Below are 133,021 nucleotides of genomic sequence, written 5' to 3'. Positions count from 1 at the left end.
GTGAGTTATTTTTAGTCTCCTGACACCCGACCTAAATATGGTTCTGATCGGACTATATTTAGATATAGCTGCCATACAGACCGATCTCCCGATAAAGGGTTTGAAGCCCATAAAAGCTTTATTTTTTAACCGATTTCGCTAAAATTTGAAACAGTAAGTAGCTTTACGCTTCTCAACATCCGACTCAAATATGATTCAGATTGGACTGTATTTAGATATAGCTGTCATATAGACCGATATGCCGGTTAAGGGTCTGAAGCTCATAAAAGCTTTATTTATTACCCGATTTAGTTGAAATTTGAAATACAAAATTCAACGGTGACTTATATTTATTAGACCACTCAATGTGCGTGCAGAATTTGGGTGCATAAGTTATCCAATTTTCACCGTATTGTGGCGAAAGGGGGTTTACATATATACCCGAGGTGGTGGGTATCCAAAGTTCAGGCCGGTCGAACTTAATGCCTATTTACTTGTTTCAGGAAATTTTTTTGTTGTTTTAAAACAACGCATTTTCAAAAAATTCGAAATTTCAATTCGGCGACATTTGTGAGGTCCTATAGCATTTGAAACAAGTAAAAATGTGCTAAGTTCGGCCGGGCTGATCTTTGAATGACTTTTTCTCAATATATATAGGAGCTACATCAAGATATTGTCCGATATGAACCTTACTTGCCATCTCTTAAAATTCAGGCAAATGGAGTAAAAATTGCCCCCTATAGTGGCTCAGAGTGTCAAATTGGGAGATCGGTTTATATGGCAACTATACCATGTTATCAAATGATTTAGACCATAGTTGGCGCAGTTGTTGGAAGTTGAAATATGTTAAATTTCAACCCATTCGTATAATAATTGCGTCCTCTAAACGCTTACGAAGTCTAATCGAAAATCGGATTTTACGGCGGCTATTTCAAGTTATGGACCGATTTAGACCATACTTTGCGAAGTTATTGGATTTTGACTTCAAAACACCAGGTGCAAAATTTCAGCCAAATCGGGTAAGAATTGTGCCCTCTAGAGGCTCAGGAATTCATGATAGAAGATCGGTTTATATGGCAGCTGCATCAAAACATGAACCGATTTGGCCCATTTACAATCCCAAACGACCTACACTAATGCAAAGTATTTGTGCAAAATTTCAAGCGCCTAGCTTTACTCCTTCGAAAGTAGGATGCTTTCAACAGACGGAAGGAGGGTCATGGCTAGATCGACTTAAAATGTCACGACGTTCAAGGGTAAATATACTTTAAGGGGTCTTAGACGCATATTTCGAGTTGTTACAACTTAAGAACGAGGTGTTACAAAGTAGGAGCCACCATGGTGCATAGGTTAACATACCCGCCAGTCGTGCCCCAACGCCGGGGTTCAAATCCTGCCGCCAAGAACACCATACAAAATTTTTCATCGGTGGTAATCTCCTCACCAAATGCTGGAAACTATTGTTAGTATTTTTCCAAATACAACTTCTCAACAAAGAGGTGTCACTTTTCAGTTACACACCCTTCGAACTCGGCATAAAACAAGATATCGCCTTATCACTGAGCTTAAATTTGAATCGGGCAGGAATCAATTGGAATTTTAGAGAAGTTAGTTCCCCTCTAATTTGTTCTATAATGGGTTGTTTGGGAAACACTAAATCAAGCGGAATAACTAAATTAGTATACCTCCATGCTGTGATGGAGAGCATAAAAATGGTATGGCAGCCATGTAAAAACTTCTCTACAAAGAGATGTAGCACTGCGGCACGCCGTTCGGATTCGACTATAAAAAGGAGGTCCCTTATCATTGAGCTTAAACATGAATCGGCGAGCACTCATTGATATTTGAGAAGCTTACTCCTGTTCTTCAATGGAATGTTCAAGGCCTTGATAACTAAAATTTTCAACCAATCTTCCCAAATTTAGCAAAGATTGTTTTATTACTTATCTGTCAATATCTGCCTCATTCCATCAAAAACAGGTCAGATTTAGTTACAGCTTCCGTATAGATCTATAACTTTCTTTTCACTTATAAGGTTGTAGTCAATACAATTGTGCACGAACGGAAAGATGGTATGGATGGTTTTACTATCCAACCAAACTTCTCTGACGAAGTCTTCAAAAATTGGTTCAAATTTTCCTATAGGGGCCTTGTAGTGTATCGCTCATTTTGTAGGATAGAACAAAGTCGTCGTTTCTTACCCTTGCTAGCTTTTGAAAAATGTTTTTTTTGCATTAGTAAAGGAAACAGCTTATTCCAAAATCACTATTAATCATGCTTGATTTTTAAAAAATAACAACTACTAAAATCCTTGTACAAGAACCAACAACTTGTAATGGAGACAGGAAATTTAAATTTATGTTGGCCATTAAAACAATTAACAACCAAAGAAAACAAATGAGAGGACCCCCAAAATCACATGATTCGAAATTGAACCTCATACTCGATGAATTGAACTAATTAACACAAACACAAACTGAAATAGACCATATACACACAAAGACACTCAGACTTATAGCTCACTCTACATAGCATTCGAGGTAATAAGACAAATTACCATGGAGTCATTACAACAAGATTTAATGGTGCGCGAGAATAGGCAAAGATATTTTCTTTTCCCTTACTCCCTCCTGTTTCCTCTCACTGAGGTCCTTTGGGTGCATCTTTCGGTTGACTTCAGAAACATGCAAAACAAATAATTTTCATTTGCCTATAAAAGCGGCTGGCTGGACTTTCAACATTCTCGGGTGTCCACGTTTCTAAATGACAATTTATTTGGAATGAAGGCACAACATTTTTGGCAAAGTTTGCAAATCGCCAAAAAGGATAAAGAAGAGCTACAGAAAAAAACTCATATTTAAATGCTAGTGACTTGAACCATGCTCTCAACGTTCTGTTTAAATGATACTTTTGAAAAAAAGAAAAACAAAAATCCAAAAAATGGCATTCAATTTTTTTTCTTTTCGGAAATTGGCAAAAATCTTATTGTTAAAGTCGAATGTTTTTCTTGGTGTTTTTTTTTGCAGGATATGTATTATTGTTTGGCAATTATTTTTACTTGACTGCTTGCATGTGTCCTTTTGTTTGCTCTGGGTTTTTTTCTCCATTTTTTCCATCTCATCGAGAAACAGGAAATGCTGGTCAGCTTTCTTAAATGGCTTAAAAATGCTTGTTCTCACTTATTTTTTTTTCGCATTTTATCACTTCTACCAAATTCTTTTTTTATGGGGTCCTTATTTTTTCTGTTCAAATGTCGTTTTGTGTCTTGCAGCAAAGATTTATTGTTTTTACAGTCTCTTTTACCCTGGATTCCTGTGAATTTTATTGATGGCAGAGATTTCTAAATAAATTTCGATTTTCATTTAAATTATTTATTGTCACTAAATAATTAAAAGGAGAGATTTTGTATGCAAGTAAAGTAAAAAGACATATACATAGAATAGTTATTGCATCGATTAAATGAAAATGTGATAGACTTAACATATAAGAACCCATATGTGTACCATGTGCTAAAAATATAGTCAGACACAAATACAAAACATTTTAGGGAATAAAAATCAACAATTGGAGTTTAATAGGTCAATTTTGTGACTTAAAACGATTATCCTGTTTGTCGATGTCGAAAAATAGTCTCAGGCGAACGAAAAGCCATCTTTTTGATCTATATTCGTCTATGCCTAGCTGCTTAAATATAACAAGTTATCAACAGGAATACCATCTGTGTTACCGGTAGTACAAATGTCATTACACACAACATTCGATGAAGCTCAAGAATAATCACTTATTTCTAATAATAGATAAAATCATTGTAATAACCTTGGTATTGATAAAAATGTAATTAAGAAACTGCGGGCATCTCATATCTATGAGTGCTGTCCGTTACAAGGTTAAGCTCAATGATAAGGGACCTCCATTTTATTGGCGAGTTCGAATGGCTTGTCGCAAAGCCACACCACTTAGTAGGAAGAAAATACTGCGTCGTTATTAATATAATTTTTTTTTAATTTTTTCTACCTCCCTACAAATCCTTTGATTGTTCCGCACATTGTGGGCGTAGTTTTGAAAAAATAAAAAAAATTAAAAATCCATTTGTTGGTCAAAGATTCGAACTCGGGACCTTTGTATTGTACATCTTCTGATGTACACTCTATATCACAAAACTACTAAAATTACTCCCACATGTAAGAATATTGTGTCTCTAAACTGAATATGTCAAACAAACACAAAAGCATGGCCATCTTTGATGAAATAGAATTAAAGTTTGCTATTGTGTTGTTAGCTAATATTGAAAGGAGAAAATAGTGTATTATTCAAACAATAGTAATGTGGATGAATGCGTATAGTGTCTGCTTGGAAAATGGAAGGTTCTTGGTCCAACTCTATAATTTAAATTATTCATATAAAATTTGTCTTCTTCTCTGAGCATTGAGAACGTGGTGGTGGGGAAAGGCGCGAACATGTTTGAGTCTAAGTAGTTATTCAACTAAGATAAAATGTCATTATTTTTTGACAACTTGTATGCTTAGGCATAAGTATCTATTTTTTAACTATTGGAATGCATGTGCGGAAGGACTTTCCTCCTAGGACATCGCCATGTAAAAGTAATTAAAAACTATGCCTTAAAATAAGTAGTTATTAGTTTTTGATTGAGCTTACCTTGTTGGTTATTTGGTAATGAGAGTTTTTGCTCGGTATAGACATATTTCCGTATTTACTTTCAATTTCTTATTAGTGTTTTTAACACTGACGAATCTATCTACACATCAAAATGCTTCCTTTTTTGGCTCGAGTTTGCCTAAACTCTTTAATTACACGAAAAATTCGTTTCGATATAGACAAGCATAAACAAGTAAAAGCGTGCTAAGTTCAGCCGGGCAGAATCTTATATATATCGCATTTGTCGAGCTCTTTCCTCGGTATTATGCAAACAAAGGATAAAAGAAAATAATTAATATGTTATTGGAACAATATCAAGTTATGGTTCATTTCGGACCATAATTGAATTTAATATTGGGGACCATAGTAGAAGTCATTACGTAAAATTTCAGCCAAATCTAGTAAGAATTGCGCACTTCGACACATATATTGAAGGTCATGGGAGAAGCTTTGTACAAAATTCCAGCCAAATCTGATAATAATTGCGCCCTTTAGAGGCTCAAGAATTCAAGATCCCAGATCGGATTATATGGCAGCTATATCAGGTTATTGACCTATTTGAACCATGCTTAGCACGGTTGTTGGAAGTGATAGCAAAGCACGCCGTGCAAAATTTAGGGTACATCGGATAATAATTGCGCCCTCTAGAGGCTCAAGAAGTCAGTACCCAGATCGGTTTACATGGCAGCTATATCAGGTTATGAACCGATTTGAACCATACTTGGTACATTTATTGGAAGTCATGACAAAACACGTCGTGCGAAACTTCAGCCAAATCGGATGAAAATTGCGCCCTCTAGAAGCTCAAGAAGTCCAGTCCCCAGATCGGTTATTTTATGACAGCTATATCAGGTTATGGACCGATTTGAACCATACTAAGCACATCTGTTGAAAGTCATAACAAAATACCTCATGCAAAATTTCATTCAAATCGGATAAGAATTGTGCCCTCTAAAGGCTCAAGAAATCAAGACCCAAGATCGGTTTATATGGCAGCTATATCAGGTTATGAACGCATTTGAACCATACTTGACACAGTTGTTGGATATCATAACAAAACACGTCGTGAAAAATTTCATTCCAATCGGATAAGAATTGCGCCCTCTAGAGGCTCAAGAAGTCAAGACCCAAGATCGCTTTATATGGCAGCTATATCAAAACTTGGACCGATATGGCCCATTTACAATCCCAACCTATTTACACTAATAAGAAGTATTTGTGCAAAAGTTCAAGCGGCTAGCTTTACTCCTTCGAAAGTTAGCGTGCTTTCGACAGGCAGACGGATGGACGGACGGATATGGCTAGATCGACATAAAATGTCACGACGATCAGGAATATATATATACTCTGGGGGTCTCAGATGAATATTTCGAGAAGTTGCAAATAGATTGACGAAATTAGTATACCCCCATCCTATGGTGGAGGATATAAAAATTGCATAAAATGTTGAGAATTAGAATCCAAACAAACGGATTTTGCTATTTATATTGTCTGTTATACGAAATATTTTTTCCCACCACCGCAAGGGTATATTCATTTTGTCATTCCGTTTGTAACACATCGAAATATCCCTTTCCGACCCTACAAAGTATATACATGTCCGTCCGTCTGTCTGTTGAAATCACGCTACAGTCTTTAAAAATAGAGATATTGAGCTGAAACTTTGCACAGATTCTTATTTCGTCCATAAGCAGGTTAAGTCCGTAGATGGGCTATATCGGACTATATCTCTCTATAGCCTCCATATAGACCGATCAGCCGATTTAGGGTCTTAGGCCCATAAAAGCCACATTTATTATCCGATTTTGTTGAAATTTGGGAAGGGAGTTGTGTTAAGCTCTTCGAAATTTTTTTTCAATTTGGCTTAGATCGGTCCAGATTTGGATATAGCTGCCATATAGGCTTTGAAGCCATAAAAGGTTCATTTATTGTCCGATGTCGCCGAAATTTTGGACAGTGAGTTGTGTTGGGCCCTTCGACATTCGTTTTCAATTTTGGTGCAGATTTGGATATTGCCGCCATATAGACCAATTTCTCGATGTAAGGTTTTGGGGCCATAAAATGCGCATTCATTGTCCGATTTCGATGAAATTTGGGACAGTGAGTTGTGTTAGGCATTTCGACATATTTCTGCAACTTGGCCCAAATCGATCTAGATTTGGAGTAGCTGCCATACAAACCGATATCTCGATTTAAAGTCTTGGCCCCATAAAAAGCGCATTTATAAACCGATTTCACTGAAATTTGACACAGTGACTTATGTTAGGCTTTTCGACATCCGTCTTGTACATGGATGCGTGGATGGATGGTTTATATTTAGATATAGATACTAAAAAGACCAATATTTTGTTATAAACAATTGAACAATGACTTGAATTTATTAGTATTTGGTCCAAATCAGAACATATTTCGGGCATAAGGTATGCATTTTTCACGGGATTTTGACGAAAGATGGTTTACATATATACTCGAGGTGGTGGGCGACCAGACGGACGGGCATGGCTAGATCGACTTAAAATGACATGACGATCAAGAATATATATCCTTTATGGGGTCTCAGACGCATATTTCGAGGTGTTACAAACAGAATGACGAAATTAGTATACCCCCATCTTATGGTGGAGGGTATACAAATGAAAGTGTTGCGCTTTGTTTGTTTATTCCGAGTAGACCCTAAAACGGCTCAACCGATTTTTATGAAATTTTCATATATGGTAGAGTTTGTCGCACCGTTAATAATATAGTACGTAAATTTGTGATAACCGCGAGGGTGGCGGACCCTCCCCCTAACCCAAATTTTCAAAAACGCAAGATCTCGAAGATGGGTGCATCGATTCAAGCGAAATTTCATATGCCCCTTTATGGTAACCTAAAAACATAAAATTGGTATAAAACTTTGGGGTTAAATATACGTGGGGGACGCCCTACCCCAAAATCAACCCAATCGGACATGATTACAGACAGGGACAACATGGGTATCAAATGAAAGTTTTCAAGAATGGAATAAGAACTTGATATAAAAAATCGACTCCAAGTGTGGGGAAGCCCGCCCCATCCTCAACAACCGCCCAAAAATGACATGTTTACAGATTGGGGCAATATGGGTATCAAATTAAAAGTAATTCGAAGCAGAATATGAAACTTGTGTAAAAAGTTGGGGTCAAGTCCCTGAGGGCAGCGCCACGCCAAAAACCACCTCAATAACCACCCCAAATGCATATGTAGGCCGATCGGGACAATATGGGATTCGAGCGAAAGTAATTCGAAGCAGAATATGAAACTTATGTAAAAATGTGGGGTCAAGTCCCAAGGGGCCGCGCCACCCCAAAAACCACCTCAAGAACCACTTCATATGCATACGTAGGCCGATCGGGACAATATGGGATTCGAGCGAAAGGTACTTGAGAGAAAATAGCAAACTTATATAAAAATTTTTGGGTCAATTCCCGGGGGGTCGCCCACCCCAAAATTATGCCCCATGTGGGCATGTATACCAAACGGGACCATAAGGGATTTTAATGAAAGGTATTTGAGAGTTAAATACGAATTTAAATTGTTAAAAAATTTCGATCACTTCAAAAGGGGGCTTCAAACATTTAAGGGAATAGCGAAGCACACCGTTGTACACGTTGGTATAATATATAAACTAGACTCATGTTATAAGTAACGACCTAATAATTTTCACTTATACTTAGCAAAAAAGCTCACTCATAAGAGCACTTAATAAGAAAGAACTTTCTAAACTTACCTGGCAAAAAATTTTTTAATGAACTCCGTTTGACTTTTGGTCTTGATATAGATGTAGGAAGCAACATTTACATGAAGATAAGAAGATGAATGTCCTTTTAAGCTTCTTTTTGGAAAATTTCTTGTTGCAATTAATTTTCCATATGTTACTAAGATATGAGCCTTATGGGCATATATTTTAGTTCAGATATTATTGCACTTTATTGACTTTCTTAAGTTTTATTTATGTATTTTTTAATATTTTCATATATTTAATATGGCTTTAAATGTCAGCTTGGCTTTTTTATGTTTTTTAATTGCTAAAAAATTAAGCACTTTATTATGTTTGCATTTGTTTCTAATAAACGTTGTAAGTCACTTTTCAACTAATGCATTTTTTTTAAAAACTTTCCAATTATATTATAGTTGTTGTTTTTTTTGTTTTTTTGCAATACGTATTTTTTTTCTAGCATACATATTTTCACTATTTTTGTATTAGTTTACTTTTTTATTTTTTGTTTTTTAACTTAAAGTTCACTTTCCAATCATATCAGGTGCTTGCATTATTAGTTGCCACCTATTACCGCTCAGCAGTGATGTTTCAAATTCAATTTAACGGCCCTTAACGGAGGTGTTAGGCTGTAGCTGTGGCCGGCTGTATGATCGAGACGGACGTTACTCGGCTGACTGGGCGGTTATTAGCAGAACTTCTATCCAAGCACTGGCATTTGCTGGAAAATTATTTGAAAAGTGGACGTTTTTTCTGCAGCTTTTGTTTGGTTGGCCGTCTTTTGGTTTCTTTTGTTGGGTTTTGTAATATTTTGGCACTCCAAAATATTGGCTTCTGTTTGATTTGGCTAATCTCGTACTTCATCGTTGGACAATGACAGGGAGAAAAATATGATTGCGATAGCCAAGACAAAAAAAAAAACAATCAGGCAGCAAAAGGATATCTGATGAATCCGGTGCTGCGTTGTTTTTCATTGCGTCCTCCTGTTATGGTGATGTTGTTGTTGCTGTGGTTGTTTGTTTCAGCGTGGACCATCACCATCACTTGATGACATGTTGAGCTGGCCTGGCCGAGCAGCCAGAACGTATGGCTTTGTTGTTGCTTGGTGCCGCTTCCCCTTAGTCAAAGGTTGGTTTTGTCTTAGTCCCATGCTCCATGTCATGGAGGAAGAGTATGATGAGTTGCTCGATGTGAGTGTGTGTGTGTGTGTGTGCGAAAGGGGACATTTGCTGGCTGGCTTTGGCGATTTTCTTGGATACGTCTCAATCAGCTATAACCGAGGAGGTTGAGATGACGAACGAAGTTGGTGCTGTGCCGCCGTAGGGCACTGCAATTTCGTTGCCAGCCGCCAGTCAGTCAGCCAACAAATATTATGTTGCCCGTCGTACACACCACACGCTCGCGCTTAGCTGGCCTTTATTGTTAGCCAACTGACTGACGACTAAAGTTGGCTATCAACTACAAGACGGTGTGCCAGCAATCCAAGCAGCAGTTAGTGAGTGTCGCTAATGTTTTCATTTAAGCAATCGTTGTCGTTGTTTCATCGTTGTTGTCGTCGTCATCGTCATAATTATCATGGTGGCATCGCCAACAACATCATTATCACATTGTGTGATACAGTGTTTAATGAGATAGGAAGACAATGAGGAAAAAGTAATGAAAACAGAATCATTTGCAAGTTCTTATTATATCCACCACCGAAGGATGGGTTGTATTAATTTTGCCATTCCCATTGCAGCATATCGAAATGGTCACATCCGGCCCTATAAAGTTTATAGTCCATATTCACAAAACTTAAATTAGCGTTAAAGTAGGTTTATTTGACAGATTTCTTTTACTAACAATTTTACTGACATCACTGTTAAAGGTTAAAATCGTAAATTTGTCACCTGATTTTAACGAAATGTTGTATATATACACCCGAGGTGGTGGGTATCTAAAGTTCGTCCCTGCCGAGATTAATGACTTTTTACTTGTTTTTATTTAAAAATATTGTCAAATTTCTGATATCGAGAATACATTAGGGTTCGTCAATTTTTGACTTAGCTCGATATTGATCTTCTAATCTTCTTAGAATTGGTCCAAGAATACAATTATGATAACCGCATAGTGAGTATGTGGTGCAAATTTGCTCACGAACATTCCTTCTAGGAACAGGAGATACTAAATTGCCCATGAACATTCGATTAAGGAACAGGGAATTCTTCTCTAACAAATTTTTTTTTAGTTTCTCTTTCGAGACGACCTCAATGATCGGAGATATTCTTTGCAAATGAAAAAGGATATACAGAGATAGGAACACACCAACCACTATGGGACGCGTTTCATTTATTTATTATTATTTTATTTCATTTCATTTCATTTTATTTTATTTTATTTTATTTTATTTTATTTTATTTTATTTTATTTTATTTTATTTTATTTTATTTTATTTTAATATATTTTATTTTATTTTATTTTATTTTATTTTATTTTATTTTATTTTATTTTATTTTATTTTATTTTATTTTATTTTATTTTATTTTATTTTATTTTATTTTATTTTATTTTATTTTATTTTATTTTATTTTATTTTATTTTATTTTATTTTATTTTATTTTATTTTATTTTATTTTATTTTATTTTATTTTATTTTATTTTATTTTATTTTATTTTATTTTATTTTATTTTATTTTATTTTATTTTATTTTATTTTATTTTATTTTATTTTATTTTATTTTATTTTATTTTATTTTATTTTATTTTATTTTATTTTATTTTATTTTATTTTATTTTATTTTATTTTATTTTATTTTATTTTATTTTATTTTATTTTATTTTATTTTATTTTATTTTATTTTATTTTATTTTATTTTATTTTATTTTATTTTATTTTATTTTATTTTATTTTATTTTATTTTATTTTATTTTATTTTATTTTATTTTATTTTATTTTATTTTATTTTATTTTATTTTATTTTATTTTATTTTATTTTATTTTATTTTATTTTATTTTATTTTATTTTATTTTATTTTATTTTATTTTATTTTATTTTATTTTATTTTATTTTATTTTATTTTATTTTATTGTATTTTATTTTACTTTATTTTATTTTATTTTATTTTTTTTTATTATACGTAATCACTGTACTTTTGACAACAACAACCCACAATTGCACCAACAAACCACATCATCTTCATTTGGTTGGAGAAGAGTTGAGATGCGTTTAAAGAGCATCGCCAAATATTGGGGAGCATAACAAACTACCAAAAACCCCACACACACACACTCAGACACACAAACACCTTATTGAACCAGGGGGCATGCGAATGAGTCTCCATCTATCTATTGCAGCAACGATTACGGCAACAACAATAACATCCGCTACACATGCATATCTGCTGGCACAACCAACAACTGGCTGCTCTCCAACCATCAAACAAACAAACACTCATTGGTAAATGATGTCGGTGTTTTGCTCAGAGTTTCTTAGTTAAGTGCACTTCGGGTCTGTTTTTGTTAGACGTTCGTGTGCAATCGTTTTGGCCAATTCGTTTGTTTGGTTTTGGTTGACTTTGGCACATTTGCATAGAAACTAAAAACGACGACGTTGTTGAGATTGTTGATGCGCTCGCTCGCTGTGTTTTTATCTCTCTCCCTCTCTCTCTTATTTTCCTATTGTCTCTCTGTTTTTCTCATACACATGAACTTGGAGCATTCCTGGTTGGGGTTAGTGGGACTGTTTTACGGATGAGGGGGCTCTATTTTTAGTGTAGTCTATTTGGCAGAGTGCAATATGTGGTTTATTTTGGGTGGGAGAGAATATAAATGTGATTTAAAAGGGATCGCTGTAGCCGGCACTCTCTTTCTCGTTTTATATGTGCCATATAATAACACTAATGCACTGAACAAAATTGTTCTGATAGAAATGTATATAGTATAGTATGTATAGTATAAATATGGTTTAAAATGCCATCCATCATATTCTTTTGGTGGAAATGCTGACATCCGGGATAACTTTTAGTGGTAAGTTTTAATATTTTTAAGAAGAGGAAAAATGTTTTAGATGTTATAATGGCTGGTCAATATAACGACAATATTACGTTAATAAAATGATCAAATAGTAATGGTAAAGCCTAAGAAAAGTCATTGTCCAATTTCATGTCATTTGAGAAATTTCTATATCCGTCTCATTAGCAGATTAATCCAGTAATTTTAAAAGATGTTTGTTCTCGAACACTCCCAGTATTATCTCGAATGTTTGACATTCATTTTAAAATGCATACCTAAGCAAAGTAGCAGTAGTAGCATCAGTATTTCAGAATGGCTTTAAGTCTCTGTCTCCCAACACATTCTGTTGACCAATCTTCGTTGGTAAATATTGCTATCATATAAGTCAAGAGCTTTCTTGGTGAAAGCAATTTATGATAGTCCCTTTGTTATTCCGGTCGCTAAGCCTTAGTTTCCCCTTGTTTATAAACGGTCTATATTTTAGAAATATGTTAAACATAAAATTCTAAGTGTATTCTCCTAGGTTTTGCACTACTTTAAGTGGAAATTCAGTCCGCTTTACCAAACCTAACCAATAGTGTGGCATGACCACCACCGCTTAAGAACTTGAACGTGATGTGTTTCCTTAAAGAAGTCGTTTCTTATCTAAACAATCTCTCGTATTTGTATGTTCGTCCATCTGGCTGGCCATGCTGTCAGTAAGTCTCCCCATTTTTTTTGAGCTTTATCAAGCGGCGCATTGGGGAAAGTCGCGCTTTTTCTGCTGGTTGAAGAAAATGTATTCAGCATGCTCTTTGTGTGGCTTTGAATCGTCTTTGGTTCACTTAAAAATACCAGAAGCAAGAAAGATGTTTTTTTTTCATAGAAGCAATGTTGCTAGCCAGCAGATACTCATCATTTGGTGTGGGCCAATTTTGTACGTCGTCTATCGTAACCTTATGTCCGTCTGAACATTTAAGGTCTTGCCAATTGAGTCGTTGGCAAAACATGGAAAACGCACTTACCATTCGACGTATAGCCCCGTTCCGTTTCTCAGCTGGTTATTTGGTTAGCATTTTGTTGTCATAAATTACAATAGAACACACCAGACCGCCAACCATTTAGCCAGACTAACAGGGATAGCCAGGCATAACCTTTGCCAGCATGATTAGAAATAAAATCATCTCCACAATACAGACTGTCCCCCTCATGCTCATGGGGTTGTTCGAATACACACGCCTTACGTCCTCATCAATGACCAGCCATTGTTTTGTTGTTGTTCCATGTACCACGTGTTGTTTACAACACGTTGTAGTTGTGAAAAAAATGTTTTGGTTTGGTTTGACTTCTGTTCAACAGAAATTGTGTAAACATCAATTGAAGGAGAACTTTGACACCCGCCAAAGCACGTGGATATTGTAGCAAAAAAATAAAGAACAGAAATAGGAAATTCTTAAACATTTTGAAATATAAATATGATGTAAAACAAAAAATTAAAATAAAATAAAATAAAATAAAATAAAATAAAATAAAATAAAATAAAATAAATTAAAATAAAATAAAAAAAAAAAATAAAATCAAATAAAAGGAAATAAAATAAAATAAATGGGCCCAAAACTTTAAGTCGAGAAATCTATCTATATGTCAGTTATATCCAAAAATGAACTGATCCGGGCCGTAGTGAAAAAGGATGTTGAGAGTCTTAACATAACTCAGTGACCCAAATATCAGCAAAATCGGGTAATAAATTTGACTTTAATAGGCCTAAGACCTTAAATCGGCAGATCGGTCTGTATGGGGCTATATCCAGATATAGTCCGATATAGCTCTTCTTCGAACTTAACCTGCCTATGGACAAAAAATGCAATCTGTGCAAAGTTTCTGCTCAGTATATATATTTTCAAAGACTGTGGCGTGATATCAACAGACAGACGGACGGACATAGCTAGATCGTCTTTGATTTTTACGACAATCAAGAATATACATACTTTATAGTGACATTCTTCGGTGGTGCTTATAAAAAGAATTAAAACAATACAGAAGTGCTGTTGTTTCATTGACCTTTCAAATAAGTAAGTTTCTCTGCCGCACTCTGACCTATCTCGCCAGCTTTAGGGGGATCATCACCACTTAACGTACTTTTGCAGTCATCACGGCTATACTATTGGGTTGCCCAAAAAGTAATTGCGGATTTTTCATATAGTCAGCGTTGACAAATTTTTTCACAGCTTGTGACTCTGTAATTGCATTCTTTCTTCTGTCAGTTATCAGCTGTTACTTTTAGCTTGCTTTAGAAAAAAAGTGTAAAAAAAGTATATTAGATTAAAGTTCATTCTAAGTTTTATTAAAAATGCAATTACTTTCTTTTAAAAATTCCGCAATTACTTTTTGGGCAACCAAATATTTGTGCCATGCTGGTCTCCATTGATGTCACATTTGAATTGGACAATACTCATAGATATGTCATACATTCATATGCTGTTCCTTAATAGAAATTTCATGGGAAATTTTTCATTTGCAGTTTGTATGCTTCCTTTTATCGAGTATGTTTTCTTCTAGCCCGATGATGTTTAATAGTTCAGATAGCAATCCAACCGTTCAGCCTACCATGTTGTCCTTCAGTGGAGTAACTGCTAAGATAGTCTTTTTCTGAAAATTTAATTTCCATATCCAAGGTGCATTCGCTGTATCTTTAATCAGATTTTTTTCTTTCTGCCTGCAGAAAGGTGTGCCTGTACCAACGGTTTCGGCTTGATGTTTAATTCTAGAGTTTTTGGAGTTCATTCTGACTTCTGAATATTTTCATTCACTCACACTAAAATCTTACTATTGCTCTCTTCTTTCGGCGGAAAATATAGTTATTTTTTCTCCTTTTTTCCCAATACTTCTCCTATGCCTAGTTTGTTGTAACTGACTGCAAGGCTGTTCTGTATGTTGTATTCTTGGCTTCAGTAGCATTTTTCCACCTTTTCCATGGAACAATCAATGGTTTGTCATTGCGCTACTATATCATTGGACATGCATTTTTTATTTCCATTCTTTGATAACCATGGGGTCTTGTGATCTTATCTCTTTCACCGCAGAGAAACTGAAGACTGGATGATTTTCTCTCCGAATTGTATAGTCAAAGTTATGTTTTAATTTAAGGCAACTACAGAAGGGCTGACGAATAAAGTGTGATTTAAAATTGTTTTAAGTTGTTCACGTTCCAAAGTTCATCACCTTCAGAGGGCGCCATTGTCAAATCGAATTTTTCAACATATTTATTTTGCCAATACCTCTAGGTTAGGCGCCTTTTTGCTTTTACCATTTAACAAATGGTGGCTTGCATCCTAATAAACTTATGGAATATTAGAATTTTGCAAATTCATAATCCATAAATTCGTTTATGTATGCATGCATTATTTATCATTGGCGTTAATGCAGCTTTACTTCCTTCGTAAATTCATATCGACCATAACTTTAAATTTGCCAATAACTTCGAAGGTCCTTTGTTAACAGTGCAATTTTGTCTTGCTAACCGTGCAGAAGACTGGCGCCCTTTTCAACATAAGTCTTACAAAGTTGTTGCAGCAACTTCATAGTCCTTTTCTGGCATTTTAGTGACAATCTGCGACATTAACATAAAATGTTTATGCAATTTCTGGTAATTTTCCATTCGTTTCATTTCGGTGTCATAAAGATTTTTGGTTTTCCTTGGATGACCTGTTGACCATTTGCATTTATTAGCAATGTCTAGCTAAAGTCATATATGAATGTTATTATATTCCTTGTTCATAGGTTTTTATGCTAGTATTAGTGCAAAGTTGTTGACAATCAAGATGACAATTCTAAGCAAAAGAAAATTGTCCTAGATGTAAATCTCTGTTGGTGTATGGTCAGGTATTTATGGATTGGTGACATTGTCGCCCATAGAATTCTAAAGGAGCTACCGTTTAGTGGAATTTAGTTGGTAATTTGGACAGACAATGCATTTGGTAACATGTCTCTTGTACATACAATCGCATATAAGGCTTGAGGCATGTTACGGCTACGACTTAAGCGTGCTCAGAAATGAAAGTAGCTCGCATAAGAACCTTTCGATTTGAATTTGTAATCCCATGGAGGTCACAATTCTTATCCGATTTGGGTAATATTTTACATGTTGGGTATGAATAATTTGATAATCAGATATTAATCCGAAACAAGTAAAAGCGTGCTAAGTTCGGCCGGGCCGAATCTTATATACCCTCCACCTTGGATCGCATTTGTCGAGCTCTTGCCACGGTAAATGAAATTATTACACAATGACTTCTACATTATTATTACACAATGACTTCTTATTATTATTACACAATGACTTCTACAATGTTCAGCATTCATTAATGGTCCAAATCGGAATATAACTTGATATAGCTCCAATAGCATAACAGTTCTTATTCAATATTCTTTGTTTGCCTAGAAAGAGATACCGCACAGAGAATTCGACAAATGCGATTTATGGTGGAGGGTATATAAGATTCGCCCCGTCCGTTTTTCTATATAACAGAATACACTTTCGATGACATCTTGGAGAAGTATTTCCTTGATTCGAATATGACCTTTTACATTTTTTGCTTTATTTACATTTATTGAAATTCATGCATATAAAAATCAAATTCCTTGTTAGAGCCCTCTTCTCAATAGAAGGTAGAAGGGAGGACTTAACGTATTCAGAGTTCAAGTGTGCAACCATTTAAAAAAATTGAACTTGTAGACAGACGCCAAAGGTCCTCAAGATGGCAACAAAGAGGAAGCAGAAGTAGCAGCACCATCACAAGAAATGCCCACACGTCGTCAAAAACAAATGTAGCCAAAATAATACGAACGTCATTTATGGGGAAGGATATAAACTAACTTACTCATGCCACTGCCTCCTAATAGGCCCTTGTAGGGATAATAAGGATGAGTTGAGATGTATGAATCCAATTCATAGAATGTTTCCGTTTGGTGGAATGTTGCACAGCCGGAGTTAAATGATGTTGTTTTATTCTGTGCTTTGTGTTTTGTTGGCAATTGCACTGAAGCATACGAGAAATTTAAACAGTAGATGTTAAAATGAAAAATACATACTTGTACAAGTACAGGACAATGGGGAAGAATTGGAAATATTATGATTATCAAATATTTGAACAAAGTGATTTCTAGCATTTAAAAGTTCTTTATATATCCTTTAGATCTGCGTAAAATTCTAATGCCATTGAACGCTGTTCGTATGGAAAGATCTGAGAGGAGATATGACCATATTTGCATGTATTTAGCTTCCAAATAAAACAATCTCCAGGTTTAGGGTCTTAAGCCCACAAAAGCCGAAGTTTTTATATGATTGCGACAAAATTTGGAACAGATTTTTTTAGCACTTTCTTGATTTCTTTAGGGTAAGTCAATAATTCTCAGTGTGGTAACGGTAGGATTATTTTTCTAAGTGTTAAACATAATTCCGTCTGTCCATGTTGATTTTTGTGCAAAGAACAGGTCGCAATTTTCAACCGATCGTCTTCAAATTTGGCACATAAATTTTTTTTTTGTGTAGAGACAAAGCCTATTGAAATAGGAAAAAAATGGTTCTGAGTTGGATACAGCTGTTCGTCCGATTTGCAGTAATAATGCACTAAATGGTAATTTCTTAAACGATTCTCCCGAGATTCGGCAAGATGGATTTTCTCTTGATCTCGACATTACTGGTGAATTTTATAGAAATCTGTTCAGATGTAGATATAGCTCTCATATATATAAGAGCCACCGCAAGCGCATTTTCCATCCTTGACAACTTTCACAATATTATAAAGTTTGGTCGAAATCGATTCAGATTTGGTTATAGCTCTCATATATATGTTCGTCCGACTTTGAGAAATATTGCAATAAAGTGCTCATTTGTTAACTGATTCTTTAGAAGTTTGGCAGGAAGAATTTGCTTATGACTCTCAATATAATTGGTGAATTTCATAGAAATCGGTTCAGATTTAGATATAGCTTCCTTATATGTGCATCACCCGATTTTCACTTCTAGAGCAACTGCAATCGCATTTATTAACCAATCTTGCAAAACGCTTTCCTCGATGCCTACCACAATATCTAAGAAGTTTGGTCGAAATCGGTTAGATTCAGATACAGCTCCCATATATATGATCGTCAGATTTTGGGTAATTTGCAATAATGTTGTCATTTGTCAACCATAGTTATTAAAGTTTGAAAAGATATGCTCGAAATTTGATACGAATTGTTTAATAACCTAACTCAAAACATCCCCCGAGGTTCATCAAAATTAGTCCAGAAGTAGATATATTGGGTTGCCCAAAAAGTAATTGCGGATTTTTCATATAGTCGACGTTGACAAATTTTTTCACAGCTTGTGACTCTGTAATTGCATTCTTTCTTCTGTCAGTTATCAGCTGTTACTTTTAGCTTGCTTTAGAAAAAAAGTGTAAATAAAGTATATTTGATTAAAGTTCATTCTAAGTTTTATTAAAAATGCATTTACTTTCTTTTAAAAAATCCGCAATTACTTTTTGGGCAACCCAATAGCTCCCACTTTGTACTCATAGGGTAGGTGTAGGGTATTATACAGTCGGCACCGCCCGACTTTTGCCTTTGCTTACTGATTTTTACCAAAATTACTTCTTTAGGCTTTAATGCTTATTTCATAAAGGTTTCAATAATCTTTAACTCAACCGACGATGTAGGTAGACAAGAGGCAATGTGGTTTTACTCTGGTGAACCACTGAAAACAGCAAATATTCAAAATGTTCTTCATTAAAAACGAAAATGTACCGTAATGTTGTACAAAAATGTTTTTATACGAAGTACAATCAAAAAATTTAGGAATGGGACTCAACTTCGTTTTTTATGGCTACATTGGGCACGTTTGCATCTGTCAATACGTTGAAACCAATTTTCTATGACTCGACCACACATTTCAACCGAAACGGTCGCTATTTCCCGTTCAATGTGCGGCGTGTGGCTCAGAGCTCTTCTAAGGTCGTCGGCTTGTTGACATAGGCCAATGACTTGACGTAGCACCAAAGAAAATAATATAGAGGCATAAAATCGCACGAGGCAGCCTATCGACTGGAGCATTTCTTGAGATAACTCGTTCATTAAACTTACTATTCAATAAATCGATTGTGCGGCTTGTGGCATCGGCCTGTTGAAACCACATGTCGTTCGGGATCATATCTTCCAATTCAGGATAAAAATAATCAGTAACAAAAATAATCGGTAACATGACAATTGGCATCGTTGACGAAGGAGTATGGCCCAATGACGCCACCGGCATGCAAACCGCACCAAACACTTATTTTTGATGGATGAAGCGTTGTTTCGGGAAGCACATATGAATTTTCAAACTGAACAATAACGCAATTTTTGTTTATTGACGAACCCGTTAAGCCAAAAATGAGCTTCGACATTGAAAATGAAATGGCTTTTAAAGTAGCGATCACCGACTCCGAATTTCATTAGTAAATTTTTATAATTTGCTGAATAAATTGACAGTGACAGTTCTATGACTAGTGGACGAGTGTGTTAACAAATTAAATTCAAAGTTGTCATGTCCCTATTGGAAACCTCTATATGTATCATGTAAAACCCAAGCAGGTCCTGTTCCAAGTGTACCAAATAGTACTAGATGTACCAAATAGTGTCAAGTGCACCAAATAATACCAAGTGTATGAAATAGCACTAAATGTACCAAGTGTACGCAATTATACTAATTGATACCCTTTGTACCCAGTTGTACCAATTGTACGAAATAGTACCAAGTGTACCAAATAGAATCAAGTGTACTCAGTAGTACCTAGTGTACCAAATAGTACTAAATGTACCAAATAGTACATGCAGACTATTGGTCTATACTGAAATCGTAATCTTCTCCGAAATGCAGCTCATATTTGTCTCGATTCGTCCGTTTAGGGGTTTTTTAAAGGGGGCTGTCCGCGAATTCAAATTTGCCTATGAACGTTCCATTAAGGAACAGGTGCAAACTTCTGACATATCAATGATAACTGATAAGTGACCTTCTTTTTATAGCCGAGTCCGAACGGCGTGCCATAGTGCGACAGCACTTTATTGAGTAGTTTTTACATGGCTGTCATACAAAATGGTACAGTACCTCACAAATGTTGCCAGCATTAGGAGGGGATAATCACCGCTGAAAAATTCTATGAAATTTGGCACAGTATGTTCTGGTAGATCCCTACCCATTCCTGTCAAATGTGGTACAGATCGGACCATATTTGGATATAGCTGCCATATTAAACGATCTCCCGATATTGTGTAATGAGCCTATAAAAGGAGCATTTTTCAAATCCATCCAAATATAGTCCGATCTGAACCACACAGAAATGGGTGAGGATCTACCAGAACTCACTGTGCCAAATTTCATCGAAATCGGATGAAAAATTACCAATTTAATGCCCCAAGATTTTTAAGTCTAGAGATCGGTCTATATATATATATATATATATATATATATATATATTACTAAAATCCGATTACTATTAAAATTCGATTTTATGAGATCAGAAGGTCAGGTTTACATACAAAGAATACGAAATCATCAAAAACTTTTTTTAAATTTTTTTTTATACCCAAGATTTCTGCAAAATCATAATTACCCAGCTTTTGCGTATAAATAGGTAAATACACGGGTATTTACCCAATTTACCGGGTAAATACTTTTTGGGTATTTACCCATCGCCCATCAATTTAAGGCCTTAAGCCTTACATTTTTGGCTAATTTTTAGAAATTTGTAAAGTTAAGTACACCTATGCACTTCAACTAAGTTCATTTGAGGACATTTTATCCCACTGTGCAAAACATAGACACTCTTAAAAGCATATCTCCTACAATGCAGATGAATTTTCTATAATTTTGTTTCAGAATTAAAAACAAATGCCAACGCAAAATGTACACGACCATATTTTTATAAACGTCGCTTGGCAAACAAAGAGCCACAGTATTCATAGTTGAGATTTTCAATATCAAACCTTAGAGTTTGGAGCAAATTTGTAGTCATAAATCTTGGGGATACTTTAAATGACGTCATGTGAAATGGAACCCCACATCACATAGAAAATGAGCAAATTATTTAATGTTAAATACTTAAAGAGTGCTCTACAAGAACCGCAGTCAAAATTGAATGGGAGTGCGCCCATATACATATCACAGCATTGACATCCTTATATTCTCTCTAGCAGAAGTGCACACATCCTTTGCAACAAAAATTCCACAAAACTTAATGACCTGTTAACTTTTCGATAATAGCTGTGAAAATTCTAACACTTTACTCGAACCTGGTGTTGAAGTGAAGCAACCCACAAAATTTTCTAAACGTTTGATATTCCAAGAGCTTGACTTCAGACATAGACGGCTGATTACTCATACCACTTGGTGTTTTTTTTTTTTACAAAAAACCCAAAAAATGAGAGGGCTTTAAAACATTTGCCAAATCTAAGGCACACCCTTTTAATGTTTTTCACTCTTAGTTGGCTCATTACAAACCAAAGGATTAGTTTGAGTTTAATTATTACTTCAAATGTGTTGCTCAATACCAAAACGTTATCTTGGGCATTTAAAAAAAGAAGGGAAAACAAAGAGACTTTTAAGAGGTCCGACAATTGCAGACACTTGGATGGGGTGGTTTAATAAAATTTAAGGCAGAAATCAAAATTAAGTAATTGCAAAAAAGTTCGAACGGAAATTTTCAGCATTCTGTACAAATTCAACCAATTTGGGTTATATTTACCCACTTCAGATGATATAGAATCAAATTGGCAGATCGGCTTAAAACGTATCTTTACCGAAACATAGGTCGATCTAGCCATTTTTTAATTCCAATAGACCTTCACTAATAGAAAGTATTTGTGCCAAACTTCGAGCTTTACTCGTTCCAAAATTGGCGTACCTTGGACAGACGGACAAGTCCAAAATCTACTTAAAATAACTGTAAAGGCATTATGGTAGACGGGAACGAACTATGATCACCTATCAACGAAAGATCCTTGTCCAAATTTCATCGAGCCTCGGATAATAAAGCGTCTTTATTATATCCTCCACCATAGGATGGGAGTATACTAATTTCGTCATTCTGTTTGTAACACCTCGAAATATGCTTCTCATATTCTTGATCGTCATATCATTTTAAGTCGATCTAGTCATGTCCGTCCGTCGAAAGCACGCATACTTTCGAAGGAGTAAAGCTTACTGCTTGAAATTTTGCACATATACCTTTTTAAGTGTAGCTCGGTTGGGATTCTAAATGGGCCAAATCGATCTATGTTTTGATATAGCTGCCATATAAACCGTTCTTGGATCTTGACTTCTTGAGCCTCTAGAGGGCGCAATTCTCATCCGATTTGGCTGAAATTTTGTGTGAGGTGTTTTGTTATGACTTCCAATAACTGTACTAAGTATGGCGCAAATCGGTATATAACCTGATATAACTGCAATATAAATCGATCTGGGATTTTGACTTCTTGAGCCTCTAGATGGCGTAATACTCTTCCGATTTGGCTAAAATTTTGCATGAGCTGTTTTGTTATGACTTCCAATAACTGTGCTAAGTACGACGAAATGGTATATAACCTGAAATAGCTGCCATATAAACCGATCTTGGGTCTTGGCTTCTTGGCTTCTTGAGCCTCTAGAGGGCGCAATTCTCATCCGATTTGGCTGAAATTTTGCACGCAGTGTTGTGGTATCACTTCCAATAACTGTACTAGGTATGATTCATATCGGTTCATAATCTGGTATAGCTGTCATATAAACCAATCTTGGATCTTGACTTCTTGAGCCTCTAGAGGGCGCAATTGTCATCCGATTTGGCTGAAATTTTGAATGAGGAGTTTTGTTATGACTTCTAATAACTGTGCTAAGTATGGCACAAATCGGTATATAACCTGATATAGCTGCCATATAAATCGATCTGGGATCTTGACTTCTTGAGCCTCTAGAGGGCGCAATACTCATCTGATTTGGCAGAAATTTTGTACAACGGCTTCTCTCATGACTTTTAACATACGTGTCTAATATGGTCTGAATCGATCAATACCTTGATACAGCTTCCATATAAACCTATCTCCCGATTTTGCTTCTTGAGCCCCTACAAGGCGCATTTCTTATCCGAATGGACTGAAATATAACACAATGAATTCAACAATGTTCTGCATTCATTTATGGTTCGAATGGAAATATAACTTGATATAGCTCCAATGGAGGCCACCGTAGAGCAGAGGTTAGCATGTCCGCCTATGACGCTGAACGCCTGGGTTCGAATCCTGGCGAGACCATCAGAAAAAATTGCCAGCGGTGGTTTCCCCTTCTAAAGCTGGCAACATTTGTGAGGTACTATGCCATGTAAAACTTCTCTCCAAAGATGTGCGGCACGCCGTTCGGACTCGGCTATAAAATGGAGGCTCCTTATCATTGAGCTTAAACCTGAATCGGACTGCACTCATTGATATGTGGGAAGTTTGCCCCTGTTTCTTAGTGGAATGTTCATGAGCAAAAAATTTTATTTTTTATAGCTCCAATAGCATTACAGTTCTTATTCAATATTCTTTGTTTGCCTAAAAAGAGATACCACGCATAGAACTAGTTTTTAACATAAGATCGGTCTTTATACGGCAAGATCCTTTTATAAGCGGAAGTAGATCAATTCGTAAGAATGCCGATTGGCCCTAAGCAACTCACATTGTTTTTACCTGCGTTCAACATTTCCTTGCCAACTTTTCTTCCTTATTCATGGTAGTCCTTTTGCAATATGTAAATGACACTTTGTTTATTTGTCAATTCATTTGCTTGAAGTTTCAATGTCCTTATCTTAACTAATATTTTGTCAAGTGGATTAAGTGCCTTTTTCGAGTGTCTGGCTTGTTTTTCCTATAGGATGAATGTGGCTGCATATGTAAATATTGTTCAGTCAATAGTTCTCAAATCAAATCCTTTGGATAGGGAAAAGGACTTTATCTTGAAGGATTCTACCTCAAGTTTTCCTCATTCCGTTAATTTTGGTTTTTCTGTTTTTTGTGATTTCCCCGATAACATCATCAGCATTTGGCTTTGAGCAGGATCTAAACATGACAAATTTCATTGCTTACTTGTGCTGTATGCTAAACATGTCTTAGATATTTACCAAATGCTTTGCAAAGACTTGCCCACATGCAAACGTGGTCAAATGAAACAACTTTCACAAGACAATAGTTTTCATAACCTGATTTAATTTGCAAGCAAACATTCAAACGCCAAACCAAACAGCCGTCAACCGCATACCATACCATCCTCCTCATTTTATACAGCAGTCCGCCGTCATCAACTTCTTGTGCGTTTCTTGAGGAGCTGCTTGCATATGTCTTTCCTACTGTCGTTCTTGTTTGTTTTGTTGTCATTTGAGAAAATACGCAAAATACCATTTTCGCATAATAATTGTGGCAATTGTAGTTAACAATTACTTACAATGGGCACTGGGTTAAATGCAATATGGCGGAAGTAAAAAAATTAACTTCTAAACATTTGACTTGCCCGAAAAGAAAGAAGAATAAAACGACCAACAATTATAGATAATAGCCTTTTTCCTACAACCGGTTTTCGATTGGCAGGATCTTCCTGGTTTTTGGTAAGTCCTTCGCCTACCACAAATACGATATCCTGAAGATGGGTAATGCGGTTTAGGGGAATATTGGTTTTAACCCTTGTAGTCACCCATACATCCACAGAAATGAGTATGCCGATGTCAGCAAACACTGTCTGCTGGTTTTGGAATATTGTTTTTTTTTAACTTTTGAGGAACCCATTCCAAATTTTCGAGTTTCCAAACGACAATAAAAGCCTTTGTTATAAGCACGTAAGGCCTGGTTATGCTCTCGTTAACATACCGTAAATGTAGGAAAACATGTTAGCTGTTTTGTTTTGGCTTATGAAAACACATACAAGTGATTACCGAACGTGTGTCGACCGTAACCGGAAAGTAGAACACAGTAAAAACACAACTCGTTATACAAAATTTCAGCGAAATCGGACAATAAATGCGACTTTTATGGTTACAAGACCTTAAATCGAGAGATCGGTCTATATGGCAGCTATATGCAAATCTAGACCAATCTAGGTCAAATAAAACAAAGATGTTGAGAATCCTAACACAATTCAGTGAATTGTCCCAGATCGGATCAGATTTGGATAAAGCTGCCATATAGACCGATCTCTCGATTTAACGTTTTGGGCCCATAAAAGGCGGATTTATTGTCCGATTTTCCCAAAATTAGGGACAGTGAGTTAAGTAAGGACACTCGACATCTTTCTGCAATATGGCATATATCGGTCCAGATTTGGATATAGCTGCCATATAGACTGATCCGAAGTTTTGGGCCTATAAAAGGCGCATTTATTGTCCGATGTCGCCGAAATTTGGGACAATGAGTTGTCTTGAGCTTCTTGACATACTTCTATAATTTGGCCCAGACCGATCAAGATTTGCATATAGCTGCCATATAGACCAATCTCTCGATTTAAGGTTTTGGGCCCATAAAAAACGCATTTATTGTCCGATTTCGCGGAAATTTGGGACATTGAGTTGTGTTAGGCTCTTCGACATTTTTCTGAAACTTGGCCTAAATTGGTCCAGATTTGGATATAGCTGCCATATAGACCGATATCTCGATTTAAAGTCTTGACCCCATAAAAGACGCATTTATTGTTCGATTTCGTCGAAATTCGGCACAGTGTCTTATGTTAGGCTTTTCGACATAAATGGTTCAGATCGGTCTATATTTGGGTATGGCTACCAAAAAGACCAATATTTTGTTCTACAAGGACTTGTACTTATTAGACCACTCAATATCCGTGTCGAATTTGATCCAAATCGGACCATTTTTCGATAAAGCTGCTATGGGGGCATAAATTATGCGTTTTTCACTGGATTATGACGAAAGGTGGTTTACATATATATCCGAGGTGGTATAACTTAACGCCTTTTTACTTGTTTGCTTATAAATAGATACAAAGAGCTCGCCAAATGCTATCTATGCTGGAGGATACACCAGATTCGTCCCGACCGAACTTAGTATGCTTTTACTTATTTTTTTTCATCTCTTCGCCGAACTCATGCGTTCAAATCCCGGCGTGAACATCAAAGAAGTTTACAGCGTTGGCTATCCCCTTACTAATACTGACTACATTTGTACTTATCCTGCCATGTTAAAACTTCTCTACCAAGTTATGTCGCTATGCGGTATGTCATTCGGACTCGGCGTAAAATGGTTGGACCAATAACATTGTGCCTAAACTTTAATCGAACTGCACGCATTGATATGAGAGAAGTATATTCTGTTCATGGGAAATTTAGTACATATTATGTAGTTTAGTCTATTATGCATTTTATGTAAATTCATTTTCCAAGTCCACAGATGTGTAAACATTCGAAATCAAGTGCTGCACTTACTCGCAACACTCATGGTGGATAAATTTTGCACGGGCCTAGTAGTCAGTCATTTATGGCCACTTCTTATCATTCGACTAATGACCAAATGTATTCAAGTCACTGTCAGTCAAAGTTGGGCCATCAAATTTGTATGCGACTCATTTGGTGATTGCAGTAAAAGCGGCATTTTTATTTGGCCTACGAATGCGTCTACGCTACAACTTCTGTGGCCGAGATTTGTTTGTTTGCTTCTTTTTCCACCATTTGAAGGGAGTTCACGGTTTAGTTTTTTTTTTCTTTTTAATAGAATAGAAAATGAATGCAATTACCATGAGTTTTATTATATTTATATTCATTGTATTGTTGTTAAATCAAGTTGTAAAATAGTTTTTTAACTACTCCTTGGATGATTTGTTGGCATTGCGTTTTTGTGTTATAGAAGGTCGTTAGATATAGAAAAAATCATTCACATACCTAGAGTAGTATGCACTCGCATAAGTAATTTTACCTTAAACGTCTTAATCATGGGAATTTTGACTTCAGAAGCCGCAAATGTTGTTCGAGTTTTCTGCTCCCAACCAAGGGAAGAGAACAAGGGCAACTATTTGGAAGCGATTTAGTGTCCGTACATGAATTACATCTCTATGTTAAAAAGCGCATTAACTCTCAATGTTCAGTGACATTGCCCACTTATTTTACTAAACTGCTGCCATCAACTATTTTATTAACTTTCTAAACATCTGCATATGCAGCATATTTAGATATTCCTGGGGGTATTGTAACCCATAAAGCAGCAATACCCTTTACAAAAAAAAAAAATAGAGAAAAAAGGATATTACTCCAAATTGCTCCAACATACTCGTAAGTCATATTCGCCACTTGCTGCAAGGTAATCGTTTGACAACTAAATGTTGTCCTATTGCTTTTTATTAGCTTTGAGATTTGCTTTGTTATGGTTGCCTAAATGGCTTTTTATGATGTTTAAACATTGATAGGTAACAAGAGACAGTAAGGGAGCCAAGCAGACAGACAGACGGATTGGCAGAAAAATTGCGCCATCATTGTGACATCGACGTCGACTGAGTGAGGTGCAACACTTTAGACATTGCGGTTGTCTCTGGATTTTGCATAAATGCCAATATTCGGCACAATATCAGCCACTAAGTCATTTTTATAGCCATTGCCTTGAGCAGTTGTTTTTTGTTACTACTCGCAGCAAAAGTCATAGTGAGCCACCACCCAGTCTATAACAGGTGGTAAATGGCAACAACACTTGGAACCGCACCACTCAAAACATCCTTGAAGCCAAAGCGACATTCTGTAGAGAAATCTACAGCAGCAGCAGGCAGCAACAGTCGTTATAAGGTTTATTTATGCCTGATTACTATTTTATTGCCAAAAGTTTTATGAACTTTTATTCAAATGTTTGTGGCGTGAAGGTTTTTCACATGCTCTTTGTGCTGGCTAGCAAATTAAAAGCAAATAAAAACATTTTAATTGTTTTGTAAACATGTGATTTCCGCCACCATTAAACCATTCACCCCAGACTTACCATTCCCTTGTGCAATTTGAATTTAATTTTCTACAATAAGTATTTAGAGGATTTCTATTGGCGGATATTTCCTAGATTTTCCAAAAACAATAGTGGAGGCCACCGTAGCATGTCCGCCTATGACGCTGAACGCCTGGGTTCGAATCCTGGCGGGACCGGGAACTGTGGTTTTCCCTCCTAATGCTGGCAACATTTGCGAGGTAAAAAAAGGAGGCCCCTTATCATTGAGCATAAACTTGAATCGGACTGTACTCATTGATATGTGGGAAGTTTGCTCCTGTACCTTAGTGGAATGTTTATGGTCAAAATTTGAATTTGCAAATTTAAATAAAATGAGAAAAAAGCATTGCAAAAGTTCAAAATTAAAATTAAAAAAATCTAATTTTCTTAGGGTCTTTTTCACAAAATAACGCCGTTAAAAGAGAAAAACGCCGTTAAAGTTGAGTTCAAAATTTTGTTGCTGTTTTTTTTTTTAAATAAAAAAAATATACAACTTTCTGGGACTAACTTAACTTAAAGTCCACTGGCTCTACAGTAGCGTGATTAGACCAATACTAACTTACGCCTCAGTAGTTTGGTGGACTGCTATGGAGAAAAAGTGCAACATAAGTACCATTCAACAGCTTCAGAGAACATGTTGTCTTGGCATAGGCGTAGCGATGAGGACCACGCCCACTACAGCACTGGAGACTATTCTAAATATCCGACCCATTGACATACAGATTAAGTGTGAGGCAGCCACTGCGGCTATGAGACTTAAGGCGATGGGAGAATGGATTGAGGATGGCAGCAGCTCATACCATCGCGGTATAATCGAGGCGACAATAGAAAACCTGAAAGGAAGGGAAAAGGTTTCCGATCGGATACCTGGGATGAACCTTGAAGTCGATTGCGAGGCACTGCTACCATCGGCACAGTCTTGGATTGACGGAACCCTAGTATTGCCATCTGGAAGATCATGTTACACGGATGGATCAAAGCTAGAGGACAGAGTGGAACTGGTTGTTTACATTGAGAACCCCGGGACTGAGATCTGTTTTGGACTGCCTGACCATAATACGGTCCTGCTGGCAGAGATCCGGGCGACCACGGAATGCGTGAAGTGGTGTGGTGCTAACGTCGGACGTCGATTGTGAACATCTTTAACGACAGTAAAATTGCCATAAGGGCGATAAAAACCAGGACGGTAAGGTCACGAACAGTCTTGCAGTGTAAGAAGGAGATTAACGCCTTCTCTGAGGATGGCAAAATCCGCATCGTTTAGGAGCCGGGCCATAACGGAGTAAGGGGGAATGAAAGGGCGGTGAAGGCCAGAGGACTGACGTCAATAAACTTGGTTAACCAGAAGCCTTTCGGGTCGACGCTGTCCGAGTTAAGGGAGTGGGCGACGAATACGCATGCAACATTGTGGAACAGCAAAACGGTCGTTAGGACGGCGAAAATACTATGGGCGGATTCAGATCGCGAGAAGACGAGGTTATTAGTGAAAGGAAGCAAGAAGTAGGTCATAACGGGACACATAGGACTACGAGCTCACTTATGTAAAATCGGTGTGGCAAGTGATAGCATGTGTAGGGCATGCGGGGAAGATGATTAGACGTTGGAGCATCTCCTTTGTCATTGCCCGGCTTTCGCGTCCAACAGATACCGGTACTTAGGTGGAGACACAATATCAGACATGAACCAACTTAGGGAAGTGAAATTGAAAACAATTAAGGATTTTGTAAGTAGCACGGAATTCCTAACTTAAAATTTCAATTCAACAATTCCCATCCGATTTAGCTGAAAATTTGTAAAAAGTGTTTTGTTATGACTTCCAACAACTGTGCTGAGTATGGTTCAAATTGACACATAACCTTATATAGCTGCCATAGAAACCGAACTGGGATCTTGACTTCTTAGGCCTCTAGGGGGAGCAATTTCCATCAGAATCGCACTATAACTTGATATAGCTCCAAAAGCATAACAATTCTTATCCATTATTCTTTGTTTGCCCAAAAAAAGATACTGCGCAAAGAACTCGATAAATGCGATCCATGGTGAAGGGTATATAAGATTCGGCTCGGTCGAACTTACGCACGCTCTTACTTGTTTTTACTTTACTTACTTAAGTTGCCATTATAGAAAATTTGTTCCTCTAGCGGAACGTAGAATAGACATCCAAATGCCTCTATCTTCTACGCTCCTTCTTCAATCTCTGACATCCATTTTCGAGCTGTCTTTCTCCACTTGAACTCTCCATCGGAGTTTTGAACTTCTTCTATTGTGTATTCTATTATTGTCGCCTTCACAAGATTTCTTTTGGAACTTCTTCATTCATGCTGACAAAATAATCTAGCCAATCTAGCGTTGTATTTTGCAACTTTTAAAACCTTCTTTTCAACCACTGTTTAAACTTTTTAAAATGCTTAAAATTTAAAAATCAACTATAGTATGTATATTCATGCCAACTTCTGCATTGTCATTACAGAATCCGCCCTAATGCGGTAAATAGGCTTTTAACAAACTACAAACTCCAACCAAATATCTTCATCTTTTTTTGTGAGGAAATAAAACATAACTGTGGCACCAGCCAAGAACCAAAACATAGAGTAAATACCCATCTCCCGTAGTAACTGTGAAGTTATTGTGCACTTGAAAATTGTTCCACTTCAAACTCGTACCCAAAATACTTTCCGCCAAACATATGCCGCAAAAACCACCACGTTGAAAGCACCATTTGTATTCACAGCCATGTGTCATTTTTACATTTTCCAACGACAAATTTTTCCAAAAGGCCGGAAAGTGCACATTACATATCCGGGGATACCAACAAGAGGATGGAAGGGAGGCATGTAAGGAGTGGAATAGACGTTAGCGCATTTTGTAAATAAAATCTAATAATGATAAAGTCAAAAAAACACTTTACAAATAAAATCTTATAGATTTAGTTGTTCTCCCATATTGCATAGCCAATATTAAAACAATAAGATTTTTTCCTTTGGAATGGCAGCTATAAGAACATAAGAACATAACCATACTGAATCAGAAGATATTTCCTATTCACTACTTCGAGCTAATAAAAGTCTAGTTTTTATGTAATTGTGTTGATATCTTCCATTTTAGATAGGCAGATACGTATTCTCTATATAAAAAGCAAAATCTTCTGACATTAGCACAGTAAATACCTTAGACTTCTTGAAGCCGATGTGTCTGTGTGATGGCTTATATTGCCAGAAACCATTGAAATAATACTCAGTGTGTTCTATGAATACTCATATATTTTCTCATTCCGTGTTCTATAAGTCGTGGACTTAATCAGCTGAATCTTCACAATAATTTTGAGCTCTACCGGCGATTAAGGTCTAAAGCTTGGTATGCATGGCACTGAAAAATCTCCTTTATATATAAAAATCAATTTGTGTTTGTTTGTTTGTGTGTTCCTTATAGACTCAGAACAGATTTTCTTGAAATTTTCACAGATGGTGCATAATGATCCTGTGGTGAAAATAGGGTACTAAATTTTTTGATATCTGAAGGGGGGCGGACCCTCCCCCTTACCCTAATTTTCAGAAACGCCAGATCTCGTTTCTGGTGCTGGTGCGATTTAAGCGAAATCTTGTGTGCTCTCATATAGTACCCTAAAAATAAAAATTTGGTATCCAAATTTCGGATGGGGTACCTAGGGGGGCCGCCACACCCTAAAACCTACCAAACATATATTTAGACCAATCATGACAATATGGGACTTAAATGAAAGGTATTTAGTATAAGAAAACGTATCTGATATCCAACTGTCGGACCAAGTGTTAGGGGGACCACCCTAACCCCCTAAACAACCCTAAATCGGACATATTTACCGACCATGGCAATATGGGACATATTTACCGACCATGGCAATATGGGACATATTTACCGTCCATGGCAATATGGGCTCAAATGAAAGGTATTTGCGAGTAGAATACGAATATAATATCCAGATGTCGGTCTACGTTTCTGGGGCTCCACCCCTTCCCCAAAACACCCCCCAAAGAGGATTTATTTACTGACCATGGGAATATAGGGCTTAAATAAAAGGTATTTGAGTGTAGAATACGAATCTGATATCCAAATATGGCACCAAGTGTTTGGGAGCCGCCTCTCCCCAAAAACATCCCCCAAAGGGGACAAATTTACGATCACAGCAATATGGGACTCAAATGAAAGGTTTTTGGGAGTAAAGCACCAATCTGACATCAATATTCGGGAAAAGTATCTATGGGGCCACCCCACACCCACAACACCACCCAAATTGGAAGTATTTGCTGACTATTGCAATATGAGGCTCAAATAAGAGGGTTTTTGGAGATGAATCCGATATATATTTTCAAGGCCAACTCACCGAATGGTCGCCCATCACCCAAAACACCCCCCAAGCCAGACATGTTTGCCGACTATGGAAATATGGGGCTCAAATTAAAGGTATGTGGGAGTTGACCACATATCTGATATCAACATTAGAAACCAACTGTCTAGGGGACACCGCCACCACCATAACAATCCTCTATGCCGTCTGTGACACCAAACGCCTGGGTATGAATTCCGGCGTGAACATCAGAAAAAAATTTTCTGCGGTTGTTATCCCTTTACTAATGCTGGCTATATTTGTTAGGTATCCTGCGATGTTAAAACTTCTTCGCTTGCGGCATGCCGTTTGGACTCGACATAAAAAAGGAGGTCTCTTATCATTGAGCTTAACCTTTAATCGGACTGCACTCATTGATATGATAGAAGTATCCCCTGCTCCTTAGTGGAATGTTCATGAGGAATTTAGTAGTACGAGTATTAGCCTATTATGTCACCCTGTTAGGCAAAGAAAGTTTTATTTGAAGATGTGTAAGCTCGTAGTATCACCTGGCCAGAAATGATCTTGGATCCATCTTCGTCCGTTGACCCGACTGCGGTGGATATGGGCACATTTATAATAAAAATTCATTCTAATATATTTCTTACGCACATATGTCCGCCATCATGCAGTGTAAACCCCCGTACTATACCATATTGTTGCGCCTAATGCTATGCTTTAAAAGCAATTAAAATGGCTTAGTAAAAGTTTCACCATAAATATGACTAAAACTATGTGACACCAAACGCAATAAATTTCCCCCTATAAAGAATAGTGCAGCTAATTAATTTATTAATTTCAAGTGTTAAGCTGAGTAATAATTTATTTCAATGCGGTTTCAACAAAAAACAAAATGTTTTTGTGTGTGGTTGGTAGCGAACATTGTCATTAGTCACCATTTAGAAAATTTTGGCATGTTGGTTAAGCATTTCTCCTTTGAACATCTCCGCATTTTCAATGTTATTGCATGGCGTTGAGGGTGTAAAGTTGTATTTTTTCTTTGTTTGTAGTTACAATGTAAACTGAATTTGGTATGAATTTATTTTTGGCTTTGTAATGCAATGCGGTTTTATAACAATTTTCCACTATATAAAAAGAAAGTTGCTAACATGGTTGTATGAGCATAAAGTGGCTTCAATGATAAGATATCATTGAATTAATCTGTTTACATCTGGCGAAATATCCATCAAATATCTCATGACTGAAAGCATAGATATTCGTTATGGGCAAAGCAAAATGTGTAAAATTTCGGACTACTAGATAATCCGGGGGCCTACCTAAGGATAGGGAATATATTCAAACGGAATGCATTTTTCCAACACATACATATTTTCATTTCCCATAAAGTATACATATTTTTGATCGTTGTAAAATGCTATGGCGAAGTTTACGTTCATATGTTGAAATGGCGCTACTACTAATAAATTTCCCATGAATAACTTAAGGAACAAGGGATACTTCTCTCATATGAATGACTGCAGTCCCTGGTTACAATCGGGACATACATCTTGCACGTCGGCATCAATCCTTTCTCTGTAGGAGTTGTGGCGGCTGTACGATCATGGCATCGTGTCCCGATTGTGACCTGGCTCCACATGACACACGCCACTTGTTTAACTGCCCAGCCAGACCTACTCGTCTCATACCCAGATCCCTCTGAACGCACCCACTCTAGTCGCGTAGTTCCTGCATCTGGATTTTTAGAAGAATCAAGCAGACGAGAGATAGAACACAACACACTGCTTTAACGACAACTCAAGCGAAAAGCACCCCATGCAAGCACTAATGAAACGTACTGAAACAAATTCTTATCAGTGTGACCTCTGCCTGTTTTCCCAAAATATTTTATTAACTACTAATTCCATGATCTACATTTTATTATACCCTCACCTTAGGTTAGGGGTATACTAACTTCATCATACCGTTTGAAACATATCGAAATATTTGTCTAAGACCGTATAAAGTACATATGTTCTTGATCGTCTTGACATTGCATGTCCCTCTGTTTGAGGAAAGCACACTAAATTCTTGAAGGAGCAAAGCTAGGCGCTTGAAATATTGCACAAATACTTCCTATTAGTGCAGATCGGTTGGGATTGTAAATGGGCCATATCGGTCCATGTATTGATTCAGCGCCATATAAACCGATCTTGGATCTTGACTTCTTGAGACTCTAAAGGGTGCGAATTGGCTGAAATTTTGCCTTAGGTGTTTTGTGTTGACTCAAACTGTACCAAGAATGGTGCAATTTGGTTATTAACCTGATATAGCTTCCATATAAACCGATCTTCAGAATTGACTTCTTGCGCCTCTATAGGGCACAATTCTTATCCGACTTTGTATTGTGTGAGGTATTTTGTGTCGACTTCCAAGGTTCAAATCGGTTCATAACCTGATAATGCTGCCATATAAAATGATCTCGGATCTTGAGCTGAAATTTTGCTTGAGGTGTTTCATTTCGACTTCCAATAACGGTGCCAAGAATGGTCTAAATGGGTGCTTATTTACTTAAACATTGAGCCAAAAATGAGCTTCGCTGGCATAAGGAAGAAGCGCGCGATAAACTTTCTTAACAGAGCACGCATTTTGATGATAAAATTCAATGATTTGCAAGCGTTATTCGTTTATAAGACGATTCATGGTTAAATTATAGACCAAACTGAAAATGTTTAACAGTGAAACAAATCACGAAACGTGCGTGAGCTGTTTAAACCAGTGTTGCCAAAAGAATAATAGCTAAAAAATCACCCTCTACATTCAATTCCTATTCCAATTTCATATGATTTTGTGTGTTCAAACCTAATGCTAATAAAAACAGCATAATTTTAAGGTACCAAAACGAAAAACACTTTCGTCACCTTTGTCTCGAAGTCATTTAATTTCACACAATTTGGAATAATATTAAAAGCAGAAATGTTTGCAATTTTTAAACCCACCCTTAGAGGATGGAGGGGTATATTCGTTTTGTCATTTTGTTTGCAACGCATCGAAATGTCGATTTCCAACCCTAAGGCGATTTATCGATGTCTGTGTCTATCCGTCCATCCTTCCGATATTGAGCTGAAATATTGCACACATTCCCTTTTGTCCAAAATGCGCATTTATTTAGAGCAAAGAGTAATGAATATTGGACTACTCGATGACCTTGCCAAATATGGTTTCTTTCGGGCCACATTTAGATGTAACTGTCATATAGACCAATCTTCCAATTTAAGGTCATAGGCCCATAACAGAAGGATTTGTTACCCACCCACGCATTTGCCCCTCAAAATACTTCTGCTATATGGCACAGATCGGACCATATTTGGATATACTGCAGTTGTCATATAGACCAATCTCTCGATTTAAGGATTGGGGCTATGAAAGGCGCATTTATTGTCCGATTTCGCCGAAATTGAGGACAGCGAGTTAAGTTAGGTCCTTCGAAATTCTTCCTCAATTTGACTTAGATCGGTTCAGATTTGGATATAGCTGCCATATAGACCAATCTTTGGATTTAAGGTTGTGGGGCCATAAAAGGCGCATTTTTTGTCCAATGTCGCCGAAATTTGGGACAGTGAGTTAAGTTAGGTCCTTCGACATTCTTCTCCGATCGGTTCAGATTTGGATAAAGCTGTCATATAGACCGATCTCTGGATTTAAGGTTGTGGGGCCATAAAAGGCGCATAAGCTCAAATTTTTGACTACTTCGTCAGAAATGTGGTACATAAAGTAGTGGTGGTGGGTTCCCAAGATTCGTCTCGGCCGAACCTTTACTTATTTGTCTTTACTCAATATTTCGTTGCTTAACGATGGCGTTTTTCTTGTATTTCACAATGTAATCAGCCACCCACAATGCTTCTATAGTATTTTGTCCACACACTGTACCATCCAAATAAATGCATGTGCCTTTTGACTTGAAAGTGAAGAGGCCTACAATGCTAATCATCGATAATATAAATTCCAGTCATAGCATTCAACACCAGCATACTATGACAAGTTCATTTGATGTTGCTTCGTTGTCAATGAAAGTTCTGATAGCGGTTTGAAATGTGGTGTTCCAGCTTTTTTGCTTGTCTGGGCGTTTTGGCATTTCTCAATTACCTCTATGGAACTCTGAAATCACCCATTCAGCTTCTATATCATAAATGGCTGCGGTTTAGTAAAAAGGACATTTCCTTATTAGAAGCCTACGGAGTATGGGCAGGTATGTTGTGGGTGTGAATGACAAGAAAATATATATGTTATGTTATTTGTTCCAAATTGCAGCCGTCACAGGATCTACAGATGGCATTGGCAAGGCATATGCCCGCCAGTTAGCCCGCAAAGGCTTTAACATTGTTTTGATTGCTAGAAATGAAGAAAAGATGCAACGAGTGGCTGAAGAAATTGGTAAGCAATAGAAAATAGAATCTAGTGTGCCCGAGTTTTAGAGTCTAGAAGTATTGAAAAAATCTTTACAGAAAACGATTTTGGCGTTGGAGTCTATATGGTAAAGGCGGATTTCTCCCTTGGCAAGCCTATCTATGAGAAGCTTTATCAAGATTTAGCTAAGAAACCTATAAAACTTCTAGGTAAGCTACAGTTATTATACCTACCACCAAAGGATGGGGTATATGCATTTTGTCATTCTGTTTGAAACACATCGAAATATCCATTTCCCAATACCCTATAAAGTATTGCGTTGCCCAAAAAGTAATTGCGGATTTTTCATATAGTCGGCGTTGACAAATTTGTTCACAGCTTGTGACTCTGTAATTGCATTCTTTCTTCTGTCAGCTGTTACTTTTAGCTTTCTTTAGAAAAAAAGTATATTTGATTAAAGTTCATTCTAAGTTTTATTAAAAATTTATTTACTTTCTTTTTAAAAAAAATCCGCAATTACTTTTTGGGCAACCCAATATATATATTCTTGATCAGCATAAAAATCGAAGGCGACCTAGCCAAGTCCGTCCGTCTGTCTGTTGAAATCACGCTACAGTCTTTAAAAATAGAGATATTGAGCTGAAACATCTTTCTGCAATATGGCATAGATTGGGTCAGATTTGGATATAGCTGCCATATAGGCGCATTTATTGTAGAATGTCGCCGAAATTTGGATCTGTGTGTTGTGTTAGGTTCTTCAACATTCTTCTTCAATTTGGCTCATATCGGTTCAGATTTGGATATAGCTGCCATATAGACCGATCTTTCGGTTTTAGGTTTTGGGGCCATAAAAAGCGCATTTATAATCCGATGTCGCCGAAATTTGGGACAGTGAGTTGTGTTAGGCCCTTCGACATTCGTCTTCAATTTGGCTCATATCGGTCTTGATTTGGATATAGCTGCCATATAGACCGATCTCTCGATTTAAGATCTTGGGCCCATAAAAGGTTCCTTTATTGACCGATGTCGCCGAAATTTGGGACAGTGAGTTGTGTTAGGCCCTTCAACATTCGTCTTCAATTTGGCTTGGATCGGCCCAGATTTGGATATAGCTGTCATATAGACCGATCTCTCGATTTAAAAATTTGGTCGCATAAAAGGCACATTTATAATCCGATTTAGGTGAAATTTGACACATCCGTGTCGTATATGATTCAGATCGGTCTATATTTGGATATGGCTACCAAAAAGACCAATATTTTGTTATGCAAATTGAACAATGACTTGTACTTATTGAACCACTCAATGTCCGTGTCGAATTTGGTTCAAATTGAACCAGTTTTCGGCATAGCTGCTATGGGGGCATAAATTATACATTTTTCACCGGAATATGACAAAAGGTGGTTTACATATATACCCGAAGTGGTGGGTATCCAAAGATCGGCCCGGCCGAACTTAACGCCTTTTTACTTGTTTTTTTATATCCTCCACCATGGAATGGGGGGTACTCTAGGTTAGATTAGGTTGAAAACAGGGTGCGGATATTAATCCCCCCCATACCACTATGGACATACACCAAAACCAGTAATCGGCTTCGAGATATTGGTCTAAGACGACAAAAATTGTATACCTATCCTTGATAGCCATGACATTTTAGGTCCATCTAGCCATATACATCCGTCCTTATGCCGTAAGTTCCCCTACTTTTGAATGATTGAAGCAAGCCGCTTGAAATTTTGCACAAATATTTCTCATTGATGTACGACAGATGGCATTATAAATGGACCAAATCGGGCCAAATTTATCCTCCAGAGGGCGCAATTCTCGTCCGATTAAGCAAAAATTTTCTACGATGATTTAACACTCTGTGACTTATTTCTGTATTTTCCAGTTAATAACGTTGGCATTGGTCATAATCCACCCGGTCCAGTTGGTAACTTCTCTTCGGATCACCTATGGGACATGATTAATGTGAACATTGCTGCTGCCACCCAGCTCAGTCGTCACTTTGTGCATGAATGGTATAGCAATGGCATCAAAGGGTGCATAGTCAATATATCATCGGGTCTTGAACAGCAACCATGTCCTCATGGGGCAGTGTATGGAGCATCGAAGGCCTACTTACGCAGTTTTACCCTAGCGCTACAGCATGAGGTGGAACACTTGGGCATAAGGGTGCAATTGGTGTCGCCAGGATTTGTAGTAACTAAAATCAACAATTACTCCTCGTTTATAATGAAGGGTAATCTATTTACGCCTCAAGCTGATCAATACGCTGAATGGGCGGTGGAAAGTATTGGTAAAACTAAAGCAACTACTGGTTATTTTTGGCATGGAGTATTTGTAAGTTTTGCTTCTATTATAAATTATAAAAAATTTTTGAAATATATTTTTTTTGCAGAATACTATTGTGAAAGTATTACCATGGTGGATGAGAAGCCAACTTATTATTATCGGAGGGAGCTATTTAGTGAATAAAAAACAGAAATAAAAAAAAGTGACACCAATAACAGAGAGTCTGACAATAAAGAATCTCGTACTTGTAAATGGAATCACAAGTAACTGTTTAATGTTAAATAATCTGTTCTCAATAATTAAGTCAACGTTGAATATTTTTTTATTGATTCTTTTTTAATCACGAAGGCAAACTAACATATTATCCAAAAGTTGTGGTCCATCCTCTTTGGGATTTTTATACGTATAACACCTAAATTTTGTTATAATGTGTTATATAATTCGATGTTATACTCCTGTAGTACAGGAGATTGCTTGTACAATGGTAACATTTATTCTTTAGGTTAATTTCGTCTAATATTTGTACTTGAAACGATATTCTAAGTTAGCTAATGGCATAAATGTTCTGTCATAGCCAATTATAGCCAATAATAGGCAATTTTGAATACCTAGCAGGGGTTCTGATTTGTTTCAACATGGCAAAGCAAATGCCAATCTTGGTACCTTTGGAAAATACGAAGAACTTATTCAAATCATTGAGCGTGGCAGACTTCCTTTGAACAGGAGTTGGAGGCAGTCGGGGCAATTTTGTACCACTGCCCAGCAATTGCGAGGGGAAGGCAAAGGATAATGGGTGAATACCTCCTATCGTGCCCGGAATCCCTTTAGGCACTTAGTCCTCTAGTCTTATGGAGATCTGTGGAGATCTTTTTAAACCCACCACCGAAGGATGGAGGTATATTCATTTTGCCATTCCGTTTGTGACACATCGACATATCCGTTTCCGACCCCAAAAGTATATATATTCCTGATCAGCGTAAAAATCTAAGACATTCTAGCCATGTCCGTCTGTTTGATGAAATCAAGCTACAGTCTTTAAAAAGAAAGATATTGAGCTGAAACTTTGCACAGATTCTTTTTTTGTCCATAAGCAGGTTAAGTTCGAAGATGGGCTATATCGGACTATATCTTGATATAGCACCCATATAGACCGATCCGCCGATTTATGGTCCTAGGCCCATAAAAGCCACATTTATTGTCCGATTTTACTGAAATTTGGGACACTGAGTTTTGTTAGGCCCTTCGACATCCTTCGTTGATTTGGCAAAGATTGGTTCAGATTTGGATATAGTTGCCATATAGACCGATCTATATGGCAACGATAAATGCGCCTATAAAAGGCGTTCGATTTTGCGTTAGGCCCTTCGACATTCTTCTTCAATATGGCCCAGATCGGATCAGATTTGGATATAGCTGCCATATAGACCGATCTCTCGATTTATGGTTGTGGGCCCATAAAAGGCGAATTTATTAACCGATTTCGCCGAAATTTAGGACATTGAGTTGCGTTAGGCTCTTCGACATTTTTGCTGCAATTTGGCCCCGATCGGTCCAGATTAGGATATACCTGCCATATAGACCGATCTCTCGATTTATGGTTTTGGGGCCATAAAAAACGCATTTTTTATCCGATTTCGCCGAAATGTAGGACAGTGAGATGTGTAAAGCTGTTCGACAGTTTTCTGCAACTTTGCCCAAATCGGTTCAGATTTGGATATAGCTGCCATATAGACCGATATCTCGATTTAAAATCTTGGGGCCAAAGGCGCATTTATTGCCCGATTTTGCAAAATTTTGGGACAGTGAGTTGTGTAAGGCTCTTCGACATTTTTCTGCAACTTTGCCTAAATCGTTTCAGATTTGGATATAGTTGCCATACAGACCGATCTTTCGAGTTAAGGCTTTGGGCCTATAAAAGGCGCAAAGCCTTATCGGCCGATTTTGTGTTAGGTCCTTCGACATTCTTCTTCAATTTGGCCCATATCGGTTCAGATTTGGATATAACTGTCATATAAACCGATCTCTCGATTTAAGGTTTTGGGTCCATAAAAGGCGAATTTATTGTCCGATGTCGCCGAAATTGGGAACAGTGAGTTGTGTTGGGCTCTTCGACATTCTTCTTCAATTTGGCCCAGATCGGTCCAGATTTGGATATAGCTGTCATATAGACTGATATCTCGATTTAAAGTCTTGGGGCCATAAAACGCATTTATAATCCAATTTCACTGAAATTTGACACAGTGACGTATGTTGGCCTTTTCGACATCCGTGTCGTATATGGTTCAGATAGATTTATTTTTAGATATAGCTACTAAAAAGACTAATATTTTGTTATGCACAATTGAATAATGACTTGTACTCATAAGTGGCTGATTTCGTAGATTGTTAGATTTTAAGATAGAATGTTTAGGATGCACATTGCCAACGGGGAACGTTGGACGTCTCGTGATGTGTTTGAGGATGGTTCGACCTGCATCTTCACGAATGACTCTAAGATGGTCTGAAATGGCCTTTGTATGAGATTTTTATTTTTTTCACGGTATAAACTGTTTGTCGTCGCTGAAGGCCTTGCAATCCGAGAAGAATGGTCGAAGATCGAACTTACCATATTCATAACTTACCATGTATCCGAGAAGTATGGTCGAAGATCGAATCGGTACCATGTTCTATTACCCATCTGGAAGACTGCCTATATTTCTTTCAGACTATATTTAGATATAGCTGCTATATAGACCGATCTGCTGATAAGGGTCTGAAGCCTATAAAAGCTTTATTTATTGCCCAATTTTGCTGAAACTTGAAACAGTGAGTTATTTTAAGCCTCCCGCCATCTGACCTACGTATGCTTCAGATCGGATAATATTTAGATATAGCTGCCCTATAGACCGATCTTCCGATAAAGGGTCTGAAGCCCATAAAAGCTTTATTTTTTAAACGATTTCGCTGAAATTTTAAATAGTGGGTAGTTTTAGGCCTCCCAACATTGGACCTAAATATGGTTCAGATCGGACTATATTTAGATATAGCTGCCCTATAGACCGATCTGCCGCTAAAGGGTCTAAAGCCCATAAAAGCTTTATTTATTACCCGATTTTGCTGAAATTCAAAACAGTGGGTTATTTTAAGCCTCCCGAAATGTGACCTAAATATGGTTCAAATCGGACTATATTTAGATATAGCTGCCATATAGACCGATCTCCCGATAGAGAGTCTGAAGGCCATAAAAGCTTTATTTTTTATCCGATTTCGCTGATTTTAAATAGTGGGTAGTTTTAGGCCTCCAAACATTGGACCTAAATATGGTTCAAATCGGACTATATTCAGATATAGCTGTCATATAGACCGATCTGCCGATAAAGGGTCTGATACCCATAAAATCTTTAATTATTGCCCGATTTCGCAGAAATTTGAAACAGAGGGTTATTTTAAGCCTCCCAACATCTGACCTAAGAATGGTTCAGATCGAACTATATTTAGATATAGCTGCCATATAGACCGATCTCCCGATAAAGGGTCTGAGGCCCTTAAAAGCATTATTTTTTAACCGATTTCGCTGAAGTTTGCGTAGTTTTAGGCCTCCTAACATCTGACCCAATTATGGTTTAGATCGGATTATATTTAGATATAATTGGCATATAGACCGGTCTGCCGGTTAAGGGTCGTAAGCCCAGAAAACTGCATTTTTTATCCGATGCAGTTTAAGCATCCCAACATCTGACCTTATGATCGGACTATATTTAGATATAGCTGCCATATAGACCGATCTGCCGATAAAGGGTCTTAAGCCCATAGAAGCTTTATTTTTTAACCGATTTCGCTGAAATTTGCAACAGTGAGTAGTTTTAGGTCTCCTAACATCTTTACCCAATTATGGTTCAGATCGGACTATATTTTGATATAATTGCCATATAGACCGATCTGCCGGTTAAGGGTCGGAAGCCCAGAAAACTGCATTTTTCATCCGATTGCGCTAAAATTTGAAACAGTGAGTTGCTTTAAGTCTCCCGACATCCGATCTGAATATGGTTCAGATCGGACTATATTTGGTATATCTGTCATATAGAGCGATAAGCCGATAAAGGGTCTGAATCCCTTAAATGCTTTATTTATTACCCGAATTCGCTGAAATTTGAAACAGTGAGTTATTTAAAGCCTCCCGATATCCGATTTGAATATGGTTCTGATCGGACTATAATCAGATATAGTTGTCATATTGACCGATATGACGATTGAGGGTCTGAAGAGTTGTTTGAAGCCTCCTGACATCCGACCCCAAATATCAATCAAATCAGACTATATAGATATAGCTGTCATATAGACCGATCTTCTAATTTTAAGTCTTAATCCCATAAAAAATAGATTTCTTGCCTGATTTCACTGAAACTGTTAAATTAAAATAGGATGATTATCATATCCTTGGTGGTGGGTATTCAAAATTCGACACGGTCGAATTAACACATTTTTACTTTTTAAGACTATTCTGCATCTTTAACTATAGTTCACTGTTGTATTGCCCCTAGCCTGTTGTCTTGCCCCTTTTCTAACCTTCATCGATATTTTGACCTTCATTTTAGGTAGGTTTTTGTCTTTAATAACAAGACGCAAAGCCTACCATTCAAAATAAAAAATCTTAATGTAAAGGAAAATATTTTTCACCAAAGGGAAAGTTTCCTTAAAAAGTTGGGAAATTTGACATCTTTGAATTAAGTTTGCTAATCTTTGGCTCGAATCTTTAACAATTTTTCAGCGTACAAGCACTAAAGCGTTTTTTGTACGAAAAGAATTCTTTGTGAATTTGCCGCTCTTTACTGAGAGTAAAGTTCATAATACATGCATTTTTTTATAACATTGTAACTACACTGCCATCCGCTTACACTGTTAGTCAGAGTAAAGTGCATATTACCTTAATTTTTTAATAATCTTGAAACTATCACAAAGTAACAACAGTCCATGGTCATTGGCTTACACCGTTAGACAGAGTTTATAAGACTTTTTAAAAAAGGGGCCAAAAAAGACCCTTTCAGTAAGCCACTGTGGGGTTAAAATGTTCAACAAAAAAAAAATATATATATATATCTCGTTTTATTATCAGTTATATAGTGGACAACATTTATATATATATGAATAATGCAAGGATTACTAGTAATCTTAAATCGAGAAGTTGAGAAATGTTTTAGGTTACCTTGCTACGACAACTTTTAAATGCCAAACTTGTACCTTACCTTTCATAATCCACTCAGTTTTTATTATGATTTTGAAAAAAAAAATAATTTTGTTTCAGCCACTTACCATGCTGTGCTAATATTATGGCCACACACTGTAACTTTTGATTAGGAAATGAGCTATGCAATTATAAATACATTGTATATATCAAATCAAAATCAATGAAATCAAATCCAGCTTTGCACTTGCAGAAGTTCAGTTGCCTTTTTTACTTAATCAATGAAGGTTGTTCCAGCGGTTTAAAATGAGTTGGTGGTGCAGCTTCTTTACTTACCTTGGGTTTCTGGTATTTCTCAATTTCCTCTATGACACTTTTATATCGCCTCTTCAACTTTTATATCATAAATGGCTAAAAGTTCTTTCGAAAGAGATTTCCTTAGTAGAAAAATATGGAAAATGGGCAGGTATGTTGGAAATGACTGCGATGGCAGTAATATGTGATAAACATTAGGTATATTAGCCATAACAGGATCCACGGATGGCATTGGCAAGGCCTTGGCCCGTCAGTTGGCCCGAAGAGGATTCAACATTGTCTTGATAGCTAGAAATGAAGAAAAGCTTAAACGAGTGGCTGAAGAAATTGGTAAGCAATAGAAAATATTAACAGATTTTTTTTTATAAAACACTGCTATGAATTTTTGCAGAAAATGATTTTGGAGTTGAAGTCTATAAGATACAGGCAGACTTCTCCCACGGCAAGCCGATCTATGAGAAGTTATTTGAAGATTTAGCCAAGAAACCTATAAAATTTCTAGGTAAGCAAATGTTTGCTGAATGTTAATTTCATTAAGCAAACATTACCATTTATTTTAATTATATTATTTTACTCACCGCCATAAGATAGGGGGTATATTCATTTAGTCATTGCAACACGTTTTTAACACATCGAAATATCCATTTCTGAACCTAAACAAGTTAAAAAGCATTAAGTTCGGCCGAGACGAACTTTCGATGCCCACCACCTCACAATCCGACGAAAATTCGATAACTTAAGCACCCAAATTCGGCACGTACATTGAATGGTCTAATATATATGCCACTATTCAATTTTGTAGAACAAAATGTTGGTCTCTTTGGCAGATATATCCAATTATAAACCGATTTGAACCATATTAAGGACGAATATCGTGGGGCTCAGAAAAACTCACTGTTTCAAATTTCAGCGAAATTTGGTAACAAATAAAGCTTTTATGGGCTTCAGTCCCCTTATCGGCAGATCGGTCCATACGGCAGTTATATCTAAATATAGTCCGATCTGAACTATATTTAGGGCAGATGTGAGGGGGCTTAAAATAACCCACTGTTTTAAATTTCACCGAAATCGGATGAAAAAGCAGATTTTCTGGGATTCCGACCCTTAACCAGCAGATCGGCTTATATGGCAGCTGTATCTAAATATAGTCCGAGCTGAACCATAATTGGGTTGGATGTCGGGAGGCTTAAAATAACACACTGTTTTAAATTTCAGCGAAATCGGATAATAAATAAAGCTTTTATTCCCTTCAGACCCTTTATCGGGAGATCGGTCTATATGGCAACTACATCTAAATATAGTCCACTCTGAACCATATTTGGGTCAGATGTCGGGAGGCCTAAAACTACTTACTGTTTAAAATTTCAGGAAAATCGGATGAAAAATTAAGTTTTTTAGGAGATTAGACCCTTTATCGGAAAATCAGTCTATATAGTAGCTATATCCAAATATGGTCCGATTTGGCCTGTTCAAGAACATAACCAGCGTGCACCAAAAAGACGTATCTGTGCTCCAGACGTAGAGGCTCTAGAGTGATTACAACAGACGGACGGACAGACACACGGACATCGTTAGATCGTCTTAGAATTTTACGACTATCCGAATTATTGGGTTGCCCAAAAAGTAATTGAGGATTTTTTATATAGTCGGCGTTGACAAATTTTTTCACAGCTTGTGATTCTGTAATTGCATTCTTTCTTCTGTCAGTTCATATTTGAAATCAAATCATATTTGAAATCGGACTATATTCAATTATAGCTACCATATAGACCCAAATCGGACTATATTCAATTATAGCTACCATATAGACCGATCTAACAATTTAAAGTCTTAATGTCATAACCATCGGATTTATTGTCTGATTTCCCTGAACTCTAACTTGTATAAGAGTTCTCGGCAACTGAATTAAATATGATCTAGTCCAGCCCATATTTGGATATAACTATAGGTATGGTAGTGAAGTTAGAATATAATAGGATGATGGTAGTGGGTATCCAAAGTTCGAAACGGCCGAACTTAATACGTTTTTACTTGGTTTATATTTTATTGAAAATATGTCTGTGCCAATGTATAGAAATAATCAATTAACATAAAACAATGTATTACGTCTATCTATAAGAAGTCATACACATGTGGACAAAAAAATAGGTGTACGTTTTTTCTTTAGTCTAAAGCTGAGTATTCCGTACAGTTTTCGAGCGGCTATTCCAGAAGCAGAATTGAATACCAAGGCTAACAGAAAATTTAAAAGTAACTCTCATCAAGCACATAATGAACATTTACATCTGGCAGTGAAAAGGCGAATCCGACTAGTAGAAAGACTTATAGTAAATGATTATTTTAAAGGTGTCTTTCGTTTAAAGTAGTAAAATCTCAACAAAATTAAGTATTTAGTTGAAATCAACTTAATTGGGAATAAATGTAAATTTAAATTTAATTTATAACAATGTTAGAAGGGTCTTGGATATCATACACAAATAAAAATAATTTTGAAAAACAACAAATTTTGGGCGAAAAAATAATTATGAAAATTTTTTATTTTCCTGCAACAATTCATTTTAAATCTCAACGACCCAGCGTACAAATTTGTTGTTGAAAGGCACTCTTTGCAAGCCAACATATAACAACAATATATCCATAAGCAAGACAAAAAACCATCTAACCAGCCACCACATGTGCTTTGGTTCGGGTGGTGGTGGTTTTATTTTCTTTGTACCGCTTTCTCTCGTAAAAGCTTAATAAATAAAGCTTTTATGAGCTTCAGACCTTAATCGGCACATTGGTCTATATGACAGCTATATCTAAATACAGTCCGATCTTTACCATATTTGGGTCGGATAGCGGGTGGCCTAGTTTCAGCGAAATCGGATAAAAAATAAAGCTTTTATTCGCTTCAGACCCCTTATCGCAATATCGGTCTAAATGGCAGCTATATTTAAGTATAGTCCGATCTGAACCATATTTGGTAGGGATGTCGGGAGAAATAAGACTACCCACGGTTTCAAATTTCAGCAAAATCTAGTAATAAATTGAGCTTTTATGGGCTTCACACCCTTTATCGGCAGGTCGGTCTATCTTGCAGCTATATCTAAATATAGTCCGATTTGAACCACATTTGGGTCCTATGTTAGGAGGATATAGATAATAAATAAAGTTGTTATGGGCTTCAGACCCTCTATCGGCAGATCGGTCTAAATGTTAGCTATAGCTAAATATAGTCCGATCTGGACCGTGTTTGGGTCCTACGTAAGGAGGCGTAAAACTATTTACTGCTTCAAATTTCAGCGAAATCGTTTAAAAAATAAAGCTTTTATGGGCTTCAGACCCTTAATCGGGAGATCGGTCTATATGGCAGCTATATCTAAATATAGTCCGATCTGAACCATATTTGGGTCCTAAGTTAGGAGGCGTAAGACTACTCAATGTTTCAAATTTCAGCGAAATCGGATAATAAATAAAGCTTTTAAAGGGCTTCAGACCCTTTATCGGCAGATCGGTATAAATGGCAGCTATATATAAATATAGTCCGATATGGACCATGTTTGGGACCTATGTTAGGAGGCATAAAACTTTTTATTGTTTAAAAAATAAGGCTTTTATGGGCTTCAGAGCCTTAATTGGGAGATCGGTCTATATGGCAGCTATATCTAAATATAGTCCGATCTCAATCATATTTGGGTCCTATATTAGGAGGCGTAAAACTACTCACCGTTTCAAATCCGATTAAAAATAAAGCATTTATGGCATTAGACCCTTTATCGGAAAATGGGTCTATATAGCAACTTTATCCAAATATGGTCCGATTTGGCCCGTTCAAGAACATAACCAGCGTACATCAAAAAGACGTATCTGTGCCAAATTTTTAAAGGCTCTAGACTGATTACAACAGACGGACGGACAGACACACGGATATCGTTAAATCGAAATCAAAATATATATACTTTGTAGGGTCGGAAATTGATATTTCGATGTGTTGCAAACGGAATGCAACATGGTGGAGGGTATAAAAAAGGTAAAAACCACTCTTAAAATTTTTTTCTTAATACGAAATTCATATATTGGGTTGCCCAAAAAGTAATTGCGGATTTTTTAAAAGAAAGTAAATGCATTTTTAATAAAACTTAGAATGAACTTTAATCAAATATCCTTTTTTTACACTTTTTTTCTAAAGCAAGCTAAAAGTAACAGCTGATAACTGACAGAAGAAAGAATGCAATTACAGAGTCACAAGCTGTGAAAAAATTTGTCAACACCGACTATATGAAAAATCCGCAATTACTTTTTGGGCAAGCCAATATTTTTATGCTGAATTTTCTAAGATATTGATAAGATTGATGAAAAAAAATTTTATTTGACTCGAACCTGGGTTTACAAGTCATGAATGGCGTGGGAGTTTTGTGCGCTACATGGTAGTACGCTGTTGAAAGTCCCCAAACGTCAAGTCTCTTGTAGAGACTTATCTACGTGTTTCAACAAAAAATGTCTTCGATTCAATGCTAGATTTAGTTGAGAATTTCAAGTTTTACAACGAATTTGGTAGTTGGTTTTTTCTAAGTGTTATTTTTTTCTGTGTAGCAGTGAAGAAGAAAGAGGCCTAGTTCAGCAGCTAAGAAGGGAAGGAAACCCCTATAAATTTATAGCCAAATCGTTAGGACAATCTGAAAACTTTGTAACAAATGCTGATAATAATGCAGAAAGGAATGTTCGTCTTCCAAAAGGAAAAAATTCCAAATCAGATTTACAAAAAAAAAAAAAACAAAAACTGTCAAAAATGTCAAGGTTTTTTATATGACAGCTATATCAGGTTATGGACCGATTTGAACCACAATTAACAAAGTTGTTTGAAATCAAAACAAAACACCTCATGCTAAAATTAAGCAAAATCGGATAGGAATTGCGCCCACTAGTGTCTCAAGATCTGTTTATAGGGCAGCTATGGCTCATGGCTAGGGACCGGTATGGCTCATTTATAATCCCGACCGACCTACACTAATAAGAAGTATACGTGCAAAATTTCAAGCAGCTATCTTTACTCCTTCAAAAGTTAATGTGCTTTCGACAGACAGACGGACGGACATAGCTAGATCGACTTAAATTATGGGGTCTCAGAGGAATATTTCGATGAGTTACAAACAGAATGACGAAATTAATATACCCCCATCCTATGGTGGAGGGTATAAAAAAACAATTGCGGGAAAATATTCAAATATCATGGTATAATATCCTGGTAGAGACTTGCCGTAAGTTAATTTCATTCATTTCTAAAAACCCGTTTATACTGCTCATTAAATCCGGATAAAGCTCTCGTCAGCTGATTTTATAAAGGAAAAACAGATGATCGAGCCATTAAGATAGCCATACGGATTTAAAGAGCAGTGTAAACGGGGTTTAAGAGAATTGAAGCTATTCTTAAAAATAAGGGTGGATATACCAAGTATTAACTGCCTGGTTTGATGTTTATTCAATACACTAACATTCATGTACAAATTACTGTATTTTTTTCAAGTTTTTTTTTTCCATATACACCTATTTTACTGTCCATATTAGAATCGATGAATTTTATAAATTTACGTTTTTTATTTTTTTTAGTTTTATCTTAACTCCAAGCTAATTTTTTGAATACACAATATATGTTTACGTTATAAATTAATCTGAAAAAAAAATATATATATAAAAGCATACACTCGTCATAAAAAAACTTACCTATTTTTCTGTCCACATGTGTATGTTTACATTCAGTCGTACGGTGGTGTTGGTTTAGCGCAAGCTGTTGCTTCAAAAGACTTAAGTTGTTCTTACATTGTATTTCAACATTGTATAAACGTGATTTTGCCCTATTGTAGAACAATTTTAAAAGCAATTTGCACAATTTTGTCATTCATTTGTTAATTTTTATTTTGCTGTTGTTTTTATTATTAATAGAGGGAGAGCTTAATTGAACACTCAATCGCCTCTTTTAAGAGCCACCACGTACAAAGATTAGAAGTAGACGCAGAAAATTAAGAGAAGAGAGATATTCAACATAACTGTGTACGAACAATGAATGAGTTATCAATGGATTGTGGACACTATTTGGCTTTTAAACTTTAAATTGTTTTTACAAAACACTTTTTAACTCTCTTTTTAAAATTATATTTATACCCTACACCACCACTGTGGTACAGGGTATTATAAGTTTGTGCATTTTTTTGCAACGCTAGGAGGGAGAAGAGCTAGACCCATTAATAAGTTTACCAATCGACTCAGAATCACTTTCTGATTCGATGTAGCCATGTCCGTCTGTGAGTCCAGGTATTCTTTTAATCAAAGAGTAGGTGGTATTTGTTGTCCAATCATCACAAATTGTGTACATATCCCTTTTTTGGCCCTAGGACGAAAGCTACTGATTTTGGTAAAAATCGGCTCAGATTTAGATATCTGAGGCGATTTTTACCAAATAGATATATTTAAGCGATATATTTTATATATCGCCCGATTTGCACTTAAATGGTCGTAGTAGCTACAATTTTTTAAACGATCTTTACAAAATTTCGCATGGATTGCTTTATTACTGATCTTAACATATCTGCAAAATTTCATTAAAATCGGTTCAGACTAAGATATAGCTCTCATATATATGTATCGCCCGATTTGCACTTAAATGGCCGTAGTAGCTAAAAATTTCAACCGATCTGCACAAAATTTGGCAGAGAAATATTTTGTTACTGATCTTAACATATCTGCAAAATTTCATTAAAATCGGTTCAGATAAAGATATAGCTCCCATATATATGAATTGCCCGGTTTGCACTTAAATGGCCGTAGGAACAACAATTTTCAAACGATCTGTTTGAAAGTCGGTTCAGATTTAGATATAGCTCTCATATACATTTATATTTATATATTGCCCAAATTTATAATGGTAGAATAGGTGTATGATATTATATAGTCGCCTCCGCCCAACTTTTGCCTATCATTACTGGTTTTCTTCTGACTTTATGTTCACCCAATTCCATTTACTCCTCTCTTAGGTGGCTCTTAAGAATGAAACAAAATCAATCTATTGTCTGTGATCACTTTTAAGAAATTGTACTCTCTTGAAGAAAACATCGCACACTGTCGAACTCTTGCTTTGTTTACTACGCTATCTGCTGTCATCATCATTGCTTTTTTGTGTTTATTTTACATATGGTGAACTTTTTACTACGATCATTAATACACCATATTTGGGGTTGTTGAATTAGCTAAGCTTTTTTTTCAGTTGCTGTCCTGTTTCCTTGTTGAGTTGTTCACCACTCGCAGTTGAACCCAACGCATTAGGGATTGAAGCTCAATGTCATGAGCTGTTCCAAATCCAATTGTAAAATTGATAATGAAGATGAGGCCATGGTCTCATGTTGCCTTTGTCTATCCTTTTCCTTAGCTGCCCGCACTGTAGACAACTAGCTTGAAGATAAAGGGGCCTCTTTGGTGCTGTCCAAATATAGTGAAGATTCGATTTATCACATTTTTTAAAAATACCAATCAGGAATTTGATTTCATAAGAAACAATCTCAAGATTAAAAGGTTTTCAAAATTTCAGCAAAATTTGAAAAAATTTACGGTTCACTGTTGTATTGTCCCAAGGTAAATTTCCTAACTTTTAACGATATTTTTAGCTTCATTTTAGATTTTTATATCAACCACCATTTTTTATATACTAATTTAGTCATTCCGTTTGTAACACCTCGAAATATTGATCTAGGAGCCCATAAAATACATATATTCTTGATCGTCTCGCCATTTTGAGTCGGAATAACCATGTCTGTCCGTCCGTCTGTCGAAATCGGGATAGCGGTCGAACACGTAAAGCTAGCCGCTTGAAATTTTGCTCAGATACTTAGTATTGATCTAGGTCGTTAAGGATTGCAAATGGGCCGTATCGGTTCAGATTTGGATATAGCACCGATCTCCCGATTTAACTTCTTGAACTCCTGGAAGCCGCATTTTTCGTCAAATTTGGCACGTAGTGTTTGGTTATGAATTCCAACAACTGTGGCAAGTACGATTCAAATCGGTAAAGAACTTCATTAAGCTCCCATATAAACCGATCTCCCGATTTGACTTTTTGAACCGCTGGAAGCCACAAATTTAGACCGATTTGGCTGAAAATTTCAAAATAGTGTTCTGTTATGACTCTCAACAACTTCTTGAACCCCTGGAAGCCGCAATTTTTATCCGATTTGTCTAAAATTTTGCACATAATGTTCTGTTATGACTGTCAACAACAAGTACGGTCCAAATCGGTGAAAAATATGATGTATCTCCCATATTAACCGATCTCCCGATTTGACTTTTTGAGCCCCTGGAAGCCGCAAAGTACGGTCCAAACCGGTCAATAACCAGATATGGCTCCCATATTTTAGACGAATTCATGGTGGTGGGTTCCCAAGATTTGGCGCAGCCGAACTTAGCACGCTTTTACTTTATGTCTTTAATAATGAGACTCAAAGTGAAGGATTTATTAACGTACGATTTAAAATAATAATCATTAATATGAAGAAAATTTTTTACGCCAAAGGGAATGTTTACTTAAAAAGGTGAAAAATTTATCATTTTTAAATTAAGTTTGCTAATCTTTGATCCGAATCTTTAAAATTGGGACAAATTTTTGTCAGTGCAGATGAGAAAAAACTGATTTTTCGAAAAAGGTTTTAGGCTCCCTCCAAAAAAATATGCTATTCAATTGACCTTGACCCCACTTATAATCATTTGATGTCTTGTTTAATTTTCTCTATGCTCCCAATACAACCTCAAGATACAAATAGCAAAATAATTGTGTTGTAAAATTTCTCACCAACATCTCAAGGACTTTCCACCGTGCTTAAACCCAATGATTTATTTTAATAAAGTCTTTTTGTGATATTTCTTTCAGTTAATAATGTTGGTATTGCCAATAGTACACCCGCTTCAGTTGAAACCTTCTCATCGGAACACTTGTGGGACATGATTAATGTGAATATAGCTGCTGCCACGCAGCTCAGTCGTCATTTTGTTGATCTTTGGCATCGCAAAGGCATTAAAGGATGTATTGTCAATATTTCATCGGCTCTGGAACTGAAACCATGTCCCACTGGGGCTGTGTATGGTGCATCAAAGGCCTACCTACGAAGTTTTACACTAGCACTGCAGCATGAGGCGAAACCTTTGGGCATTAGAGTGCAGTTGGTAACACCAGCTTTTGTGGTAACTAGAATGTGCAATTACTCTGCATTCCTTATGAAGGGTAATCTCTTTACGCCTCAAGTCGATCAATATGCTGAATGGGCTGTGGAGAGCATTGGTAGAACCCCATACACAACCGGATATTTTTGGCATGGAATTCTTGCAAGTATTTCTACATATTGGAAATCAATGATTTTTCAAATTTTATTTTTCTTTTTACAGATAACTTTTATAAAAATTACACCATGGCGTTTATCAAATAAACTTGCTGTCATCATTGCAAGCTATTTAACGAATGGAATTAATTGGCGACAAAAATTAGCAACATTATGAATACACATTACCATACATATATGTATAATTTAATATTTAATATATCTTCAAAAACCCCCTGTTTGCTAAAGCTGCCATTAGACGATAATGCATGTCATATGAGCTGTCACCCTCTGTATTCATAAGACTTGCCTTATATACGTCAAATACGAATAGGGCGTACTCTAATCGGCATGTATTCCCATATGTATTGTACTTTTCATACCCTACACCACTGTTGTGGAACAGGCTATTATAACTTAGTGCATTTGTTTGTAACACACAGAAGGAAGAGAGCTAGACCCATTGATAAGTTTACCGATCGACTCAGAACCACTTTCTGATTCGATTTAGCTATGTCCGTCTGTTGGTCCATGTTAATTTGTGAACAAAGTACAGAGCGTAATTTTCATCCAATCGTCTTCAAATTAGGCACCGGCATTTTTTTTAGTCAAGAGACGAAGCCCATTGAAATTGGAAAAAATCAGTTCAGATTTGGATATAGCCCCCAACTTAAAGTGCAGGTGTAGGGTATTATATAGTGGGCACCGCCCGACTTTTGCCTATCCTTACTTGTTTTTATATACATGAAAATAAAAGCACGATTTAATCGAAAAAATTGCATATATATTCCAAAATTCATTTGTCATATTAAATTTTTCGTACGTATCACACGATGTGTACAACTTTCAGAGCTTCTGTTTTTAAAATTGCATATGACATGACTTACCGTCTAATTGCAGCTTAAATTGTTACAATTTACTACAAAACATTGAAAATACATTTTGGAGCCTGTTAACTTATCTGCATTTGAATTTCGAAGGAGATTTGAAGCAAATCAAATAAGTAGATTTGCTCAGACTGAAAGGTATGGGAAACCTCGTTGAAAACCACAAGATGTCCGAAATCTCGTCGCAAATCTAGATTTGCTCCAAGTGTAAACAAGATATAACGTTGACACCACTGTCATTTCAATACGCTTGTGTGTATGTATATCAGGAATGGAAAAGTCGGTACTATAGTACTTTTTTCAGTACTTTATCGACGCAAGGAGTACCGTAGTACCCCCGTGACCGATTTGGTACTTCTTCAAGCCCAAAGAATTGTTTGGACAATTTGGATGTTTTTCAAGCTTTTTTCGTCTGTTCGTTTTTCACAGTCGAAAACACATGTTTTTCGTGATTACTTTTTTGAAACACTACAAAAATCTCAATGATAACATAAGTCTTTTATTAAAATTTGGTCTTAAATAAAAAGAAAATGTTCTACTAAATGGAACCAACAAGATTATTTTTGCTTCAAAATATATGACTTAAAACAGAAATCGCGAAAAAATTCGTCATTTCCGTCGCATTATCGAACTTGCATTAGCTTTTGCATTATGTCTTGTGGGATTGAGAGTGGAACAAGTAAAAAGACGTTAAGTTCGGCCGGGCAGAACTTAGGATACCCTCCACATCGTGTATATATGTAAACAACCTTTCGTCAAAATCCGGTAAAAATGCATACCTTATGCCCCAGCAGCAGCTGTATCAAAATATGTTCCGATTTGGACCAAATACTAATAAGTACAAGTCATTGTTCTGTTGTGTATAGCAAAATATTGGTCTTTTTAGTAGCTATATCTAAAAATACACCGATCTGAACGACACGGATGTCGAAAAGCCCAACATAAGTCACTGTGTAAAATTTCAGTGAAATCGGATTATACAATAAATGCGCCTTTTATGGGGCCAAGACTTAAAATCGAGATATCGGTCTATATAAAAGCTAAATCCAAATCTGGAGCTATTTGGACCAAGTTGCAGAAAAATGTCTAGCACAACTCACTGTCCCAAATTTCGGCGAAGTCGGACAATAATTGCGCCTTTTATGGCCCACAAACCTTAAATCGAGAGATCGGTCTATATGGCAGCTATATCCGAATCTGGCCCGATCTTAGCCAAATTGAGGAAGAATGTCAAAGAGCCTAACTTAACTCACTGTCCCAAATTCGGCGACATCGGACAATAAATGGGCCTTTTATGGGCCCAAAACCTTACATCGAGAGATCGGTCTATATGGCAGCTATATCCAAATCTGGCCCGATCTTAGCCAAATTGAGGAAGAATGTCAAAGAGCCTAACTTAACTCACTGTCCCAAATTTCAGCAAAATCGGATAATAAATATGGCTTTTATGGGCCTAAGACCTTAAATCTATATGGCTGCCACATCCAAAACTGGACCGATCTGAACCAAATTGAAGAAGGATGTCGAAGGACCTAACAGAACTCACGGTCCCAAATTTCAGCAAAATCGGATAATAAATGTAGCTTTTATAAGCCTAAGACCCTAAATCGGTGGATCGGTCTATGGCAGTTATATCAAAATCTTGACCGATCTGGACCAAATTGAAAAAGGATGTCGAAGGGCCTAACACTACTCACTGTCCCAAATTTCAGCAAAATCGGAAAATAAAAATAGCTTTTATGGGCCTTAGACCCTTAATCGGCGAACCTGCCTATATGGCAGCTCTATCCAAATCTGGACCGATTTGGACCAAATTGAAGGAGGATGTCGAAGGGTCTAACACAACACACTGTCCCAAATTTCAGCAAAATCAGATATTAAATATAGCTTTTATTTGCCTAAGGTCTCTCTTAAATTAAAAAACAAGTAAAATGCGCTACGTTCAGTCGGTCGAATCTTGAGTACCCACCACTAAAAATGTATCCTTATTAACTGAGTTTGTATTTTAATTATTTTGGTCTCAAGAAGTTACATCAGGTTATCGGTACCTAGGGGCCTATACCACCATTTCGACCGATTCCTATAAAACTTGGCATGGATATTGAAAGTTATTACTCATGTTTTTGTTCCGAATTTCAGCGAAATCGGAGGAAATTGAGGCTTTTAGGGGCTCGAGAAATCAAACTGGGGGAAAATTTCAGCCAAATCGGATGAAAATTTAGGCTTCTAAGTGCTGAAGAATCAAATACAGGGATCAGTTTATATGGGGGCTACATCTGTTTATAGACCGATTCGCATCATACTTGGCATGGATATTCCAAGTCATAACTCATGTCTTTGTTCCAAATTTCAGCCAAATCGAATGAAAATTGAGGCTTCTAGGAGATCAAGAAGTCAAACTGGGGGATCGGTTTATATGGGGGCTATATCCAAATGTAAACCGATATGCAAAATTTCTAGCTTTACGCGTTCGACCGCTTTCGTGATTTCGACAGACGGACGGACATGACTAGTTAGATTCAGAATGTCGAGACGATCCAGAACAAATATACTTTATGCGGTTGCAGATCAATATTTCGAGGTGTTACACACGGAATGACTAGATTAGTATAACCCCATCCTAAAGTGGTGGGTATAATAAAAGTATTGTGGTGTCGTTAACATTTTTTTGATTTCACGTGTAATCATAACAAAGGCTTGATTTATCCACTAGAATATTTTTCAAATCTTTATGAAAAACTGAAAAATACTCTTTCGACCCAAAAAGTACCTTTTTAGTACCATTTAAAATTTTCCATCCCTGATGTATGAGTTTTTTAAGCTTTTATTTTAAATGATAGGCGGTAGTTGGGTTTGTGTCTTCGATAGGAACATAGACATGCAGATTATCTTAAATAAGCTTTGGACAATAAAACCAACAATATTGATATAGACCCACACATATGTACCTATATTTAAATATTAATTTCCTAATGTTTATATACCCACCTTATAAAATGTACGATATTAGGTTGACGACTATTTGATTTTTGCTTCTTAAAAACAATTCCCTGTTGCACGAATATATGAACTTTGCCTAATAATGACTAAAGTAAAGTTTATTTCTTTTAAATTTTAAAAAAGTTTAAATTTTTTGTGAAAAAATTTAAATTTTTTAAATCTAACTAATCCGAAACGGAAAATGTGTCCAGTCTTATAACTTTCAAAAAAATCCACATAACCTATGAACAAAATGAGATATTGATCGCAAAAGTCGATTTCCATTCTCGTTTCTATTAACAATTAAGTCAAGGCACCGCATTTAGAATCATCGTTGGAAAACCCATTGACGACTCTTTTATGATTCTCAAATTAAAAGAAAATTAGTGATAAACAAAAGTTTTTGCAATTTGTATGGTTGTGGTAGGAAACTAATAAACTCTCATACATTTATGCTGAATTACCCTTTGAGTTTTTTTTGATCACTCTGTTTACATTTAATTAAAATTAAGGAAAAGAAAAGTGTTTTTTTTTATTGATGTGTGTTCTTCCGTTGGCTACTTGTTGGAGATGATTTTGTTACAGAAACCATATTTGTAAGGGATCATTAATATGGAAGTTTTGAAAAATTTGCAACGTACTAAATCAGGTATATAGCCACCGTAAAATAAGATGCGCCCATTCAAAAATAGCTGTTAGTAAAATATTGAAAAATACGTAGCATAAATAAGTGTTTATTGATCGATCAAAGCGAAAGAGGGCAATGGAAGAGATTGTTTCTTCCCTTACCAACTATGCGATACTTGATTGTTCCGAAAGTAGCACGGACTTATTCGACAACAGTACAGTTAGTCCATGAGGGATTACAATGCAACACCGTCTAGAAAGAGGAAGCATTACCAAACAGGCATTGCAAAACGTCTTGTTACAAGCTCAAAACTTTCGTCCCACGGATCAGCAACGGTCTGCTGAGAGCATTGAAATTCCAACCCCATTTCAGTCAGGAATCCACAAGGCTATATACAAGAAAGGTGCTCGGGTGAAGTAGTACTTGGAGATGTGGATCATGCACTTTGACGGCTAACATCTTGAGTGCGTTGGATATCAGGCGGTGGTCCTCAAGAAAGAATTCAAAGAAATTCAGTTGAATGCGCTCAAATTAAAAGATGGTAAATCTCAAACAATAGCAGAAGGACTCCAGATTGATTTAGATGAATTCAGTTGTGATGACTGTTGCCGATACCATTATGTGTTTGTTTTTAATTAATAATTCCACATTTATGAGGTATATCCAACAATAGCAAAAATTTAAAATGGCAATCCCTTATCTTGTTTTCGAGATATAACTCTTGCAAACGGACCAAATTATCTAAAAATTTTGGGTGTTTTTGGAAAATCGCAAATAGTATATATGAAGACCAGCATAAAAATCCAAGACGATTGAGTCGAAGTCATTTCCGTCTGTCTGTCCGTCCATCTGTCAGTAGCAAGCACTCTACAGCCTTAAATTTAAGACATTGAGATGAAAAAGATTCCTGTTTTGTACCATACTATCGCACAGTGGAAAACGATGATTTGGCAGCCCCAACAAATTTTCGAAATGCCGAGGTGCCCCATTTAAGATCCTGCCAAGATCGCCCGGACCGCTTAGGAAATTTTGCACATAATCTCGATAACACATTTGCCATTCTAACCATTTAAAAGAGTTATCTCTTTCCGTTCTCATATAGCATATTTTTTATTAGCTTCTTTCGAATCACTGTGTATCGTTGGATATCGATGTCGTATAGACCGATGGCCCGATTTAAGGCATTTGACCATTGAAATTCGCATTCATTAACCAAATTTCTTTGAATCACTGCAATGCACCCAATGCTACTAAAAATCAAAACCCTGACTTCGACTTTAGCTTTTTTATACCCTCCACCATATGATGGGGGTGTACCAACTTCGCTATTCCGTTTGTAACACCTCGAAATATTGACCCCATACATTATACATATTCTTGATCGTCTTGACATTTTAGTTGATCTAGCCATGTCCCTCCATCTGTCCGTCTGTGGAAAGCGCGTTAACTTTCAAAGCAGTAAAGCTAGGTGCTTAAAATTTTGCACAATTACTCCCTATTAGTGTAGGTCGAGATTGTATATGATTCAGATCGGTTTATTTTTAGATATATTGGGTTGCCCAAAAAGTAATTGCGGATTTTTCATATAGTCGGCATTGACAAATTTTTTCACAGCTTGTGACTCTGTAATTGCATTCTTTCTTCTGTCAGTTATCAGCTGTTACTTTTAGCTTGCTTTAGAAAAAAAGTGTAAAAAAAGTAAATTTGATTAAATTTCATTCTAAGTTTTATTAAAAATGCATTTACTTTCTTTTAAAAAATCCGCAATTACTTTTTGGGCAACCCAATAGCTACCACATTAACCGATCTCCAGATTTTACTTCTTGAGCTTCTAGAGGGCGAAATTTTGTACTATGACGTCTTCAAACACATTTAGTGGATGTACAAAGTACGGTTTAAATCGGTTAAAACCCTGATATAGCTCCCATAAAAACCGATCTCCCGATTTTACCTCTAGAGGGCGTAGTTCTTATTCGACTTAATTGAAATTTTGCACAGCGACGTCTTCTATGCCCTCTAATATACGTGACGAATATGGTCTAAATAGGTCCATACATAATCTGACAAAGCCCATGCAAACCGCTCTCCCCATTTTACTTCTTAAGTCCCTCTAGGACATAATTCTTGTCCGATTTGGTTGAAATTTTGCACTTTTGATGTACTATTGCCTTTAACATACAGGCTAAATATGGTCCGAATCGGCTTATAACCTGACATAGCTCCAATAGTATAGCAATTCTTATATATTATCCTTTGTTTGCCTACAAAGAGATACCGGGCGAAGAACTGGACAAATGCGATCCATGGTGTGGGGTATATAAGATTCGGCCCTGACGAACATCTTGTGTTTTTTTTTTTTTTTTTGGAAAATATACATAACTCAGTGATTTTGCATTACATTTTTAACAGAACACACAGAGAGAAAAAATAGTGGAATCAAAACTTTTGACTTATGAATCGGACATTGACAGTTGTAACGGCAAATATACAGTAAATTAATTTCGTCAATTCGTACGAATCAAAAATTTGGTCTGCTTAGGATTAATAAACACTTGCTTCTGAGTTCGTGTATGCCTCATACATCCCCATACTAAGTTCATATTCAGAAATTTAGCCTTTTTTATAGAAAAATGCAAATTATTTAAGACAGTAAAACGCAGATAGCGTCTGACACAAACGAGCATGAATAATTTGTTTTTGATTCGATAGTTGAGAGCATCCCAAGATCAAGTTCAGCTTTCTTTGAATATAAATGAACTTTGATTCACCAACTTGGTACGTTGAAATTTCAATAGCTTTGTTGTTTATTCAAAAAGAAAACAAAAAACTATCAAATTTGCCAACAGTTAATGAAATGCATGGAAATTTGACTGGTTTGCTAATGTTTTATAGAAAGTGCGCGTGGTTAGGTCCTGTTTTTGTGATGTGTTTAGGCACATAGGTTATTTTACAGTTCTCTGTCGGTAGGAAATTTGTGAAACACTTCGAATAAAACGTAGCATTTTTTTTTAATTTATTTGTTTTTCTATTTTTTATGAAGATGAGGAGCAACATTTCTATACCAGCAGTAAAACAAACAAGTAAAAATGCATTAAGCTTGTCTGGACCGAACTTTGTATACCCACCACGCTTCGAGATATTAATATATGTTTACCACATTTCGCCAAAGGACGTCGATGGACCTTACTTTTCCAAATTTCAGCAAGATCGGTTAATAAATGCGCCTGTTATGGGTCCAACAACGCAAATCCGGAGATCGGCATATATGGCAAACATATTCATATATAGTCCGATATAGGTCTTTCTAAGTGCAGATGTCGAGACACCTAATACAACTCATAGGTACTAAATTTCAACGAAATCGCATAATGAAGGACCTATTTATGAGCCCAACACCTTAAATTGGGAGATCGGTTTATATGGGGCTATATCCAAGTCTTGGCAATATACCAGATGGATATCAAGGGACTTAACACAACTCACTGTCCTAGATTTCAGCGAAATCGGACAAAAAATTGTGCCTTTTAATGGCCCAACACCTTAAATCGAGAGATCGGTCTATATGGCAGATATATCCAAGTCTGAACCAATTTGGGCCATCTTCAAGATGGATATCAAGAGGCTTAACACAACTAAGTATATAAAATTTTAGCGAAATCGGACAAAAAATGCCCACTTTACGGCACTAAGACCTTAAATAAAGAGATCGGACTATAAGGCAGCTATATCCAAATCTAGACCGATCTGTGCCAAATTTAAAAAAAATAATCGAAGAGCCTAATACAACTCACTGTCCCAAGTTTTAGCGTCCAAGACCATGAATCGAGAGATCGGTCTTTATGGCAGCTATATCCAAATCTGGACCGATCTGAAACAAACTGAAGAAGGATGTCGAGTGACCTACGCAATTCACTGTCTCAAATTTAAGCAAAGTCGTAAAATAAATGTGGCTTTTATGGGCCTAATGCCTTAAATCGGCAGATCGGATATATGGGAGCTATATCAATATATAGTCCGACACAACCCATCTTCGCACTTAATCTACCTATGGATAGAAAAAGAATCTGTGCAAAGTTTCAGCTCAGGAGCGTGATTTTAGAGACAGGCAAAACCCCATCCTTCAGTGGTGGGTATAAAAATTACCAATTAGGCGTTATTTTTTTGACTAAAAACATAAATATAATAGTATTAGTTATTTTGTCTGCTGTTATTTGCATTCGTTCAAAAATTCGCAAATTGTAGAAAATTGGAAAAAAAAATTACGTTATATGCTTGTAAAATTGAAAAATAAGATGAAATGTAAAATTTTGTTAAATATTTATGACATTTCTGAGCTTTTTTTCAAATTTTTATCATTTGAAAACAGCAAAAAATATTTTCTGATATAGCAAACAGTTACTGCTGTCCCATTATCAGAAGACTTTCTGCTGTTACAGCAAACATTTTTGTTGTTTCCTTTGATGGTGGCTACATTTCACAGTTTGATATGGCATTTACACCATATCAAACTGTGAGACTAAAACAGTCAAATTTTAGAAGTAAACTTCTTTACACTCGTGCAAATCAAAGTACTGCTCAGATCGGCTCATAAATAGCTATAGTAGCTCCTCAATAATACTGTGACTGAAGCCTTCACGTCCTATAAAACTTTGCCACAAAGAGGTGTTACTCAGCCGCAGATTCGATCAGAGGACTTCCAGTGTCATGGGCGCATTTTTAGCCCTTTTATGGGCCTTAGACCTTAAATCGAAGGATCGGTCTATATGGCAGCTATATCTAATTCTGGACCGATCTGAGCCAAATTGAAGAAGGATGTCGAAGGGCCTGACACAACTCACTGTCCCAAATTTCAGCAAAATCGGATAATAAATGTGGCTTTTATGGGCCTAAGAACTTAAATCGGAGGATCAGTCTATATGGCAGCTATATCCAATTCTGGACCGATCTGAGCCAAATTGAAGAAGGATGTCGAAGGGTCTAACACAACTTACTTTTATGGGCCTAAGACCCTAAATCGGAGGATCGGTCTATGGATCGGAAGCCCATAAAAGCTTTATTTTTTAACCAATTTCGCTGAAATTTGCAACAGTGGGTTATTTTAAGCCTCCCGACATCTGAAGTAAATATAGCTTAGGTCGGACTATATTTAGATAGCTGCCATATAGACCGATCTGCCGATAAGGGGTCTGAAACCAATAAAAGCTATATTTATTACCCGATTCCGCTGAAATTTGAAACAGAGAGTGGGTTAAGACCTTCCAACATCCGACTTAAATATGGTTCTGATCGGACTATATATTGATATAGCTGCCATATAGACCGATCTGCCTATAAGGGGACTGAAGCCCATAAAAGCTTTATTTATAACCCGATATTGTTGAAATTTTGAAAATACGAAATCGAACAGTGACTTATATTTAGTAGACGACTCAATGTCCGTGCTGAATTTATGCGCATAAGTTATCCAATTTTCACCGGATTGTGACGAAAGGGGGTTTACATCTATACCTGAGATGGTGGGTATTCAAAGTTCGGCCCGGCCGAACTTAATGCCTTTTTACTTGTTTTTTTTTTTTAATTTAGATACAAAAGGCCATGCCAGTCATATTAGCAGAGCAAATGCGAGCTAGCTCAGCCACATTTCGAAATATATACAAATATATGGATCAGGTAGCTTCTTTACAATAATATTCCACAAATTAAAATCATCTCTTCTAACAAAATATCTAAGAAAATTCTAAACAAGTAAAAAGGCATTAAGTTCGGCCGGGCCGAACTTTGGATACCCACCACCTCGGGTATATATGTATACCACCTTTCGTCAAAATCCGGTGCAAAACTCATACCTTATGTCCCATAGCAGAAATCTGTGGAGGGGCTTAACTTAACTCACTGTCCCAAATTTCGGCAATATCGGACAATAAATGCGCTTTTTATGGCCCCAAAACCTAAAACCGAGAGTTCGGCCTATATGGTAGCTATATCCAAATCTGGACCGATCTGTGCGATAATGCAGAAGTATGTCAAGGGGCTTAACTTAACTTATTGTCCCAAATTTCCGCGACATCTGACAATAAATTCGCCTCTTATAGGCCTAAGACCCCAAATCGGAGGATCGGTCTATATGGCAGCTATATCCAAATCTGGACCGATCTGAGCCAAATTGACGGAGGATGTTAAAGGGCCTAACACAACTCACTGTCCCAAATTTCAGCAAAATCGGATAATAAATGTGGCTTTTATGAGCCTAAGACTCTAAATCGGCGGATCGGTCTATATGGCAGCTATATCCAAATCTGAACCGATCTGAGTCATATTGGCGGAGGATGTTGAAGGGCCTAACGCAACTCACTGTCCCAAATTTCAGCAAAATCGGATAATAAATGTGGCTTTTATTGGGCTTAGACCCTTAATCGGCGGATCGGTCTATATGGGGGCTATATCAAGATATAGTCCGATATAGCCCATCTTCGAACTTAACCTGTTTATGGACAAAAAAAGAATCTGTGCAAAGTTTCAGCTCAATATCTCTATTTTTGAAGACTGTAGCGTGATTTCAACAGACAGACGGACAGACGGACGGACATGTCTAGATCGTCTTAGATTTTCACGCTGATCGAGAATATATATACTTTATAGGGTCGGAAATGGATATTTCGATGTGTTGCAAACGGAATGACAAAATGAATATACCCCCATCCGTCGGTGGTGGGTATAAAAATGTCTAATCAAAACAAGCAACAGTCTACCATAAAAAGCAGCATACATATTGTTTTCAGCAGACTTGTGTACTCAAAACAGCAATGTCTGCTTTCCCATTTTCAGCAGACATAAACTACTATTTTAGCAAACATTTTTACTGTTTTGAATAACAAATTTCGTTGAGTGTAGCTACTTCCTTTTGGCTGTTACAAACAAATGCACTAGGTTATGATATTCTGTGCCAAGACCCTTTCGGCCCGAAATTAGTTTACCCTAATGTTATGGTTACTGAAGACCCACGTAGCGCAGAGGTTAGCAGTCCACCCATGACGCTGAATGCTTGGTATTGAATATTAACAAGAACATCGGAAAAACATTTTCAGCAGTGGTTATCCCCTCCTAATGCTGGGGACAATCGGGAGGTACTTCTACCCCCAAGAGGTATCACACTGTACCACGCCATTCGGATTCGGCTATAAAAAAGAGGTCCATCATTGATTAAATTTGAGTCGGACAGGGCAAGTTTGCATGAACCAAACAGGTCTTTACTACACTTCATACCAATAAAAATTCATAAACTTCAGGCGAATCGAAAAAAACAATACCATTAATGGCAACTCTGTCATACTCGATAAACAAACCCTCTCCAACCACAACATAAGCCATGCTTTCTTGCAAGCTACACTGTATTCAAACATTGAACAGCAGCAAACGCAGCATTTGCAGCAAGCCAACATCGGTTTGATGGCGAGCACTGACGACTCATGTGTTTGAGGCGGCATGGTAAGCAAGACAAATAAACAAAGATCAACAGTGGCTACAACGTATCAGTATGTTTTGAAAAAGGCCCGCGAACGGATCGTTGGAAGCTAAGAGGTGAAGGTGTCAGATATTCCGTGGCAAAAAAAATCGAATCGAGCCATAAGCCAATAGAGAGTGATTAATGTAGTTAAAAGTGATTAGCAACAAAAAAAGTGTTTGAAAAAAATAGTTTAGCGCAAAAAAAAAATAACAAAACGTTACTCAAAATTGTAATCTATTAATCGTCCACTGATAAGGAAATACTCGTGTGCATAGTTTTAATGCGATAACACTGTGTTTTTTGCTCGTTTGCTCGTAATCAAAGTTTCACTAAAATACCGAATATCATTGTGCCTTGCATTTGTTCATTTTTGTTGAACATTTCTCAGCTGTGATCCATTTGTGCAAGTTAAACTTCAATATGATCGCCTTAATTCAATTATCTTCTGTGGTGGTGTATTTGGCGGGCATTATGGCGCTTGCATTATTCATCTACGACAATTTCATTTCGGTGTTGTCCATAATCAGAGCTGTGCTGCAACCCTACTTTCAACCTCAACTTCCACAAACTTTGGTGGATAAGTATGGAAAATGGGCAGGTAAGTGGGTGCATACGATCGATGCAACAAGTGCAACGGAAACAATATGAAACGCTTAAAATCAGTATTAGCGGCAAAAATATTAAATAAGAAATATTAAGTTAAACAAGTAAAAGCGTGCTAAGTTCGGCCGGGCCGAATCTTATATACCCTCCACCATGGATCGCATTTGTCAAGTTCTTTTCCCGGCATCTCTTCTTAGGCAATAAAGGATATAAGAAAAGAGTTACTCTGCTATTAAAACGATATCAAGATATGGTCCGGTTCGGACCAAAATTAAATTATATGTTGCGTTAAGAATTGCGCCCATTGGGGCTCACGAAGTAAAATAGAGAGAACGATTTATATGGGATCTGTATCGGGCTATAGACCGATTCAGACCATAATAAACACGTTTGTTGATGGTCATGAGAGGATCCAACGTACAAAATTTCAGGCATATCGGATAATAATTGCGACCTCTAGGGGTCAAGAAGTCAAGATCCCAGATCGGTTTATATGGCAGCTATATCAGGTTATGAACCGATTTGAACCTTATTTGATCCAGTTGTTTAAAGTAAAAATAAAATACGTCATGCAAAATTTCAGCCAAATCGGATAGAAATTGCGCCCTCTAGAAGCTCAAGAAATCAAATCCCCAGATCTGTTTATATGACAGCTATATCAGTTTATGAACCGATTTGAACCATACTTGGCACAGTTGTTGGATATCATAACGAAATACTTCGTGCAAAAATTCATTCAAATCGGATAAGAATTGTGCCCTCTAGAGGGTCAAGAAGTCAAGACCCAAGATCGGTTTATATGGTAGCTATATCAGGTTATGGACCGATTAGAACCATACTTGGCACAGTTGTTGGGTATCATAACAAAACACGTCGTGCGAAATTCCATTCCAATCGGATAAGAATTGCGCACTCTAGAGGCTCAAGAAGTCAAGACCCAAGATCGGTTTATATGGTAGCTATATCAGGTTATGGACCGATTTGAACCATACTTGGCACTGTTGTTGGATATAATAAGAAAACACGTCGTGCAAAATTTCATTTCAATCGGATAAGAATTGCGCACTCTAGAGGCTCAAGAAGTCAAGACCCAAGATCGGTTTATATGGCAGCTATATCAGGTTATGGACCGATTTGAATCATACTTGGCACAGTTGTTGGATATCATAACAAAACACGTTGTGCAAAATTTCATTCTGATCGGATAAGAATTGCGCACGCTAGAGGCTCAAGAAGTCAAGACCCAAGATCGGTTTATATGGCAGCTATATCAGGTTATGGACCGATTTGAACCATACTTGGCACAGTTGTTGGATATCATAGCAAAACACGTCATGCAAAATTTCGTTCCAATCGGATAAGAATTGCGCACTCTACAGGCTCAAGAAGTCAAGACCCAAGATCGGTTTATATGGCAGCTATATCAAAACATGGACCGATATGGCCCATTTACAATACCAACCGACCTACACTAATAAGAAGTATTTGTGCAAAATTTCAAGCGGCTAGCTTTACTCCTTCGGAAGTTAGCGTGCTTTCGACAGACAGACGGACGGACGGACGGACGGACGGACGGACGGACGGACGGACGGACGGACGGACAGACGGACGGACGGACGGACGGACAGACGGACGGACATCGCTAGATCGACATAAAATGTCACGACGATCAAGAATATATATACTTTATGGGGTCTCAGACGAATATTTCGAGTAGTTACAAACAGAATGACGAAATTAGTATACCCCCCATCTTATGGTGGAGGGTATAAAAATACGGGTGTTATTTTTAGAAAAACAAAACTTCAAACATGTGATTGTGTGTTAAATTTTAGTAATACATTATTTATTTGAATACGATCCAAAAGTATTGAAAGCCATAACGGAGCTTAATAAACAACATTTCATTCTATTTGAATAACACCTGTGCCATTCTGATTCTACAACTCTTTACGAAGCGATTTTTGTAATTATTGGTGGAACCACTACCATGTGCAGAGCGGGATAACGGTTCATATTACCTTAATGTTATTTGGGTTACGGCCATGCCTACAATGCACAGTGGAATAGAATCGAAAAAAAAACGAGTAAAAAATCTGTCATTTGAGAACGGCTCTAAAGTTAGTCACCTTGCCATTTAGCAAAATTGTTTAGGCTGGCAAATCGTCAGTTGTGGTCCGATTTCCAAAATTCTTTTTTGCTGGATAGTACAAAACAGTCCGCTTAAGATCTGTAATATCTCTACTGGTTCGGGGATCTTCAACTTTTAATTTTTATATTTTGGAATTTTTGAATGAATTTTTGAAAGCCGAGACAGGGTTTTTGCGATATACGAAGGCGTTTGGGGTTCGATTTTCATTTGAATGCATGATTTGAATTACTGACAAAATTTACAATATATAGGAAACGGTAGATCTTCGGAGGGCCGAGCCGATTGAAGGAAATTTTTGTTTGCGCCCTTTTTGCAACTTAAAACCAGTAAGGAAAGGCAAAAGTCGGGCGTTGCCGACTATATAATACCCTACACCACCTAGTACATGTAGTACTTTTTATATGAAGAACTTATCTCGAAATCTAGTCAGACTTTAATTTGGATACCAATTGAATTAGCAATTTAGAACCTTGTAAGATTTTTCTACCATAGGACAAAATATTTGGATTTCCACATCTATAAAAGGCCATATCGGATAAATGATTATATGGGAGTTATATCGAAACCAGTGCCAATTTTAATGACACATACTGGAGCGTCAAATAGAGATTGACGTCCCAGTATGTGTCATTAAGATGTGACCAAAATTGTGGTTTTTACTGCCATAAAAGTCCATATCGGATAAAATACACACACATGGATCACATATTAGAATGTCAATTTAAACGTCTCATATAAAATCGGGGGAAAATTGTGGATTCTACAGCCTTAAAAGGACATATCGGATGAACGATACATATGGTAGCTATATCTAAATCTAAACCGATTTTTATGAAAATTTCCAGATATATTAAGATCAGCAATAAAACAGTCCGTGTCTAATTTTGTGCAGATCGTTTAAGAATTGTAGATACTGCGGCCATTTAAGTGCAAATCGGGCGATACATTTATATGGGAGCTATATCTAAATCTGGACCCATTTTTATAAAATTTTGCCCACATAAAACACCCCATGCCAAATTTTGTAAAGATCGGACTAAAACTGTAGTTTCTACAGCTATTAAAGTCCATTTCCGATGAAAGATATATATGGGAGCTATATCTAAATCTGAACCGATTTTTTTTTTAAATCAAGAGCGTTTGTCCTTGGGCCAAAAAAGTGGCATGTGGAAAATTTCGCGACAATCGGACAACAAATACGACCTGCATTTTGATTACAAGAATACATGGACTCACAGACGGACATGGCTAAATCGAATCAGAAATTGATTCTGAGTCGATCGGTATACTTATCAATGGGTCTAGCTCTTCTCCTTCTTAGCGTTGCAAACAAATACACAAATCTAAAATACAGGGTGGTGCAGGGTATAAACACGTATCTGATAGAAACAGGGGGTTAAGTCACGAGGGTAAGCTTTCCGCCTCCAAACTGACATAAGACATGATCATGCCAATATTACGAATCTGATATCCAAATATGGGGTTAAATGTCTATATGACCTGGGAAAAGATGTTTTAGAGAACAAAACTCTCCAAACACCCCTCAAACATCCGGTTTAGACTTATTGGGGCAATATTGGAATCAAATGCAAAATTCTCATTATGGAGAAATTCACAAGCGTAACGGTTGCAAATCATTGAGATTTGTTGTCAAAAAAATCGAAAAAATGTATTCAGCAATGAGGCTCATTTCTGGCTGAATGGACACCTTAACAGACAGATGCGACCATCTAGGGTGAGAAATAGTCACATGCCGTACTATAGCTAGCGATGTATGTCAAAACAAGTAAAAAGGCGTTAAGTTCGGCCGAACTTTGGATACCCACCACCTCGGGTATATATGTAAACCACGTTTCGTCAAAATCCGGTGAAAAATGCATACCTTATGCCCCATAGCAGCTACATCGAAATATGCTCCGATTTGAAGCAAATACTAATAAGCACAAGTCAGTGTTCAAATGTGTATGACAAAATATTGGTCTTTTTAGTAGCTATATCCAAAAATAAACCGATCTGAACCATATACGACACGGATGTCGAAAAGCCTAACATAAGTCACTGTGTCAAATTTCAGTGAAATCGGATTATAAATACGTATTTTATGGTGTCAAATCGAGATATCGGTCTATATGGCAGCTATATTCAAATCTGGACCGATCTGAGCCAAATTGAAGAAGAATGTCGAAGAGCCTAACACAACTCACTGTGCCAAATTTCGGTGACGTCGGCCAATAAATGCGCCTTTTTTGGGCCCAAAATCCTAAATCGAGAGATCGGTCTATATGACAGCTATATCCACATCTGGACCGATCTAGGCCAAATTGAAGAAAGATGTCAAAGGGCCTAACGCAAGTCACTGTCCCTAATTTCGGCGACATCGGACAATAAATGCGCCTTTTATGGGCTCAAAACGTTAAATCGAGAGTTCGGTCTATATGGCAGTTATATCCAAATCTGGACCTCTCTGAGCCAAATTGAAGAAGGGGTGTCGAAGGGCCTAACACAACTCACTGTCGCAAATTTTGGAAATTCGGACAATAAATGCGCCTTTTATGGGCCTAAGACCTTAAATCGAGAGATCGGTCTATAAGGCAGCTATACTCAAATCTGAACCAATCTGAGACGAATTGAAGAAGGATGTCGAAGGGCCTAGCACAACTCACTGTCCAAAATTTCAGCAAAATCGGATGATAAATGTGGCTTTTATGGGCCTAAGACCGTAAATCGGCAGATCGGTCTATATGGGGGCTATATTAAAACATAGTCCGATATAACCCATGTTCGAACTAATCCTGCTTATAGACAAAAAAAGGTTGTGTGCAAAGTTTCAGCTCAATATCTCTATTTTTAAAGACTGTAGCGTGATTTCAACAGTCAGACGGACGGACATGGCTAGATCGTCTTAGCTTTTTACGCTGATCAAGAATATATATACTTTATAGAGACGGAAATGGATATTTCTCGATGTTTTCAAACAGAATGACAAAATGAATATACCCCCATTCTTCGGTATTGGGTATAATAATAAAAAGCCATATCCGTCTTTATGGGTATGCTTTCTTTATCGTTTGTCTCTCTTTTTTTTGTAATCAAGGTGGAGATTGCATTTTTCAGCCAATCATCACGAAATTTTCCTCATATCACCTTAATAGCCCAAAGACAAATGCTATGAATTTTGGGAAAAATCGTTTCAAATTTAGATGTAGCTCACACGCGAATACATATATCGCTAAATGTTTACTTATAAGATTAGTACAAACTTCAATCCATTTGCACGAAATTTGATACGGAATGTTTATTACCCAAATTTAGTGTGGAATGTTGGCTTTCTCCCAAAAATTTTTTTGATCAGAATTTTTTTTGTAATTATAAGTATTTATGCCAGAATATTTATTATAAGAATGTAATACCTAATAATATGATTTTTTCCGATATGATTTTTTTTTTGTAATGTTAAAATCTTTAAATAAAAGTTATTTTTATATAATTTTCAAGTAAATAATATAAAATTAATTAAATTCTTTAACATATTTTTTTTTTTCATTATAAGAAATGAAATAGTTGCCACTTGCCTCAATGAAGCCTAATAGGAGCTGAGGCTTTACGATATGTGTTATTAATGAAATGTACAAATAAAAAGAATAATAAAAAAACAAGTAGAAAGGCGTTAAGTTCGGGTATACCTCGGGTATATATGTAAACCACCTTTCGTCATAATCCGGTGAAAATGCATAATTTATGCCCCCATAGCAGCTATATCGAAATATGAGTGGTCTAATAAGTACAAGCCATCGTTCAATTTCGTAAAACACAATAATGGTCTTTGTGATAGTTATATCCAAATCTGGACCGATCTGAACCATATACGACACGGATGTCGACAAGCCTAACATAAGACACTGTTTCAAATTTCATCGAAATGGAATTGTAAATGCGCCTTTTAGGTGGCCACGACCTTAAATCGAGATATCGGTCTATATGACAGCTATATCTGAATATGGACCGATCTGGGCCAAATTGAAGAGGGATGTCAAAGGGCCTAACACAACTCACTGTACCAAATTTCGGCAAAATCGCACAATAAATGCTCCTTTTAGGGCCCAAGACCTTAAATCGAGCTGGACCGGTCTGGGCCAAATTGAAGATGGATGTCGAAGGCCCTAACACAACTTATTGTCCCAAATTTCGGCGACATCGGACAATAAATGCGGATTTTATAGGTCCAAAACCTTAAATCGAAGGATCGGTCTAAATGACAGCTGTATACAAGTCTGATCTAATCTGAGCCAAATTGCAGAAATATGTCGAACACAACTCACTATCTCCAATTTTGGAGAAATCCGACAATAAGTGCGCCTTTTATGGCCCCAAAACCTTAAATCGAGAGATCGGTCTATATGGCAGCTAAATCCAAATCTGGACCTCTGTGAGCCTGATTGCAGAAAGATGTGGAGGGGCCTAACACAACTCACTGTCTCCAATTTCGGAGAAATCGGACAATAAATGCGCTTTTTATGGGCCCAAGACCTTAAATCGAGAAATCGGTCTATATGGCAGCTATAATCAAAGCTGGGCCGGTCTGGGCCAAATTGAAGATGGATGTCGAAGGACCTGACACAACTCACTGTCCCAAATTTATAGGTCCAAAATGTTAAATCGAGGGATCGGTCTATATTGCAGCTATATTCAAATCTGAACCAATCTGAGCCAAATTGAAGAAGGACGTCTAAGGGCCTAGCACAACTCACTGTTCCAAATTTGGCAAAATCGGATAATAAATGTGGCTTTTATGGGCCTAAGACCTTTAATCGGCGGATCGGTCTATATGGGGGCTATATCAAGATATTGTCCGATATAGTTCATCTCTATTTTTAAAGACTGTAGCGTGATTTCAACAGACAGACGGACGGACATGGCTTTATCGTTTTAGATTTTTACGACGATAAGAATATATTGAGTTGCCCAAAAATAATTTCGGATTTTTTGAAAGAAAGTAAATGCATTTTTAATAAAACTTAGAATGAACTTTAATCAAATATACTTTTTTTACACTTTTTTATAAAGCAAGCTTAAAGTAACAGCGGATAGCTGACAGAAGAAAGAATGCAATTACAGAGTTTATACCCTTCGGTGGTGGGTATAAAAATATGCCAATGAAAAAACCTCCTTCTCAATTTGTCACAACCCCCGTTGCTTTGCAAATAAAGTACTTGGACGACTTTCGTACGCCAATGAATATTAATGAGTGCTTTCCGAACGGCGTGCCGCAGACCGATAGGACTCTATAGAGAAGTTTTCACGGCTGATAAATAAAATACCTTAATAGTGTCGCCATCAATAGGAAGGGATAACCACCGCTGACAATTTTTTCTGATGTTCTTGCCGGCGTTTGAACCCAGGCTTTCAACGTTAAATGCGGACCATCTCACCTCTGAGCTACGGTGGCTCCAATATTACCTTTGGGGAGAAATTTTTACATAGCAAAGTATCTCACAAATGTCGCAAGCATTAAAAGGGTATAACCACCTATAATGTTCTTGCCGGGATTGCAATCCGGGATTTAAGGCGCACATGCCAACCCTTTTACTACAGTAGCCCCCAAAAAGGTGTTAGGCTACCCCACCATCATATATTTAACAATTATAGAATTCATAATTAAACTTTTTTAAGGAACTATGATCGTACATTAAAATTAAAAAGTCTGTCCCTCACCTAATGGCATGCATAAACTGAAAACCAACCAACTATTAATCAAAAATTAGTGTCATTCTTCACTTTTTCTTTTTTAAGTTGGCAAATCTGAAATCATTAACATTTCTTGTTAAATTATACCCATAATTATCATACAGTCTTCCAAAATTGTTTCTTCTATTTGTTGTCAGCATCAGAAAATGGTACATGATGTACATCATAGTTTGTCAATTTTTTTTTTTTTTTTTTTTTTTGATTCAACGTGGAATATTAATGTCTCCTAATTTATCTTTCTTTGTTTATAATTCGGGTTTTTTGCCAATCTGCAATCTAACAACAAAAGAAATTATGAAATATTCAACGCGTTTGAAGAAATTTGATACTCTTCTTTATTTTGTTTAAGCCAAGACTGTAATTAGTTTTTTTTTTCTTTAATTAAAAATTAATGACTGCTAACAAACTTCTTTGACGACCCGATAAAAGTGTGTTGTGGTAGTTTGTATTCAAAAGGAGCGTGTGTACTTCTCATGATGTATAGTGATTAATAATTGAAAGCAATGTTGCATAGTGAAGAAACTCCACAAAATTAAAAACAATATACTTATACCATCGATTATAGTATTGAAGTAAAATGTATTAGAAAATGTTGGTATAGAATTTAGTATTTAAAAGACTTGCCTTAAGGGAGAATAAGGGACCTTCTTCTACAACTTTCATATAAACCAGTGATATGCACTCAACTACACTCAAAAAATTTTGAGCCTCAACACTAGTTAAAGTGAACTAAATTTGGGAAATATTGAACTTTCTATGGCTCTAAAGAACAAAATGCTCTTTGCAAGTTCAACAATTTATTTATAGCTACGAAATTGTTTATAAAGGGTGATTTTTTTGAGGTTAGGATTTTCATGCATTAGTATTTGACAGATCACGTGGGATTTCAGACATGGTGTCAAAGAGAAAGATGCTCAGTATGCTTTGACATTTCATCATGAATAGACTTACTAACGAGCAACGCTTGCAAATCATTGAATTTTATTACCAAAATCAGTGTTCGGTTCGAAATGTGTTCATTCACCGTAACGTTGCGTCCAACAGCATCTTTGAAAAAATACGGTCCAATGATTCCACCAGCGTACAAACCACACCAAACAGTGCATTTTTCGGGATGCATGGGCAGTTCTTGAACGGCTTCTGGTTGCTCTTCACTCCAAATGCGGCAATTTTGCTTATTTACGTAGCCATTCAACCAGAAATGAGCCTCATCGCTGAACAAAATTTGTCAAAATTTGAACACATTTCGAACCGAACACTGATTTTGGTAATAAAATTCAATGATTTGCAAGCGTTGCTCGTTAGTAAGTCTATTCATGATGAAATGTCAAAGCATACTGAGCATCTTTCTCTTTGACACCATGTCTGAAATCCCACGTGATCTGTCAAATACTAATGCATGAAAATCCTAACCTCAAAAAAATCACCCTTTACATAATATTAGTCCACTTTCAACTTCCCACAGGTAAAATATGAACTAAAGAGCATTGAAAACGAAAAATAAAAGTATTGAAAAAATTCGCTTTTTCCGAACACTCCGTAGCATCCAAATGGACACATCCATATTACTCAACCCATTTATTTCCGTCTGTTTCCCATCCCCACGTTATCAATTGCTCAGCTATTGTGAAGAATACAAATTTAATATGAAACATTTCAATTATAAATTAAATAAAACTTAAACTTTTGTCCCAGCCGAGTATTGAACCAAGAACCTTCTGTTTACAAAACAGACGCTCTACCCATTCATCCGCATCAGTATTGTTCGAGTCTTCGACTATTTTCCAATTTCCATATTTTCCAATATTTACTAACAACTCGAAAGCAAAACATTTTCTTACTTCTTTTCATCAAAGACGGCCATACTTATTTTGTTCAGCTTTGCCATGTTCTATTTATAGACACAATGTCTCACCATCAAAAGTTTGTTTATTAAATTGTTCTTAATTTCGAGCATGGGAATGGGAATGAAAATTTTAGTTATATTGAACTAAAAATCTTTATTTTCTTAAGTAGTTCATACAGTCAACGATGATATGCTATGCCAATGTTTCATAAAATTCTCGCTTATTTCAAAAAAGATCGTTTAATGAAATTACTTACGCTTAATTACTCACCAGCAGTTAGTTCTATTCGTACAACGTTTATTTTCTCACTCTTTAGGAAATTTTAACTAATCGTTAGTAAATATCATGGACTAACGAGTATTATGTAATTAACTCCTATTTGCAAAATTGCAATTGCATCTAACATCAACTTAATGAAATAGCTTTGAAATAGAGTCAGTCGAACGCCAATCTTCTTATAGTTAAACCTAGTCGTATTTGATGTTGAAGAAATTTTCCATGTAACGTTGCGACTATTTATATGAAGTATAGTCTGATGGAGTACGAAGTACTTTTCGAATGTGATCAATGGTCGGTTTATGTCAATCGTCGCTATGAAGGCTAAAGCCTATGAAAAATAATAGTCACAACGAAAAGAATTCTAATGTTTAGTTTTGGACAGCATCTGTTATTGCAACTTGCAATTTGCTCATGAACATTCTCCATTAAGGAACTGAGGCAAACTTCATAAATGGGTCAAATAGATTCAGACTAAGAAGATTAAAATTACAAAAAATCATGATCGTTAGATATCAATACATAAATTCAAACTACATTTTATTTACTTTTATAATATTTAGCTTTAAAAATTTTACCCATTTAAGCCTAGTATAGACTTCGACTGTGCCGAAAATGTTGCTAAATACCAATTAAATTTTTTTGAAATCTCACAATTCTTCCAACAGTGTTGCTAATTTGTTTAGTTGAAATTAAACTTTTTTATTTGGCGTGTAAAGCGTTGTTTTAGTAGTAAGCAGTTGTATGTTGACATCATTGTTACCATATGTCTGTCAACCAAAGTAAAAATAAATTTTTATTTTTGAAAGTTAAAAGGATTTTATAATACACAAATGGATGCGGATAACAGCTACCCAGGTGAATGTAGCCATTAGAGACGACATTGCACCTGAAGAAATTGACCTCCCGCGGCAAACCAGAACATTTTTGGCTCAATTGCGTTCCGGAAGATGCAGCTGTCTCCTACAGTGCTACGATTAATGCAAACGTGCGGGATGTGTGTACTCATTGTGGCCTGGAACCACACGAAACCCGCCATCTGACTTTTTTTTTCTCCGACCTCAGGCCGAAATTGAAGTGGAAGTTAGGACAAGCATGATGAAGTGCTAACCGCTAACTCCGTAGCCATTCAACCAGAAATGAGCCTCATCGCTGAACAAAATTTGTCAAAATTTGAACACATTTCGAACCGAACACTGATTTTGGTAATAAAATTCAATGATTTGCAAGCGTTGCTCGTTAGTAAGTCTATTCATGATGAAATGTCAAAGCATACTGAGCATCTTTCTCTTTGACACCATGTCTGAAATCCCACGTGATCTGTCAAATACTAATGCATGAAAATCCTAACCTCAAAAAAATCACCCTTTACATGTGCATGTAAAATCTACGAAATTTGACAATGATGCTAGCAACATGTTGAAATCATTTCATAAAAGAAACTTGGTACAACCTATTTGAACAAATTTCGTAGTCATTTCGCAAAATTTTTTCATAGGGCCTTTTGACAGTTATTTGGACGAAAACTCCAAGTCAGTACCAGGCTTTATTCAAAAACAATTATTTGAAAAACTGTCGATATTATTTGACATAACAAACAAAATTTCGGAACCGGTTTTCATTAAGTATTGATTCAAATGGTTTTTATTTTTATAAACCTGAATAAATGAGTGCATTGTCATTATTATATATTTAATTTATACAAAATCAATTTAAAAAGACGCATATGACAACGGCGATAGTACTGATACAAGACAAAGAAAGCATTTTATAAAAAATATCAAATTTGTAGATTCCATTATTTTCCCCTGTTCCTTAGTGGAATGTTCATGGGCAAAATTGCATTTTGATTCCCCTACATCCTATCAATGAAAGAGAATAGTTAGATTTTCAAAAATATTTTTATTTTCAATATAATCTCCTGAAACTTCAATGCACTTAGTCCAACGCTTATCTAGCAAATCCCTCGATTCCCTTTATTAAAGTAGTTTTCCTCAAGGCCTTCAAAATAGTGGTTTACAACTGTAATTGCATCGTTATTTGAGGTAAAAAGCTTGCCAGCAATGATTTTTTTAGATTTGAGATCGGGAAAAACTCTCTGGGAGGTAAATCAGGTGAATAAGGTGAGTGGTCAAGCAACTTTAATTCGTTGATTTTAGCCATTGTTAAAACCCTCCTGCACGCTGGTGCGTTGTCTTGATGAACAATTATTGGGTTGCCCAAAAAGTAATTGCGGATTTTTTAAAAGAAAGTAAATGCATTTTTAATAATACTTAGAATGAACTTTAATCAAATATACTTTTTTTACACTTTTTTTCTAAAGCAAGCTAAAAGTAACAGCTGATAACTGACAGAAGAAAGAATGCAATTACAGAGTCACAAGTTGTGAAAAAATTTGTCAACGTCGACTGTATGAAAAATCCAATCCAAGCAATTACTTTTTGGGCAACCCAATATTATACTCTCCATCATAGGATGGGGGGTATACTAATTTCGTCATTCTGTTTGTAACTACTCGAAATATTCGTCTGAGACCCCATAAAGTATATATTGTATATTCTTGATCATCGCGAAATTTTATATCGATCTTGCCATGTCCGTCCGTCCGTCTATCTGTCGAAAACACCCTAACTTCCGAAGGAGTAAAGCCAGCCGCTTGAAATTTTGCACAAATACTTCTTATTAGTGTAGGTCGGTTGGTATTGTAAATGGGCCATATCGGTTCATGTTTTGATATAGCTGCCATATAAACCGATCTTGGGTCTTGACTTCTTGAGCCTCTAGAGAGCGCAATTCTTATCCGATTGCAATGAAATTTTGCACGACATATTTTGTTATGATATCCAACAACTGTGATAAGTATGGTCCAAATCGGTTCATATCCTGATATAGCTGCCATATAAACCGATCTGGGATCTTGACTTCTTGAGCCCCTAGAGGTCGCAATTATTAACCGATTTGCCTGAAATTTTGTACAACGGGTTCTCTCATGACCTTCGACATACGTGTCTAATATGGTCTGAATCGATCAATAGTTTGATACTACTCCCATATAAACCAATCTCCCGATTTTGCTTCTTGAGCCCCTACGAGGCGCAATTCTATCCGAATGAGCTGAAATATTACACAATGACTTCTGCAATGTTTAGCATACATTGATGGTCCGAATCGGACTTTAACTTGATATAGCTCCAATAGCATAACAGTTCGTATTCAATATTCTTTGTTTGCCTAAAAAGAGATACTGCGCATAGAACTCGACAAATGCGATCCATGGTGGAGGATGTATAAGATTCGGCTCGGCCAAACTTTGCGAATTCCCAAGTGGGTGCTATAGTATTCTGAATTCATTGTTTTATCCTTTTGCAGATAGTCAATCAATAAAATACCTTTGAAATCCCAAAAAACCGTTGCCATAACCTTACCAGCCGATTGAATTGTTTTTGCCTTCTTTGGGGCACTTCCTCCAGCTTCAGTCTATTGTTTGGATTGTTCTTTTGTCTCTGGAGTGTAGTGGTGGATCCATGTCTCTTTAACATTTATGAAACGAGGTTAAAAGTCCATTTTATTTGGCTTAAAACGATCCAAACAAGCTTGAGAAATGTTCATTCTTAGGCGTTTTTTGTCGACTATTAACAAATGCGGCACCCATCTTGTAGAAAGCTGTCTTCATCTGTAGTTCTTCATCCATACTCGATCATTTGAGTTCTTCAATGGACTCGATCATTTGAGATGCGCATGATATTAGCTATTAAACTCACTTTTATTCGTCGATCATTTAATACCATATCATGCACTTTGGCTATAATTTATGTTGTTGTTGCTGTTTTTGAACGTCCACTATGTGGTTCATCTTCAATGCTTGTACTATCACGTTTAAATTCAGCAACCCAATATTTTACTGTTGCATATGAAGGAGCACTTTCACCTAACACATTCACCATATTTTATTATGAATTTCTTGTCCCGATAAACCTTTTTTGTAAATATTTAATGACACCACGCTTTTTCAATTTTTCCATTGTAAAAAAATCGCGGATGCATCTTTTGTGAACACCTGTTTCTTTATAAAGGAGTTGCCAGATTGAAACAAAATTAAACATGTGTTCATAGCAGAGATGGAAGTTTCCAAAACACTTAACTTTTTTATGTTTATGTCGCGCTTTTTGTGCTAGGCTAAGAAGTTTCCGAAACGGCCTCGTAAAAGCCGCAAAGGTGCCTAATTTGACTGCAGTTTATAGCGACTATTAAGAAAATTCGAAATATGATAGGAAATTATAGTAGTAATTGCAGGGTATTTTGTAGTTAGTTAGTATGTTTTTTGGACTTACAAGTCAATTAAATTCTGTAAGTAACTTTTTTTGCTTTTTATTATTTTTTGTCCACATCATGCTTCTTCTCATAATGGTAACAAACGATTAATTTTCTCAGACATTAGTTATGTCTTGACATGTAGGATGTCTAATTTTATTGTTAGCATTACATAGCATTTTCTTGTGGACAGTCATTGCGAATTGTTTGGCTTAAATGATCTTTTACATATGGATATTTTAAATCTCATAAAAATGTATAGTTGTCTTAATTTTGCCTGTTGTGTCATGCATTATAAGTGTTATATGCAACAAAAAATATTTAATTGTTATTTGTGTACAATCAATGTTTTTATAAAAATTAAAAAAAAATAAAAATTTGCAACTGATGGAATATAATGTATTGTAAAAGTACAGTGGTGCACAGTTGAAAATATGAAAGTAGACAAGGATTTTAATTTACTTTAGATGATAACAAAATTTTTTAAAGATCCCACGGTGATAGAAAAAAAAACAAGATTGAAAGTTACCTAAAATGTGAAATTGAAGATTGTTTAAAGAAATATTGCTCTGTAAAAACTGGTTCACAGTGAACAGTTTGTTAAAAGTTTGTGGTTAAGATTTCACACAATCTGATGTGTTTAGTTCTTAAAAAAACCGATCTGAACCTTATACGACACGGATGTCGAAAAGCCTAACATAAGTCACTGTGTAAAATTTCAGCGAAATCGGATTATAAATGCACCTTTTATGTGGCCAAGACTTTAAATTGAGATATCGGTCTATATGGCAGCTACATCCAAATCTGGACCGTTTTGGGCCAAGTTACAGAAAAAATGTCACTGACTCAAACTTCAGCGAAATCGGGCAATAAATGCATCTTTTCTGGCCCCAAAACCTTAAATCGAGAGATCGGTCTATATGGCAGCTATATCCAAATCTGGACCGATCTGAGCCAAATTGAAGAATAATGTCGAAGGGCTCAACCCAACTCACTGTCCCAAATTTCGGCAACATCGGACAATAAATGCGCATTTTATGGGCTCAAAACCTTAAATCGAGAGATCGGTCTATATGGCACCTAAATCCAAATCTGGACCGATCTGGGCCAAATTGAAGGAGAATGTCGAAGGGCCCAACACAGCTCATTGTCCCAAGTTTTGGCGACATCGGACAATAAATGCGCCTTTAATGGGATCAAAACCTTAAATCGAGAGATCGGTCTATATGGCAGCTATATCCAAATCCAGGGGCTTAACTTAATTCACTGTCCCAAATTTCGGCGACATCGGACAATAAATGCGTCTTTTGTGGGCCCAAAGCTTAAAATCGAGAGATCGGTCTATATGGCAACTATTTCCAAATCTGGACCGATCTGGGCCAAATTGAAGATGTATGTCGAAGGACCTAACACAACTCACTATCCCAAATTTCAGCAGAATCGGATGGCCTTTAAAGGCTGTAGAAGCCACAATTTTGGTCCGATCCTTACAAAATTTGGCATGATGTGCTTCATTTGACCTTCATATGTGTGCAAAATTTCATAAAAATCGGTTCAGATTTAGATAAAGCTCCCATATATATCTTTCATGCGATATGGCTTTTTAAGGCTGTAGAAACCACAATTTTGATTCGATCTTTGGCATGGGGTGTTTTTTTCAACGTCTTCATATGTGTGCAAAATTGGTCCATATATAACTTTCATCCGATATGGAATTTTATGGCTATAGCTGCCACAATTTTGGTCGGATTTTTACACAATTTTCGCACGAAGTGTTTTCTTTGAAGTTTCAATACGACTGCAAAATTGCATAAAAATCGATTCAAATTTAGATATAGCACCCATGTATATCTTTTATCCGATATGGAGTTATAAGGCTATGGCAGCCAAAATGATGATCCGATCCTCACCAAATTTGGCACGGGGTGCTTAATTTGACGTCTTCGTATGTGTGCAAAATTTCATAAAATTCGGTTCAGATTTATATATACCTCACATATATATCTTTCATCTGATTTGGCTGTAGTAGGCACAACTTTGGTCCGATTTCTACAAAAATTAGCGTGAGATGTTTTAATTAAAATCCCAATGCGAGTACAATTTTATAAAAATCGATACAGATTAAGACCTAGCTCCCATATATATCTTTTGTACGATATGGACGTTTTAAGGCTGTAGAAGTCACTGTTTTAGTCTGGTCTTAACAATATGTATAAAGAGGTGTTTTTCGTCCGAATTTGCATAGGACGTTTTATTTGACGTTCCAATACGTGCGCAAAATTTTATTAAAATCGGTCCTGATTTGGATATAGCTCCAATGTATATATTTTAACCGATATGGACTTTTAAGGCAGTAAAAGCCTTAAATTTGGTCACATCTCTACAATATAGGGCGTGAGATGTTCTAGTCCTTGACGTCCCAGTATGTGTCATCAAAATTGTCACAGGTTTCGGTATAACTCCCATATAATATAGATATAGCCTTTTAATCCAAATTCGTTGTCCTATCGTAGGAAAATCTTACAAGGTTCTATTTGATATTCCAATAGGTATCCAAATTAAAGTCTGACTAGATTTCGGTATAAGTTCTACATATAAAAAGTACTACGTACACCAGGTGGTGTAGAGTCGACTCCGCCCGAATTTTGCCTTTCCTTACTGCTTTGGACATATTTTCGTAATCCTTAAACCTGTACTGAATATTTGACACGTGGAGAATGTTGTAAGTCATGTAAAAGACGTATATCAAAAGCACCCGTTGGATGGGACATTCCTAAATACTGTGTCTACATTTTTCTGTACAAAAGTTTTCATGTTTCATCACCTGAACAGAACTTTGCTCTCCAAAAATTGTAAAATTGAATTTTTGATCTTTGTTTTTTTTTTCGATGTTGTTTAAAATGAAGAAGAAACTAATTTACATATTTTAAACGAAAACAATTTACTGTGCATATGTCAACATAGAAATTTGATATTGTTTCATCATCCAAATGGAATAATCAATGAACATATAGTGGCTTGTGACTTAAAACTAGTTTTGTGCATATATAAAATACACTGAAAAAAGGAATACCAAAAAGAAAAATGAAGAGGGCCACACAATGAATTCTTAAACTTCCAAAGCAAATAAAAATAAATAACAAATTTTAGGTGTATTCATAACAAAACAAGTAAAAGAGTGCTAAGTTCGGCCGTGCCGAATCTTATACACCCTCCACCATGGATCGCATTTGTCGAGTTCTTTTCCCGACATCTCTTCTTAGCCAAAAAAAAGGATAAAAGAAAAGATTTGCTCTGCTATTAGAGCGATATCAAGATATTGTCCGGTTTGGACCACAATTATATTATATGTTGGAGACCTGTGTAAAATGCCAATTCGAATAAGAATTGCACCCTTTGGGGGCTCAAGAAGTAAAATAGAGAGATCGATTAATATGGGAGCTGTATCAGGCTATAGACCGATTCAGACCATAATAAACACGTATGTTGATGGTCATGAGAGGATTCGGTGTACAAGATTTCAGGAAAATCGGATCATAATTGCCACCTCTAGAGGCTTAAGAAGTCAAGAACCCCCATCGGTTTATATGGCAGCTATATAAGGTTTTGAACCGATTTTTTATTTGGCATAGTTGTTAAAAGTCATAATAAAACACGTCGTGCAAAATTTCAGCAAAATCGGATAGGAATAGCGCATTCTAGAAGCTCAAGAAGACAATTCCCCAAATCGGTTTATATGACAGCTATATCAGGTTATGGACCGTTTTGAACCATACCAGGCAAAGTTGTTGGATATCGTAACAAAATACTTCGTGCAAAATTTCATTTCAAATCGGATAAGAATTGCGCCATCTAGTGGCTCAAGAAGTCAAGACCCAAGATCGGTTTATATGGCAGCTGTACCAAAACATGGACCGATATGGCCCATTTACAATCCCAACCGACCTACACTAATAAGAAGTATTTGTGCAAAAGTTCAAGCGGCTAGCTTTACTCTCTAAGTAAGCGTGCTTCCGACAGACAGACGGACGGACGGACGTACATGGCTAGATCGACATAAAATTTCTTGACGATCAAGAATATATTTACTTTATAGGGTCTCAGACGAATATTTCGAGTAATTACAAACAGAATGACGAAATTAGTATACCCCCATCCTATGGTGGAGGGTAAAAAAAACACGTTAAGCTTTTTTTGTATAACAGAACATAATTGTTCATCACACTCGAAATGTGATGAATGAATAAAAGACCCGTTAAGCCATTCTAAGTCAACGCATAAATTAGTGTCCGAATGTTATTGCAATGCAATTTTTCCCATATTTCAGGTTCGATTAACTCATAGAGAATCCAAACTTGGTTCACAATGAAATGATTTTTGTCACGCTTTGTCAAAACTATAAAAATCAAGTTGAACGCATATGAAATGAGGATCGCGTGGGCGTTATTCATGAGGTTCATTGGCCATAGTTTCAGCAAAAAACGACTTATATTTAATGAACACTAAATGTATGGTGCCATTAATAATTGCGTAGCAGGTATCGTGTTTAATGTGGCAGGTAATTTTGGCGAAGATCACTTTTTATTTTAATATCAAGACAAAAGAAATAAATAAAATTAATTAAGTTGGGGAAAGCCCATCGCATGATACCATACACCAGCCATAAATGAATTGGAATTATGTTTGAACGAGGCATGGAGGCAAAAGTCGGAAGGTGCCGACTATATAATGTCCTACTACATTGCTTGTGCCTACTATCAGTTTACCAAAATATACAAAAGAAGGAACTTCGCCACCGGTACATTTATCTTACGATGTAATCTTTAAAGAGATCGATTTATATGCCTTCAATTTCACATCCCCTTCAAAATATGTTAGTATGTCTTAAAATTTGTCGTTGTGCTCCTTACAGATGTTCTCGACGCCTTCATAACTAACCACTGTGCCATAACGCCACTTCATCTAACAAAAAAAAATGCAATTCGAAAATTCTTTTTTTTAAATTTTTTCCCTCTTCGTCGAGGAAAAATAAATTGGTCAGTATGGCTATTTTTAAATTGTTGAAGTCGATGGATGTACGCGAGCACACCACAGGTTTTTCCTTTACCTCTCGGTTGAATGGTAGTCCAAATGATATATTGAACTCGAAGATGACCCAAATCTCATAAATTTGAAACTAAAATTGCTGGTGGTGTTTAAAGTCTATTCAAAAGAATGCCAAGAAAATGAATGTCGCAGTGCTATCATTATCATGTCACTTGACAATTGTTTTGAAATTAATTTATTTCACCAACAGCTAATAAAAAAACTACCGAATTACTTGCATACATATAGAAATGAAGAGAGTTGGGTCGCTTTCATTCTCAACGGTATTTAATCCCAAAGAAATTTATGAAATTTTGAAAAGTATTTCATGTAGATTAACACATTCGCATAAATAATGATGTTGGCAAAAAATTTTTTTTCTAAATGCATAGGTAAAAATTTTAATGCTAGGGCTTATTGGGAAACCCCAAATTAAGGAATTAAATTCGTTAAAATTTTATAAATTTTTAAAATATTTATGTTTCATTGCTATATTCTACTGTACAACAGTCCAAAAATAATTAAAAGCACTCAAAGTAGTTTCAAAATATGAAGCAATTAGATGGTCCGTTACACGTCGCTAGACCCATAAATGTTCGTCCTTCGAAAATTTTGAGAATTTTTAAAGACCAAAGAGTCTTATTATGTTTCCAACGACGTACATGTGCGTTTGGTTTTTTTTGCCTAAAAGAAGGATATTAGGTTGTACTCTACTTAACTCTACTTTATCTCTACTCTACTCTACTCTACTCTACTCTACTCTACTCTACTCTACTCTACTCTACTCTACTCTACTCTACTCTACTCTACTCTACTCTACTCTACTCTACTCTACTCTACTCTACTCTACTCTACTCTACTCTACTCTACTCTACTCTACTCTACTCTACTCTACTCTACTCTACTCTACTCTACTCTACTCTACTCTACTCTACTCTACTCTACTCTACTCTACTCTACTCTACTCTACTCTACTCTACTCTATTCTACTCTACTCTATTCTACTCTACTTTACCTCTACTCTACCTCTACTCTACCTCCACTCTACTCTACTCAACTCTACCTCTACTCTACCTCTACTTTACCTCTACCCTACCTCTACTCAACCTCTACTCTACGTCTACTCTACCTCTACACAACCTCTACTCTACTCTACTGCTACTCTACCTCTACTCTATCTCTACTCTACCTCTACTTTACCTCTACCCTACCTCTACTCAACCTCTACTCTACGTCTACTCTACCTCTACACAACCTCTACTCTACTCTACTGCTACTCTACCTCTACTCTATCTCTACTCTACCTCTCCCATACCTCTATTCTACCTCTACTTTACCTCTACTCTACCTCTACTCTACTCGACCTCTACTCTACCTCTACTCTACCTCTACTCTACCTCTACTCTACCTCTGCTCTACCTCTACTCTACCTCTACACAACCTCTACTCTACTCTACTGCTACTCTACCTCTACTCTATCTCTACTCTACCTCTCCCATACCTCTATTCTACCTCTACTTTACCTCTACTCTACTCGACCTCTACTCTACCTCTACTTTACCTCTACCCTACCTCTACACAACCTCTACTCTACTCTACTGCTACTCTACCTCTACTCTATCTCTACTCTACCTCTCCCATACCTCTACTCTACCTCTACTCTACTCGACCTCTACTCTACCTCTACTCTACTCGACCTCTACTCTACCTCTACTCTACCTCTACTCTACCTCTACTCTACCTCTGCTCTACCTCTACTCTACCTCTACTCTACCTCTACTCTACCTCTACTCTACCTCTACTCTACCTCTACTCTACTCTACACTACTTACCCTACAAATCCGAATACCCCTCCTTTAATGTAGTGGTTTTTCAAGTGGGCGGCTTTCAAACATTTGATCCGAAATAAAAGATGATTTTTTTCAAAGCAGTTTTTTTTTAAATTCTTATTGAAATTGAAGAATTGTCCTTCGCCATTTTGCAAAAGGCAAATTTTACCAATGAACATTCCACTAAGGAACAGGGGCAATCTTTTCACATATCAGTGAGGGTAGTCCCTCAATGATAAGGGGCTTCCTTTTTATAGCCGAGTCCGAATGGCGAGCCGCAGTGCGACACCTCTTTGGAGATAAGTTTTACATGGCATATTGCTCCAATCGGTAAACATGTCCTATTGGGGAGCCCGCAGGCACTGAAGTCAAAACTTTTGTATAAAATTCACCCAGAGAAATCATTGGTTGGAATTCGATTATAAGAACAAAAAGATAATAATGTCAAAAAAATTTCAATTGTTTGAACCGCAGTTTGGTTATTTGCATAGTTCAGTAGCTATTTTAACCAAATGCAAATTTTGCCCATGAACATTCCAAGAAGGAAATTGGGGCAAACTTCTTACATATCAATGAGTGCAGTCCGATTCAAGTTTAAGCTCAATGATAAGGAGCCTTCTTTTTGTAGCCGAGCCCGAACGGCGTGCTGTAGTGCGACACATATTTGAGAGAAGTTTAACATGGTCTCCCCAGGATTCGAACCCAGGCGTTCAGCGTCATAGCCGGACATGCTAACCTCTGCGCTACGGTGACCTCCTTAAGCATGCTATCTTAACCACGATACAATGAATAGGGTTAAAAGAAGATGCTACTTAGCGATACATCAGTTCCATCAATCATATCCATAAAAAAATAATTCATTTTGATTCTGCCGTTTGTAACAACAACGTTTAATTTTTTGCAGTACCACCAACGAGTTAGCACAACACTCTGTAGTTTTGCTTATTACACGACCGGTAGTTGTGATAACTGCCATACCGCAGTTCTGCTAACCCCTTACCGGTAATTGTGCTAACTATCCTTCTGACAGTTATTACCGCATATAAAATCTTCACAAACCACTAAAGAATTCGGAAACCGAGGTTCGATTCCCCCGGCCGGCCAAATTTTTTATACCCTCCACCATAAGATGGGGGGTATACTAATTTCGTCATTCTGTTTGTAACTACTCGAAATATTCGTCTGAGACCCCATAAAGTATATATCTTCTTGATCGTCGTGACATTTTATGTCGATCTAGCCATGTCCGTCCGTCTGTCCGTCCGTCTGTCTGTCGAAAGCACACTAACATCCGAAGGAGTAAAGCTAGCCGCTTGAAATTTTGCACAAATACTTCTTATTAGTGTAGGTCGGTTGGTATTCTAAATGGGCCATATCGGTCCATGTTTTGATATAGCTGCCATATAAACCGATCTTGGGTCTTGACTTCTTGAGCCTCTAGAGTGCGCAATTCTTATCCGATTGGAATAAAATTTTGCACGACGTGTTTTGTTACGATATCCAACAACTTTGCCAAGTATGGTTCAAATCAGTCCATAACCTGATATAGCTGCCATATAAACCGATCTTGGGTCTTTACTTCTTGAGCCTCTAGAGGGCGCAATTCTTATCCGATTTGAATCAATTTTGGCACGTCGTGTTTTGATATGATATCCAACAACTGTGCCAAGTATGGTTCAAATCGGTTCATAACCTGATATAGCTGTCATATAAACCGATCTGGGATCTCGACTTCTTGAGCCTGTAGAGGTCGCAATTATTATCCGATTTGCCTGAAATTTTGTACGACGGATTCTCTCATGACCATCAACATACGTGTTTATTATGGTCTGAATCGGTCTATAGCCCGATACAAGTCCCATATAAATCGATCCCTTAGCACGCTTTTACTTGTTTTTTGTTATTTTTTCTTTAAATTTATTTAAGAAAATTCGGCTTAAAAGAATATGTATTTCTTATTAAACATTTTTTAACAAATGGTTTTATACTTTTTCTTATTTTAAATTAAATGAGAAACTTATTACAATACAGTAATGCATATGTATCATCATTAAGAAAATGATGTCGGTAGACTAGAGGATGCGTGAAAAACTATCAAACATGAAATCATGAGTTCAAAACTCGATCACCGACAAAACTAAAGGGTGATTTTTTTGAGGTTAGGATTTTCATGCATTAGTATTTGACAGATCACGTGGGATTTCAGACATGGTGTCAAAGAGAAAGATGCTCAGTATGCTTTGACATTTCATCATGAATAGACTTACTAACGAGCAACGCTTGCAAATCATTGAATTTTATTACCAAAATCAGTGTTCGGTTCGAAATGTGTTCATTCACCGTAACGTTGCGTCCAACAGCATCTTTGAAAAAATACGGTCCAATGATTCCACCAGCGTACAAACCACGCCAAACAGTGCATTTTTCGGGATGCATGGGCAGTTCTTGAACGGCTTCTGGTTGTTCTTCACTCCAAATGCGGCAATTTTGCTTATTTACGTAGCCATTCAACCAGAAATGAGCCTCATCGCTGAACGGTGAATGAACACATTTCGAACCGAACACTGATTTTGGTAATAAAATTCAATGATTTGCAAGCGTTGCTCGTTAGTAAGTCTATTCATGATGAAATGTCAAAGCATACTGAGCATCTTTCTCTTTGACACCATGTCTGAAATCCCACGTGATCTGTCAAATACTAATGCATGAAAATCCTAACCTCAAAAAAATCACCCTTTAATAGAATTAATTTAAAGGGTAATAAATCGAGAGAGAAAAACGCAAGGGAGAGCGCCAGCAAGCAGAAAAGAACAAATAAGCGCAGCGCAACTGAAAGAGGAAACAAAGCTTAAAGCAATTTTTGTTTTTGGTGGCATGACATAATCTAAACAACACCAACGTTGGTTGTCACAACTGCAAAGTTGCGGTTGGCAAAAAAATTGGTTGAGGCAACAAAGCTGTTTTCTGGGTGTTCATACTCTTCTCCACAATAGCTTTCATTTGATATCCATATTGCCCCAATCCGTAAACAGGTGCCGTTGTGAATTTTCAGATTGGATGGTGTTTTTGGGGTTAGGGGAAGGCCCGCTCCCCTTTCGATAAAAAGACTTATATACCCTGTAACTATCCGAAGCAATCTGTGAAAATTTTAGGAAATGCGGTTTAGCCGTTTTCGAATCTATACGGAACAAAAAAATACACTTTCGATCGAGATTCCTGATATAAATTTCCAAAAGTCTCTCGAGGATCTTAAGAACGACAGAAGAGGAACTTGTTTGTCCTATAGTTTCTCCCGAAAGACTTGTTGCTTGGTTTTCACGCCGTAGGGATTGAAACCAGCTCCCGTCACCTTGTGATATATAGTTATCCAAATCAGAATTGTTCAAAATTCCAATGAGGAGCCACATGGCGCAAGGTGCTCACTGCTGTAGCATAGCAAGTGATAATAAGTCGAAATAATCTTCATTGTAGTATCATTTCTTCAATCATCAACCATGATTCAGCACTATGTCGTGTGAGAAAGCTATTGATACCATTGGAATTCATCAGTCTGTTGATCAGATTCAAAGTGTTATTTCAGGTCATCAGTGCATGACGTATTGTACTTCACTCGTATGTTAAAAATCAGAATAGAAATTAAATACAAATTTTCGGAAAAGTACGCCTTCCTCAAACTTAACCTGCACATGAATAATAAAACATCTGTAACAAGTTTCTCCTCCATAAAGACTAAAACGTGAATACATTTGAACAACAGACACGTGGACATTGTCTGAAAGCATATACACTCTTTAAAATATGCTTAGCAACATTTAGTTGAGCAATATTTACTTGTGTAAACCAAATACCTGAATAGTAAATTCGTGGGATTGACTTAAAAAATTATTAAATACATTGAAACAGAATATGATTATCACACGTGGCATCCAAATATACATTTTGCATAACATTTGTGGTATCCAAAGTCCATTCAATATTCATAAATTCCCATATCAACATGAATGTTTGTAAACTAATGTCTCATAGAAATGGGTTCTAAAATGACCAAGTCTAATGAGAAATTCTTGTTAATGGTCATTGACTCTTACAAATGTTTCATTTTATGGTATTTTTTCATTTTAACTTCTGTTGTTCCTTTCTTTGTTACCGAATAACAGTTCCATATACATTAAAAATTTCATTTTCTTTTAACCAACAAACAACAAAAAGTTATGATAGTGGACTTGGTCTGTTTATGCCGTGAGCCGCTGATACAGGTTTATGCATATTTTGGCTAAAATCTTCAATAAATGGACTGCATGAACAACTAACCGGCTTTTTACGCTACGTTTAAGCTCTGTTATGTTTTGGATTCGCCATGTAAATCATGCGTTTCTTCATTTTGCTTTACTACTACTTTGCGTGTCTCCACCAACATTTGTTTATATTTTGGTTGCTAGCTTTTTAGCTTCAGGCTTGAAATAATTTTTAATTTTATTTTTTGATTTTTCTTTCATTTTATTTTCATAATTTTATTATGGTTACAATGATGACCGGGTTTATGACGTTTGCTTGAGATTGAGCGTTGTCATGCTGTAACTCCGAAACGACCTTGCATTGTTTATTCTCCATTTTGAGGGTAGCTTCAAGTCTGGTTTATCTACTGGTAGTACTTCACATTTTGAAGTTTGTCTTCCTCTTTTAATGCGTGTAATTGCTTCATTCAAGAGTTCAGTTCCCAGTGCCAGAGGCAGTAATTAAAAAATTTCAATTTCACGCAATGCTGAGTGAGATGAAGAGCAAAAGTCAAGTTCAAGATGACAATTAACAGCGTGGAGACATTCAGTGTCAATGTATACTTATCTGACCTAGTGGCAACTAAACAATTTTCGCGTAGTTTTTATCTAGAACTAGAGAATAATTAGACAATAAAAGCGAAACTATGACTTTGATTAACTGATATTTAAGTATTTAAAAGGATGTGCCGAAGTAAAATCTCTATAATAAAATGTATAAAGAACAATAAGTGGTTGGTATTTTTAGAGAATGTCCAACAAAAATGAAAAGAACTAGAATATAATAACATCAAAAATTCCACAAAACCGACTATATAATATCCTACACAACTTAGTATGCTTGCACCGCAAACATTTTTACCCTAACTTTAAATATTGAAACCAAAGATAAAGAACTAAATTTAACACCGACGCTTCAAAAAATATTAACAGCACCGAATACACTGTAGTTGACAGCTCCGGACTTTTATTAGAATCAAAAACTATATCAAATTATTTCTCAATTTAAATTGCAGAAGTCGGTGGTATTTTCTGCATCTTGAACTTTATAAAGCCATAAAAACAAGTAAAAAGGCGTTAAGTTAGGCCAGGCCGAACTTTGGATACTCACCACCTCGGGTTTATATGTAAACCACCTTTCGTCAAAATCCGGCGAAAAATGCCTACCTTATGCCCCTAGCAGCTATATCGCAATATGTTCCGATTTGGACCAAATACTTATAAGAACAGGTCATTGTTCCATTGTGTATAACAAAATACTGGTCTTTTTAGTAGCTACATATATATAGAAATAAACCGATCTGAACCATATACGACACGGATGTCGAAAAGTCTAACATAAGTCACTGTAACAAATTTCAGTGAAATCGGATTATAAATGTTCCTTTTATGGGGCCAAAACTTTAAGTCGAGATATCGGTCAATATGGCAGCAATATCTAAATCTGGACCCATTTGGGCCAAGTTGCAGAAAAATTTCGAAGAGCCTAACTCAACTCACTCTCCCAAATTTCGGCGAAATCGGACAAAAAATGCGCCTTTTATGGCCCCAAAACATCGAGAGAACGGTCTATATGGCAGCTATATTAAAATTTGGACCGATGTGGGCCAAATCGCAGAAGCATGCTAAGGAGCTTAACTTAACTCATTGTCACAAATTACGGCGACATCGGACAAAAAATGCGCCTTTTATGGGCTGAAAACCCTAAACCGAGAGATCCGTCTGCATGGCAGTTATATCTAAATCTGGACCGATCTAAGCCAAATTGAAGAGGTATGTCTAAATACGCCTTTAATGGGGCCAAAACTTTTAATCGAGAAATCGGTCGACATGGTAGCTATATCCAAATCTGAACCGATCTGAGCCAATTTGGAGAAGAATGTTAAAGGGCCTAACACAACTCACTTATTTCCGCGAAATCGGACAATGAATGCGTCTTTTATGGGCCCGAAAGCTTAAATCGTGAAATCGGTCTATATGGTAGCTATAACGAAATTTGAACCGATCTAAGCCAATTTGGAGAAGAATGTTGAAGGGCCTTACACAACTCACTGTCCCAAATTTCGGCTAAATCGGACAATGAATGCGTCTTTTATGGGCCCTAAACCTTAAATCGGTCTATATGGTTTCAGCAAAATCTGATAATAAATGTAGCTTTTAGGGGCCTAAGACCCTAAATCGGCGGATCCGTTTATATGGGGGCTATATCAAGATATAGTCCGATATTGCCCATCTTCAAATTTAACCTGCTTATGGACAAAAAAAATTGGTGCAAAGTTTCAGTCCAATGTCTCAATTTTTAAAGACTGTAGCGTGATTTCAACAGACAGACGGACGGACATGGCTAGATCGTCTTAGATTTTTACGCTGATGAAGAATATGTGTACTTTATAGGGTCAGAAATTGATATTTCGATGTGTTGCAAACATGATGACAAAATTAGTTTACCCCTATCTTATGGTGAAGGGTATAAAAATCAAGTGTCATTTACTCCAGTTTTCAAAACGCCAGATCTCGGACATGGGTGCATCAATTTAAGCGAAATTTGGTTTGCATTCTTATGGTAACCCGTGTTGAACAATTTTGGATTAAAGCAACCAGGGGAACGCCCTACCAAAAAACCCACCCTAACGGACATGTTTACCGATTGGGGCAATTTAAGTATCAAATGAAAGGTTTGTGGAAGTAGAGTACGAATCTGACATATAAATTTAGGACCAAGTAACTGAGGATGCACCCCACAAAACCAACAACCGACATGACATGTGGCTGATCAGAATTTGGGACTCAAATGAATGTTCTTTGAGAGTACAGTAAGAATGTGATATCAATGTTTAAAGCAATTGTCTAGGGCTACCCTCCCCCCCAAAAGAACACGTAGGCAAACGGGGACAGTTTAATGCTCCAATAACAAATATTCGGTATTAGAGAACGAATCTGATATTAAAATTTTTAAATAAGACCCTGGAATACCGCCCAATCCCAGATAAAAACTCCCAATGGCTCTTTTGGAGTAGAATAGGAATGGATTTTTCAAATTTCGGAAAAGTTGGGAGCCACTCACCTTCTAAAACAGGAAACGGATATGCCAATGGGGTCAAAATGCGATTCAAGTGTGAAATCATTCGGAGTAGAGTACGAATCTTACATTAAAATTCGGGACCAAGTATTTGGATGCCACCTAGACCCGGCGCCCATAAATCCCCAAACACAAAAATGTTGGCTGATTGGTAACTATTTAATAGTGTAACTAAGCACAGCGAGCCATTGAGTTCCTATACATAAATAAATTATCTCAATTATTCCATATCCCAAATTTTTTTATGTTAAACAGAATGCTCCACCTATTTCCAATATACCATTCAATCTAAGTCCCATTTTTTTTTTTGAAACATATCAAAACATCTTTGTGTTTACCTCAAATATGTTGCACAAACATTATTTACTCGTAGCCACCGTGACCAATGTTTTTGGTAGACTAGCCAACTGCAAGATGTTATTATTTCGTCACTACTTACTCAGTTCAATGGAAGGAAAATCCATCCCCACCGAAAAAGCGCAAAATTTAAGTATGTTGCAGTACCTACTTTGTTTGCTAATTAACATTTTAGTGTTAATTACTTGAATTTTTTCTGGCCCAGCTTAGGCTTTTGCTTGTTCGCTTTGGTTGTGCTATTTAGAGTTAACGATTATTGCAAGCCACCATTTGTGTTTGTGGTATTTTGTAAGCAGATCTTCTTTTATTTTTCAACTCATAAAAATGTTTGTTTTTTTTTTGGTTATTTTTTACAGTTGTGACGGGAGCTACAGATGGCATTGGCAAGGAATACTGTAAAGAGTTGGCAAAACAAGGCCTTAATGTGGTGCTGATATCACGTACCAAAGCCAAGTTGGTGGAAGTGTGCAATCAAATTGGTAAGTTTACACAGTGTAGAAACTTAAGGCTAACAATTTATGATCATAAAAAGCATAACAGTTTTTAAAACATTACATAAAAGCATTGAATCCACAAAGTTCAATATTCAGGATAACAAGTGAAAGCGTGCTAAGTTCGGCCGGGTCGAATCTTGGGAACCCACCACAATGGTTTACATGATAGCTATAACAGGTTATATACTGATTTGGACCGTATTTGGCACAGTTGTTGAAAGACGTAAGAGAACACCGCATGCGAAATTTCAGCCAAATCGGACAAAAATTGCGGCTTGTAAGGGCTCAAGAAGTCTAATCGGGAGATTGGTTTATATGAAAGCTTTTGGGTTGCCCAAAAAGTAATTGCGGATTTTTCATATAGTCGGCGTTGAAAAATTTTTTCACAGCTTGTGACTCTGTAATTGCTTTCTTTCTTCTGTCAGTTATCAGCTGTTACAATTAGCTTGCTTTAGAAAAAAAGTGTAAAAAAATCATATTTGATTAAAGTTCATTCTAAGTTTTATTAAAAATGCATTTACTTTCTTTTAAAAAATCCGCAATTACTTTTTGGACAACCCAATATTTATCCCATGGGACACACAATTTATCCACCTCCTTCTTAGCATATGGTTTATCCAGTGTCTAAGGACCGGATCCACCTGGTACTGGTCTAAGGATGTGATCAGTGTGTCGGTCCGCACATTGTAAAAAGCCCTTTAGATGTCAATGCATTTCGAGCTAAATTTTCAGATATTGTGGTAGTCGTCGAGGAAAGCGTTGTAAGTTTTGGCAAGATTGTCAATAAATGCGCTTGCAATCGCTGTAGAAGTTCAAATCAGGCGATATATATAAATGAGAGCTATATCTAAATATAAACCGATTTCCATGAGATTCACCAGTAATGTCGAAAGTCATAAGAAAATCCCTCTTGCTAAATTATAAGAGAATCGGCACTTTATTGCAATATTTCTCAAAATCGCTCGCACCAACATATTTATGGGAGCTATATCTAAATCTGAACCGATTTCAAGAAAACTTCTAAGATATTGTGGTAGTCGTCGAGGAAAGCGTTGTACAAATGAGGGCTATATCTAAATCTGAACCGATTTTTATGAAATTCACCAGTAAAGTCGAGAGAAAATCCTGGCAAATTTCGAGAGAATCGGTTAACAATTGACTTTTTTATTGCATTATTACTACAAATCGGACGAACATATATATAGGAGTTGTATCCAAATCTGACCGGATTTTTTCCAATTTCAATAGGCATCATCTCTAGCCCGAAAAATATGCCTGTACCACATTTTAAGACGATCGGATGAAAACTGCGACCTGTACTTTGTACTCAAATTAACGTGGACAGACAGACAGACGGACATTGCTAAATCGAATCAGAAAGTGATTCTGAGTCGATCGGTATACTTATCAATGGATCTAGCTCTCTTCCTTCTTCCCAAATTCACTAAGTTATAATACCCTGTACCACAGTAGTGGTGTAGGGTTTAAATATTCTTTCATCAAGTCTATATAATATAAGAATTACTCCATTATCGGATTAAAATTAATATGAAGAACAGTCGCACTTAAATCAAGTGCTAAAAAGGCTTAAATCAAAGCTTTAAAAGAAAAACATTTCAAAGTCAACAAATTTGCTCATGATAGAGGATATCATAAAATTTACTCCTTCTGTAATTTAGGAAAACAGCGCTTAAACTTTTTTGTGTACATATTAAACAAATTTTAATTTTAGATTAATACGCATGTTTTCAAATTGGTCTTTTAAAAATTTAACAAGTTGTAAACTTCCTTATCACTGTCAAGTCAGTATATGATTTCAAAAAATCGAGTTAACTCAACTTAAGTTTTTAATTACTTGTAACATATTTTGTCGATGTTGTATACTTAGTCATGGATATGGTAGTTGCACTAGTGTAATCTTTGCACATTGTATCCATGGTAGCATGTTAAAATGTTGCCAATAATGCTTTTACAAAACATGCAATTTGTTTTTATTTGTATTTAAAATTTCCATTGCAGAAGCTGAACATAAAGTAAAAACGAAATGGATAGCGGCTGATTTCTCTAAGGGCAAAGAAATCTATGGGCACATAGAAAATGAGTTGGCTGGCATACCAGTGGGAATTTTGGGTAAGTATTCTGAGCACCCGTAGTGAATTGATGAAAAATGAAAAACAAAATCTTCACGGCAAACCGATCATATACATGCTATGTATTATTTCTCTCTCTCCCCCTCTCTCAGTCAACAATGTGGGCAAGATGTATGATTATCCTGACTCTGTGGAAAATGTACCCCAGGAAACCCTGTGGGATATCATCAACATTAACATTGGCGCAATCACCATGATGTCCCACATGGTCATACCACAAATGAAGAAACAGGGCAAGGGTATCATTGTGAACATCTCCTCGGGCAGTGAGCTGCAGGCCACACCCTACATGGCAGTCTATAGTGCCAGCAAACGTTTTGCTCGCACCTTCAGTCTGGCCATACAACGTGAATTGGCCGAACACAATGTCGAAGTGCAGTGTGTAACGCCCCTATTTGTGGTCACCAAGATGAATCAGTATTCCGATACAGTGATGCAGGGAAGTCTACTGGTGCCAAGTGTAACAGCCTATACACGTTCAAGTGTCTTTACCTTGGGCAAATCAAATGAGACTACGGGTTATTGGTCACATGGTTTACAGGTAAGAATGATAACGACTACACACAATACCCACTATAACTCAAAGCATTCATAAATGTGATGTGTTATCTTCTTTTTCTTCCCAGTACTTCTTCATGAAACTGGTACCCGAAAGACTGCGCACTCGTATTGGCCTCCAAATGGGCAAGAAGCTGCGCCAAGAGTATCTGCAAAGTCAAGGAAAATCCAAAGCCATGTAACCATGTAATTACTGCCAAAAGATTCCCGCTGTGAGATTTGTTACAAGTATTTTAATTATTTTTAAGTTACCCTAATTAAATATCTATTTTAGTTTTTAAGGTCTTTAGTTATAACAACTAGACGAGTAACCCTTGTTTTAGGTAATGAATAAAAAAAGAAGAAATCGTTAATGTTTAAATCTTTGAATTCTGTAAACGTTGTAACATGTTGCACAGTTACAACTCAGGCAATTAAAGATAACTATAAATACAAAAGCCAATTGTCTTCATAGTAGGGAATTGAAATAAGGTGGTGCATATCTTAAGCGGTATATAATCCATTACTTCCCTTTAAGTTCGAATCGTATAGTTTTCCTATGCCCTAGTGTATATTTTTCAATACTGCAAATCTTATTAACTCCTCATTATTACCTCTTTGCGTCAATGTCATTGATCTAACGAGTAACTTTGCCGCCTTTCTAGCACTGATCGTTCGTTTGTGTTAATGTTGATACTCTTTCAAAAGACAGCGTACTAAAAATATCTAATTGTTTCAAAGATAATATTGTTTACTACAATAAATACCCAAATGTCAAACTAAAACCCTGGTGTTTCATTTCTTTTTGCACTTCTCTTCATCCACGTTACATACGCAACCTTACAATGACTTTTTCATTAATGGATGTGAGTGTGATAAAAGATACCTTCGCTCAATGAAGCATTTCCATCGTAGAACGATTTTTAACTTGATTTTAAGAATTTATATACTTAAAAAGTAGTTTTTTTCGTAACTTAAAGACAAAAAATATATAGACTTTTGGAAAAGGATTAAGTGCGTCCTAAGACATTAATGTTTAAAACGTAAAGATGTTAAGTTTAAAAATACGGCTTTTCGCAAAAGAATGATTTTCGAGGCGAAAGACTGTGTCCGTTAGTATGTAGCGACTGAAAGACAACATCGTTATTTTGAATATTTGCCAAACCAAATTTACTCCATCAAGGAAAGGATCTTCATCACACAATTAAGTCCCTGTTCCTTAATGGAATGTTCGTAAGGAAATTCGCATTTAAAATGAAGAAGGAGAGTATTCCAAAAAGTCTGGAATTTATCCAAAGATGAATTTTTTGCCTTCAGTTCGGAACTGGAAGTTAGCCAATCATGTGTGAATTGAAAAAATTATTGTCCGAATTTTAAAGATTCGAGCCAAATTCTAGCAAACTTAATTTCAAGATGATAAATTTTCCAACTTTTTAAGGGAATATTCCCATTGATGGAAAAAATGTTCCTTCATATTAAAGATTTTTTATTCCAAATGGTAGGTTAATAAATTCTTAAGTTTGCGTCTTGTTATTAAAGACAAAAGTCTAAAATTGAGATCAAAGTATCTTTGGAAGTTAGGAAATTTACCTTGGGCAAGGTAACACTGAACCGTAGTTAAAGACGCAAAATAGTCTTACAGATATAATATATAACATAATAATTGGACAGTCAACTATGAAGTAAAAAAGAATCAATCACCGATGAAAATTAAATAAATGTTCATGTCCGTTACTAAATAGGAAACTTAATTTAAAGATAGCATTTTTATTTTAAAGTTTTGGCTCGTATTCATTGTCAACGAATAAGGAAAATTCTTGGGTCAATTTTATCAAGCCCATGTAGAAGAGAAAGACCTTCGTGATAGCAAAATCGACTATCAGGATGTTCCCCAAGAGGTCGCAATGAACCTTAACCTTGTGAGTGACAAGAAAGAAGGATCGTCGACTCTCACTACGGCGGCATGGGATAGATCTGAAGCCAAGTTGTCTTGTTTTGGAAAATGTGCTTACCTGTGCCTCAAATCAGCACAAGCGAGGTTTACCGTGGTTTTAATTCCGACTCCTGCAAAATACTTCAATGTTCTGACTTCGCAGCTCTGATTTAAGGGTTGTAATATGTTTGGACCATTTTCAATAGACTCACGTATCCCCTATTGTTAATTTGTAGTAATAATACATGGGGTGCCGGAGAAACTGACTTATTTGAAAGGTCAATAAAACCAAAAGTACTTCAGTTATAGTTTTAATCCTTTTTAATAATATTTAATACATTTTATACACTACACCACCACTGTGGTACATGGTGTTATATATTTGTGCATTTGTTTCCAACGCTTAGAAAGAGAAGAGCTAGTCTCATATACCAATCTGCTTAGAAACACTTCCTGATTCGATTTACCTATGTCCATTAGATGGTGAGAATACTAATCTAGTCATTCCGTTTGTAAAACCTGGAAATATTTATCTGTGACCCTGTACAGTATATGTATTCTTCATTGTCTCGATATTCCGAGTCGACCTATTCCCTCCGTTGGTCGAAATCACGTTAGCGGTCGAACGAATAAAGATATCCGCTTGAAATTTCAATAGATACTTCTTATTGATTGAATTGGAGGCCACCGTAGCGCAGAGGTTAGCATGTCCTCCTATGACGCTGAATGCCTGGGTTCGAATCCTGGCGAGACCATCAGAAAACAATTTTCAGCGGTGGTTTTCCCCTCCTAATGCTGGCAACATTAGTGAGGTACTATGCCATGTAAAACTTCTCTCCAAAGAGGTGTCGCACTGCGGCACGCCGTTCGGACTCGGCTGTAAATAGGAGGCCCTTTATCATTGAGCTTAAACTTGAATCGGACTGCACCCATTGATATGTGAGAAGTTTGCCCCTGTTCCTTAGTGGAATGTGCATGGGCAAAATTTGCATTTACTTCTTATTGATATAGTTCGTTGCGAATTGTATATGGACCATATCAGCTCTGATTTGGGTATAGCCCCCATATGAATCGTTCATCCGATTTGGCTGAAATTTTGCACGTAGTGTTCGGTTGTGACTTCCAACTACCGTGCCAAATATGCTCTAAATCGATCTATAACCTGATATAGCTCCCATATAAGGCGACCTCTCGATTTGACTTTTTGAGTCCAATTTGACTTTGAAGAAGTTTTGTTTTGTTATGATTTCCAACAACCGTGCTAAGTGAGATTTAAATCGGTCTACAAGCGGTTTTCTTAAGCCCATTGATACCGCAATTGTTAACCGATTTGGCTGAAATTTTGCCCGTAGTGTTTTATTATGACTCCCAACAACCATGCCAAAACAACCATCCAAATAGGTATACGACCTGTTAAAGCTTCCATATAAATCGATCTACCGATTAGTCTTCTACGACCCATAGGGAAACCAAAATAAAGACTCACCGACCGCAGGGGGATCGCACCCAAAGAAACAACGATGCTAAAGGTCATACACATTAACCTGAACCACTCTAAAAGGATTAAGTAGCAGCAGTTACAGGTTGATTATCATGTACGCCTGCGTTCTAATTCCGGCAAGAATTTCAGTATAAATTTTTTAGTGGCGGCCATCTTCGTCGTACTACCCCAATTTAAGACAGAAAGTCTCTTAGGAGTCTGAATTGGCCACTTGATGACCTTGGCAGATAACATGATATCTTAAGCCTGATATCATCCTCTTTCAACTTAGCAGAGAAGTTTTACATGGCTGTGTCTCTCACAAAAATACTCAGCATTAGTGAGCAGATTTTTTTTTTCTGATGTCAGGATTCGAACCTAGTCATTTATCAAATTTATCTTCAAATGTTTAGTTTTGAGCTATTTTTTCAATTAATTTTTAGTATTTTTTATTTTTCATATATTTTTAAGATTCCCATATTTCATGATTCCTTGTCTTACCACATATGTACATGACGTGAGATGTTGTTGCATTATACATAATGCAAGACAACATCGGCAATGGTTGTTGCCACTGCTGCAGTTGTCCATGTGAAACCTGAATATTGGCTGTAAAGAAAACAAGCGTTGCATAACTTTTTACAAAAACTTTCGATTTCGTCCGTAACCAGTTTTAAATGCAAAAATCTCTGTTCCACACAAATAATCGGCCAAAGAGTGGTTGACCGTTTACAACGAAAATGGTTTTAAGGGGAAGAGAGCACTCATATTATAGGCTCAAATCAAATGCTTGATTACTTTTGCAACTTCAACTGCATGTCAACCAAACAAGACAACTTAAAGTCTTCCTCTGCAAATACTACGATGCCAAATGGTTTGGTCTGTCGAACCAACATTGTTCGACTATTGTCGTTTAGTGCGGTAGTGACATTAATTGAAAATAATTATCGTCAATTTTAATTTTTTTTTATTCACTCATATGATGTGAAAATCCATTACCATGACTTGACAGAACCCAGATGTTATTGCACCGCATTTTGGTAATGTCAAAGAATTGTGCCCTTGAATGTTACCAGCGGAATGTATGTCGATTTCCAGAAGTCTACAAATCAAAACAAACTCTTGCCATAACACAAACCGCGAAAACGAGTTATGGGGGGTCTTGTCTTTTTGAAAGCATAGGAAACATTAAAATCTACCTTGCATTGTCATATGTGTCTATCTGTCTGTCCATATGTACATAGGTACTCTTTTAAAAAAAAAAAAGATTCATATTGCGGTTGTGTGTTTAATGACGATTTTATTATTATTATTTTTTTTTTTGGGAGGCGGGTTTGGTTTATTGAGCCTTTGTTACTGTGCAGTTATTGGCCTTTAATGTACCTCCGGTGTTTGTCTCTCATTGTTATTGTCGTTTAGCTTCATCATAAATCAAAGACTGTATGCATGCTAACCTTGCATTAAATGCCTTAAGTAATTGAAATAAGAAAACAAGTAAAAACGGCATTAAGTTTGGTAGGACTTATATTTTGTGTACCCATCACTATGGATCTTCGCGGAGCTTATGATAATTAGATATGAGGGATTGGTTTATGTGACTTCTGTAACAAAGATGTATATATAGGTATGATATTCCGCAAGGGTATTTTGAACTCTATGCTCTGAATTCAATAGAAATTGGATAAGAAACAGCTCCGCCCTGAGCTGAAAAATAAAATCGTGAAATTGATCTATATCCATAGAAAAAAATCAACCACGGCGTAGTCAAATTCATCACACTTTTTCATTGAAGTCAATCACACACAGGTGTTATCACATCAACCTCAAATGTTCCTAAATCAATAACAGTTTTTGTTTTTAATGAAACATTCAAAACGGTCCCCAGTATTCTAGTTTTAGTAGTCTATTGTTCTAGTTTTGTTAAGGATTGCAAAAAGTTTTTATGTGCTGCTGAGAATTGAACCTACATTCCATCCATCCCATGTAGTCTTACAACATTGCACCACAGACGCCTATGTATACACAACTTTCATAACGATTGGTACATGTTATTGATGAGTTCACAAAATCATCCCCGTATGTTGTCAATATTTTCAACAACTCATGTTTATGATAATAACACCATTGCTGCTTAATTTTGCTACGTCATTTTTTTGTCAGTGCACATGGAGGTGATATCGACAAGTGAGTCAAATGTACGAGGGAATGAAAAATCCACCAAGGAAAATGGGAAGTCATAAACACATTCCCATAGTTTGTTTTCATATATTTGGATTAGAATTGCTTCTCGTAAATCCTTAAAAAACCAAACTTAAAGATAATACTACGGGCCGATTCGAACATCCAACAGATTTTTGATGTCATAGTTGTCGTCATCATGTAAAATTTCAGCCAAATCGGATGAAGAAGTCAAGGTTCACGATCGGTTTATATGCCAAACATGGACCGATATTGCCTACTTACAATTCCAACTGACCTACACTTATAAGAAGTATTCGTGCAAAATTTCAAGCGGTTAGCTTTACTCCTTCGAAAGTTAGACGGACGGACATGGCTAGATCGACTTAAAATGTTAGACGATCAAGAATATATATTTCTTAAGGGGTATAACAATAGTTTATGTAAGAGGGGCAGTAAATCCCTACTAATTAACCAAGTGCAAAATAAGAACAATTCTAAGTAAAATAACAACAATGTCTAGGCTGAAAGAAGGAACAGGATTTTCTTACACTATCCATGTGCTGCTTTTCCTATGCCCGCGGGCAAAGGAATCTATGTGCTGTTGTGTGTTCTTGCCCATCTTCGGTACCTTTGCGTCCTGTCATTGTTATTGAGGTGACATGTCAGAGAACTGTCTCCTTAAAACAGAAAGTCTATACTACAGCAGACCCCGTTATAAACCAAGGAGGTACTCTACCATCTCTTCAACACCAAGACAACCTTCAATTTGGTTCAGTAGTTCGACAAATGGCGAATAATCGCTTTGCTCACCAAGGATGAACCCATTCAGGAATATTTTTTCAGCTCCTCATTTCCCGCAATATCCTCAAGTATTCATGTGCAGTTGTTCGTTGTTGCCGCTCCTCTAAAATTTGTTCAGGGACTATATACAGCTGCAGCGCACATCGACCTTGCCGTTCTTTCGATATTGGTAATTCCCTTCCCAAAAGTTCGATCATAATATAATTCGTTAATAACTTGTCTGATTGACCGTGTACTTGTGCTAAAGTCAAGTGTATAGGAGTAGACCTCAAATTCCGTCCTGTCTCCATTTTGAACCCATCAGTGAAGACTGAGGTCTCATCTTTCTCAAATATGGTATTCAACGGTCACTCTTTCATTGCGAGAAAAACGAATTATGAGGAATCTATCTCGAATCGGTGCTAGTGGCACATCTGTGATCTCTGACTGAAAGACCATACACTCGTTCAGCAGTGTTAATGACATGGTGACATTAAGTTGATTGGAGTAGACAAACCGCAATCTTGGAACCATTAGTGAAAACAAAGGTCTCGCTTCCAAGCCAGTCAGCGGTATGAACTTCATCCGTCCCGTGACATAACCTATAACTCATATTCTTCCTACCGAATATACTCCTGCGGATGCAGAAGGCGGTCAGTATCGTTCGGTTTCTTTATCAAGTATTCCTCTTCCAAAACATTATCGAATTGTGGACTGGGCTAAGGTATTTTGCATCTTTCGGCATCTCCAGAGTGATCCTGACCAGAGATGGGAGGTTTACATCCGATATTTTACATCTTTCAGTGATAAGCACCTCGTCCCCCTCTCTGTAGCCCATCTCGATAGTTTCCGAATTGAAAATTCCATGATTTTGCTGATCGTCGACTGAAACTTGTCTCAATTCATCAAAACTAGTTTGTCCGCATATGAATTAAATTTCAGTTGCTATTGTCCCACGACTTATGACCTCACCATCTCCAAAATTTGCTGTGGTTGGCCTCTAGGGTTGGTACTTATCCCGTCCCAGATGCTACTTTTGAATTAAACAAATAGCTAGAATCAAGGTCACCTCTCGACAGACGAAGATTACACTTTACAAGACATTGACACTACCTGCGTTGTTGTATATGATTTCGAGGCATGAGTAGTTGTGAAAGCAGTAGAGACAGTGCTCGGAGTGTTTGAGAGAAAGATTCTTCGTAAAATTAATGTACCAATTTGAATTAATGGAGAGTTTCGACGTCGTATGAACCACGAACTGTATGAGCTGTATGATGACGTGAGCATAGTTAAAGGTTTCAAAATACAATGGTTGCGTTGTCTAGATCATGTTGTTAGAATGAATGAAGAAGCTGCAGCGAAAAAGTCTTTTGAAGACTATCACTGTGGTATACTTAAATTGGGAGACCAAAAGTACGATGGAAAGTAATGTGAAAGATCGGTTTATACAGAACTTCCATCCAAATATTGTTCATTAACTTGTTGCAATTTTATCTTAGAATATCGCTCTTATGGATGCCACTGTAGTATGCATCTCACCACAGTTTGAATGCCAATAACTTATTTAAATAGCAACAAGTGCAATTATGTGCTAACAAAAGTTATTATGGTTTATTTTTTTAGGATGGCTAATGCTAATGATAATATGGTTTGATGATTGTCTATTGATTTTATTATCCTCCTCAAAATTATTTAGCAACTGCTATAATAAAACTATAAATTTGTTTTTTTTTTTGGTTTTTTAAGTAGTAATTTTATTTTGTATCGTCCAAAACTGTTCCAGAGATTACAAACGAGATGTTAGAATTTTTACACAGATACCATTGTCGTACATCTCCAGTGATGAGATGACATTATCACAGTTAAAAGACGACCACATTGTCTTCAAATAAAATTACATTTGGTTTTTTCGTTAGTGATGTTTTTCATAAAAAAATGCATTAAACTACAGACTAAATAAATAATGGAGAAATAAACAAGACTTTAAAATAAAGTCCCAAGTTGAAACAAGAGTTATATGGAAACAAAACAAGAAAACTAATTTTAGCTAAAAATTGAAAGTTGGCCGTCCGTCCGCCTGTCCCAGAGAGCTGAAAACCAAAAAAAAAAAAATATGTATTTATTTATATTTTTTATATTTAAAAGATTTCTATCAAACTCACTTTTATATAAGGCTTTTGGCCTCTCCACCTCATTCCGGGACAGTTTCTCTGTAAGACTACATGACGTCAGCTGCAAAGATATTAAAGAAAATATTTTTTTTTTATTATTTAGAAATTTATTGTTAATTATATTTTAACATCCCCATTATATACCATAGAAATTAAACAACATAAATTTTATGGCAATACTTGGCAAACACGGCATGGCATTAGTCAACTTTCATGTTCCTGGAAATTTGTAGAAATCTCCTCGTTATGAAATTTTTAAATATACCTCAAAGTCATAAATTTGTTTTCACGGCCAAACCGCATATAAAATCCCTATAAAAAATTGTTGGTCTTTTTTTTTGGAAGTGATCGAAACATATCAGCAGCGGGGTGAGACTAAAGTTGGCTCTCGAAAATTCTCCTCAATGAACAAAAACAAAACAACATTTCTTTAAATAATAATTTTTTGGTTTTTTATGTTTATTTTTACCATTTTGTTGTTTTTTTTTTTCTTTAGCAAAAGAAAAATATCGTTTTCTTTTTGTATACATAATACATGTTTTTTTCAACACACGCTGAAATGAAATGAAAGAGTTGCGCACGTTTCACTCAATTTCACTCAATTTTTGTTTTTGTGTTTCAAATCATCATTTGTTGACAAATTTTCTTTTTCGGTTTTTCTCCTCCATGATTTGTTTGAGTTGGGGATCTATACATGGATATATAAAAATAAAAAAAGAAAATTTCATTCGCATGGAAATATTCTGCTGATAAAGAACAGATATGTTGCAGCCTTGCCTGACATATGGTAAAAAAAATTTTTTGAAGATATAAAAAATGTCTATGAATAATATTTGGAAGAATTTTGAAGGTGACTATGTAGGTTATTTTGATGCTGGATTGGTACTGAACGCACTCACCAATATGTAATGTAAAATATATGCCTTTCAGATAAGGACATTTAACAAGAAAAGTTACTTAAGACAATTATAAGCTCGAATAAAATACATAATTCCTACTGTTCCCAACTACTACTAAAAGTGAATATGAAAAATCGAATGAAAATTTTATTATAAAGTTTTTGTAAGGGTCTCTCAAAAACATTGATACTACTTTGAACAATCTTTTAGAGATATTTTTATGCAGGATTCGAAAAAGGAAAAACAAATCCTATATAAACTAGTTTATAACTTCTAATGTACACTAGAAAAATATGCTTGCTTGTTGTGTCGCCATTCCTACTGTCCTCGGCTACTACAAGTTTTTATAAACTAATACACCAAAACTAAACTGCAAAAGTAAATATCCAAGCTTAAAGTTTTTTAAAAGGAAGATTATAAATTTAACGAGTACACTCAAAAAAAATATTTGCAATCTTATAAATCATGGATCACAGGATGTGTGGCTCTCCTACTCTTCAGACCAAATCAGTAAGGAAAATCAAAATACATTAAAAATTTTTTTCATAAATTTCTACATCCTGATATGACATAAAGTAAAAAGTAAACGCGTGCTAAGTTCGGCCGGGCCGAATCTTATATACCCTCCATCATGGATCGCATTTGTCGAGCTCTTGCCACGGTATCTCTTTTTTGGCATACAAAGGATAAAAGAAAAGAATTGCTATGTTATTGGAACAATACCAAGTTATGGTTAATTTCGGACCATAATTGAACTGAATATTGGATACCATAGTAGAAGTCATTGTGTAAAATTTCAGCCAAATCTGGTAAGAATTGCGCACTTTAGGGGGTGAAGAAGTAAAATAGGGGAGCTGTATTAGGCTGTAAACCGATACATGCCATTTTCGACATGTATGTTAAAGGTCATTAGAGAAGCCGTAGTACAAAATTTCAGCTAAATCGGATAATAATTGCGCCCTCTTGTCAAGACCCCAGATCGGTTTTTATGGCAGATATATCAATCCGCTACTCTCCTCCCAATATAAACAACACCAAACTGTTATGTAGGACGACTTAGAACATAGGCAAACCCCCTCCTCTCCATCCTATCCAAAACAAAAAGGAATTAAAAATAATATATAAAGGCTTGTCAGGATGGTAAAGGACAACAATAAAAGGTCTTTGGTAGAAGAGAAGACTTTTTGCCCTCAAATTGGAATAGATACAGGAAGGACCTGCGGATCTTAAAAATGTGCTATCCCAAGTGGCAGCTTTGAAATATGATTTTGAAAGTAAATTGCAAATTTCGAACATTCCACTAAGGAACAGGGGCAAACTTCTCACATATCAATGAGTGCAGTCCGATTTAAGTTTAAGCTTTTTTTTATAGCCGAGTCCGAACGTCGTACCGCAAAGCGACACCTTTTTGGAGAGAAGTTTTTATATGACATAGTACCTCACAAATGTTGCCAGCATTAGGAGGGGAAAACCACCGCTGAAAATTTTTTCTGATGGTCTCGCCAGGATTCGAACCCAGGCGTTCTGCGCTACCGTGGCCTGCGGTGGTGATTTTGAATGTAGATAACCCATACAAAAAATCATGTTAAAGTGTGCTAAGTTTGGCCGAATTTGTCGAATTCTTTTCCCGGTATCTCTTTTTAGGCAAACAAAGGATAAAAGAAGATTATTGCTATGCTATTTAATTACATTGAATGTTAGAGACCATAGTAGAATTCATTGTGTAAAATTTTAGCCCAATCGAATAAGAATTGCGGCCTTTAGGATCTAAAAAAGTAAAATAGGGAGATCGGTTTATAGAGGAACTGTATCACGCTGTCGATCGATTCAGACCATATTTGACGCATATATTGAAGGTCATGGGAGAAGCCGTTGTACAAAATTTCAGCCAAATCGGATAATAATTGACCCTCCGAGAGGGTCAAGAAGTCAAGATCCCAAATCGGGTTATATTGCAGCAATATCAGGTTATGAACCGATTTGAACCATATTTGATACGCTGGTTGGAAGTCATAACAAAACAAGTCATGCAAAATTTCAGCCAAATCGGATAAGAATTGCGCCCTCTAGTGACTCAAGAACGCAAGATCCAAGATCGGTAGGCAGCTATAACAGGTTATGGACTGATTTCAACCATTCTCAGCACAATTGTTGGAAGTAAAAACAAAACACCTTATACAAAATGTTAACCAAATCGGATAGAAATTGCGCCCTGTAGAGGCTCAAGAAGTCATGATCCCAGATCGGTTTAAATGACAGCTATACCAGGGTTTATACCGATTTCAACCATTCTTAACTTGGTTGTTGGAAATCATATCAAAACACCTTGTGCAAAATTTCAGCCAAATCGGATAAGAATTGCGCCCTCTAGTGGCTCAAAAAGTCAAGATCCCAGATCGGTTTCAAGCGGTTAGCTTTAGGACCAGCTAGTCATATATATGTATGGTCTTCAACATCCTAACCAAGTATGGTCCGAATCGGTCCATTACCTCATATAACTCCAATAGCAAAACAATTCTTATCCATTATCCTTTGTTTGCTTAAAAAGAGATAGCAGGCAGAGAACTTGGCAAATGCGATCCATGGTGAAGGGTATATAAAATTCAGCCCGCCTGAACTTAGCATGCTTTTCCTGTTTTTTTTTTTATAATTTATGGTCATGTGCTACTCATAAAAAATAAATATATATTTTAGCCATGATGGGCATGTGTTTATCGTAAACAAGTAAACTATCAGACATTGGAACATAAATTTGAATTCCGATACATTCGGCAATGCTCAAGAACAAATCGATGTCAATCTTTTCTAAAGAAACTACAAAGGTGATAAAGATGGGGAGACAGACATATTTGGCACTGGTGTGGTATGATAATGGTTTCTCACTTTCGTTTCCATTTCCTTCTGTCTATCATTTAGACATAGTCAATGGTCATATACATAAATGTTTCGATTTCAAGGTTTGCAAATAGTTTGGTGTTGTTTGAAAGAAAAGAGATTCCTACTGTTCCACCCTACTTTCATAAGAAATTTAAAAATCATGAAATTCATAGACAATATAATACCAATTTAAGTAATTATATTTCAATGAATATAAAAAACATTAACATCAAAAACATAAACAAACATTATTTTTTTCAGATTAAATATTATACACTGAGAAAAAACGTTTTTATTTTTCTATTTTCATAAAACAAAAAACTTTTTGTTATATAAAAGTAAATTTTTTTTAAGTTTGCTATACCCCCCTTAATGATTAGCTTGCTGTACGGTCCATAAATATAAAAAATATTTCTATTCCCATGGAAATACGCTGTTCACAAATATAAATAAGGCTGCAGAATGCCTTGACTGCCTCATGTGTATCATAAACAAAACTGAGAAGTAGGTATATAAATTCGATTTGGATATGTGTATGACAAGATCAAAGCACAAAATTGATGCCAATAGCTGCTATGAACAATATTTTCAACAAAACATTTCAGGTGATGGAGGCTTCTTGGGGCAGGCATGAAATGATGGCACATAAAAATGTTTTGTTTATTACTATTATATGCCTTTAAATAATTTTTTATTTTATATAACAACGAAAAAATTAATTTCTTTCAAGTTAAATATATAAATTGTATATGTTCTACAAATGCCGTAGCCTTAGTGGGCGCGGTTGTAAATTTTAAAAATAGAAAGAAAGAACATTGGGAACGTAAAATTTTTAATAGTTTTCTGTCAATAACCACTTCAACAATCTAATCAATGAATGTTTTTATACCCTCCACCATAGCATGGGGGTATACTAATTTCGTCACTCTGGTTGTAACTACTCGAAATATTCGTCTGAGACCTCATATGGTATATATATTCTTGATCATCGTGACACTTTGTGTCGATCTAGCCATGTCCGTCCGTCCGTCTGTCTGTCGAAAGCACGCTAACTTTCGAAGGAGTAAAGCTAGCCTCTTGAAATTTTGCACAATTACTTCTTATTAGTGTAGGTCGGTTGGGATTATAAATGGACCATATCGGTCCATGTTTTCATATAGCTGCCATATAAACCGATCTGGGATCTTGACTTCTTTAGCCTCTAGAGCGCGCATTTCTAATCCGATTGGAATGAAATTTTGCACGACGTGTTTTGTTATGATATCCAAAAACTATGCCATGTATGGTTCAAATCGGTCCAAAACCTGATATAGCTGCCATATAAACCGATCTTGAGTCTTGACGTCTTGAGCCTCTAGAGGGCGCAATTCTTATCCGATTTGGCAGAAATTTTGTGTTTAATATGGTCTGAATCGATCAATAGCTTGATACAGCTCCCATATTAACCGATCCCCGATTTTGCTTCTTGAGCCCCTACATGGCGCAATTCGTATCCGAATGAACTGAAATACAACACAATGACTTCTACAGTGTTCAGCATTCATTTATGGTCCGAATCGGACTTTAACTTGATATAACTCCAATAGCATTACAGTTCTTATTCAATATTCTCTGTTTGCCTAAAAACAGATACCGCGCATAGAATTCGACAAATGCGATCCCTGGTGGTATATAAGATTTGGCCCGGCCGAACTTAGCACGCTCTTACTTGTTATTGTTCTTAATTTATGAGCAATATATTATACGATATAATTATATATAATTAAAAAAAAAAATATATTCTTTGAAACAAAGTCCAAACAAGCCCTGACATATTAATAAACTTTTTTCCTATTTGTTTTTATAAGTTTGAGATTAAATTTAGGTTTAAAAAAACTGATTGAAAAATAGTTTATTAATATGTCAGGGCCTGTTTGGACTTTAATCCCTTCAAAGCTTACTAACAGCTGTCAAAACCAAATTTTTAATTGATTTAATTTTTATAAATGAAAGCTGAGTTCCTACTGTCCCTATCTACTATCAAAAAAAATCAAAGAAAAATTCAGAAAAAATAAAAAAATATAATATAATAAAAAAATAACACTAAAACTGCCATATAAAAAAAATATAAAATAATTCTTTCAAAAAAAAAATTCATACACTGAAAAAAAATATTTGTTTTTTTGTATTTAGTTCAAGTCCATATATTAAATATTTGTAGTTTACTAGTTTTATTGAGAGTGAAGCAAAGGCTTGATATCTGATATGTTACTCACGGCAGACATTAAACATATATACAAAATCTTCTTGTATGCAGATCACAAAATAATATAACGCTATAGCCTGGGTAGACACATGGGCATGGTAAACTATATTCACTAAAGAAAGACGGACGGACACATGCATTTGTATTCCGATACTTCCCCACAATGTCAGCACCCAAATTGCTGCCATTACTTCTGAAATGTATACTAATTTCAAGAACTTAAAAGGTAATGGAGGTTACCAGACAATGACAATGACATGGCAGACATAATGGTTTTACATTTGTCGATTTCCATCTGCCTGTCATCATTGATCAATAGCCCATATCCATTTTAAAGTACTTGAACATACTATTTTCATTCCAGAGCATGAAAAACAGTTCGGTTGGTCATCTGCTGTTTATTTTTTTAATTTTTTAAAAGAAAAATTGCGTTCTTTTCAAAATTATTTTTTTTTTTTGTTAATCCTCATACGTCAACAACCAAGTCGAAAAACACCCATACACACATGAGAACTTATATACACAAACAATAAGTGTTTAAACATTTGCTTTACATTTAAAGCTTATTTTAATTTTTTTATCTTTGCCTCTTTCAAAATTTAGTTCAAGGAGGTAAAAATTTTAAATTCCCCTAAATTGTATGTTACGCAAATTAGAGGCGATGATTTTGAAAATTCCACTAAATGTGTTTATATAACTGCAATGGGCATTAAAATTGGCATTATTGCTCATAGTTGTTTTGAAAACAAATAATGCTAGCAATATATGGGAGGAAAAACATTTTTATTAATGTCTATAATAATGAAGAATAAACTTCCCAATTGGAGGTGGATGAATGTGGAATAAATCTTATAAACAATAGCCTTGAATGGAAAGGAAGAAATTACTTTCAAAAAAAGATAAACACAGAATTTATTATTTATATGTAAACAATTAACTAGTCTTAATTTATATTAAGGCTAATAAACACATATACATACTTGAAATACATGAAATCAATAATTTTTCTCTAATTTGTTTAATGTTTATTTTTCAATTTTTAATAACAGTGTGTGAAAATACGGGATTCCTACTGTTCCTATCTACTATGATCATAAAGAGAGTTAATCTATACAAGCATTAATTAATATTTTTTAAATAATTGATGTATCTTTTAACTGAAAATATACAATTTTTCTTAAATAAAATTTGAGTTTTAAATTTTTTCATACATAGTCAAAATATGCGGCAAACCAACTGTACCTATATACCTTGTTAATAAATCAGGGCTAGGAAATTATTTCTTTTTTTTAACAAAATGATTAATATTAATGTGAAATGTACCACATTTTTTTAAAACTCCTTTTAATCCTTCTTGCGTAAGTCGAGCATAAATGACCACCATGTGACCTTACTTTACTTTAATTGGCTATGACAGAATATTTGTTCCACTATCCGAACGTAGAAAAGCATTCCAAGCGCCTCGATCTTCTGCGCTCATTCTAAAATCTCTGACACCAAGTTTCGAGGTGTCTCCCAGCACTTGATTTTTCCATCGGGCTTTTGGTCTTCCCGGTTTGCGTGTACCACCGTAATTGCCTTCAAAAGACTTCTTTGCTGGAGCTTCTTCATCCATTCTGACAACATGACCTAGCCAACGCAGTCGTGTAACTATGCTATCGTCGACATACAGCTCATTCAGCTCGTGGTTTATACGACGCCTATATTCTTCGTAAAATATATGCAAACTGGTGCATATATTTTACGAAGAATCTTTCTCTCAAATACTCCAAGAACTGCCTTATCGGCTTCCGCAAGTACCCACGCCTCAGAACCATATAAAAGCACGGGTAGTATCAGTGCCTTGTATAGTGTAATCTTCGTCTGTCGAGAGGTGGCCTTGTTTCTAAACTGCTTACTTAGTTCAAAGTAGCATCTGTTCGCCTGTATTATTCTTCGCTTTATCTCAAAGTTGGTGTCATTCGTTTCGGTAATGGCGGTGCCGAGGTAGACAAAGTTACTGACTGTCTCAAAGTTGTGGTTCCCAACTTTCTCCATTTTCTTTATCTGCTCGGTTATGCAAGGCTTTTTGGGAGTTGAAACCATTCATTTCGTCTTATCTCCATTTACTGCCAGACCCATTTTCACTGACTCTCTTTCGATTCTTTCAAAGGCGGCAGTTACTACTTCCGATGACCGACCTATGATATCGATGTCGTCGGCATAGGCGAGTAGCATGTGTTCTTTTGTGATTAGTGTGCCATATCTATTCACATCTGCATCTCGTACAGGATATTAAAGCGATCACACGATAGGCTGTCTCCTTGTCTGAAACCTCGTTTGGTATTAAATGGTTCGGAGAGATTATTTTCTATTCTTACTGAGGAACCACCATGTGACCAGAAAGATTGTTTTTATGAATTGAAGAAAAAAAAATTGCCAGCTATGAATATCACACCATTGGCAGACGCGTTTCTGGGCTGGTAAGAACCTCGTAGGCCACCTTAACGCATGGATTAGCATGTCTGCCTATAACGCTAAAAGTCTGGACTCGAATGCTGGCTAGAACATTAGAAAAAACTTATCAGCGGTGGTTTTCCACTCCTAATGCCAGCGACTCTTGTGAGGTACTGCTATGGCAGCCATGTAAAAACTCCTCCTCAAATAGGTTTCACACTGCTTTACGCCGTTCGGACTCGGCTATTAAAAGGTGGTCCCTTATTATTAAGCTTAAATTCATTGATATGTCAGAAGTTTACCCTGTTCCTTAGTGGAAGGTTCATGGGCAAATTTTCATTTTTTTTTAGTGCCAAGTATATCATATCCGTCCGTCTGACTGACCCACAGATTCATGGCATGTGAATTGTCCTATTTAATCTAAGATTTGTGAAATTAATGCTCATGTGATATCTACGCACGCGAACAAATCAACCAGCCACTTAAAAGCGAGTCAGTTTTCTGTGCAATATCTTCCTTAAGAATTCCAATTCTCAATCCCCATCAACCTTATGCGGCTGTTACATCTTCTATTGACGGACGGATATTGTCACAGTCACAAGAAGACAAATTTACGACTATAGCAATATGGGATTCAAATGATAGGTCTTTGGAAGTAAATCACGAATCTGATATCAATGTTCGGGAAAAGTGTCTATGGGGGCAACCCACCCACATAACACCACTCAAATAGGAAGTATTTGCTGACCATTGCAATATGAGACTCAAATAAGAGATATTTTAGATAAGAACACGAATCCGATATATATTTTTAAGGCCACTTCACTGAGAGGCCGCCCCATCCGGGGCCGTGTTTTCCGACTATGGAAAAATGGAGCTCAAATAAAGGGTATTTGGGAGTAGACCATGAATCTGACATCAACATTTGGGACCAACTGTCTAGGAGACGTCTCAACACCATTACAACCCCCAAGTAGGACGTATTTGCTCACTAAGACAATATAGGTCTTCAAAACAGTGTAGCTCGATATTCATAGTTTTTAGGGCCCATACCCCAAACCGGACATATTTGCTGGCTTTTTCAATGAGGGGTTTAAGTGAACGGTATTTGCGATTAGAAAACTAATTTGATATCCAATTTTGAGGCCAAATATATGAGAATAGAGCACAAACATCACTTTTTTACTGACTGGGGTTTAAAAAATGGTATTTGAGCACGATGCTGATATTTTTTTAGGGCCAAGTGTCTGGGGGACCACCTCAACCCCGAAAACACCCCTAAATCAGACATCATGAGAATATCGGGCTGACTGTTTGGATCGGATCGGACTGTTTGTCAAGCGATATACTATTTTCGTAGCATGGTATTTCACTCAAAGCTCTTCAATTGTCGAAAATAAATATTCCAAGGAAAATTTTGTTCCATATAAAGTAAATGAAGGCGCAGTGGAGCGTGCCTGGTCCAGCTAGTTTTTTATAATAAATAGTCACTTCAATGTTTTTTCTTCAAAATGATCTGGAAAATTCTACACTTAGAAAAATTTTAATTTGGCAATTTTTTTTAGAGATAATAATTGTAAAATGGTTTTTTGGATTTTAAATTTGTTATTAGCTTGTTTCATTTTATAAAATTTTTTTGGAAATTTTTGGTTTTTCCGTTTATTGTGCTTTGGTTTAACTTGTGATTGCGTAATTGACTTTTTTTTTTCTTCATAATTTAAACTACTGGTTTTCTCCCAATCTAAAAATTCTTAAATATTACACAAACTTACCTTTCACTTTCCTTATGTGACTACGATGATAGAAAAAACTCCTTTAGATCCTAATAGCTGCTTAAATTACGACATCATTATGTGGAATATAAAATTTTCTTAAAAAAGGCAACGGCTATGAACTGGGATGAGGTGAGCCATTCAAAATATAATTTTGAAAACATTTCGATGAGTTGGATAGATGAAGGGGTATTTTATCTATGCGAGCGAATAATCCATTTAGAATGCGACTTCGTAGAGGACATACATGATGGTCAACAAGAAGGCAAGGATGAGAAAGGTGGTCATCAAGTTATGGGCTTCACTCATTTTGATTGTTTGATTTTTCTAAGTGGAGGAAGAAAAAGTAAAACAAAAAATAAAAAACTTATACAAAAATTTCAAAAGAAATGTTCAATATGATTTAAGTGTGCACAATTACAAATCACTTCATGTATTTTATGCTACTCCACTACTGTGGTATAAAATGCTTTAACTCCGTGAATTTTTTGTTTAAAACTCTAACGGAATAAATTCATCCTTTAACATATTCTGCCTTCTATTGAAAAAAAAACAATTTTAATTTTTTAAAAATTTTTTAAAATTTTTAAATTTTTTTAAATTTCTGAACAATTTTAAAACATTTTTAAAATATTTTAAATTTTTTAAAAATTTGTGATTTTTTTTTAATTCATAAAACATTTTTTCTTTTTCGTTGCACTTATACAGTTTTTTATTAAAAAAAAATTGTAATATTTTAAAAATTGTTTAAAATGTTTAAAACATTTTTTAAACATTTTTAAAATGTTGCATTTGAAGTTTTATAAAATAGATTTATTTTTTAAATTTTTTCAATTTTTTTTTAATATTTAGATTTATTTTTATTTTTTTGTTTTCATTGTTCTAATTTTTTTTTTTTAATTTTGAATATTTTTTTCGATATAATATTTTTGTTATATTCAACGCACTTTTTCCGTAGAAGGAGAGTTTCTGATAATTATTTTTTTGGTTTAAAAACCGTTCGAATCGATTGACACGTTCAAACTGAATTTTTATTTTGGACCATTGGAAAAATCCGCTGCTGGCCGAAACGACAGGAATGGAAGCAAAATCAAATAAATTCCAAAATTACCAACACAACAACAAAAACAACAAATACAATTTCACAATTCACATCTTGACAAGAAAAAACAAAATTATTAAAATAAAGCCATCGCATTGCCTTTTTGTTGTATTTGTACTTTTCGCTATGGATGCCACTTACGTAGCTCATTCATAGCAAAATCATGCATATGTTATTGGTGATGTGCAATATTCGAATAAAAGACTCAACGATCATCCAATTAGCTGATTCAAGAAGAAATTTCAAAAAATATGCAAAGAAACTTTTTTTCTTGTATAGGGTGACCCACGAAATATTGTGGAATTGCTAAATCAGCCAACTTATACCTTTTTTCAACCTATTTCCAATGACATTTCGTTCTGTTTCTTCAAGAAAACAGAAAATTAAACAAAGTTCTAATGAATCTAGAAAAAATTTTAGTTAAACAAATAATTTTGTGAATTAATAGGTTGGGACAGTAGGAATCGCGTTTGTATACCTAATTCAAAATTCGATCTTTAAACACTTTAAATTTAATTGCTATCAATACAATTGTAATTATTGATAAAAACAACATGCATTATACTACAGAAATTTCTCGTAAATTTTGATCGAAATTTTAATCGAAATTTAATTTAACCAGTTTAATTTTTAAAATTAATTGTCCTTGAAAAAATGGTCTGATAAGTTATTTTAGTAAAAAAAACTCTTTTTTCGGTCTTAAAATCATATTGAGATTCCATTGCAGGATATTTTCCGACTTTAAACCATTGTTTAATGCTTTCTATTCAAAGAATAGTATAGCAAAAAACATTTAAAAATTAGCAAAAGTGTGTTGTTGCTAGAAGCATTTGACTGGTTTCCCGTATCGCGATTTCAATTTCGACCAAGAAATATCATCAGCGGGAGGTGTCAAATGGATCATGGTGCTTTATAACCCTTCCAACTAGAGTTAGTTGTATATTATTAATTAATTTTTATTAAAAAAAAAATTGTATTGAAGTTTAAATGAGGTGATTATACCAGACTCAGCTTTGGAATAACGAAGCAGCGGCAACCGATGGCTTACTAACAGGATTGCCTAAGACCGTATATGCAACAAAACATTTTAAGTAAATTATTTGTGAGATTGAAAGACAAAATCTGAAGAGATATAGGCCTTTTCAGAAAAAAAATAGGGTGGCCCAAGATAATATTTCGCAAATTTTGCAAAGTTCCCTACGAACATTCCATGAGTGCTACGCCATTCACGTTCTTCTGCTTCTTATAACCGAAGTTATAAAGAAGTTCTGCGTTGCTGAATACCTTACAAAATGTCGCTACATAAGTAAGTTGATAACCACCGTTGTATATTTTTTTTTTAAGTACTCGACAAGATTTAAACCCAGGCCATCTGAATCATAGACGAACATGCTAGCCTCTGTGCCAAGGCGGCCACCGTCGTTTACACTAACTCCTAATAAACAAGTTCAAAAGTTAGTCGGAAACTTTGTTACAATTTATTGTAAATAGGGTGATGCACGAAAAGTTGCATAACTGCATCTTCCAATCTCTTTACAATCGAAATGTGTCATACTATGGTCGGTGTTGTAGTGTCTTCTGGCTTTACTTTTCCATTGCAAAAAAAAATCTTCGATCATTAAGCTCGTCTCGAAAGAGAAATACAATGGGAAATCGTTTTACGTTTCTTCATTTGATTTCGATAAAGAAAATAAATACAAAGAAAAATAAAAATTAAAAAAAATCCATCGATTTGCAAACATTTGTTAAAAGTAGAATGGGACAGTAGGAATCGGACAAATGTACCTAAATCGAAATACGATCTTTAAACAATTCAAAATAACTTTTTTCACATTTTTTTTCATTTTGTTGAATAATATACCCGATTACATTGCATACTCGAATACCCATTTTCTTGCCAACACTTCTTTTTCTATATATCTATGTGCTTTCTTCTGTTGTTATTTCTATATTTAATCGTTGTTTTTGTTTAATTCCATGCGTATGAGGTATTCTTATAAAATTTTTTGTTCGTGTATTTTCGGTTCACAAAAAGAACGGCATCTAAGTAGGTGGGCGGGCGCAACAGGCGTTTGTTCTATATTTTCGTCTAAATGGAAAATCCAATGGTATTTTTTGTTGTTCTTGTTAATATATGTATTAAAATGTGCGTTTGCCTTACACATACCCACACACACCTTTGGGCTTTGTACACAGATGCATTTTTTATTACTGCTTATGCTGGCTATGGCGCTGCTGCCAACTCTATGAATCAAATAAAGAAGGTGTATATGCACACTTTGAATATCGAATATTTGGTATACTACTTCGATTATATATGGATTATAGACTAGAATTCATTGCGAAGTCTACAGAGGGTGATTAACACGTTTTTGTGGCATTAATCATCTAGCCACTAGCCTTGTTACTTGGATATCGTATTGAGTAGGAGTTTTTGAGAGAAATTAAAGAATTTGAAAATATTTGCAAAATTTTAATTAATCAATCCCATTGAAGACGGCTCGAACATTTTGAAGCAAAAAAGTTGACTTAAATAAGAAGTCGTTTTTATATAGAGACGAAGTTGATACACTGTGTACCAAAGTAATTTTAGAAGACTTAAAGAAAAAATTTCTCTCCCCGATTCCTTCTGTCCCATACTACTTATAATTAAAAATTGCAAATTACCATGTATGAAATAAATTCTTTCAACAATAGCGTATGTTTACAAAAATAAATGCAATTAAGCAATTTTCATAATAAGTAGGTTGGAATAGTAGGAAATATACAAGAGTTAATTTTTGACCTTGAAATTTAATTGATCTTCCTTCTGAATTTACCATGCTACACAGGATACCACGTTCGCCTCTAGCTAAGAGAGAGTTCCTCCAATTTTTTTTTTCTGCGACTGTAAAATCAACTCTTGGGTGAAAATGTTTAACCTTCATGGAATATGGAACTGAAAGAAATGGTTGTATCGCAGGAAGGTCGAAAATGACTGACTGACAGTCAACTCCAGTCTACAGTTTAAAAATCAATCCAAAGTCCAAAAATAGGTTTTCAAAAAAGTAGACTTGTAATGGTAAATATTGAATAAATTTAATTTTAAGAGATTTGAATTCCTACTGTACCAATCTACTTATAATAAAAATATTGGAAATTCACTGGTATAAGATAAATCCTATTAACTAGTGTATGTTTACAAAAGTTTGTAGTTGAGTTGAGTGGGTAATTATTATCATAGGTAGGTTGGAACAGTAGGAATCACTCAAATATAATTGAGTTGAATATTTAACTTCAAATCTTTAAAAATTGAATTATTAAATTGAATTAGTTTCTTTATATTGGGTTGTCCATAAAGTAATTGCGGATTTTTTAAAAGAAAGTAAATACATTTTTAATAAAACTTAGAATTAACTTTAATCAAATATACTTTTTTTACAGTTTTTTTTTCTAAAGCAAGCTAAAAATAACAGCTGATAACTGACAGAAGAAAGAATGCAATTACAGAGTCACAAGCTGTGAAAAAATTTGTCAACGCCGACTATATGAAAAATCTGCAATTACTTCTTGGGCAACCATATTTTGATCTTTAAAATCCTTCCATGATATATCGAGCATTCCAGCTCAAGATAATTTAATTTGTTACTATGAATAAGCTGGGACTATGGGAATAGCTGAAAAATACCTGAGACGAATTCCTAAATATATTGCAAATCGCAAATCTGCTATTATTATTATTTATTCACTTTCCATTTACAACAAGGAATGTATCCAAACATTTTTTTTTTTGATTGAATGTGCACTGTATTATATAAGTAGCTTGGGACAGAAGGAATCGCGCATATATACTTAAGTCCTATTTCGATATTTTACAACATTTTTTAATTGAATGGTTACATTTTTGTTATAAAATAGTTTGGGACTGTATGAATAGTGCAAATGTGTCTAATTTCAATCTTTTGCAACATTTTGCAGTTGCATGGATACTTTTTGATATAAGTAGGTAGGGACTGTAGGAATGCTAAAATCATTTTACATAGCTTTACATTATAGTTTTTAGAGAGCACAACAAGCCGATCACTGGCTTAGTTGTACTTCCATAGTGGCATGGGGCGGATTAATATCTGCACCATCTTATCAACCTAACCTAACATAGCTTTATTTGATCTTGAAATGTCTAAGTTCATATTTTTTTTTCAATACAACAAAGGAATTTATAGCTGTAGGTAAAATTGGCATAGATATCACAAATTTTTCCAACAACAATTTTGATTTAGTTATTTTTGTATTGTTAAAAAAAACAACAACAAATTAAGAAACTCTTCCTCTATGACTTATATATTATGTATGTTTATATATATGATTATTAACAATAAAATATGTAGACAATTCAAATTGTATGCCACATATCAAAAATCAATATTTATGAATACTTACTTTTCATGACTAATAAATTCTTTTATTGTTCAGCATATTTGTGCAGGTGTTTTTTGTGTGGCAATGGCATATGAATGATTTTCTCTTATTTTTACATATGATGGGGTGGAGTTCTAATTTAGAACATGGAATAAAGAATCCACAAGACGGCCAACAAAAAGAACAAAATCAAGGAGGTGGTCATTAAGTTTTGTGCCTCAGTCATGTTGCTGGCTAGAAATAGAGAAGAAAGCAACAACAATGAGACAAGTTATATTTATACACATATCTATCTATCCATCTTTCTATAATAGATATTGATTCCATATAATACATGTATATGAATTTTGGATATCTGTGATTTGCTTTCGTCAATTTTTCATAACCACTCGACATTTGGAAAAACACATCTATTTGGTGTTCGTCATAAGGCGAAGAACGCGATTCGGAACAACATCAGCAGTAGATAATTAAAATATTTTCAAACATTAAAAAAAACACACAAACACACAAATTTTAATGGAATTATTAAAATAAGTTATGGGCTGGATCTATACTGTCCCAGGCGCAGCGAATCGAACGCTGAAAACATTGGCATCAAATCAGCAACGAAACAGCGGTGAAGCGGTTATTAAATTGGCCTACAGCCAATATATTCTTAATAATATCATAAAAAATCCAAACACTGACACTTTGATTTTTTATTTATCCAAAACAACAATGGCAACAACAAACATTGATTTGATAGTACGTACATATGAAGCAGAAAAAAAAAACAAAAATCTAAATATGATTTTTAATATACCGTCACAAACAATATGACAGATCTTAAATTTATTTTTTTTATTATTTTTTCACTTTCGATTTCTTTGCACATCACAGATATCCCCACAAAGATCCTAGACTAAGGACCCACCTTTTTGGTTTTTTTGGTTTTCAAAAATTTGAAATTTGACTTTAGATTAGTTTTCACTTGGCTATTAACTGTAGCAAGTATTGGACTTTACTAAATATTTTATTGGGCCAAGAAATCGAAATCAGTCTGGTCATAGGATGACAATTTTTGAGTTTCGGGGAATAGCAAAAAAAAGTAAAAAAAAAAAAAAACAAAACAAATTTCCCCACTTTTCCATAGTTTTCAAATTGCAAAAGAAACCACTCAAAATAACCACACATACAGGCTTATTTGAGCATATACCAATGAAGGGGCCCCTTCATACATACATTCAAACATACAAAATCATGTATTCAAGAGTTAAGAATTTGAGAACATTTTGTGTAAACGATTTTGTCTGCTAGTGCCATCAAGCAAACGACAATATATTAAAGGAAACGACAAGTGATTTGTTTTTTTTTTTTTTTGTCTGTCGTTATTTCCTCCAAAAGACTCTTTGAATGAATATGACATCGAGTATCTCCTAAGTCCTAAGAAACAAAAAACAAATCTTGTACTATGTATAAAATGACACCATTTAACAAAGCTACAGCTCGGGGCAATTAAAATAGCAACAAAATTAAATTCAAAATAGGTAAGCACGGCATAACAATTAAACCAAACTTTCAAATTTCATTGAAATCGGAGGAAAAATGCGCTCATTGTGCCCTCAAGTCATCATTCCAAACTAAACTTAAAAGCCTTCAAATGCAAAATGCACATTTTGCCCATGAACATTCCACTAAGGAACAGGGGCAAACTTCTCACATATCAATGAGTACAGTCCAATTCAAGTTTCAAGCTCAATGACAAGGACCCTCCATTTTATAGCCGAGTCCGAACGGCGTGGCGCAGTGCGACACCTCTTTGGAGAGAAGTTTTATATGGCATAGGACCTTACAAATGGTGCATTAGGAGGGGAAAACCACCGTTGAAAATTATTGGATTGCCCAAAAAGTAATTGCGGATTTTTCATATAGTCGGCGTTGACAAATTTTATCACAGCTTGTGACTCTGTAATTGCATTCTTTCTTCTGTCAGTAATCAGCTGTTACTTGTAGCTTGCTTTAGAAAAAAAGTGTAAAAAAAGTATATTTAATTAAAATTCATTCTAAGTTTTATTAAAAATGCATTTACTTTCTTTTAAAAAATCCGCAATTACTTTTTGGGCAACCCACTATATCAGTTATGGTTCATTTCGAACCATTGAACTGAAGTCATTGTGTAAAATTTCAGCCAAATCTAGTAAGAATTGCGCGCTTTAGAGGCTGAAGAAGAAGAATAGGGAGATCGACTTATAGGGGAGCTGTATTCGGCTAGTAACCGATTCATGCCATATTCGACACGTATGTTAAAGGTCATGAGAGAAGCCGTTGTACAAAATTTCAACCAAATCGGATAATACTTTCGCCCTTTAAAGGTTCAAGAAGTCAAGACCCCAGATCGGTTTATATGGCAGCTATGTCAGGTTATGGACCGATTTGAACTATTCTTAGTACAGCTGTTGAAAGTTATAACAAAACACCTCATGAAATAGTTCAGCTAAATCGGATAATAACTGCGTCCTCTAGTGGTTCAAGAGGTCAAGACCCAAGATAGGTTTATATGGCAGCTATATCAAGTTATGGACCGATTTGAATCCTTCTTCATACAGTTGTTAAAAGTCAAAACAAAACACGTTATGCAATATTTCAGCCAAATCGGATAGGAATTGCTCCCTGTAGTGGCTCAAGAAGTCAAGACCCCAGATCGGTCTATATGGCAGATATATCAGGTTATGGACCGATTTGAACTATTCTTAACACAGTTGTTGGATGTCATAACAAAATACGTCGTGCAAAATTTCAGCCAAATCGGATAGGAATTGCGCACTCTAGACGCTCAAGTGGCTCTAGTGGCTCAAAAAGTCAAGACCCCAAATCGGTTTTTATGGCAGCTATATCAGGTTATGGGACCGATTTCAACCATACTTAGCACAGTTGTTGAATATCATAACAAAACACCTCATGCGTCCTCTAGTGGCTCAAGAAGTCAACACTTCAGATAGGTTTATATGGCAGCTATATCAGGTTATTAACCGATTTCAACCACACTTAGCACAGTTGTTGGAAGTCATAGTAAAACACCTCGTGCAAAATTTCAGTCAAATCGGATAAGAATTGTGCCCTCTAGCGGCTCAAGAAGTCAAGACCCCAAATCGGTTTATGTGGCAGCTATATCAAAACGTGGACCGATATAGCCAATTTACAATCGCAACCGACCTACACTAAAAAGAAGTATTTGTGCAAAATTTCAACCGGTCAGCTTTACTCCTTCGAAAGTTAGCGTGCTTTCGACAGACAGACGGACGGACATGGCTAGCTCGACTTAAAATGTCATGACGATCAAGAATATTTATACTTAATGGGGTCTTAGACGAATATTTCAAGGAATTACAAATAGAATAATGAAATTAGTATACCCCCATCCTATGGTGGAGGGTATAACAAGTAAAGACGGGCTAAAGCCGGCCTTTTGAATCCCTTCACCACATTGGATATGCAGGCTAAGCCGCGAGTTTAAAATTTTTTTACATTTTATTTTTTGAGAAAATCGATTAATACCCAAGCCCTTAAAAGTGAAAATCGGGAGATGCATATATATGCAAAAATTGCAAATTTTGCCCATGAACATTCCACTAAGGAACAGGGGCAAACTTCTCACATATCAATGAGTGCAATCCGATTCAAGTTTAGGCTCAATGATAAGGGGCCTCCTTTTTATATTCGAGTCCGATTGGCGTGGCGCAGTGCGAAACCTCTTTGGAGAGAAGTTTTACATGGCATAGTACCTCACAAATGTTGCCAGCATTATGAGGGGAAAACCACCGCTGAAAATTGTTTCTGATGGTCTCGCCAGGATTCGAAACCAGTCGTTCAGCGTCATAGGCGGACATGCTAACCTCTGCGCTACGGTGGCCTCCCCATATATATGTGAGCTATATCTAAAACTGAACAAATTTCTATACAATTCATCAATCATTCAAAGAGTTATAAGAGAAACCTTCGTGGCAAATTTTGAAAAGATCTGTTAACAAATTACTTAATTATTGAGTTTTATTCAACATCGGACGAAAATATATAGGGGACCTATATCTAAATCTGAACCGATTCCATTAAATTCAATAAAAATGCCGGAAGTCAGGAGGGAATACTTTGTGCCAATTTTCGTGTGAATCGGTTAACAAAATTACCAAATTATTGCAATACTAGTCCAAATCGGAGAAACATATATATGGGAGCTATATCTGAATCTGAAGCGATTTCTACGAAACTCGACAATAATGTCGAGACTTATAAGAGAAAAAGTCTTATAAGAAAAAAATTTCGTTAGATTCTGTTTACAAATGACGATATAATTGCAGTTTTAGTCAAATCGGACGAACATATATATGGGAGCTATATCCAAATCTGAACCTTTTTTCCAATTTCAATAGGCTTTGTCTCTAGACCAAACCTGATTACGGACAGAAAACGTACCAAGTTTCAACCCTTAATCTTTTTTTTGCAAATTGACAGGCAAAAAGACACTTACTCTTCCATAATTTAATCATCTTAGAATGGTACAACGTTGAAGAAGATAGACTTTTGGCGAAATATATTTTTATGTTTAGTTTTTCAAAAGCCATTTAAACTAAATTCCATTTCCTATGCTATTTCATTGAGCAGTAATGTTCTTAAAATTTTTCTATTATATATTCATTCAAATAAAATGCGTATGTGTTGTTTCGTTTCCACAAAAATTCCCACTAATATTTACTAGCTCGCTTAAACCACAATTCAACGCAACACAAGTAGTGGAGGCAGCAGTAGGCAGCATCAGGTTGATTTATTACCCGAACAGCACTATATTGTTGATGCGAATATCTCTGACGTGGGCTAGTTCAAAAGCAGTGGCGTCAATTCTATAGGATTTGCTTATGGCTCATTACCGGTAGCCAAATAATCCTTGACTTAATCCCCATTCAAAACATCATAGATTTTCTTAACTTACATTGTGGCTTTTGATCTTTCATGAATGAATATTAGACATTTGTCACATTATTCAAATGAAGAATTTCAAAAAATATTATAACACAAAATATGTCGCAAGACAAAGAATTTAGAATATTGCAGCATATACATACACATGTAAATGGGTTTTTCCGAAACTTGGAATATTTGTAGAATTTTCATTTGAATTTAAATTGAAATGCATGGAATGTAGAGCTGGCAGACTATCGATATACGCAACAATCGATATTTTCGATACTTCTTATAATAAATATCAATAGCATCAATACTGTCGTTAATTTCCCATAGCCTATATTTCAAAAACAAAAATGAGAAGTAATAGTGTGCTAAGATCGTGTACGATTCGGCCCGCCCAATCTTTCACCATCGATTGCTCCATAGGCAAACAATGAATAAGCTATGCTATTGGAGCTATATCAGTTTTTGGACCGGTTCGGGAAGTGCAAACGGGAGATCGATTTATATAGGAACTTTATCAGATTAGACGATACAGCCCATCTTTGCACGTATATTATAAATACGTCATAGGAGTAGTCATTGTGCAAATTGGATATGAATTGCGCCTTTGAGATACTCAAGAAATGAAATCAGTCGATCGGTTTATGTGGAAGCTATATCATCTTAAGGACTTTTTTAAACCATCCTTGGAAGTCATAGCAAAGCTTTGCGTGCAATATTTCAGCCAAATCGGGTGGAAATTACGTCTTCTAGAGGCTCAAGAAGTCAAATCTGAAAATCGATTTACATGGCAACTATATCAGATTATGAACCGACTTAAACCATACTTAGTAAAGTTGAAAGTCAAAACGAAACTTCTTGCGCAAAATTTCAGCGAAATCGGTTAGAGCTTGGACACTCAAAATGCTCAAAAGTCAAGATCCATGATCGGTTTATATGGCAGCTATAACAGGTTATGATCCAATTCGGATAATACTTGGCACAGTGGTTAAGAGTTAAAACAAAATACCTTGTGCAAAATTTCAGCCAAATCGGATGAGAATTGTGCCCTCTAGAAGCAGAAGTCTTATCGGGAGATCGGTTTATATGGCAGCTATATATAAACATGGACCGATTTGGCCCGTTTGCAATACCAACCGACCTACACTAATAATAAGTATTTGTGGAAAATTTCAATCGCCTAGCTTTACTCCTTCGAAAGTTAGCGTGCTTCCACAGTCGGACAGATGGACGCACAAGACTACATTGACTTCAAATGTCGAGACGATCAAGAATATATATATTTATGGGGTCTGAGAATAATATTTCGAGTGTTGGCGACAAGGGTATTTTCTTGTTTAACTCCTTTGCGAGTTCCATACCCTTTGCGAGTTCTCCGACTTCGGGGCGTAGGTGATGCCGATCTGGGGGAATAAGATGATCGGAATCTGAGTCTTCGGTTGCTGGACTTTCTGTGCAGAAAAATTAGCTCCTATTGCTGTTCAGGTGCTGTCAATTTATTATTGTCGTTGGACCCATATTGTTGCAAATTATTTGTTTTATTGAATCCTAAACGCCACGCATATTTTCAATATTAGCTGCACTTTCGGTTTGCTCTGCTAGCACATAAAATTACAGCGAAGCGGAGACGCGATATGATGTTTTGGCTGCGGCTTTTGTTACACTTGAATTTGCCCGTAGCAGAGAGTGTTTCGTAGACGTTTCCTCTATAGATTCCTTACTTATCCATTGTTTAAGGTTCGTCTTGCAATGACTATAATAGAGGTGGGCGAACAGGACGCTGTTGTCTCGGTGCAGGAATCGGTGTTGCTATTTTGTAGCTTCTCTGTTAATGCTGTCTTTTATCTCGGCCTATTTAATCTAAAACCAGGTACAATCTGCCCTAAGATGAAAGAACCCTTGAAATTATAGAGAACTAAAACCCAAATTAAGACCACACAAAAGAAACAACTTTCCTTTCTATCTCATTATCTAGTAAACTATAAATTTCTGAGACGAAACCATCCTCCGTGGACCTAACCTCAGCGAACGGAGGAAGCTTGTAGTTACTGTGGCGCCGGGGCAAGGACATTGAGCAGAAAAATATTAGAGTGGTAAAGTAACGTCATAGATGGCGGGATGCTGGAAAAGGCGGTAGCTGCAGAACTATTGCGGCTACGCTGCAGTTGTAATGGGCATATAGCCTACGCAAAGAAGAACTTATTAATGAACTGGCCGGGTTAAGGCCCAACCGAGAAACACAACGATCGAGATCGAACTACTCTTACATCAGCAGGCGAAGCATGAAGCGTCGCCAAACGGCACCTGCAAGACTGCGGGCAATGGTCCCAACCAATACCAGTCAATTCTCAGTAAAGATATAACCAGTTAAAACCACTGTCGATACAGACGCCACCAGCTGCTTAATGCGTGGGTTCGCAATATCAATATCACTCAGAAAAACTACATCGTGGTATTTCATTTCTGGGTATTGCCAAATCGGAGGCCAACATGGCGCAGAGGTTAGCATGTCCGCCTGTGACCCTGAACGCATGGGTTCAAGTCCTGGCGAAAGATCAAAAAAATGTCAGCGAAGGTTAATTCGTGATCACTTCCGAAAAATCAAATGTCTTCTTCTTCTCTACGATATGGGATATGACCATTTTTCCAAGTGCAAATTTCACTTTTAGGCCAATTATTGAATTTTCAGAAGTCATCAGGAATCAACATCGGTCTGCTCTACGAGGCTTAGTTTAGGAGATATCGCCATTTAAAGTTCTCCAAGTGCAAATTGCACTTTTAGGCCAATTTTCATTCAATTTTTTAATTTTTGGAAGTGGTCACGAATTAACCTTCGTTTTGCTCTACGAGGCTTAGTTTAGGAGATATGTCCATTTAAAGTTCTCCAAGTGCAAATTGCACTTTTAGGCCAATTTTCATTCAATTTTTTAATTTTTGGAAGTGGTCACGAATTAACCTTCGTTTTGCTCTACGTGGCTTAGTTTAGGAGATATGGCCATTTAAAGTTCTCCAAATGAAAATTTCACTTTTAGGCCAATTTTCATTCAATTTTCAAATTTTTGGAAGTAATCACAAATTAACCTTCGTTTTGCTCCACGAGGCTTAGTTTAGGAGATAAGGCCATATAAAGTTTTACAAGTGCAAATTGCACTTTTAGGCCGATTTTCATCCAATTTTTGAAATTTCGAAAGTGATTACGAATTAACCTACGTTTTGCTCTACGAGGCTCGGTTAAGAAGATATGGGTTATGTATACTATGCCATGTAATAACTTCTTCCCAAAGATGAGTCGCACCGTTCGGATTCGGCTATAAAAAGGAGGTCCCTTATCATTAATAGCATCGTACAGCACTTATTGATATGTGAGAAGTTTGTCCCTGTTCCTCAATTGAATGTTCATGGGCAAATTTGTATTGATACAGAAATATGAGCTCATGGAAAATGTGAGGAAGCATACTTACTTCGACTTTTGGGGGACAAAACTACTTCGACTTTTGACGAGTAAAGATTAGAAATATTGATCTAAGACCCCATAAAGTATATTCGAGTATATTCTTCATCGTTATGACATTTTAAATCTATTTAGCCCTATCCATCCGTCTGTCGAAAGCACGTTACCCTCGAAGGAGTAAAGCTAGGCACTTGGAAATTTCCACAATTACTTATTGATGTAGGTCGGTTGGGGTTATAAATGAACCTTATTGGTTCATGTATTAGTTCATAGTTATAGCTCTGATGTATAAAAGGATGTCCCGATTTGAAATCATGAGCCCTTAGAATGCCCAAATCGTATACGATTTAGCTACAAATTTGCACAATGACTTCTATTTTGGTTTCCAACAACCATGCACAGTATTGTCCGAATCGATCTATAACCTATGTAACTCCGATCTTCCAATTTCACTTCTTCGCAACCCGTTGGATGTAAAGGGTGATTTTTTTGAGGTTAGGATTTTCATGCATTAGTATTTGACAGATCACGTGGGATTTCAGACATGGTGTCAAAGAGAAAGATGCTCAGTATGCTTTGACATTTCATCAGGAATAGACTTACTAACGAGCAACGCTTGCAAATCATTGAATTTTATTACCAAAATCAGTGTTCGGTTCGAAATGTGTTCAAATTTTGACAAATTTTGTTCAGCGATGAGGCTCATTTCTGGTTGAATGGCTACGTAAATAAGCAAAATTGCCGCATTTGGAGTGAAGAGCAACCAGAAGCCGTTCAAGAACTGCCCATGCATCCCGAAAAATGCACTGTTTGGTGTGGTTTGTACGCTGGTGGAATCATTGGACCGTATTTTTTCAAAGATGCTGTTGGACGCAACGTTACGGTGAATGAACACATTTCGAACCGAACACTAATTTTGGTAATAAAATTCAATGATTTGCAAGCGTTGCTCGTTAGTAAGTCTATTCATGATGAAATGTCAAAGCATACTGAGCATCTTTCTCTTTGACACCATGTCTGAAATCCCACGTGATCTGTCAAATACTAATGCATGAAAATCCTAACCTCAAAAAAATCACCCTTTATTTATTATCTTATATCGTTTAAAGTAGAGGACAAAGTTGTTTGCTTACGCTTTGCTCATATGGCTACGAAATCAGTGGCAGAATTGTGGGGCAGGTAAGTCCCAATGGTATTATTTGGAATATTTAGAATTGCTATCTTCATTAATTTGGATCAATATCTTTAAACACATTTGAAGAAAATATTTTCAAATGTCCCCTAGATATTGAATTATGTATTGAACATTAGAAAATAGCACAACCTTATTGGACAACTCAAGTGTCGTCAAAGTTAATTGAACTGAATGGTGAAATGTATGCCAAATTGAAGAATTCCCAACAGATGTTTGTACAAATAACTACAAGCGATTGTTGGATTTTGTTGTTGTTTCTGTTGCTTCTATTTCCCCAAA

The 133,021-nt window shown here is 36.1% G+C and overlaps 3 protein-coding genes and 1 long non-coding RNA gene across 4 annotated transcripts; 3 read left to right on the top strand and 1 right to left on the bottom strand.

Moving 5' to 3' along the window:
• Positions 1-36,652: 36,652 nt before the first annotated feature.
• On the top strand, positions 36,653-39,589 carry LOC106091966 (hydroxysteroid dehydrogenase-like protein 1). Its single transcript, XM_013258695.2, has 5 exons — positions 36,653-36,874; positions 36,937-37,059; positions 37,131-37,241; positions 38,924-39,375; positions 39,434-39,589. Exons 1-5 carry the CDS (start codon positions 36,718-36,720, stop codon positions 39,521-39,523), a joined length of 933 nt encoding a protein of 310 aa, XP_013114149.2. The 5' UTR covers positions 36,653-36,717; the 3' UTR covers positions 39,524-39,589.
• A 5,121-nt stretch (positions 39,590-44,710) lies between these two features.
• On the top strand, positions 44,711-55,097 carry LOC106091940 (hydroxysteroid dehydrogenase-like protein 1). The gene is made up of 5 exons (XM_013258664.2): positions 44,711-44,954; positions 45,011-45,133; positions 45,195-45,305; positions 53,697-54,148; positions 54,209-55,097. The coding sequence occupies exons 1-5, from the start codon at positions 44,795-44,797 to the stop codon at positions 54,317-54,319; spliced, it is 957 nt and encodes a 318-aa protein (XP_013114118.2). The 5' UTR covers positions 44,711-44,794; the 3' UTR covers positions 54,320-55,097.
• Positions 55,098-66,155: 11,058 nt separating this feature from the next.
• Positions 66,156-99,252, top strand: LOC106091905 (inactive hydroxysteroid dehydrogenase-like protein 1). The gene is made up of 5 exons (XM_013258608.2): positions 66,156-66,737; positions 96,054-96,176; positions 98,211-98,321; positions 98,434-98,882; positions 98,968-99,252. The coding sequence occupies exons 1-5, from the start codon at positions 66,560-66,562 to the stop codon at positions 99,079-99,081; spliced, it is 975 nt and encodes a 324-aa protein (XP_013114062.2). The 5' UTR covers positions 66,156-66,559; the 3' UTR covers positions 99,082-99,252.
• Positions 99,253-106,982: 7,730 nt separating this feature from the next.
• On the bottom strand, positions 106,983-124,178 carry LOC106092222 (uncharacterized). The gene is made up of 5 exons (XR_001222121.2): positions 124,069-124,178; positions 123,174-123,386; positions 117,653-117,979; positions 107,415-107,484; positions 106,983-107,342 (listed from the first exon to the last, which is right to left on the bottom strand). It is a non-coding gene; the product is annotated as an uncharacterized LOC106092222 (long non-coding RNA).
• Between the last annotated feature and the right edge of the window lie 8,843 nt (positions 124,179-133,021).

Source organism: Stomoxys calcitrans, chromosome 3 (genome assembly GCF_963082655.1).
Source record: "Stomoxys calcitrans chromosome 3, idStoCalc2.1, whole genome shotgun sequence".
NCBI lineage: Eukaryota > Metazoa > Arthropoda > Insecta > Diptera > Muscidae > Stomoxys > Stomoxys calcitrans.
The sequence above is the reverse complement of the archived record's forward strand: the minus strand, read 5'-3'. Positions and strand labels throughout refer to the sequence as shown.

What these genes read in the sequence shown, in the direction of transcription:
- LOC106091966 (XM_013258695.2), top strand. Translation starts at nt 36,718, where the DNA reads ATGTGGTGTTCCAGCTTTTTTGCTTGTCTGGGCGTTTTGGCATTTCTC. An exon ending in AGCCTACGGAGTATGGGCAG is followed by an intron (nt 36,875 to 36,936) that starts GTATGTTGTGGG and finishes TCCAAATTGCAG; the next exon opens with CCGTCACAGGATCTACAGAT. An exon ending in GAAACCTATAAAACTTCTAG is followed by an intron (nt 37,242 to 38,923) that starts GTAAGCTACAGT and finishes TGTATTTTCCAG; the next exon opens with TTAATAACGTTGGCATTGGT.
- LOC106091940 (XM_013258664.2), top strand. Translation starts at nt 44,795, where the DNA reads ATGAGTTGGTGGTGCAGCTTCTTTACTTACCTTGGGTTTCTGGTATTT. An exon ending in GAAACCTATAAAATTTCTAG is followed by an intron (nt 45,306 to 53,696) that starts GTAAGCAAATGT and finishes TATTTCTTTCAG; the next exon opens with TTAATAATGTTGGTATTGCC. An exon ending in ATTTTTGGCATGGAATTCTT is followed by an intron (nt 54,149 to 54,208) that starts GCAAGTATTTCT and finishes TTCTTTTTACAG; the next exon opens with ATAACTTTTATAAAAATTAC.
- LOC106091905 (XM_013258608.2), top strand. Translation starts at nt 66,560, where the DNA reads ATGATCGCCTTAATTCAATTATCTTCTGTGGTGGTGTATTTGGCGGGC. An exon ending in TAAGTATGGAAAATGGGCAG is followed by an intron (nt 66,738 to 96,053) that starts GTAAGTGGGTGC and finishes TATTTTTTACAG; the next exon opens with TTGTGACGGGAGCTACAGAT. An exon ending in CATACCAGTGGGAATTTTGG is followed by an intron (nt 98,322 to 98,433) that starts GTAAGTATTCTG and finishes CCCCTCTCTCAG; the next exon opens with TCAACAATGTGGGCAAGATG.